Source organism: Pelobates fuscus, chromosome 3 (genome assembly GCF_036172605.1).
Source record: "Pelobates fuscus isolate aPelFus1 chromosome 3, aPelFus1.pri, whole genome shotgun sequence".
NCBI classification, from domain to species: Eukaryota; Metazoa; Chordata; class Amphibia; order Anura; family Pelobatidae; genus Pelobates; species Pelobates fuscus.
Window position 1 is genome coordinate 424,976,904 of NC_086319.1, and position 144,179 is coordinate 425,121,082.

The 144,179-nt window shown below is 47.0% G+C and overlaps 1 protein-coding gene across 1 annotated transcript; it reads right to left on the reverse strand.

The window, feature by feature from the left end:
* Positions 1 to 19,349: 19,349 nt before the first annotated feature.
* Positions 19,350 to 74,584, reverse strand: LOC134603661 (asialoglycoprotein receptor 1-like). Its single transcript, XM_063449839.1, has 8 exons — positions 74,527 to 74,584; positions 73,830 to 73,943; positions 71,036 to 71,131; positions 70,890 to 70,961; positions 62,190 to 62,270; positions 60,875 to 61,026; positions 58,697 to 58,803; positions 19,350 to 19,687 (listed from the first exon to the last, which is right to left on the reverse strand). Exons 2-8 carry the CDS (start codon positions 73,933 to 73,935, stop codon positions 19,543 to 19,545), a joined length of 759 nt encoding a protein of 252 aa, XP_063305909.1. The 5' UTR covers positions 73,936 to 73,943; positions 74,527 to 74,584; the 3' UTR covers positions 19,350 to 19,542.
* Between the last annotated feature and the right edge of the window lie 69,595 nt (positions 74,585 to 144,179).

Consider the following 144,179-nt stretch of genomic DNA (forward strand, 5'->3'; position numbering starts at 1 on the left):
ACTGAGTCCTTTATAAGTTTTCCCACAAGGAGCGCATTATCTATTTATTTTCTGTTGTTTTCTCTTTGTACCTATAATATATGTTAGTTTTTATTGTTATAACAACTAGGGTTGCGCCCTCGAAGTCACATCTTTAATCTCATAACTGAGCGCCATAATTAATGCTACTGCTATGAGCGCATACGGAGGAGCTCTGCATTAACACTACTGCTAACCTTTGGCTTTGGCAGAGACTTCCCGTTTCTCGCTATTATGCCGCTAATCGAACCTACTCAGTTGTGCAACATTTTGTCACCATTTTTGTAGTATGCCCAGATGATTATAAACAACTTGGTATACCACGCTCTACCCACTTTTCCTCAGGGTAATCCTACGGCGCGCATTAAGATGGTTCTTACTATGTATCCTAATGCACAGTGCATTCTATGAGACATTGGTCGGGAGGAGCACCATGTACCCTCCCTCAGTCATCTAGGAGTTTGGACTTTCATGCTCCTCAGGTGACAGTTTGTGTGAAACCCACTAAGGGTTCCTTTTGTATATACTTGTGTTATTGTTCTTCTTTTTTTTTTCATAGGTTTTTGTATTCCTCCCCCTACCACTTCCACCCTCTCCCTACCATGCTATCTTTGGGCCTCATAGCTTTAACTGTTTTACGAAACTCCATATGGCTTGCAATGTTCACCGTACAGACGACGCTGAGACACATCCCTATGTACTTATGTTATGCACCGCAACAACCTAATACAAGTGATATGCTGCTTATTTACTAATCTAATCTAATGACACCCCATACATTACAAATCCTTTCTCTTAATGCCAAAGGCCTCAATAGCCCATAGAAACGGAAACAACTACTAAAAGACATGCACAAAGCAGAGGCCGCCATTGTTTGTGTTCAAGAGACGCATTTCGCGACACGCAATCCTCCTCAACTTCGCTCTCTAAAATATCCAGTTGCGTACCACGCCTATTCTCCAAACAAATCTAAAGGTGTGGCTATTCTTTTCCACAAAGACTGGATCTTTACAGTTTATAAACAATTTGTTGATCCCAATGGCCGGTTGTTAATTCTTGTGGGAGATCTAAATGGTATCCAATTGACAATTGTGTCCCTTTACGCCCCCAATGAGGCTCAATTTTCATTTCTTAACAAGTCCATTAAAAAAATAAACACCCTCAAACGAGGCCACGTAATTATCTGTGGCGACTGTAACTGCACCCTTGCACCATCCTTAGATGTAAAAAGAGTAAACAACAAGCCTCCTAGTAAGCTCTCCATCCGGAACAGTAAATTGTTCTCTAAGCTTCTTCATGAGCAAGATCTTTATGACACCTGGAGGAATCTATTCCCAACTGCTCGAGATTATACCTACTTTTCACAAGTCCATCTGACTTATGCACGTATTGACCTCTGTCTGGTGGATAAAAACACTCTCCCTCACCTTACAGACCAATCTATCGGGCTTAGGACTTGGTCTGATCATGCCCCTATCATTATCACATTAAACATACCTTACCCTACATCAGGGAGGGGCAAATGGCGTCTGAATGAGGCCCTTCTAGATAGCCCTTCCGACGTCCAACACATATCTACAATACTTGATAACTACTTTACTATCAACTCTACAGAAGACACTACGGTAGAAACTCAATAAGGCACATAAGGCAGTCGTCAGGGGACATTTCATTAAATTAGGCTCCTTAGCTAAAAAACTCCGTCAAAATTATTATCCCGACAAATTACTAAATTACAGGATGAAATCCATATTTTTCAAACACAAAAATATACCAACCAAGCACGTAAAACCAAACAGTCCTATTATGTATCAGGGAACAAAGCGGGCAAGTTACTGGCAGCCCAGCTGAAGGTGAAATATCTGCAAACTAAAATTCCGTTTATTTACTCCAAGGACAATGTTAGAATATTTAACCCGACTAACATTGTAGATGAACTGGCCCACTTTTATGAGGACCTATACAATCTCCATAATGGCGTGTCCACGACCACTCCAAACCCTTCAGACATTACACGATACCTATCTCAAATTTCGCTCCCCCAAGTTTCGGCACATCATAATAGCCTATTAGATGCTCCCTTTACGGAAGCAGAAGTGGCTGCCACTATCAAATCCTTGCCTAAGCATAAAGCACCTGGGCCTGACGGTCTCACGAACTGCTATTACATAAAATTGGCCCCATGCATAATCCCACACCTCACTGTACTATTCAACAAAATTAGATCGACTGGACAATTTCCACGTGAAATGTTGGAAGCCTACATCATAACATTGCCCAAACCAAATAAATCACCGACACTTTGTGGAAACCTCAGGCCGATTTCGTTACTTAATGCTGACGTTAAGCTATACGCCAAATTACTTGCTAACAGGCTTCGTCCCTTGCTGACTGAATTGGTCTCGGAAGAACAGGCTGGCTTTGTTCCCGGCAAACAAGTTGGGGACAACACCAGATATTGCATGGATCTAATCGACTGGGCCAAAATGACTAACAAATCCGGTGCCCTACTGGCGTTGGACGCGGAAAAGGCATTCGATCGCCTGAATTGGGATTATATGTCTAACACTTTATCGGCCTTTGGTTTTTCCAAACACTTTATTACCAGTATCTTAGCCCTTTATTCCGCTCCCTCTGCTAAGGTATTTAGCTCAGGCTTTACCTCCAGGAGTTTTAATATCTCTAATGGTACCAGGCAAGGATGCCCGTTATCACCCTTGATCTTCATTTTATGCTTGGAACCTCTAGTCAGAACGATAAAACTTGATGCAGCATTACCTGGCCTACACACTCCGTCTGGTGAAAAAAAGATAGCACTTTTCGCCGACGATGTGATCTTATTCCTAGCCGATCCATCTAACTCCATCCCTCATCTATTACGCACATTAACCACGTATGGAAATGTTTCCTACTACAAAAATAACGTTAGCAAGACCCAAGTCCTTCCCATAAGACTCAGTACACACTTAGTTAAAGAACTAGAAACAAAATACCCCTTTGCATGGCAAACTAAATCGATTTCGTATTTGGGAATAAAACTGACGCAATCTAAATCACTAACAATAAAAGCTAATCACATAGCAGTCTTATCTAAAATCTCTAAGCAAATGGAGTCTTGGAATAATCTCTATACATCCTGGTTTGGTAGAATTAGCACAGTTAAAATGATGGTTTTGCCACATATACTTTATCTGTTTAGGACGCTTCCTATTGCACTACCGAACTCTCTCATTACACGATTCCAGAGAGCCATCAACGCTCATATTTGGAGGAAAAAACCTCCACGAGTTTCATTTTACTCTTTATGGCACCCGTTTAAAAAAGGTGGTCTCAGCGTTCCCAATATCCGTCTGTATTACAAAGCTACCCTCCTCTCACAAGGCCTGAATATTATGATGGGCGTACACAAACCAGTATGGGTAGACCTGGAGGCCGCATGCGGTGGCTCACGACCTCTCTCGGATGACCTATGGGCATCCTTAACATTAACTACACCCTCCACACTCCCAGCATCTCATTTCTTTACGAAATACTGGTCCTCATGGAGCACCGCACTATGGTCTAAAGAGGAAGCATTATACCTCGCCCCTGTCTCAGCCCTTTCCTCTATATCTCCTAACTTGCCACTGTCTAGATGGGCACTCCTTGTAGTGACTCATGTATATAAATTGTTCAATAAGGAGGGCATACTCCCTTTTCCAATATTGCAAGGCCAATATAACTTACCTCCCAGAGATGTTTTTCTATATTTGCGTATCAAACATATCCTACTCTCTCAATCGATTAGATACATAGACCCATTATCACTCAGTTATCTAGGAACACAATGGTATTCTGCCAAACTACCTCGAGCTTCCTGTAAATTTCTGTCCCTATGCTATCTGCAGTTGATGCGCCATCACGAACCCGCTAAGCTACCTTATATGTTGAAGTGGGAAACTACTTTAGGGATCACTCCGTCACTCGATGACTGGGAACAATCCATCATATATACGAAAAACTCTTCGAAATGTGCCACAATCTGGGAGGCCTACTTTAAAATCCTTATGAGATGGTATCTAGTCCCTAGTAGACTCCATAAAATATACTCGACTTCCTCCCCAACATGTTGGCGTTGCAAGTCGGAATTAGGTTCCATAGAACATATATTTTGGCAATGCCCTGAATTGAAGATCTTCTGGCAGCTCATACAAAAACCATCCATGCATTATGTAAAGTCACTTTACCATTACGCCCGGAAATTTACTTACTTCACCTCATCCCGAACCTACGTGATATACCATCCAGAGATGCGGTGTTAAACATTCTAGTAGGAGCAAAAATTAGTATAGCATCCCATTGGAAAAGCACCACTACCCCATCTCTATCAGAGGTTATGCGCAGAGTAGATTTGACTTACCACCATGAACTTGAATGGGCTAAGGGAGGTAATATCCAGGCTTTTTTGGGTAAATGGCGGAATTGGGCCTTGCTTATGGAATCTCACACCATTGTGTAATAGGACATATGTACTTTATAGCCCTTATGGTTTTTAACGTCTCACTTTTCACACCCATATCAAAACTGGTAGAGTTGGAACTCCGAAACTCAGAACATTCAAGAGGTCCCATATAGAATGTCGATTCTCTACTATTTTAGCAAACCCCCACAATCCCCCACCCATTACCCCTTTTCCCTTATTAATATATTTTCGTTCTTGTATATGTATATACTATTTGGTTTATGTGTTTTCCGCGCATTTGGTGTGGCATGTAGCCGCTCGCTGCAGGGCATTCGGAGTGTCTATCGGTTTGGCATTATCATTACACTAGGATTTCTACTGAGCAACATCTTAACCTTATGTTTCTTCAGTGGTATCTTACCATGAAAATATGCTCCCTCAAAATTGTTGGTGAGTGGGTACAAAATGGAGTATCTGACAAACTGATAAAATGCTAAATTGTCTTATAGTCCTTTGCTCATACTAGCACCACAATCATTATACTTTGGCATGCAGTGCCGGGCCGCTCCCGATGCCTTGTACAGCGACAGGTTCTTATGCACAATGTATCTCTGTACATCAGCATTATGTATTTTTCCTCCTTGTGTATTATATGTATAGACAATCCAGTATATTCTTTAGCCTTCCTATATGACAAATCATCTATGAGGTGTCAGCCCCAAACTCGCATAGGGGAAGCTTTTATTTTATTGTGTTAACTATCTCCAGAACCTGTATTACGTATATGCGTATCATTTATGCCGCATCTTCTCGCATCATGCCGTATTATATATGTACACCTGTTTATATCCCTTGTTCTATTCATGTAAAACGAATAAAAATCTATACATTGAAAAAAAAAAAAAGGTAGAGGTTCCCAGGCACCATGGTAGGTGGCTAATACAACATAGATTGTAGATCCAATGCAAAACAGGGGGATCTGTTACATGGCAGACCCGGTTTGATCCTTTTCGGGTCAACTGGAGGCGGTCTGGAAGACAAATTATGGGCTGAGTTCAGTCTGGCGGGACAGCCCATCCACGTTACCGTTTTGTTTCCCGGGCCGGTATTGGATGTTAAAATTATAGGGCTGTAGGGCTAGGCTCCATCTTAATAATCGTCCATTGTCTTGGCCACTCTGTTTAACCAAACCAGGGGGTTGTGGTCCGTGACTAAGGTGAATTCTTGCCCATACAAATAGGGAGTTTTTTCAGCACCCAAATCAAAGCCAAACATTCCTTTTCGACTGCCGCATAGCTCACTTCCCAGGGTAATAGATTGCGGCTGATGTAAGCAACCGGGTGTTCTCCTCCTTCCTCGTACACTTGGCTTAGAACTGCCCCCAGTCCGAACATGGAAGCGTCTGTGTGGACGATAAAATGTTTGTTAGGGACTGGTGCAGCCAACAGAGGAGCATGTACAAGGGCGTCTTTCAGGGCTTGAAAAACAGATTCACAGGCGGGAGACCACAGGACCTGTCTGGGAAGGTTCTTTTTTGTGAGATCAGTCAGGGGCTTAGCTAGGGGCTGTAGTCTGGGACAAACCGTCTGTAATACCCTGCTGTCCCCAGGAAGGCCAGGACTTGGGTCTTGTTCCGGGGTGTGGGCCAGTTAGCGACAGCTTCTATCTTGGCAGGCTCTGCCCGCTGTCGCCCACCCCCGATCCGGTGGCCAAATACTGGACTTCTGCCATGCCTATATGGCATTTGTCTGGCTTCAAAGTCAGGCCAGTGGCCCGAATCCGATCCAGCACTGCCCCCACATGCCTCAAGTGCTCTTCCCAGGACTCGCTATAGATCGCAATGTCATCCAGGTACGCACAAGCAAAATCCTGGAAGCCATCAGGGAGTCTATCCACCAAGCGTTGGAACGTGGCTGGGGCATTTTTCATCCCGAATGGCATGACTCTGAATTGGTACAAGCCAAACGGGGTGACAAAAGCTGACTTGGGGATATCTTCCTCGGCTAGGGTAATCTGCCAGTACCCCTTACAGAGGTCAATGGTGGTCAGATATTGTCTCCTGGCGATGTGATCCAATAACTCATCCACCTGGGGCATAGGGTAGGCATCTGTCACAGTTTTCTCATTTAGCCGCCGATAGTCCACACAGAACCGAGTAGTCCCATCTTTCTTTGGTACTAGGACTACTGGCAATGCCCAGGGACTATCGGAGGGCTCAATGACGTTTAACCTCAACATTTCCTGCATCTCTTCCCTCATACCGGCTCTGACAGCATCAGGTATCCGGTATGGGGGTTGCCTAAGCGGAGCCTGTCCTGGGGTTTCCACCCTATGGGTGCTAGTGTGGTGAACCCTGGTTCTTGGGAGAACGTGTGGCTTTTACTGGCTATTAAGCAGTGTATCTGTTCCCTCTCAGTGGCTGTCAGTCGGTCCCCTAGCTTTATCTTACTAAGGGGATTAGTCTGGGGTTGTCTACTCAAGAGGTCAGGTAGCGGTAAGCTGTCTGGGTCGTCAGTGGTTGGGGCGCAGACAGCAGTTATGTCCTCGGGCCTTTCTTGATAGGCTTTGAGCATATTAATGTGGAATGCTTTGCGTATTCTCTTATCCTGGTCGCTGGCGATTACATAGGTGGTATCGCAGAGTTGGTCTACCACCGTGTAAGGGCCCTGCCAAGCTGCTTGTAACTTATCACTTTTGGTCGGTTTCAGCACTAGGACCTTTTGTACCACATGAAACGTCCGCTGGCGAGCACCCCGATCGTACCATACCTTCTGCTGCTCCTGGGCCGCTTGGAGGTTTTCTTTAACCATCCGTGCTAGCTGTTCCATGCGGTCTCGGAGCTGCACCACATATGATACAATGGGGGCTCCCTCTTGTTCGGTGGTTCCCTCCCAGTGCTCCCTAATGAGGTCTGGCGGGCCTCGCACCCTTCGCCCATATAGTAGCTCAAAAGGAGAGAACCCCGTAGATTCCTGCGGCACCTCCCTGTATGCGAACAGGAGGTGAGGCAGGAAACGTTCCCAGTCACGGTATTCGCCTGTGAACGTTTTCAACATTTGCTTGAGCGTACCGTTGAAACGCTCACAGAGTCCGTTGGTCTGTGGGTGGTATGGGGAGCTAAGTAGAGACTTGATTTGGCAGACTTTCCACAATTGATGAGTCAGTTCAGCGGTGAACTGGCTCCCTTGGTCAGATAGGATTTCCTTCAGGAAGCCCACCCTAGCGAATATCCCAACCAGGGCATTGGCCACAGTGTCCACCTGAATATTGGACAGGGCAACCGCTTCGGGATAGCGGGTGGCATAGTCCACCACAGTAAGGATAAATCTCTTACCGGAGGGACTAGGCCGTTTAAGGGGCCCTATCAGGTCAACTGCTATCTGGCTGAAGGGCTCTGCTATTATGGGCATGGATATCAGCTTTGCCTTAGGGTGATCCCCCATTTTACTCACCCTGGCACACATTGCAGGTCCGGCAATAATGTCGCACATCTGTGGAGACCCCCGGCCAAAAGAAGTGCTGGGTTACTCTGTGAGATGTGCAAGTTATCCCCAAATGTCCGGCTAAGGGGATGTCGTGCCCTATTCGGAGAAGTTCCCGTCGGTACTTCCTGGGAACTACCAACTGGTACCTCTGCAAAGGGGCGGCCCCAGGGTGACGTTTTTCCGATACCCGGTAAAGCTTGTCCTTCTCCCATACATATTTTTCCCCCTCTGAACCTGGCTGACCTGTCTCTGCCTTAAGGCGAAACTTTCGGAGGGAGGGGTCAGCCCTAGTCTCCCTACCAAACTCTTCTGGGGTATCCCAGGCTAGGGTCGTTATAGCTAGTGTCTTAGTCAAGGGGTCAGTATGTCTTACCTGGGTCTCTACGCCTGGTGGGTTGTTCTCTGCGTTGCGGGCTTGGGCACAGGTGGTGACTGGATGAGCGGCTGCGGTAGGCACATAGGCTGAGGTGAGAGGCCCAAGGTCGTTGCCCAGCAGGACTTCGGCTGGGAGGTTGTCCATTATTCCCACTTGTACAGTACCGGCTCCAGCTCCCCAGTTGAGATGGACCCGGGCAGTGGGGAGACGGTGAACAGCTCCTCTGGAGACTCAGACAGCAACAGTCTTTCCGGTGCGGTCATTGTTGCGAACCAATTGTTTTTGTATAAGAGTTATTGTGGCCCCAGAGTCTCGGAGACCCTGAGCGGGTTGTCCATTGACCAGCACCTCTTGGCGGTGCTGTTGCCTGTTATCCTGAGTGGCGGGTTGAATGGGTTTGGCCTCGTATAGGACCCCTAGGTACTCCTCTTTCTCGGCTGCAGTTTCCAAACAGTGAGCAGCTGGTGTAGGCTGGGGTCGGTTGGAAGGTCGTCCCCAGGTGGTCCTGGGGGTTTCCATAGGACAGTTGCTCCTGATGTGCCCCAGACGGTGGCATCCATGGCACCGTACTTGGGACTGGTTCGACTGGAACCTGGGGGGCCCAGAGTAGCAGGCTGGGCCTGGAGGGACCGGAGCATGGAACTCCGTTCTAGGGGGTGGTTTTGTCATGGTCGGCTCAGGATGTGGACGTACAATGGTAGGTTCTTACTGTCGGGTATCAGTATACTCATCTGCTAGATGAGCTGCATCCTGTAGGGTGAGTGGCTGCTGATCCTGGACCCATTCCTTCAGGCCCGATTGAAATGTTCCTATAAAATGTTCGAGTAGGAACAGTTGCAAAACTTCTTCTCCAGTGGTGGCTTGGCAACCCTGTACCCAATGAGATGCGGTCCTGTGTAACGTACAGGCCCACTCTGAGTAGGAATCTCCTCCTTTCCGTTTAGATTCCCTAAACCGTCGCTGGTATGCTTCGGGGGTTACAGCATACTGGAACAGTAGCGCTTCTTTTACTATAGCATAGTTTTTAACATCCTCGGTTGGAATGGCACGAAAAGCTTTGTTGGCTTTTCCCGACAGTTTGCCCGACAAAATTGTAGCCCATTCCTCGGGCGGCACCTGGTGTAGCGCACATTGCCTTTCGAAATCGGCCAAATATCCATCTATCCCTCCATCAGTCTCTTGGTATGCTTTAAATGCAGCAAATGGTACCTTTTTATGCTCACTGAGGGTTCCCATCAGTACTGTTGGGCTCTCTGGTCTCAGTGCAGTCAGTACCTGTAGATGGTAGGCTCTTATTTCCCTTGCCTCCCACAGATTCCCTCCCTTCTGCTTGGAAGATAATTGAGTTTCTTACTATATCTACTCAATTATCTCCAAGCTAAAACCTATACTTTTTTATGCATTTTTATAACTTTATGATTTTTTTATTACACAGGAATAAAACGTATATTTTTATGAACCACACAACTTGGGGACAAACATATTAAAAATTCGTACAAATCGGTTCAGTGGTTCCAGAGATATTGAAAAAGTCTCTTTGGACCGACCGCACGCCTGTTTGCATGCCCAAAACAGTCCCAGAGATTCAGGCTGTGTGGTCGGTCTATTTCTGCCTTGAAAATTGACAAAGTCCCACCCGAAGGCGGCGTTCGAATAGTCGAACGCACTTCGACTTCTGTCGAAGTGTCGAAGTAAAACGAGGTTAAACTTCCGCGGTGGTCGTTAGTCGAGTGGCAGTCTATTTCACATGAAAAAGATGACAAAGTCCCATAAGTCTCCAGCCGCGGTGTCGAAGGGTAGGGGAAGGTACATGTCTGACCAAGTTGACAGCATTAAAATGGCTGCCGCCACGTGTTCAATTGTCTAATGGCTTTAGGTGCAAGGCAAGGTGGATGATGGCAATAAAACAAAAGGTAGAGGTTCCCAAGCAACATGGTAGGTGGCTAATACAACATAGATTGCAGATCCAATTAAAACAGGGGGATCTGTTACATGCAGCCGTGGAAATGGAGTGCCTGGCTTTGGTGTGGGCATTAAAGAAACTGACTCCCTACCTCTATGGACAAGAATTCACTCTGATCACTGATCACAATCCATTGGTGTGGCTGAACCGGGTCGCAGGAGCTATTACGTTGGAGCCTGTCATTACAACCATTTACCATCCAATATCGACCTGCGGTTAACCGCAGCTTAATTAACGAACAGCTGGGTGGTCGTCGTCAGTATGAAGGAACATGTGGCAGCGGCCATCTTTAACTGCCGAACGCCCAGCAAGGTTTGTCATTGACTGCATGGTACTGTTTTCGGCCACTATTTTACACAAAACCCTGCTGGGACCTCCAGACTTTCATCCGTTCGTTTCTAAAACATATGAACGCAGCGCCGTTCGGCACTTTCATACTTTCTATGGAACTGTTTTGGGCTATGGGACCATGCCTGCGGTCGGTAAAAACTATGACTTCCATAGAATTTCTTAACCCCTGAACTGATCTGGGTGATTTTTGGATATGTTGATCACCCAGATCAGGGCTATCAGGGGCTTTGTGTGTTTTAAAGGTACTTTTGGGGTTTTATAAAAATGTGTGTTTTTCTGCCTGGAGATAATTGAGTTAGTACAGTACTTGACTCAATTATCTCCCAGGTACAGAGGAGGGATTGACCTAGTTTGTATGGGAGTGTCCTGGATCTGAGATCCAATGTGATTGTGTATTTGTTTCTACTGTGGTTTACTCTCAGGTCCAGAGGGGAGTGCCCCTTGCATGGGGACGGTCATTTTTTCCAATCTATAATTTTTATTGGTTTACTAAATAAATAAGGTAACAAGCATTGATGGAACATCTTCAGAGGTGAAGAACAAATCAGTACATAATACAGATACTCAACATATTATAACATAAGCCATCGTACATTAGGGTTAATAGAAAAATCCGACAGAATATGGGGCATCTAGTGGTACAAGTTACGTGGGTGTTTGTTGCTAATTGTGCCATAAGCAAGGTTATTGTGGACAGAACAGGTAATAAGTGCTGCGCGAAATTGGTATAAGTTATAGCAAAGTAATCGGTTAGACTGCAATATACATTTAGTTCCCTTCTATGGGTGGTACCTGTACTGATACTGTGTGCATTTGCTGTCTGTGATATACCTTGTCAGGTCCTACCGTCATGCTGAGATCTGTCAATTCCATATAGTGACTATCTTCAGGCACCGCTGCTCTATCACCTAGATGGTATGGTACTCCCATCAACATGGGATGTTACCCTAGGGATGGGGGGAGTGAGTGGTAGGGGTAGTAGAGATGCAAAGAAGGTTACTGTGTAGGAGTAAGAAAGCTGTAGGAGGAGGGGGGAGAAAGAGGATAAAGTAAATAAGGTTTACTGAAGGTAGTGTGATGGAGTCACAAGTTGTTAACTGTAACGGAGCTCCCTATACCCCTGGCTGGGTACCTCCGCCAAGGACCACTTCCTAGCTGGAACAGGGGACAAACCGCAGTCACCGTGGCTTGACTGGGGCCCTGGAACCACTCCTTCCTGGAGCTGAATGGGGAATTAGCTCTAGTCCTTACAAGGACTTTCCCCGTTGAATCTCCTGCAAGCTGGAACAGCAGACACAGGAGTAAATCTTCTCTCCCTCCAATAACAGGACGACACACAGTGTTGGAGTGTAAGCTGGAATAGAATTTTAATGGAGGCACACTGGCCTTTAATGCAAGTTTGCCAACAAGGGTGACACCCAGGTGGAACTTGTTGGGCACAGGGACACAAAGTGAATAAACCAATAAAAACAGAGTCACACAGTGAGACACTGCCATACACAAACAATAGAATCCCTCCTCTGTGCTTGGGAGATAATGGAATCAGGAACTGTACTAATCTACCCCAATTATCTCCAAGCACAGAAAAACATACAATTTTATGAAACCCCAAAAAGTACCTTAAAAACACATAAACCCCATAAAAGTCACATACCCTGATAGCCCCGATCTAGGTGAACAACATATCCAAAAATCACCCAGATCGGTTCAGGGGTTCAGGAATTTCCTGGAAGTCATAGTTTTGGCCGACCGCAAGCATGGTCCTATGCCCAAAACAGTTCCAGGGAAACCAGTGCTAACAGTTTGTCGAGTTCGGTAGTCTTTTACAGGTTTCCCTGCAGGGCCCATAGTCGGTGGGCGGGAGGCTGGCAAGCAGGCTTCTCCAGGAGCTTGTGGCAAACTCGGGTGAAAAGGGGAATTTGCCACACTAACCAGTTCACAAGTTGTCATATATACTGTCATGTTCATGTTCCTTTGATATATTGTAAATAAAAAGGTTCCTAACCATTCCAATATTCCCGGAACTTCACCATGTTACCCCTTTTGGCCCATTCTTTTTCATGGTGAAATGTAAGGTCAACCCTTCTGAGTATTTCTGGTGTTGTAGGGCACACTGTGCTTTTCCAAGCGAATGCGATTCATGTCTTAAGGACGGCAGCTTTAGATGGCATCGCTCCCAACCCAGATATTAATATTTATATGCAATAAATAGCCTTCTGGCGTAAGTGGGAGCTCCGTACTAAATACGTATTACCAGGGCCGGCCTTAGGTATTTGGGCGCCCTGTGCAAAAAATCTTCACAGCGCCCCCCCCTCCGCCCTCCCCCACTCCTTACCCCTTCCCACACACCCTGTCACACACACACACACAGGCAGACAGCCACACACACAGCCACACACAAACACACAGGCAGACAGCCAAACACACAGAGGCAAACAGCCACACACACACACACACAGACAAACAGTCAAACACACACAGACAAACACACACTGTCAGACAGCCACACACACACAGTCACACACAGACAGACACACACACACACACACACACTGGCAGACAGTCACACACACACACACACGCGTAGACAGTCACACACACACACACACACGCAGACAGTCACACACACACACATACGCGCAGACAGTCTCACACACACACACACACACACAAACATAGGCAAACAGTCACACACACACAGGCAGACAGCCACACACACACAGTCAGACACACACACTCACTAACAGACAAACACACTCACAGACACACACTAACAGACACACACACACTAACAGACACAGACACACACTAACAGACACAGACACACACTAACATACACAGACACACACTAACATACACACACACACTAACATACACACACACACACACACACACACACTAACAGACACACACACACACACACACACACACACTAACATACACACACACACACTAACAGACACACACACTCAGTGGCTGCTGGGCTGGGCGGGCGGGCGGGCGGCGCTGGCGGGCGGCTGGCGAGGGAGCACTTCCTCTGAGCTGTTTGCTCAGCTCCCTCGCGCGCCGCAGAGTGAGGCTGGAAGCCGGAATATGACGTCATATTCCGGCTCCCAGCCTCACTCTGCGGCGCGCGAGGGAGCTGAGCATACAGCTCAGAGGAAGTGCTCCCTCGCCAGCCGCCCGCCAGCGCCGCCCAGCAGCCCGGTATGTCTGTTAGCCGCAAGGCTAACAAGACATTTGCCTTGGGCATTTGGGGGCGGCTTTTTTTGCCGCCCCCTGGAAAATGCCGCCCAAGGCAAATGCCTTGTTAGCTTTGCGGCTAACAGACATGCCGTGTGAGCTATGCGGCCGCAGGGCGCCCCCTGCACCATGGCGCCCTGTGCGGCCGCACAGCTCGCACACCCCTAAGGCCGGCCCTGCTTATTACTGTTTGTATGCGAAGCCAAAATTCTCTCAAACATTTACATTCCCAGAATATGTGCTTTATGTCACCCTTTGTCTCATTACATCTCCAGCACGTAGGGTCTTCTGTGGGGTAAATCAAGCATAGCCTGCTGGGTACCAGGTACCATCTCATAAATATTTTGTAATATGCTTCCCAGTGGGTAACACATTTTGAGGATAGCTTAGTACGAGCAATAGTCGCCTCCCAGTCAATTAATGGGAACACCTTATCCAAGTCTTCTTCCCATTTGAGCATATGGGCAATTTACTGTCTTTCCTTTTGTGCTGGGTAGAAAATTGATAAGAATGTAGGTGTGTAGGTTTTGGGTAGTTTGATAACATTTGTGGCCCACCTTGCTTAGTGACGGTGGATCCATATGCTGTACTCACCTAGAATGTAGTATGTGTTTAACCCTTAGGTATATGAAGATATCTCTTGACGGTACGGAATGGGATAGTTGTAGTTCCGGGAAGGGAAGCACACCATTCCTATCTTTTAGCCCATGGAAGCAAGGGAAGATCTGATGATATTATTGAGAGAGCAGGTAGTGGAGCGAGGAACCGCAGCTCCTTGGGGGACAGAGGTAGGAAGCTCCAGTTTTTCCAGGATTGTATTAAAAATGTTGTGCATTGGATGTTGTCCACAGGAAATTGGGGACCTGGGTTAAGCGGGTGCAAGTGGTTTCAAATTGGAGCCAGATCGGTCTAGTTCTGTTTGTCATTATGTCTAGACTCTGCGCCATGATCACTGCTTTGTAGTAATTTTTTATGTTTGGGGCATTAAGACCCCCTCTATGGAAAGGTAGCCAGAGCGAGTGAAAGGAAACTCGAAGGGGCTTTTCTTCCAGATGTGGGAATTAATAGTAGACTAGAATTTTTTGATGAGTGAATTGGGCAGAGCAATGGGCAGTGTTCTAAATAAGTGTAAAGTGGAGGAAGGTCATAATTTTAAGCGAGTTGATTCTGCCTATCCAAGACGTGTCTAGTTTCGCCCAAGTGTCTAGTTGTTTGGATATGTTGGTGTGCACCACTTTGTGGTTTTCTTTTATTATATGCTGTCTGGATTTCATTAGTTTGATGCCTACGTATGAAATTGAGAGCCTGCATCACTCAAATAAGTATAGTCTGTGTAGAGCGTCTCTTAGGGATGTCTGGACTTTGATTGGTAGGATTTGGGTTTTGGTGATATTAATATGATATACGTCCGTATGTTGTTAATGTGTCACAAATTAAGTATGTGACTACTGTAAATGGACAAGACTATATTATTAGAAATAACAATTGTAAAATGTCAGCTTAAAAGTAAAACCTGTCGCAGACCATCAAATAAATACCCGTTTAACCTCTGGTTACAGAAATACAGGCTGTTGGTTGCTGAATAAGCAATTTCTTGTTTAGCTGATGTGATCTTGTCATGTTACTTTTGCTGTAACTCCGGTCTATAAATATGTTTGCCTGACTCTTAATACACTGGTTGTAGCCCACATTGAAACACGTTGTCCATGTATCGCTGAAAGGCTCTCCCCGGAAGTTTGGTCCAAAAGTGAGATACATGGAACGCTTGGCTCAGCAGTTTATTATGAACCCAACACGGTCGTGAGAGAAAGAGCAGTATATCGTCTGCAAAGAGGGCTATTTTCTTTCCCCCTGTTGGGGACTTCAGTCCTGGAAGCATGGGGACTGTCATAAAAGGCCAAGTGTGGTCCCATTAAAGTTGAGTTCACTTCACCCTCAACACTCGTCTCGTGATTGTAGGGAACAGCTAGACCTGCTTCGGATTGCTATACTGACTATAATCACTAACTCTTGTAAGAACTACACAGCTATACCTGCTATACTCTCTGGAGTAGGAGAGGTCCACCCACCGGAAGCTGGATCCTGGACTGGGTGGGTGAAAGACAGCGAGACCCCAGCCAAGCTACGGCGGCTAAGGAGCTATGGTGCAGCGATTGGCGGAGGCACCGAGTCGGGGTGCCATGAGGTCCGTCACAAGTCAATAATATTGCATTTGTTTATTTCCTTATCCTTCTCCTTAAAAAAAAATGGCATCCTGCGTTTCTGATCCTTTGAACTAAACAGCAATATAGTCCAAGCAAGTAACACCCAGCACTTTAAGGTAAACCAAACATTTATTACGAGATTCATAGCTCAGAGTTGGAGCCGGCTCGGTAATTAGTGTAAATTGAAAAATATTTACAAAGTGTAATTAGTAATTTACAGGAACTTAAATCAAATGTATTTGTGATAATTGGTAACATAATTAGTGACTGACCAGTAACAATATCAGATATATGTGTAATAATTAGTGATCTATTTGTAATAACAGATTTATGTAATGAATAGGATTTGTTTTTACAGGAATAGCAGAGAGAGCTGCAGGTCAGGATGGAGGTGCAGTGACAGAGCTGTGTGTGGGGTCAGTACAGGAATAGCAGAGAGAGCTGCAGGGCAGGATGGAGGTGCAGTGACAGAGCTGTGTGGGGGGTCAGTACAGGAATAGCAGAGAGAGCTGCAGGGTAGGATGGAGGTGCAGTGACAGAGCTGTGTGTGGGGTCAGTACAGGAATAGGAGAGAGGGCTGCAGGGCAGGATGGAGGTGCAGTGACAGAGCTGTGTGTGGGGTCAGTACAGGAATAGCAGAGAGAGCTGCAGGGCAGGATGGAGGTGCAGTGACGGAGCTGTGTGTGGGGTCAGTACAGGAATAGGAGAGAGAGCTGCAGGGCAGGATGGAGGTGCAGTGACAGAGCTGCGTGTAGGGTCAGTACAGGAATAGCAGAGAGAGCTGCAGGGCAGGATGGAGGTGTAGTGACAGAGCTGTGTGTGGGGTCAGTACAGGAATAGCAGAGAGAGCTGCAGGGCAGGATGGAGGTGCAGTGACAGAGCTGTGTGTGGGGTCAGTACAGAAATAGCAGAGAGAGCTGCAGGGCAGGATGGAGGTGCAGTGACAGAGCTGTGTGTGGGGTCAGTACAGGAATAGCAGAGAGAGCTGCAGGGCAGGATGGAGGTGCAGTGACAGAGCTGTGTGTGGGGTCAGTACAGGAATAGCAGAGAGAGCTGCAGGGCAGGATGGAGGTGCAGTAACAGAGCTGTGTGTGGGGTCAGTACAGGAATAGCAGAGAGAGCTGCAGGGCAGGATGGAGGTGCAGTGACAGAGCTGTGTGTGGGGTCAGTACAGGAATAGCAGAGAGAGCTGCAGGGCAGGATGGAGGTGCAGTGACAGAGCTGTGTGTGGGGTCAGTACAGGAATAGCAGAGAGAGATGCAGGGCAGGATGGAGGTGCAGTAACAGAGCTGTGTGTGGGGTCAGTACAGGAATAGCAGAGAGAGCTGCAGGGCAGGATGGAGGTGCAGTGACAGAGCTGTGTGTGGGGTCAGTACAGGAATAGCAGAGAGAGCTGCAGGGCAGGATGGAGGTGCAGTGACAGAGCTGTGTGTGGGGTCAGTACAGGAATAGCAGAGAGAGCTGCAGGGCAGGATGGAGGTGTAGTCACAGAGCTGTGTGTGGGGTCAGTACGGGAATAGCAGAGAGAGCTGCAGGGCAGGATGGAGGTGCAGTAACAGAGCTGTGTGTGGGGTCAGTACAGGAATAGCAGAGAGAGCTGCAGGGCAGGATGGAGGTGCAGTGACAGAGCTGTGTGTGGGGTCAGTACAGGAATAGCAGAGAGAGCTGCAGGGCAGGATGGAGGTGCAGTGACAGAGCTGTGTGTGGGGTCAGTACAGGAATAGCAGAGAGAGATGCAGGGCAGGATGGAGGTGCAGTAACAGAGCTGTGTGTGGGGTCAGTACAGGAATAGCAGAGAGAGCTGCAGGGCAGGATGGAGGTGCAGTGACAGAGCTGTGTGTGGGGTCAGTACAGGAATAGCAGAGAGAGCTGCAGGGCAGGATGGAGGTGCAGTGACAGAGCTGTGTGTGGGGTCAGTACAGGAATAGCAGAGAGAGCTGCAGGGCAGGATGGAGGTGCAGTGACAGAGCTGTGTGTGGGGTCAGTACAGGAATAGCAGAGAGAGCTGCAGGGCAGGATGGAGGTGCAGTAACAGAGCTGTGTGTGGGGTCAGTACAGGAATAGCAGAGAGAGCTGCAGGGCAGGATGGAGGTGCAGTGACAGAGCTGTGTGTGGGGTCAGTACAGGAATAGCAGAGAGCTGCAGGGCAGGATGGAGGTGCAGTGACAGAGCTGTGTGTGGGGTCAGTACAGGAATAGCAGAGAGAGCTGCAGGGTAGGATGGAGGTGCAGTGACAGAGCTGTGTGTGGGGTCAGTACAGGAATAGCAGAGAGAGCTGCAGGGCAGGATGGAGGTGCAGTGACAGAGCTGTGTGTGGGGTCAGTACAGGAATAGCAGAGAGAGCTGCAGGGCAGGATGGAGGTGCAGTGACAGAGCTGTGTGTGGGGTCAGTACAGGAATAGCAGAGAGAGCTGCAGGGCAGGATGGAGGTGTAGTGACAGAGCTGTGTGTGGGGTCAGTACAGGAATAGCAGAGAGAGCTGCAGGGCTGGATGGAGGTGCAGTGACTGAGCTGTGTGTGGGGTCAGTACAGGAATAGCAGAGAGAGCTGCAGGGCAGGATGGAGGTGTAGTGACAGAGCTGTGTGTGGGGTCAGTACAGGAATAGCAGAGAGAGCTGCAGGGCAGGATGGAGGTTCAGTGACAGAGCTGTGTGTGGGGTCAGTACAGGAATAGCAGAGAGAGCTGCAGGGCAGGATGGAGGTGCAGTGACAGAGCTGTGTGTGGGGTCAGTACAGGAATAGCAGAGAGAGATGCAGGGCAGGATGGAGGTGCAGTGACAGAGCTGTGTGTGGGGTCAGTACAGGAATAGCAGAGAGAGCTGCAGGGCAGGATGGAGGTGCAGTGACAGAGCTGTGTGTGGGGTCAGTACAGGAATAGCAGAGAGAGCTGCGGGGCAGGATGGAGGTGCAGTGACAGAGCTGTGTGTGGGGTCAGTACAGGAATAGCAGAGAGAGCTGCAGGGCAGGATGGAGGTGCAGTGACAGAGCTGTGTGTGGGGTCAGTACAGGAATAGCAGAGAGAGCTGCGGGGCAGGATGGAGGTGCAGTGACAGAGCTGTGTGTGGGGTCAGTACGGGAATAGCAGAGAGAGCTGCAGGGCAGGATGGAGGTGTAGTGACAGAGCTGTGTGTGGGGTCAGTACAGGAATAGCAGAGAGCTGCAGGGCAGGATGGAGGTGCAGTGACAGAGCTGTGTGTGGGGTCAGTACAGGAATAGCAGAGAGAGAGCTGCAGGGCAGGATGGAGGTGCAGTGACAGAGCTGTGTGTGGGGGGTCAGTACAGGAATAGCAGAGAGAGCTGCAGGGCAGGATGGAGGTGCATTGACAGTATCCTCGGTGGATGGAGTTGATGATCGTTTTCTATGCCCAGGTTACAGTGGGGAGAACAGAACTCTGAAAATCTCAGGATTTCTGCCTTGTTCTCCCCTCGTTGCCCCTTCGAGGGTCTAGTCCACGTGCAGTCTAGATTTCCTTCTCACAAATGTACCGTAGGCTACGAGAGCAATGGTTATCATTCCAGTCTCCACGGAGGTAAATATGGGCGCAGTCCTCTCCTCCTCCAAGACCGTGCCCGTAATACTCATCCGGCTGGCCAAGAGACCAGAATCTAGAAAAGAAAGAGGGTCATAGAGTGAAGCAATGGTGATCTTCACATTATATGGTGAGAGAGAAAGAGAGAGAGAGAGAAGATAAATAGAACATTTCCAGGAATTCAAAGTACATTTTAAGTTAAGATCAAAAAAGTCAAATTAGAAAATATCTAGAAAAAGTTGGTTCTGTTTGCAGTTGGTTAGAATCATTTCTTTGTAGACTTTGATTTCAGAGCACTCTGATTGGATTGCTTACTGATATTGTATGGAAATCGGTGACACTGCGTAAGGACTTGCCTCACGATCCGAGCTCAGTCTGGTGGAGCCCTACATGGATGAAGTTGGATTACTTTAATCGCATTTTTGATCTTTTGATTTTGTATTATTATTATTTTTATTAGTAATGTGGGGGATTTATGGACTTTTATTTGGCCAATAGTTTTTGAGGTGGACAATAACACCCCCTTGTTTAAAGAATGAGAGAGCCCCAATCACCACCCATTTGTGGGAGCTAGGGGTGGAACTAGGTCCTTCACCCTGAATATTAGTATTAGGACCCCACTCAGTGCCAATGGGTGGCACTAGTTCCTCCCCCGGAATATTATAATAGCCCACACCCAAAGACCCGTTTATTTTGTTTACATATCCCCAGCTGCCGGCCACAGTGTGGGAAGAAGAGGGTGCACAGAGGTCTGTTTAATGTCCCCCAACCCATGCCCATTGGATCGGGGGCCTTTCTAGCGACTGCACAGCAATGGTTTGGTCTAGAAATGTAGGACCTATGCCCTCACTGGTGTAGTAATATAGGGGTCAAACCCTCATGGGATTTTATTTTTTAATGTTAATGCTGGCAAGGTGCCAGCTCTGTGGAGGTTATTTAACTATCTGCTTGCTGGTAGAGTACTTATTTTATTAAAACCGGTGCTTTGTGAATCTTCCAAACTATACTTTGTTCTACTGATTTTAATCTGGACACGCAGTTACTAAACTTGATTCCGAGTTATGGTATCTTGCAGCTTCTGGTGGGTTTGCCTAGAACCTAATTACTATGTTGTGGGTTTATTTGTTGGGGGGGGGGGGGGGGGGGAGTTCCACTTTGTGTCAGGGTTTCTTTGCTGTTTTAAACAGCAACCCTTCCTTTTTCAGTGTCTGAGTTTTCAGCTGAAATTAACGATCAGCTCCTTCACTACCGCAGCTTGAGACTGTGCTCCAAGACCAGTTTACAGAGGTAGAAAAGTGGATCGCAAAAAACAAACTCTTCCCAAACACTGACAAAACTGTCACAATGCTCTTTGGAACAGCACCTAAATTACACAAATTACACAATTCCCCCCTATCCATCAAAACAATTTCAAATGGCACACTGACCGCAGTCCACTCTTTCAAATACTTGGGTATGGTGTTAGACCCCAATCTATATTTTGGCCTCCACATAGAAAAACTTGCATCTAAACTTTATCCAAAACTAGGTGCCCTGTACAGAAACAAATCCTGCCTAAGCCCTACAGTAAAGGAGAAGATTGTACAGCAAATGCTGATGCCAATCATTGATTATGGGGATGTAGTTAAAGGACCACTCTAGGCACCCAGACCACTTCAGCTTAATGAAGTGGTCTGGGTGCCAGGTCCAGCTAGGGTTAACCCATTTTTTTTATAAACATAGCAGGTTCAGAGAAACTGCTATGTTTGTGAATGGGTTAAGCCTTCCCCAAAGCCTCTAGCGGCTGTCTCATTGACAGCCGCTAGAGGCGCTTGCGTGATTCTCACTGTGAAAATCACAGTGGGAGCACGCAAGCGTCCATAGGAAAGCATTGTAAATGCTTTCCTATGCGACCGGCTGAATGCGCGCGCAGCTCTTGCCGCGCGTGCGCATTCAGCCGACGGGGCGGAACAGAGGCGGAGAGGAGGAGGAGAGCTCCCCGCCCAGCGCTGGAAAAAGGTACGTTTTAACCCTTTTCCCCTTTCCAGAGCCGGGCGGGAGGGGGTCCCTGAGGGTGGGGGCACCCTCAGGGCACTCTAGTGCCAGGAAAACGAGTATGTTTTCCTGGCACTAGAGTGGTCCTTTAATGCACCCTTCATCTTTCCAGCCTTGTGTTTAAGAGCTTTTCTGGGAAACTCCCACCCTACCTGAGAAAAATGCTCTCCTCGGCTGTTCCCACCTCCTATAACCTCCGATCCAGTACCAACACTTTATTTAGTCTACCTCAATACAAAAAGAAAGCAGCCCGATCCTCCTCCTCCTACAGAGCGCCGCAATTGTGGAACGACCTCCCGCACAATTTAAAATCTTCCCTAAGCCTAAAGTCCTTTAAGAGATCCCTCTCTACATACCTCAAAATAGAATGCACCTGTCATGGTTGACTATATATTTCCTACCTGTTCTATGTTACATTTTGTATATATTGTGTATTAATATTGTTTTTGTATTTTATTGTACGCTAATTGTAACAATGCAATGATTTGTGGACCCAGGACATACTTGAAAACGAGAGAAATCTCAATGTATCTTTCCTGGTAAAATATTTTATAAATAAATGTTGCCACGGTTACTCACCTGAGAATAGTAATCAACCCTGCTGCTAATCAGTTCTGCCTATTTAAGCAGCAAATCCCAGAACCTCCTTGCCCTTGTGTGGTTTCCTGTTCCCCAGAAGTCTCCTTGTTCCTGTGTTTCCTGTTTGCTCCTGGTTCCTGACTCCGGCCTTGTTCCTGTGTTTCCTGTTTGCTCCTGGTTCCTGACTCCGGCCTTGTTCCTGACTCCGCTGCTCTCCGTTCTCCTGATCCTGGCTCGTCTGACTACCCGCTCTGGTGACTGACCCCTGCTTGCCTCCTGGACGTTGCTTTTGGTTATTTATTTGTTATTTATTAATAAAGGTGTTTTAGCATCTAGTTCTGTCTCTGTCTGGTTCCTGGTCCCTGACATTACGCAAGGGCCATGAATACAGATGGTACAGGCAATACACCTATACCTAACTTACTTACCCAGTGGAACCAGCAGAACCACCATTTGGACCAGTATGCCCATCTGGATCCAGTACCCGGCCAGCCTGCGATTGCGGCCGCCTCTGCCTCACTTCCTGTTCTAGCACCGGTTGTAGCCTCCAAACCTGTAGCGGCTAGAGAAATTACTGGGTCTGTCCCGCTCCCTCAGTATTTTGGGGGCAACCCAGCTCAGTGCAGAGAATTTATAAATCAGGTTAAAGGATACTTCGAAATGCTTCCCCAGGCATTTCCTACAGACAGCGACAAAGTCCACGTCATGATTTCTTTACTGTATGAAAAAGTTCTAGCTTGAGCAAAACCTCTCTGGGAGGCAGAGAGGCCTATAATTTACAATTACCCTGAATGTGTTGCATCCTTTAAAAGGGTTTTTGATATTCCAGCTCGCTCCACCCCTACTGCCAAACAACTAATTGTAACGGACCATTTCAGCAGACAAGGGGTTAAAATCCGTTTAGGCGATATGCCCCTTTCTGAGAGACAGGCACAGCTACTGCAGAACACCAAACTCCCGAACTGGATACAAAATAGCACTCCAAACTGGAACCTCACGAATAGCTGCTAGCAGACGAACAGGAAAAGCAGACATCAGCTTACACTCCTAGCAATCAATCTCCAACAGCATACAGTGAATCCCCCCAAGAACGAGACAAGGCTCCGTGTTGAGGGTCAAGCAGTGGTCTGAGGTGCTGGCACACCCAGTCTGGTTTTTATTACGGTTGTGCACATACAGGACACACCCAGGGGGAGGCATAAAATAACCAATCAAGTAACAGTACAACCCACACATCCCCTCCCCTCAGATAAGCAATTAACATAATTATTACATACAGTAAAAATACAGTTTCCACACATACTCTGTTACGTTAAAACCATACATCACATTCACATAAAAATACATATCCACAATCAATCCATTCAGGGGAACAACATATTATGGCATGGAATGAATCAGACCAGGGGTTCAAAAGTTAGTAAAAGTATCTTTTGTTCCCCCTGGCTGGCAGTATTTTAATCTGGCTCAAACAGTAAAAGTAAAACATCCCCACAATGCATCCTGGCTTCCTCCCTTCTGCCCTGGAGATAATTGGAGAAGTAATCCAATTGTCTCCCAGGTCAAAGACAAAACTCCATTACACATGTGGGGACCTGAATACAGGATTATGTTTTAAAATATATAAAGTCACTTTTATTACACCAAACACAGACATGTTACATATCCCCAGATAGCTCAGGTCTGGGTGCACATTATTAGGTGAATGGCACCCAGACCACACGAATACAGTTTAATCGCCATGGAGCTAAAGTCTTTCCCATAGTCTTTCATTATATGAATAGGCTCCATGGCATAGCTATCTGGGGTATCACCGCTCACACAGGGCAAGTATCGAATGGCCCCACTGTATTTAAAGGGCCAGAATGAGTGACATGCACTCTGTTAGGGCCGAATACTGTTTTTAAAGGGCCCAATCTCCCAGGGACCATAATCACATGGCAAGAGGCTGGCAAGCAGTCCTCTCCAGGCCCAAGTGGTGAAGGGCACTTCATCACACTCATGTCTAATGCTCAGGGCACGAGAACTATTGTCGAGTATGCCAGTGAATTCTGTACCATGGCAGCAGAGGGTGGCTGGAACAACGAGACTCTCGTGGCTGCCTTTGCACAGGGGACCTCCGATGTTATTAAAAATGAGATTGCAGCCAGAGAATTACCTAAAGATCTCGAGGAACTGATATCCTTTGTCACCCTCATTGATATCAGACTCCGAGAGAGATCCAGGGAGTGCCTACGGAGGCCTCCTGTATATTTGGCACAGAGCTTTTCTTGCCCAGCCAAACCTCCCTCACCTCCCATTCCTACTGGTCCTGAGCCCTCTGTCGGTGTGGAGCCGAGGCGGTTAGGCTTCTCACGCCTCTCTGTTGAAGAGAGAGCCTTTAGGAGGAGGGAGGGCCTGTGCCTATACTGCGGACACCAGTGTCACATGTTAAAGTTTTGCCCGATTCGTCCGGTAAAGGGCCCGCACCCAAGATACTGTCAGGGGCAGATCTTGGGTAGTCTTTCTGCAGACCCAGAGATTTATGAGGACAAACCCTTGGTGCCTATTATCCTCTCCTGGCTTGATTCATCCATTAAAACCAGGGCATTGCTTGATTCTGGGGCCTTAGGCTTGTTTATAGACTGTGCATTTGCATCGGAGCACTCTATACCCTCGCAACTCTCCACTAGCTTTCAAAGCCATCGATGGCAGACCAATACAGCCAACCCATGTGACCCAGGAGACTGTGCCCATATCTCTGGCTGTAGGGGCTCTACATCATGAAACGATCCAATTCCAGGTCATTTCCTCTACATATTACCAGGTTGTTTTGGGATACCTTTGGCTACAGAAGCATAACCCCACAATTGATTGGCGCAAATCTGAGATATTATCTTGGTCCCAGCAATGCACATTTTCTTGTCTCCGGAAACCGGTCAAAGTTTTGGGCACATTTTCTGCCTCTTCCTTACCCACTGAGTACCAAGAATTCCAAGATGTATTTGACAAAGGTCAAGCCAGCGTTCTGCCACCACACCGTCTGTATGACTGTGGTATCGAACTCCAACCTGGTGCCATTCCTCCCCGTGGCCGGATTTACCCGCTGTCTATAGCAGAGAATAGAGCCATGGAGGAGTATGTTACCGATGCGTTGTCAAGGGGATTCATTCAGAAGTCATCTTCTCCTGCCGGGGCCGGCTTTTTCTTTGTGAAAAAGAAGAGTGGTGAGTTGAGACCCTGCATCAACTATAGGGGTCTCAATCGCATTACTATTAAGAATGCCTACCCCATTCCGTTGATCACAGAGTTATTCGACCGCCTCAAGGGAGGAACGATCTTCACTAAACTTGATCTGAGAGGGGCATATAATCTTGTGCGGATAAAAGAGGGTCACTAATGGAGAACCGCATTTAACACCAGGAGCAGGCATTACGAATACCTAGTAATGCCCTTTGGTCTTTGCAATGCTCCGGCGGTTTTCCGGGAATTTATAAATGATGTCCTGCGAGATATGCTGCAGCAATGTATGGTGGTTTATCTTGACAATATTCTTATCCATTCCACATCTCTCGAGAACCATCACACAGACGTTTCTTGTGTTCTACAGAGAAAATAATCTGTTTTGTAAATTGGAGAAATGTGAGTTCAACTGCAAACAGGTCACATTCTTGGGCTATGTTATCTTAGATGCTTGTATGTACATAGTGGGGAATCGCGATGCAGCCTAGAACAAAATCTAACCCCATTCAAACCCCCCCCAATAACGACAGACCACTTAGTATGGATGAAACTGGCCACAGCATTTATTATCACAAACTAAATTACTGCATAACACATCCATAACTTTATTTATTAAATCTCTTATTTTCTGTAACCAAAACGTTAGACATAAATAAGCATAAATTAACATATATACATATATGACTCCACACATAGTGTTATACAGTGACCCAATCGTCCTTGCCAATAAACATAAAGTGGTTCCTAATCATCACTTCCTCTCACCTCCCCCCTCGTCATAAAAATCATATCTTTCCAATGCCCGCCATCAGCCGACCTTATCCACGCTCGATGGGCACGACACCTCAGGCAACCTAATGTTAACCATTTGAAGCAGGGGAGGTTGAGACCTTAAAAACTTGTTCATCTCATTCCATATACTTAAACGTAACCCCTAAAACTCAATTGGCAAGGACATACCCCCGGCTAGCTGTGACTAAATATACTAATAGGGCGGGCGGGAGGGAAGCTGTTTGCTGGCCCGAATCCCAAGTGGCACTGAGGTAAGACCTCCCCCACACTAACTTACACAGAACAGAATCCCACAAACACACTCTTTACCAACCAATCCCATGTATCTATCCCCACACTCCTACATGTGCTCTTGTCCGCTTAGCTGCGCTATCTCCCCAGGGCCTGGTTTCTCTATGGATCCAGAGAAACTTTCTGCTGTACTACAATGGCTTCGACCTACGGGTCTTCGCTCTATAAATCATTTTCTTGGCTTCACCAATTATTATCGGAAGTTCATATGTGTGACAAACTACCATTTGCCACTGGGCATTGGAGAGGACTGATTGCTAGCCTCCTGCCCTGCGACTATGGATTGCCCTTTAAGTAACTGAGTTGGGGCTTATGGACTTATATTATGCTGTTTCTGGCCCTTTAACTGTTTTGTACAAAGGATTGGTACTTCGATATGGCACTTCGGATACAGCCGAAGTGCCAAAGTAGTCGAAGTGGCCGCCATTAGACAGTCGAACACGTGACGGCGGCCATTTTAATCCAGTCGAACGCGGTCAGCGGTGTGTGCCGTCAAATCCCTGGAACGGAAATCGGCCACACATTTGAACGAACACCACTGACCTGTACCTTCCCCTGCCCATCGACACTGCGGCTGGAGACTAAGTCCCGTTCGAAGATTCGAACACACGTTCGAACGGGACTTTGTCATTCTGGGTGTAAACTAGACCTCCATTAGACAATTGAACCCCACGGAAATGCAACCCCGGTATCACTTCGACACTTTGACAGAAGTCAAAATGCGTTCAATGATTCGAACGCTGCCTTCGGATGGGACTTTGTTATTTTCAGGGCAGAAATAGACTGACCGCACAGCCTGAATCTGTGGAAACTGTTTTTGCATCCAAACAAGCGTGCAGTCGGTCCAAAGAGACTTTTTAATATTTCTGGAACCCCTGAATGGATTTGTACAAATTTTGAATATGTTTTCCCCAAGTTGTGTTGTTCATAAAAAATATAAGTTTTATTCCTGTGTGATGAAAAATCAGAAAGTTATAAAAATGCATAAAAAGTATAAGTTTTTAGCTTGGAGATAATTGAGTAGATACAGTAAGAAACTCAATTATCTACAAGAAGAGGGGAGGGAATCTGTGGGATGTAACCGTTGTCTGATTGGTTAATGCCTAATTGCCTGTGGGCATCTCCCTTGCAGGGGAGCACTGCATAAAAGCAGAGTACCTGCCATTAAACATCAGTTCTTCTTGAACCCTCAGAACGTAGCCTTGTCTCGTTATTGGAGGGAGCTGTTATAATCACACTGGGGATTGCTATGCTCTGCATACTCCCCTGAGCTTGAATCACTTAGCTCTTTTAAGAACTGTTCATGTTACGCTCTCCTTGGAGGAGAGGTCTTCCCCGCACAGTCCTGGATGCTGGAGGTTCATACAGGGTGGTCCACACGGTCCTGGAGGACAGAAGCTGATCCAGGGTGGAAGGAAGATGGCGAGACTCCAGTCAAGCTACGGCGGTTGCGGAGTCTGCGGTTGTGGTGTCCGGTGCGGTGCTTGTGGTCCTCGGCGCAAGCAAGGAAGCGTCCATCAACGGACGGTACTCGGTCGGGGTACGGGGAGCTCCGTTACAATATGCAACTTTTCTTCCTTGGTTAAACCTCTCACGGATATGACCAGGAGAGATGCTGATCCACAGCATTGGTCACAGGAAGCCATTACTGCCTTTGAGTCTCTCAAAGTCGCCTTTGCTGCTGCTCCTATACTGGCACATGTCAGGATATTTATATCGGCAGACATTTTGTGCTATGATAGAAATTAAAAGTGTATATTGCCTGAATCACTCAGAACAGAGCAGACTCCATTTTGGATTTCAAGCTAACAAAGACACAAATTTCAATCCTCTTTGTAACTAAACACTAGCCTGAACTAAGGAATGCTTTGTATAAACAAACCAAGTGATACAATTAGTCTAACAGAGAAGGGGGATGGAATACTCTCTTAATGTTAGCTTCACACAAGAAAGCCAGACACCATTGACCAGATAAGACTTAGTAATTCATTTTATTTTCTAAATTTTATAAGGTCTCATTGTAAAGTGAAAGGTGAAATTAAGTTTAAACTGTCATTTTAGAAATTACAGCAGGAATTGGAGACACACTGTCTGAAGAAAACCCAAATAAACTCTTTGAACTGACAAGTAACCTTACGTTATGGCAGCCATATAGATAAGCCAAATTACGTCAAAATCGTCATCAGGAAAAAGTTAACTGTTTCCTGGATAGATAAGTTTAGTTAGGCGATACTGCCCTCTATGGACCAAATGCCTAAATTGCTATATGCAGGGTGACCACGCCTTCAATTTCCTATTGGCTTATCAAGTAATGACGAACAAAAAGTCTGGCCCTTTAAAAATGAGGATCACAGGCTAAGAGGAGGAAAAGCAAAGGAGTAAGAAAGGAATCAGGAAGGAGAAAGACAAGAAGTAAGAAGCAAGTGAGTCAGAGCGAGAAAGAGACCCATGACAAACATTCCTTGACACTTAGCTACCTGAGAACATCTGATGAGAACATCTCTTTAACTGGTAAATATGCTGGTTTCATTTAATTAATATAATTTAATTAAAAAAATTCTAATAGCATGATATATGACTGGATAAATCACGGTCAGATTTCGATATTTAGAAATCTTAGTTAATCAAAAGAATATATAGTTATAAACATTCCATTCTGCAGGTGGAATTAATAATAATTATATATTATTGTGATATCATCACATGTTAGCATATCGTGGTATTTATCCAGGTGTATTGATTTGCTCTAATATAAGATAAGATATCTTTTTAGGCAAGTTAAAATTCAGCTTATAGAATTTGGTAGATTTCTCTTATTGGATGGTTCCAGTAAATGACTAATGAGTTGGTTTAAATGTTATGTTATTTAAAATTACATGAGAATAGGTATTATATGCATAGGAGGATCTAACCAGCATTGAAAGGGTTACTCAGTTATTCAGTTAACTGCTAGCCAAAGTTTTATGGCCTTTCGCTGTGCTGCGTGAAAGACTTTCCTTCTCTGTGAAGCCCCTCATAAATCTTGTCTTGACAATTGCTGTGTTAACCATTGGAATGTGTATTGCCATTGTATTGCATACCATGTTATACTAAATATTCATTGATTATTATCAAGCGTGTTACATATTATTATTATTATTATTATTTAAATTGTCACAATAAATTGTATCTATTTTTATAACAAATTGTGATTTTATTTATATGGAATACATTTCACTTACATGATAACGATCTTTGGGATCTGGAGAATTGAAATAGTGGGCAATTCTCAACTGTTTACTATTATTATCATCCCATAAATATCCCCACACACACCCTAACCCTGCCTTACCATTCATTCTTGAAGTCGATGCGTCCGAGACAGGAGTAGGTGCCCTCCTGTCTCAAAGTCCTAACACAGAGAGCTCCAGGCATCCGTGCGGGTTTCTCAAAGAAATTGAACCCAGGGGAATGCAATTACCAGATTGGTGATAGAGAACTTCTAGCTATAATTTTAGCTCTGAAAGAATGGAGGCACCTTCTTGAGGGTACTTCAGTGCCAATCCTCATCCTCACAGACCGCAAGAATCTTACATATCTTTCCGAAGCTAAGCGGCTTTCCCCCTGGCAAGCTAGATGGGCTCTATTCCTATCAAGATTCAAATATGTGGTTTCTTACTTGTTCGGTACTAAAAACATTCGGGCTGATGCCTTGTCTCATCAGTTCTCCCCTCCATCTAGAGTGGAGATAACCCCTACTCCTGTGATTCCTCCGGACCGTATACTGGCCACCATCCATACTAGCCTCACCTCACTCCTAGGCGACGAGATTCTGGCTGCATAAATTAATGCTCCTCCAGAGAAACCTAATGGCAGTTGTTTTGTACCCATTCATCTCCGTACTAAATTAAGTACATATCACAACCCCAAAGCAGCTGGACATCCAGGCAAAAACCAGTTAGTCTCCGTTCGGATGTCACCGCTTTTGTAGCTGCCTGTCCTGTATGTGCTCAAAATAAAACCCCACGGCACCCTCCAGTGGGTCTCCTGCAAACCATACCTAATGGTGAACGACCCTGGACTCACTTATCCATGGACTTTATCGTAGATCTTCCGGTCTCCCGTGGCAATACAGTCGTTCTCAAGGTTGTTGACCGATTTTTCTAAGATGTCGCATTGGATTCCCTTGAAAAAACTACCAACTTCTCAAGAACTAGCAAACATTTTTGCTCGGGAGGTCTTTCATTTGCATGGGTTACCCAAAGTAATAATCTCAGATAGGAGTAGCCAGTTTGTGTCCAGATTTTGGAGAGCTTTTTGCTCACAGATGGGAATTCAGCTTTCCTTCTCCTCGGCCTACCACCTGCAATCCAATGGTGCTGCAGAACGAGCTAAGCAAGCCTTGGAACAGTTTCTGTGTTGCTACATTTCTGACCACCAGAACAACTGGTCTGATCTACTACCCTGGGCGGAGTTCGCCCACAATAGTGCGATTAATGCCTCTTCCCAGCTATCCCCGTTCTTGGTGAACTATGGGTTTCAACCATTCATGTTGCCTGATACGTTCATGCCACAAGGGATACCGGCATTGGAGGAACATCTCAGGGAACTCCGTTCCACTTGGGTGCAGGTTCAGTACTCTTTGCAATGCGCAATGCAGAACTACAAACTCCAGGCTGACAGCAGACGCCTTCCTGCACCCACCTATCAGGTCGGAGAGAGGGTCTGGCTGTCTTCTCGCAACCTACAGCTCCGTGTTCCCTCACAAAAACTGGCACCCCAATACGTTGGGCAATTTTGTATACTTAGAAGGGCTAACCCTGTAGCTTATGCACTAGAAGATTTGCTCCAATTTTCCCTTCTTTTGTTGTGGAGTATAGATCTTTATTCTGCCCCTGGGATAAAGTTACCATTCTCTGAATCTCAGTAAAGACTCTCAGGGTTATTCACTACAGTGTGAATTCAGAGTGATTTTCAAATGTATTGCCAAAGTAATTGTCACTTTAATAATTAACATCATACCTTCCAAGTGGCCCTATTTAGGAGGACAGTCCCTACTTTGGGCCCAAATCCTCCTGTCCTTTTCAATCCTAATGTCCATCTTTTCTTGGAGCTCCCTATTCTTGGTGTGTTTGAGAGTATAACAGAGCTCCCCAGCAATAATACTCCCAGTAATGTGTCTGAGTGTATAACAGAGCTCCACAGCAATAATACTCCCAGTAATGTGTCTGAGTGTATAACAGAGCTCCACAGCAATAATACTCCCAGTAATGTGTCTGAGTGTATAACAGAGCTCCACAGCAATAATACTCCCAATAATGTGTCTGAGTGTATAACAGAGCTCCCAGCAATAATACTCCCAGTAATGTGTCTGAGTGTATAACAGAGCTCCACAGCAATAATACTCCCAGTAATGTGTCTGAGTGTATAACAGAGCTCCCCAGCAATAATACTCCCAGCAATGTGTCTGAGTGTATAACAGAGCTCCACAGCAATAATACCCCCAGTAATGTGTCTGAGTGTATAACAGAGCTCCACAGCAATAATACTCCCAGTAATGTGTCTGAGTGTATAACAGAGCTCCACAGCAATAATACTCCCAGTAATGTGTCTGAGTGTATAACAGAGCTCCACATAAATAATACTCCCAGTAATGTGTCTGGGTGTATAACAGAGCTCCACAGCAATAATACTCCCAGTAATGTGTCTGAGTGTATAACAGATCTCCACAGCAATAATACCCCCAGTAATGTGTCTGAGTGTATAACAGAGCCCCACAGCAATAATACTCCCAGTAATGTGTCTGAGTGTATAACAGATCTCCACAGCAATAATACCCCCAGTAATGTGTCTGAGTGTATAACAGAGCCCCACAGCAATAATACTCCCAGTAATGTGTCTGAGTGTATAACAGAGCTCCCCAGCAATAATACACCCAGTAATGTGTCTGAGTGTATAACAGAGCTCCACAGCAATAATACTCCCAGTAATGTGTCTGAGTGTATAACAGAGCTCCACAGCAATAATACTCCCAGTAATGTGTCTGAGTGTATAACAGAGCTCCACAGCAATAATACTCCCAGTAATGTGTCTGAGTGTATAACAGAGCTCCACAGCAATAATACTCCCAGTAATGTGTCTGAGTGTATAACAGAGCTCCACAGCAATACTACTCCCAGTAATGTGTCTGAGTGTATAACAGAGCTCCACAGCAATAATACTCCCAGTAATGTGTCTGAGTGTATAACAGAGCTCCACAGCAATAATACTCCCAGTAATGTGTCTGAGTGTATAACAGAGCTCCACAGCAATAATACTCCCAGTAATGTGTCTGAGTGTATAACAGAGCTCCACACCAATAATACTCCCAGTAATGTGTCTGAGTGTATAACAGAGCTCCACAGCAATACTACACCCAGTAATGTGTCTGAGTGTATAACAGAGCTCCACAACAATAATACTCCCAGTAATGTGTCTGAGTGTATAACAGAGCTCCACAGTAATAATATTCCCAGTAATGTGTCTGAGTGTATAACAGAGCTCCACGGCAATAATACTCCCAGTAATGTGTGAGTGTATAACAGAGCCCCACAGCAATAATACTCCCAGTAATGTGTCTGAGTGTATAGCAGAGCTCCCCAGCAATAATACTCCCGGTAATGTGTCTGAGTGTATAACAGAGCTCCACAGCAATAATACTCCCAGTAATGTGTCTGAGTGTATCACAGAGCTCCACAGCAATAATTCTCCCAGTAATGTGTCTGAGGGCATAACAGAGCTCCCCAGCAATAATACTCCCAGTAATGTGTCTGAGTGTATAGCAGAGCTCCCCAACAATAATACTCCCGGTAATGTGTCTGAGTGTATAACAGAGCTCCACAGTAATAATACTCCCAGTAATGTGTCTGAGTGTATAACAGAGCTCCACAGCAATAATACTCCCAGTAATGTGTCTGAGTGTATCACAGAGCTCCACAGCAATAATTCTCCCAGTAATGTGTCTGAGGGCATAACAGAGCTCCCCAGCAATAATTCTCCCAGTAATGTGTCTGAGTGTGTAACAGAGCTCCACAGTAATAATACTCCCAGTAATGTGTCTGAGTGTATATCAAGTGGATATCAAGAAGTTTTCTAACTTTCCTATTTTGATCTAAGTTTGGGGATGAAATCAGTGTTCAGTGAATTGACCTGTCATGGTGGTCATATGATGGGTGTAGTGGATGCTTAGAGTAATGGCCTAGTGGGGGTGATAAGACTGAGTTCAGCACTGGAAGGGTTAATTTGGCTGCTGGAGCAGTGTGTTTGTCAGATCAGGAAACGGTTTGCGGATTAGGTTCCTTCTTCGAGCGGAGCCACACTGACCAGGGATTCTCTCCAGAACTGACAGATAATCGACAATCTGGCTGGGAGGGGAGCGGTGAACTCCAGAACCTCTGTGTCTTTTAGGTACATTGCATTACTGGGGGTCAAAGGGGTCCCACATGATATTAAACCCCTTTACATTTAGAAACCTTATTTTACCCGTGATACAGCACTAACCCTTCCACGGTCCACCAGCCATTAACCCCTTCATTACCCCCAGTAACCCAGCCACCAGACATTAACCCCTTCATTACCCCACTAACCCAGCCAGCAGACATTAACCCCTTCATTACCCCACTAACCCAGCCAGCAGCCATTAACCCCTTCATTACCCCCAGTAACCCAGCCACCAGACATTAACCCCTTCATTACCATACTAACCCTTCCACCAGACATTAACCCCTTCGTTATCCCACTAACCCAGCAACCAGACATTAACCCCTTCATTATCCCACTAACCCAGCCACCAGCCATTAACCCCTTCATTACCCCCAGTAACCCAGCCACCAGACATTAACCCCTTCATTACCCCACTAACCCAGCCAGCAGCCATTAACCCCTTCATTACCCCCAGTAACCCAGCCACCAGACATTAACCCCTTCATTACCATACTAACCCTTCCACCAGACATTAACCCCTTCATTATCCCACTAACCCAGCAACCAGACATTAACCCCTTCATTATCCCACTAACCCAGCCACCAGCCATTAACCCCTTCATTACCCCCAGTAACCCAGCCACCCGACATTAACCCCTTCATTACCATACTAACCCTTCCACAAGATATTAACCCTTTCATTACCCCACTAACCCAGCCACCAGCCATTAACCCCTTCATTACCCCCCACTAACCCAGTCGCCAGCCATTAACCCCTTCATTACCCCCACTAACCCTTCCACCAGCCATTAACCTCTTCATTTCCCCACTAACCCAGCCACCAGACATTAACCCCTTCCACCAGCCATTAACCCGTTCATTACCCCACTAACCCTTCCACCAGCCATTAACTCCTTCATTACCCCACTAACCCTTCCACCAGTCATTAACCCATTCATTACCCCACTAACCCTTCCACCAGCCATTAACCCCTTCATTACCCCCCAGCCCCCACTAACCCTTCCACCAGCCATTAACCCCTTCATTACCCCACTAACCCAGCCACCAGACATTAACCCCTTCATTACCCCCACTAACCCTTCCACCAGACATTAACCCCTTCATTACCCCACTAACCCCACCAACCCTTCCACCAGACATTAACCCCTTCATTACCCCACTAACCCTTCCACCATCCATTAATCCCTCCATTACCCCCTGTGACAGACCTCTCTGTCTTTAGATTACTGTGATTTAACCCTGGTTCCTCTATTTGTTCGGTAATTACCACTTGTCCATACAGCCCTACGTTTTATTCCCCTACATACGAAACAACTACCGAATGGCAGGCCACCCAGAAGGGAAGTGTAACGGACACCTTCCGTTGACGGATGCTCCTAGCGCTTCCTGAGGACTCCAAGCACTGCAGACGACACCACAACCACCGCAGACTCCACAACCGCCGTAGCTTAACTGGAGCCGCGCCATCTTCCTTCCACCCTGTATGAACCTCCAGCATCCAGGACCGTGTGGGAAAGACCTCTCCTCCAAGGAGAGCGTAACCGGAATAAACTCTCAAAAGAGCTAAGTGATTAAAGCTCAAGGGAGTATGCAGAGCATAGCAATCCCCAGTGTGAATATAGCTGTCCCCTCCAATCACGAGACAAGACTACGTGTTGAGGGTCAAGAAGAACTCAGGTTTAATGGCACACACTCATCTTTTATGCAATTCTCCCCTGCAAGGGAGACTCCAACAGACAATTATACATTACCCAATCACACAATGGTTACATCCCACACATCTCCTCCCCTTAGCCTGAGAGCTAACCCAATTATAACGTACAGTTTAAGCATACTTTTTACCCAACTTCCATAACTCTAAAACCATACATCCAGTATTAATAACAGTTACATATTATTAATCAGCACATTCCAAATACAAACATAACCAAATATCATTTGAATCCGTTCAGCCGTTCGGGAGATAAGTATAAGTCACTTTTGACCGACCGCAAGCACATTTTCATGCCCAAAACAGTTCCATGGATTTGGGCTGTGCGGTCGGTCTATTTTGCACCGAGAAAATGACTAAGTCCAATTCGAACGGGACTTAGGCTCCAGCCGCGGTGTCGAAGAAGGTACGGGTCAGCGGTGTTCGTGTAATTGGGTAGCCCCAAACAGTTCCATAGATTTGGCTGCACACACCGCTGACCACGTTTGAATAAGTTAAAATGGCCGCTGCCACGTGTTCATTTGTCGAATGGCGGCCACTTCGACGACTTCGGCACTTCGACGACTTTGGCACTTCAACTGCATTCGAAGTTCCAGTTTAAAAGTTGTAACCCTGCTCCAAAGCATTTAAAGGGCCAGGAACAGCATTCAAAAATCCATTATGCCCAAATGTAATTTGTAGCGGAACCTACCTCGCCACTGGGCATTGGAGGGGCCTGGCTGCCTGCCTCTTACCTGCTGACTATGGCCCCTGGAAAATTGGTACAGTTAAAGATTTATATTTGGGCATATTGTACTGTATATTGCTGCTACTGGCCCTTTTAACAGCATCTATGGACACATTGGGACTTTTGGGACTACTGTCCCTTTAAGACTGTGAAGCATGTTCTAGTGTGCTGCCTGTAATATTGTATATGTATTCATGTGTTAAGTTTAACCTGGGTGATATGTATGCAGCATTCATCTGATTGTTCGGTAGAATCACTCCATTCATTATATTGAGTGAAACTACCGAACAACCAGACCACCCAGGAATAAGTGTGCCTCCAATTACAGTTTGCAACAATGTTGCAAACGGGTAATTGGCAATCAGTGTAATGTATTCTTTGTCCTCTGGGTGGCCGCCATTCGGGAAACAAACACGTGGCGGCGGCCATCTTAAACTACCGAACAGCTGTGTTTTGCCGTCGAGTGTCTGGAACTAAAATCGGACACTTGACTAGGCAAACACCGCTGAGACCTCCATACTTCCAGGAATTCGTATAGAACCTACCGAATGACCCGTCGTTCGGTAGAAAGAACCCCACTCAAACCCTCTCTAGGCTCTATAACACAGGCAATTCGTCTGTTTTCATTCCCTTGTTTGTGACCGACCGCAGGGCCAAAATGCATGGAACTGTTTTCGGATACTTTACCCATGCGGTCGGTCAAATCTTTGGAACCCCATATCTCCCGAACTGTTCATCCGAATGACTTGAATTTTGGATATGTTTTCCCCCCTGAATAAGGGCTATCCAGCGATGCTGGATTTAAAGGTGTACCCCCTGTTTTTGGGGTACATCCAGAACTTGGCTGGAAAAGTGTACCGGATAATTGGGTTTAATGTTATCACTGCCCATAATGGGTGCTATGCATGACAGCCCCATCCAACCACCAATAGAATTTGTTCTAATCAAGTTTTTTAATTGATTGACAGGCAATTCAGCCAATGTAAGCTTTTTTACTACAGGTGATCAGTATAAGAAATTTGAAAGAGACTCTGACCTTATGATTGGATAATCACACTTCCTGTGACCCCAAAGGGAGGATCCGAATTAACTTTAGAACACTTATAAAGTGGAAGATTCCTGAGGCTACTTCACAGCTACTGAGGAAGCTCATACAAGAGTGAAACGCGTTTAGCTGGAGTTTTGGACTTTTATACTTGGACTTTCTACCTTTTAGCTTATATGCTTTTGAGAAGTCTTAATATTGTTTTTATTATTTTTTATCTCTACAATAAATAGTCATTTTTCATATCAGTCCATATAGTCCTTTCTAGCCTCCAGGAACACTATGTGGGGAATGCTATCCCAATAAATTAGCATATTGCCAACAAACCTCAGAGCCAGGAATTCAAGGCTCTGTCTAAGGTGAGCATAACAATTACTATCTCACTATTTTGTATACACTATCTGTACAATACCACCTATGAGGTTCTCTCTCTCTGCTTGTTCCATATCTTCGGGAGAACATCGTTTGGGATAAAGGGGTGTGTTGCTGCCTCAAGAGCAAAAAGGAGTCACTTACGGAGCCAATAGCTTATAGGCTCCAACCCACGTGAGTGGTTTCAACCAATTGCTACTATTATTCATTTTTTATTTTTGTAAACCATCTGCACTATATTCTCTCTTTTTGTTGTTTTACTTTGTATGTACATTTGGACACATTGTATCACTATGTTGGAGGGGTGAGTATACCCCCTCATTATTTATATTAATATTCATTATAGCGCTCCACTTGCTGGTATATTGTTTATACCTTTTTATTCTTATATTTTGCACTTTATTGTGGATTAAGGTATTCCACTTTTTGTGTTGAGCTGCTTTTATTCAGGCACTTTAGTATATCACTCACTATCTCAGTAAGGGATAGTTATTGTTTTCTCTGTGAACCATGTATGTGATTGGTTATTTTATGCCTCCCCCTGGGTGTGGCCTGTATGTGGATTATTGTAATAAAAGCCAGGCTGGATGAGCCAGTCCAGAGTTCCTGCTTAACCCTCAAAGTGAAGTGTCGTCTCATTATTGGGGGAAGGATTCGTTGTATGCTGTTCCAGTTTGACTGCTAGGAGTGCAAGCCTATTCGTATGGTTCCTATTCAATGGTCTACAGCATTCATATGCTTGGGAGAATTTAAAGGTTTCTCTGATTCGGTGATTGTGGTGTCTGCCAGAGTGCTTGGAGTCCTCAGGAAGCACTAGGTGCATCCATTAACGGAGGTACTCAGTCGGGGTGCCAGGTGATCCGTTACATAATTCTTAAAGGGCATTCCAGGGCCATAGTCGCAGGGCAGGAGGCTAGTGATAAGTCCTCTCCAATGCCCATTGGCAAATGGCAGTTTGTCACAGGAAGTGTGCTGCTTGTTAACCTTTCTGCCATCATTAACATTGTGGTTAACCGCAGACACTTCCAACTCCCGAATGGTCGGCTGGATGGTCGTCGTTCGTATGAACGAACACGTGACGGCGGCCATCTTGGACAGTCGAACGCACTGCGGAACTAAAGTCTGACACTATTTCATATGAACACCACTGAAGTCGCCGACCTTTCCTTGTTCCGTTCCAGATTCATACGAATGCCGTGCCATTCGGTACATTGACTTTATACGAACAGAGCTGCCCCAGATAGCCATCCCATGGAGCCCATTCGTTTCGACGAACGCACTTTGTACAAGACTTTAGCTCCATGGCGATTTAACTGTGTGTATGAGATCTGAGCGCTATTCTGTTATATTGTGCACTCAGATCTAAGCTATCTGGCAATATAGGCTGAACGTGCCTATATCATGGCTAGTTGCACTGAGGGTATGAGTATATAGCAGTACATTGTTGTGAAAGATATCTGTCATGTTTAGGGTGTAGCCTGCACTTCAGAGGCGGCTCTCTAATTAGGCGGTTTAGGTGGCCACCTAAGGCCTCGTGCTGGCTGGGGCCTCGCTGCCGCCTAAACCGCCTGTGAGCAGACTGATGATCTCGCGAGATTACATGGTCTGCAGCTCTGCGGAGCTGCAGACCGGGAGCAGTGGCCACCGGACCACCAGGGAGCCCACTGGACCACCAGGGACTAGAGGTAGGCTCTCTCACCCCCCACCACACTCAGCCTCCCTTCCACCCACCACCCTCAGCCTCATCACCCTCCCTCCCATCCTCACCACCCTCCCCACCCCCTCAGCCTCATCACCCTCCCACCACCCTCAGCCTCATCACCCTCCCTACCACCCTCAGCCTCCCTTCCCCTTTTCTCACCACCCTCCCCACCACCCTCACCACCCTCCCCACCACCCCCACCACCCTCAGCACCCCACAACCCTCAGCCTCAGCACCCCCCACCACCCTCAGCACCCCCCACCACCCTCAGCCTCACCACCCCCACCACCCTCAGCCTCCCCACCCTCCCCAATACCCTCAGCCTCACCACCCTCCCCACCACCCTCAGCCTCACCCCCTCACCACCCTCAGCCTCACCACCCCACCAGCCTCAGCACCCCCCACCACCCTCAGCCTCAGCACCCCCCACCACCCTAAGCATTAGCACCCTCAGCCTCACCACCACCCACAGCCTCACCACCCCACCACCCTTAGCATCACCCTCCCTCACCACCCTCAGCATCACCCTCCCTCACCATCCTCACCACCCTCAGCATCACCCCCCACCCCAACCACCCGCAGCATCACCCCCTCACCATCCTCAGCATCACCCCCCACCCCCTCAGCCTCAGCCTCAGCCTCACCCCTCACCACCCTCAGCCTCATCCCCCACCCCCTCAGCCTCACCCCCCCAGCCTCATCCCCCACCCCCCTCAGCCTCACCCCCTCACCACCAACCCCCCTCCTTCTCACATCACATCACCCCCCCTCACTCCCACATCACCCCCCACACTTTCACCTCAACCCCCCTCACTCTCACTCTCCTTCTCACATCACCCCTCCTCCTTCTCACATCAGCCCCGCTCACGCTCACATCACACCGCTCTCCCTCTCACCATCACCCCCCTTTCCCTCTCACCATCACCCCCCTCACACCATCACCCGCTATACACACAACACACTTCAGTCTCAGACAAAAACGCAAACATGCTCACAGAGACATACATTCTCACACACAAGGATACTCTCTGTCAGACACACTCTCAGGCACATACACAGGTACTGTGCATCAATGTGTATATGTGACACTTTTTTGTTAGTGGGGCCTCATGTTTGAGTTTCGCCTAAGCCCTCATAAAGTCTAGAGCCGCCTCTGTTGCACGTTATTAACTGTGTATTTATATCAGCAGCTCCACCACTAGTTATAAATCAAGTGTGAGTCGCCCCATGAGATGAGACTAGCTGCATTCTTATATTATTTTTTTTTTGGGGGGTATTATTATTATTTTTTTTTAGACAGAAGTGTGTTATATTTGAGCATGCTAGGCTGAACGTGCGTATATCATGGCTAGTTGCACTGAGGGTATGAGTATATAGCAGTACATTGTTGTGAAAGATGGCTGTCATGTTTAGGGTGTAGCTTAATTAGGCGGTTTAGGCGGCCGCCTAAGGCCTCGTGCTGGCTGGGGCCTCGCGGCCGCCTAAACCGCCTGTGGGCAGACTGTGTCAGGTCCTCGGCGCCCGGCGGCTTGCCCGGTATGCCGCCGGGTGCGAGGCCCCTCCTGGCTGCCCGGCCAGCCACCGCAGACACCGGTCTGCAGCTCCACAGTGAGTAGAGCGTTACCACGGCAACGCTCTGATGGTCTCGCACGATTACATGGTCAAGCAGTGGCCACTGGACCACAAGGGAGCCCACTGGACCACCAGGGACTAAAGGTAGGCCCTCTCACCCCCCCACCACACTCTGCCTCCCTACCACCCTCCCCACCACCCTCAGCCTCATCACCCTCCCTACCATCCTCAGCAAGCCTCACCACCCTCCCCACCACCCTCAGCCTCATCACCCTCCCTACTACCCTCAGCCTCCTCACCCTCCCCACCACCCTCAGCCTCACCACCCTCCCCACCACCCCCACCACCCTCAGCACCCCACCACCCTCAGCACCCCCACCACCCTCAGCCTCACCACCCCCACCAGCCTCAGCCTCCCCACCCTCCCCAATACCCTCAGCCTCACCACCATCCCCACCACCCTCAGCCTCACCACCCCACCAGCCTCAGCACCCCCAACCACCCTCAGCCTCAGCACCCCCACCACCCTAAGCCTCAGCACCCTCAGCCTCAGTCCTCAGCCTCAGTCCTCAGCCTCAGTCTCAGAGAAAAACGCAAACATGCTCACAGAGACATACATTCTCACACACAAGGATACTCTCTGTCAGACACACTCTCAGGCACATACACAGGTAGACAGTGCATCAATGTGTATATGTGACACTTTTTTGTTAGTGGGGACTCATGTTTGAGTTTCGCCTAAGCCCTCATAAAGTCTAGAGCCGCCTCTGTTGCACGTTATCAACTGTGTATTTATATCAGCAGCTCCACCACTAGTTATAAATCAAGTGTGAGTCGCCCCATGAGATGAGACTAGTGAATAACATAATACATGAACGGTTAAGGTAAAGGCATGTAAGGAACTACGACAATAAACTCTTTAGGAGGTGATATAATGACATGTTTAAACGCTTGCTACTTTACGATTAGTTAATGTGCAGAGAGCAGTTCATGTGATCAAAGGCATGGTGTGGAGGATCGCTATAGTCAGGGCCGGACTGGGGTTACAAAGCAGCCTTGGAAAAAAATGTGTGCCAGCCCCATAAGTCATTGTGACATGTAGTGTGAGTGTATTGTGTGTGTATGTGTATGTGTATGTATATATATATATATATATATATATATATATATATATATATATATATATATGATGTGGGATTATTAAAAATCTTTATTGTACTTGTATTGAATTATTGTACTAACTCCATTTTAACCTTATATTGTGACAATCCTCCATTTTGTCCTCCTAACCTGACTTCTTCAATCCTCCATTTTGTCCTCATGACTTAACTTGTTCATTTTAAAACTACCTTACGTGACTGAATTTCCCAACCCAATTAGTATAGTAGACAAAGACTGTATTTCCTGCAAAGACACAGGAGTTGCTGACTACTCCCTTAACTTGTAAGATAGTATAGTTTGAAGGCCACGAGAACACAGTAGTAATGAAATGTTCTATTCATAAGAGACCTTGCACCTGGACATGAGGCCTGATATCACTGACCGTGTAAAATGACGCTCAAGACCCCCTTATCCCCACCCGTGTCCAGAACAATCCCACCTCTGGTGGGTGGGCACGGGACTAACCTCTTAATTTTTTGAACCAATAAGTAAGACACTAACCCCGACACTTAACAATTAATCCAATTGATGATGTTTATTTGCTGATATTCTAATAATCAATGATGACGCAAAATGCCTCTTAAAAGGGCCTGCGCGCCCGCTTTTACGGCACTTGCCAATAAACTTTCTCGAAGTTATTTTAACCTGAACCTTGTGTGTCAGACTTAATTAGTTCAGCGTATATACGCAATTCAATTTTATTAATTTGGACAGGAACAGATAGACATTTAAACATTTTGGTTTACTTTTAAAAAGTACCATAACAACTTGGCGCCCAACGTGGGGCATCGGGCTATGTCCGGCCGGTGAGCCGTCCTAAGGAAGACAAGGGTGGACGGAGGAATCCAGGGGGAAGGAAAGGAGATTGATCACCTCCAGGTACACGGTAGAGACTTCTGCAGAGCCACCGGTATGTTCCGGCCCCTTTGATTGACCCGTCCACGTGTCTGTGACTGCTTCCCGGGAGGACATCAAAGACAGGTAATATCTTGCCCGGTGTCTCGTTACTCACTTGTTTACCTGCATTTTAGTCTTTCTGTTGCCTGGGTGTGTTTGAATTGTTTGCCTGTTTCCCCATTTTGAGATAAAGGGGGGTGGACCTGCAGGGGATTTGCCTGGGGTTCTCTGTTTTGCTTGTTTTCCCCTTTTTGGGATAAAGGGGGGTGGACCTGAGGGGACTTGCCTGGGTCTTCAGTTTGTCTGTCTATCTGTTTGTATTTTACCCCTTTTGGGATAAAGGGGGGTGGACCTGTGGATGCGTTCCTGGGGGTCTTCTGTTGCCTGTTTTACTCCTTTTAGGAACCACGGTGCTGTGGTTGTAGGGAAAAAGGGGGGTTGACCTGTGGATGCGTTCCTGGGGGTCTTCTTTGCCTGTTTACCTCTTTTAGGAGCCTCATGGCTGTGGCTGTAAGGAAAAAGGGGATTGTTGGAACTGTGGATTTTGTGTAGACTCATAATTTCCTGTGATCCTTCTTGTGTCACTTTGAGAGCCTAGCTAGCTTCTTTGTGCACGTGGTAACCCGCAGCTTCAAGTGTGAAGGCTGAGGGAATTCCAGTTTTCTTTTGGTAACCACAACCCCGAGCGCTGGGGCTGGTGGAATTCCAGTTTTCTGTTTATTTGTGGTAGGGGACTTAGTCTTGTGGCAGGGGACTCTGTTTCCTGGGGGGATTCAAGTAGGCATTGCTTGTTTTCCGCATCACGTGGTAGTGAGACTTATAAAGTGGGTTTTATAGGAGCACTACGGGAGTGAGGATAGAGGTGGCCACATTCTTGTGGGCTACTGTGCAGAGGGAGGCTGACGGAACTCGGACCGGTGTCAGTTGTTTTCCGTGGCCGCTGGTAGTGAGACTTACGAAAGTCGTTCTCCGAGCGGAGACACTACGGGGTTGAGGGAGGTGACTTTGGAGTAAGCACACGAGTAAAGTAAAGGGATTATTGTCGATTTCATTTGAACTGTGATGCATGCACTGTACTTCAATTGTATTGTTGTCTTGTTTGTCTAATTAGGAGTCTCATGCACTCCTGTGTCTGTCTCTAAGGATTTTCCTTGCCTTTCATCTTTTCTACACTTCCTATATTATTATACTATCCACTCCTATTTCTCTTAAAAGAGAAGTGATTGGTCACACACTTCTCACCTCGCTCCAATCCGTGTCTACCACCCCGGGTAGGCGGATTCAGTGACTAGTCTACGTTTTGGGAAGACGCACCAGAGAAAGTCCTACGGTTCTCAGGTGGCAGTCGAGCATTGTAGACGTTCTTGTTCAGTTTTCCTTCTCTCTCCCTATATCTAGGACGCTGGTATAGGGGGAAAGGGATTATGGGGCAGGATTTAAGCAAGCCCAGTAAGGGCTGGTTAGCATGTGATTTAGTTGAGGACAGAGAGGGCGAGGAGATGGTTAAAGGTGTTGAAAAGATTGCAAAAGTATGTAAAATTGCTGTACCAACAGGTGGAAGATTGCAACCAGAAAGTTGGCGTAGGTTACTGACAGAAAAGAAAGGCAAGCTTACAGATAATGGTTTATTAAAGACTGCTGAAGCATGGTACAGAGTAGCGAAGGCTATTCAGCTAGAAGGTTGGGTTGAGGAAGAAATAAATCACAAAGGTGTGAAATTGTTTGTGTATCATAATAATTGTGTTACTGGGGTTTACCCTCAGCCAGCGCCCAAAAATGGCGCCCAGGGAATGTCTATCCCCAAGGTTCAGTCAGCAATAGGTGATAGCCAGCTGACTATGTTCCCCACTCCCAATCCTCCTAACGCCCATCCCATCACCTCCCCTGTCTGCCCGGTCCTGAATTCTGATGGATCTTTCTTTTCCCCTTCCCCGTCTCTAACATTCCCATCATCCTCATCCATCCCTACGCTACCTGCTGTACCTCCTCCTAACATCTCATCTGCCATTCCTTCCCTACATTCTCTCTCCGTTAATGATCCCCTCCCCTCTTCATCCGCCCAGCTAACCACCTCCTCCACCCTTGCCCCGGCTCCTCCCTCTACACCCACCTCTACCAATCCCTCTCCGTCCCCTCCCATCTCCACCCCAGTCCAATACCCCACCTCCTTCCCCTCCCCAGCCTGGCCCTACCCCTTCCCATATCCCATGGCCCTGCCCTATCCCGGGTATCCACTACCCCTTCCCCAAGCCACTCCCCAGGTTCCGGTCATGCCCAGTCCGGCACAGTCTGCCCCGGATGTGCCCACATCCAACATGGCCGCCACTTCTTCCCTTAATCCTAATGCAGTACCTTTTCCGGCCACCAGTATGGCGGCCCCCAGTACAGCTCTGATGCCGGTAATTCCCGGTGACTACCTATCCCCAGGTTATGACTCGCTAGCCACCCCTGCATCTGGGACCCCCGCTCATCCTCCGGTCCTGTCACCTCACCCGGGCCCTGCACGCAAGAGAGCCCAGATCATAGAATTAGATGAGGAAGAGGAGGATAGGCTATCCCAGGACTCATTGGAGGCTGCAGGAGCCGCTGCAGGAGCCTCAGCTCATCGTTCTATCGATGATCCCTTTGGACACAAGGGTCGGGGAGAACGGACCCCTCCTAAGTATGTTGCTTTTAACCCCACTCAAGCTAGTGCATTAATGAAATCGCTCCCTGACCCAGAAAAACAGCCTATGCCTTTTTACCGAGGGATAGTTCAAATTCAAAAGACTTATTCCGCCGCATGGCGTGATTTACTGAGCATTTGTGCTATTAAAGCAGGGGATGCATATTGGCCGAGCATGGCCCGTCACCTCAGTACAGATCTGCTTTCCAGTGATGTTGATTACCCCTCCGGGGTAACCTTTTGCACCCAATTAAGAGAATGGGCTAAGGACAAACTTGCAGATCAGGCTGCTGGCCTTACTGATGTTATTCAAGATAAAGGAGAATCAGTGGAAAGGTTTCATGCAAGACTGTATCAAATGTTTACAGATTTGGGATTTGATCTTACTGACAAAATTCATTCACAAATGCTGTCAGGTGCGTTTGTCCAAGGTGTTAAAGACTCTATACGCAAGGGAATCATTGCTGCACGCCCTGAATATAAGGTTGTTCCCCTGGATACCCTGCTTTTAGTTGCTAGAGGTTTGGAATCTGTTCAGACCCCAAGAAGACCCACTTCAGCTCCTCTCATGGTATCCCGCTCCAATCCAGTCCCAAGAGGTACCAGACCAGAGGAGGGGGGACATTGCTTTAATTGTGGAGCAAAAGGGCACTTTAGAAGTGACTGTCCAGAACCAAAAAAGGAACAAAGGGAACCCAGAAAGCCACCCAAGCCTGCCCCGGCTCCCAAAGCCACCAAACAGGTTCCAATAGTTGAGGAACCCGATGACTAGGAGATTGGCAAGCCTGTGTCCGTAACCCCTGTCATGGCAGTGTCTACAGGGGATAAGGGGGGGCCACTTGCCACAGTGACTTTACCCATTGAAGGCCACCCTACCACATTTCTAGTTGACACAGGTGCAGCCCGTAGTGTTCTGCGAGAACAAGACCTGCCAGACCCATCCTTCCTGTCCAATATTGATGTCTCTTGTGTTGGAGTGGATGGCCAGCCAAGACATAGCCCTTTAACAACTCCACTACGAGTTGGCTCTAGCCTGCTTGCTCGCTTTGTGGTATCCTCCACATGCCCAATTAACCTGTTAGGTGCTGATGTACTCTCACGCCTGCAAGCATCCATCACCTTCACCCCAGACGGGCAGGTAGAAATGTTTACACCTCTATCTGTATCAGACACCTCAGCCCTGTGCTCCTTGCCTCTGATGCTGCATTTAGAAAAGCCCCGTGGGGAAGCAGCAGAATTAAGGTCCAATTTCCCAGAGGAATTAAAAACACAGGTGCCCGCCAAGTTATGGTCCTCAGGCCCAGAGGACATAGGTCACCTAAATGTTCCCCCTGTGGTGGTAAAGCTTATTCCAGGAGCTAAGTTACCAAAAAAGCCACAATATCCATTAAAACCAGCACAGTCTGCTGCCATTTCTATCCACATCAAGGCACTCTTAGAGAAGGGTGCCCTGGTAAAATGTAAATCTGAATGCAACACCCCATTATTTCCTGTAAAAAAGAAAACTCCAAAAGGTGAGCCAGAGAAGTACAGGATGGTCCAGGATCTCCGTGCTGTTAATGAAGCTACCGTCCTGGACACCCCTCTTGTACCAAATCCTCATACTCTGCTCTCTGGGGTCCCACCATCTGCAAAAATTTTCACAGTCATTGACCTGGCCAATGCCTTTTCAGTGTCCCACTGGACCCATCCTGTCAATACCTGTTTGCTTTCACTCATGAGATGCAACAGTATACCTGGACTGTCATGCCCCAAGGGGCACAAAATTCTCCAAGTCAATTTGCAAAGGCCATGAGTACCATCCTTGACCCATGGCAAGCTGAGCACCCAGAAGTTGTCTTGCTCCAGTATGTGGATGATCTACTGCTCTGTGGAGACGATATTCCCACTACTGAAAGGTGTTCAATTAGTCTTCTTTCCTATTTGGCAGAACAAGGATGCAAAGCTTCACTCATCAAGCTGCAATTCTGCCAATCTTCAGTGATTTTCCTTGGACATTGCCTATCCCAAGGCACCAGACACCTTACTCGGGACCGGGTAAGAGCTGTACTAGACATTCCACCTCCAAGGACTTCAAAGTCTCTCCATACCTTCCTAGGCCTCATTTCCTACTGCAGAGCATGGATCCCAGAAGCCTCTCTGCTTATGCAACCTCTCTATGATGCACTTAAGTCTGACCTATTCTGTCTGACCAATGAAGCTCTGGACAATTTCAATGCTCTCAAACGTGCCATTGCTTCTGCTCCTGCCTTGGGCCTACCTGACTACACCAAACCTTTCAAATTATTTGTCTCTGAAAGACAAGGCCATGCAACAGGAGTTCTCACCCAAACTAATGACTTGAGAGGCCGCCAGAGGCCTATTGGATATTTCTCATGTCAACTGGACATTGTGGCCAGAGGGACCCCTTCCTGCCTCAGGGCCGTTTTTGCTGCAAGAGAGCTCATAGAAAGAACCTCAGACCTGGTCCTTGGCCACCCTCTGGTTGTTTTGGCCCCTCATGACATTTCTGCCATCATCAACCAAGTCCAGCTCAAGCACGTGTCTCCAGCCAGACACCTGCGCCTACAGTGTCATCTTCTTTTGCCTGACAACATTTCCATCCAGAGATGTCAAGTGCTTAATCCATCCACTCTTCTTCCACTCCCTGAGGGGGGTATCTACTATGGATTCATCACGGATGAGACCTACATTTACCTGCTCTGCGGGTGTATCAAGAAGATCATGCACCCACATTTGACATTTCAAGAAAATGGGAATCCTCTCTGTGAAGGCCCAGATTACGCCTTCTGTACCATGTGGTACAAACCAAACATTTCTCCCGAACCTTGCTATGAAGATGAGCTTTACCACTGGACTGATGTGAAGCTCACTGCTCAAGACTTCTATTGTGATTCTGAAGGCAATAGCATGGTCTTGGTCCAGCTACCTCAACAACTTAACTACCTTTACCGCCATTGGGATACCGCTATCCCACATATTCCTGTTACCAAGTTGAAGACAAGGTCATGGAATGATCTTGGGCCCATGGCAAAACTATGGGCCACCATGAATGAAGAACAGCTACAGGAAAATGGTATTGCCAAATACCCAACAACTGACCTTCTAGAAGCATGGCCACGCCATTTCCTGGAAAAGGAATTTCAAGATCTGGTCATAAAGAATGATTATGACCCAGAAACACCTCATGACTGTTTCGAACAGATGAAAATGGAAACAGTGCACTTACCAACTGTGCATGAGAATCCATTACCAGATCCGGATTTTACCCTGTTTGTGGACGGTTCAAGATATGCTGATGAAGAAGGAAGATACCATACAGGATATGCCGTAACCACAACAGATGAAGTTATCAAATCATCATCTTTACCACCAGCAATGTCTGCGCAAGAAGCTGAATTACAGGCTCTGACTTCAGCATGCAAAATTTCCGAAGGAAAACGTGCCAACATCTATACAGATTCAAGATATGCTCTGGGTGTGGCACATGACTTCGGCCTAATTTGGAAGACAAGAGGATTCCTTACCACCGCCGGTACACCAGTCAAACACAGCACTGCAATCAAGGAGCTAATGGATGCCCTCCTACTCCCCAAAGAAGTGGCCGTTTTGAAAGTTAAGGCCCATGGGAAATTGGATACAGATGAAGCAAAGGGCAACCACTTAGCTGATCAGGCTGCTAAGCTAGCGGCCAGGGATCTACAGGAAGTGAACGAAGAAGTGTCCGGACAAGAAGAAGAAGAAGTTCCTATTTTTGCTCTGCAAACTTCCTACTGATTTGCGAATTTTGCGAGAACAGCAAGCTGCAGTCACTCCTGAAGAAATCCAGAAATGGAAAAAGAAAGGAGCTGTCCATAAGGACGGCATATATTACAACAACTTCAAATTTTGTCTTCCCAGAAAATTATATCCAGCAGTTGTCCAATGGGCACATGGGCCTGCACACCTGTCGAAAGAATTGATGGCCGCCCTCATACAGAAATATTATGAAGCACCTGGAATCACAACATTGATCAATAGCTTCTGCAAGGCCTGTGTCATTTGTGCAAAATGCAATCCAGGAAAACCAATCAAGGTGCCTGCAAAACACCTGGCGAAGCCCATGTACCCCTTTCAGAGAATTCAAATTGACCACATCCAAATGCCCAAGAGTGGGCCCCATGAATATGCACTAGTTATAGTGGACATGTTCTCAGGCTGGCCAGAAGCCTACCCAGTGGCCAATATCACTGCAAAAACAACCGCAAAGCGCCTACTTACAGATATTGTATGTAGATTCGGACTCCCAGAAGTCATTGAGAGTGATCAAGGCCCAGCCTTTACAGCAACAGTGACTAAAGAAATTTGGACTGCTCTAGGGGTGACTCTAGCCTTCCACACCCCTTACCACCCACAAAGTAGTGGTAAAGTGGAGCGCATGAATGGCACTTTAAAAACCAGAATGTTAAAAATGTCACAAGAAACAAAGATGCCCTGGCCAGAAAGCCTACCAATAGCTTTATTTAGTGTTAGGCATACACCTAGAGGGAAACATTCACTGTCCCCATATGAGGTTCTATTTGGGACAGCACCCAGACTAGGTTGTTATTATCCGCAGCAGTTGCAGCTCCAATCAGATGTTTTGGTAGACTATGTAACTGAACTTGCAAGTGTTTTAAACAAAATACATGCCCAAGTTTTCTCTTCAATTCCAGATCCCGAATTGGATACAGGTACCCATAACCTGCTCCCCGGAGATTGGGTTCTGGTCAAGAAGTTTGTGCGGAAAAGTACCCTGGAACCAAGATTTGACGGTCCATTCCAAGTTCTCCTGATTACCGCAACCTTCGTCAAACTGGCCGGTAGGCCAAATTGGATCCACGCTTCCCACTGCAAGAAATCTCCTGCCCCAGAGGAAGCGAATACCACACAAACATGTATCTCTGGTACACCTTCTCCCTAATTAGCCTTATAAAGGCCCAGCAAGTAGTCATTACCAAAGATATTAGTGGGTACACCTTCTGGTATAATTCATCGTGCACCCAGGTGGCTACTTATACCTTTGACTACTGTGATATTGTAGAATGCCCATTTCCCACACCACAAATCCAGAGCATCTATAGAGATATCCCTCATTCGAAAGACCCATATGTTTGTGTAGTTGACAAGCAATGGGGGTACAATTGTGACCACTGGGGGGCGGCGGGATGGAATGCCGGGCCTGCCTGGGGTTACAAACCAAAAAGTGCCGTATCTAAAGTAGATGATCATGGTAGATCCCTTCTCCAGAGAATGACTTTGAGAAAGCCTGGGGGGGGTACACCAATGAAATTAATCCTTAACATTGAGCATCCAAGCCCCACGGATGCAGACCAGTATGTGATGGGAATGTATTGGAAAAAGGGTTCCTACCGTAAATTAGGGCATTTCTACCTCAAAGATATGTGCAACTCTTCTGAGTGGCAAGGGGCCACCCATATGGTCCCTAACCCATTAAAACCTCATATCCAGACCTTTCAAGACATGATGGCCATTGCTAACCCCACCTTTGAAGATACCATGGCCGCTGAAACAGGTTTTAATGATGTAAATCTATGGTTAGAATGGATGAAATATAATGCTAATAAGCATAATAAGACCGCATGCTATGTGTGTGGCGGTGCCCGGCCTCACCTGGGTACTGTGCCTTTAATCCTACCAGTAGATATAGAAGAATGTGTTTTAAGCCTTTTTGCCTATCACTATAATTTTAACAGGTCCATATGTATTGCATGGACAAAAGAGTATCCTCTCCTAACCCAGGATGTCAAACCCCCAGATGGTATTACCGTGTATAAAGGTAATTAAACTTGTTATGCTAATTACGATGGAATGGGTAAATTCTTGGGTAACTTCTCTAAGGGGTATTGTGCTACCTACAGAAATGTCTCTATGGACTTGTTGCAGTTTCACACCAGGTCATTAGGGGATATTTACTGGTTGTGTGGGGATTTACAGCTAAGATCCAGAATGGAAATGCAGTGGTGGGGGGAGTGTACTCTGGCTAAAGCCATTATGCCTATACATATCATCTCTGACACACACCTCGTCACCCATGGGTCCAAGCACACTAAGGTTAAGCGTGACGCCCCAGTGAAAGGAAGTTTCGATCCTCATGTGTATATTGATGCCATTGGAGTACCTAGGGGGGTGCCCAATGAGTTTAAAGCAAGGGATGAAGTTGCTGCAGGATTTGAATCGATTTTTACCATAGTTACCGCAAACAAGAATTTAAATTGGATAAATTACATTTATTATAATCAACAGCGTTTTGTTAATTATACCAGAGACGCCCTCCAGGGGTTGGCCGAACAGCTGCAGGCCACATCCCAAATGGCTTTCCAGAATAGAATGGCCCTAGATATGATCTTAGCCGAAAAAGGAGGGGTTTGTAAAATTTTGCCCGACACCATGACATGTTGTACCTATATCCCAGAAAACACAGGCCCTAATGGTAAAGTTACATTAGCCATAGAGAAATTAAATGACCTGTCTGAAGAGTTAAAAAGGAATTCTGGGATAAAAGATCCTTGGGAAAGATGGTTTGGTTGGATGACAGGATGGCAAAAGGCTTTAATGCATATTGGTATGGCTATACTAATTTTCCTTTTTATCTTTGCTCTTCTCTTTTGTTGTATCCTCCCATGTCTGAGAAAATCTCTCATGAAGACTGTTGACCAAGCGGCACCCACTTTCACACATCTCGAAGTTGATGACCAAGAATTCCAAGACATCAACTCACCCTGTCTGCCGCTGCAAACTATCCCTTTTGTTGATAAAGTGCAGGAATTCTAGGAAGGGACTAGCTTAGGGACAGCATCTGTCAGTGAATGGTAAAGGCCCCGTGTGGAGAAGTGGTGGGTTAGCTGCCATGGGACACCCATGGGTGTGAAGTGTTCGAGAGCCATACTGACGGATGAGTTAGCGTATTAGGGTCAGCTCTAGGGACAGACTTGCACTTTGCATTAACACCTAGCTAGCGGCCACGGGGTTTCTGTGCCTTTGGGTTAACACGTCTTCTGATACTAACAAATAAAGTTTTATCTCTTAGAATCTAACATTTCATAGGGGGGACTGATGTGGGATTATTAAAAATCTTTATTGTACTTGTATTGAATTATTGTACTAACTCCATTTTAACTTTATATTGTGACAATCCTCCATTTTGTCCTCCTAACCTGACTTCTTCAATCCTCCATTTTGTCCTCATGACTTAACTTGTTCATTTTAAAACTACCTTACGTGACTGAATTTCCCAACCCAATTAGTATAGTAGACAAAGACTGTATTTCCTGCAAAGACACAGGAGTTGCTGACTACTCCCTAAACTTGTAAGATAGTATAGTTTGAAGGCCACGAGAACACAGTAGTAATGAAATGTTCTATTCATAAGAGACCTTGCACCTGGACATGAGGCCTGATATCACTGACCGTGTAAAATGACGCTCAAGACCCCCTTATCCCCACCCGTGTCCAGAACAATCCCACCTCTGGTGGGTGGGCACGGGACTAACCTCTTAATTTTTTGAACCAATAAGTAAGACACTAACCCCGACACTTAACAATTAATCCAATTGATGATGTTTATTTGCTGATATTCTAATAATCAATGATGACGCAAAATGCCTCTTAAAAGGGCCTGCGCGCCCGCTTTTACGGCACTTGCCAATAAACTTTCTCGAAGTTATTTTAACCTGAACCTTGTGTGTCAGACTTAATTACTTCAGCGTATATACGCAATTCAATTTTATTAATTTGGACAGGAACAGATAGACATTTAAACATTTTGGTTTACTTTTAAAAAGTACCATAACATATATATATATATATATATATATATATATTGATAGATAGATAGATAGATATTATTGGTATGTTTATTTTTCTAATTCAAAACATTGGTTCTGTCAGTGTAAAAAAAAGAATTATACAGTAAGCATACTCACATGCAGACAGACAATCTCACTGACACAAGCACACAGACTCATTGATACACAGCTTCACAGACCGACAATCTCATTGATACATATAAGCTCATTGACATAAAAACACAAGCTCACTGATACACATTTATAGGCTCACTGACAGACAATCTCACTGACACAAACAGACAAGGTTGCTGGTACACACACACACACTTAGTACAAACTGACACTCACACGGTTACTACAGACAAACTCATTGGTATACAAACACAAACTTACTACAGACTAGCCTACTGTCACACACACACAAATGCTCACTACAGACAAGCTCACTGACACACACATGCTCACTACAGAAAAGTTCGCTGTTATACATGCTCACTACAGAAATGCTCTCTGACACACACATGCTCACTACAGACAAGCTCACTGACATACATGCTCACTACAGAAAAGCTCACTAACAGACATATACATGCTCACTACAGAAATGCTCACTGACACACACATACATGCTCACTACAGAAACGCTCACTGACACACATGTCCACTACAGACAAACTCACTGACACACACACATGCTCACTACAGAAAAACTCACAGACACACACAAACTTACTTACAGACAAGCTCACTGTAGTGGGGGGGGGGGGGTTAGGGCCAGTAGTGCGGTGGGTCTGGGTCTGTAGTAGGGGGGTCATGACCTGTAGTGTGGGTTTAAAGGCTGAAATTCGGGGCAGGGGGATCAATAGGAAGGGTGAGGGGAAAGGGGGGGATCAGGACCTGTGGTGAAAGGTGAGGGTTAGTAAGGGGGTCAGGACCTGTGATGAGGGTCAGGACCTGTAGTGCAGGGGTCAGGATTTGTAGTGGGGGATCATAGGCAATAAAAGGGGATTAGGGGCTGTAGTGGGTGCGTAGTGGCAATAGTGATGGGTAAGGGGCTGTAGAGGGTGCTTAGTGGCAATAGTGTGGTCTTAGGACCAGGTGAGAGAGCCCTGGACTGTGGCTCTGCCTAAAACTGAACATAGCCTGGTTCACTAAACAGTGAACTGGGCTATGTGAAACTGAGAGCTGCTGTGGTACTGTGTGGTAAATATATCTACAGAATGTGAGTATTTACCCCACACACCTGTCTTTGTCACCACTTACTTTCTCACTACACTACACTACACTACACTACACCCCCCAGCTGTACCTCTGCCTCCATTAATCATGTATTAATCTCTTCCTTCTCAAGCCCCCACTTTTATTTGTTTTAACTTACCTATTATGTGAGTCTCTTCTCTACACCAGCCCTTGAGCAGAATGCCTCTGCAGTAATCCTGCCCACAGGGTTTCCTCCTGCAAGCAGCTCCTCCTACACAGCATGCTGCAGAAGGAGGAGGGGATGTCACTCCCTGTCTCCTCCTCGTATTCAGCTCTGAGCTCTCCTCCCTGCACACAGAAAGCAAGACCTGGCAGGGAGATTTCCCATAATGTCGGCCGCTGGGGAAGCTCTTCTGGCGGCCGCTGGGGGAGCAGGCTGTTCTGTCTCTGCTCCCCCTCCCTCGCGCACTAGAAAGAGACCGGGGCCGCGTCATATTCCGGCCCCAGTCTCATTAAGCTGCGCGAGGGAGGGGGAGCAGAGACAGATCAGCCTGCACCCCCAGCGGCCGCCAGAAGAGCTTTCCCAGCGGCCGACATTCAACTTCTCCCTGCGGCCGCAGGTCACCCCGGCCCCAGGTGCCGACGGCCCACCGGGAAATTTCCCGGTATCCCGGTGGGCCAGTCCGGCCCTGGCTATAGTGGGACATGCTTGGCAGGCTGCTGTTTACTGCTTGTGCTCATCCGATCCCTTCTGGGTGCCAGGTGCAGACCCTGGGAGTCCCTGATACCTGGAACAACAAAGGCAAGTCTCTGGCTGAGTGCCGGGTTCGCGGCTTGAGGTGGTGGAAGCTTGTTTTGTCGGGTGGTCGGATCTGTCCTCCTTTTAAATTCATGAGTCAGCATATCTAGTAAGGAATATTTTGAGCCTGACACATTAAAGCTCAGTTCATTTGATATATGATATGCATTGATAGACTCTATATGAATACTATTTGGAAGAATTAGATTCACCCTATCTATCTCTTAACATACCAATATTGTTTTGATTTAAAGGGGACATTATCATTACACTATTTTTTTATTATTATTTTTTGACTACTTGACGATTTCCAGACACTTTGCAGCCCATATACCTGCTTCCTGCAAGTTATGTGGTCTGCATAATCCGTTTTTTCTTAATAGCAGTCAGCAACTTGACAGAGTCTTACTTACCTCCGCGTGGCAAGTGTGGCCTGGAGAGGGCGGGAGAGGCGGCCGATCTCCCGATCCTGGGATGATCAGGAGCAGCTACTTCCCGGCAGGAGCTCCGTTACCCCCCCCCCCCTCGGACCGGTGGGGGTTATCCCAGTCCACCCCTGAGAGGCTGTCTGGAGCTAATGGACGCACAGAGCACAGCCGCCCAGGCTGACATACTCATCTGCGACTCTCCCAATATGGCAGCAGCCGCGTGTCCTCCTGGTACCAGCAAAGCATGGCAGGATATTGAGTCTAAACTGGACAGACTCTTTAATCAATTTTGGAAGCAAATAACAAGCAGGAAGCCCCAACAAGCTCCACCACAGCCCCAAAAAGCTCCACCACAGCTAAGCGAAGCAGTCCCCATTAAAATCCACCAACGCAAAAGGCGTCGAAGACGGGACCGAAGGCACAAACAGAAATGCAGAGCGTGCCCCACGTCAAGCCCTCGCCTCCACCTTAAGCCACCACAATCCCACCCCAGACGTGGGCGTGGGCATTCTAAGCATCACGATATCCATAATATTTCTTTACTTTCTCTTGATATATACAGCGACTACTCTGGGTCCTAGGTGGAACTAGTATAGCATACATGTGTACTCCTTAAATGTACTCCGTATATCGGCTTTATTCTAAATAACGGAGGCATATCTATGCATATACATTTCTATTCAGATATAGAAGTATCTACTCTGGCAACTTTAAATAAGTGGCAAGATTGCATTTTTTCTTCCTCCTTTTAAATTCATGAGTCAGCATATCTAGTAAGGAATATTTTGAGCCTGACACATTAAAGCTCAGTTCATTTGATATATGATATGCATTGATAGACTCTATATGAATACTATTTGGAAGAATTAGATTCACCCTATCTATCTCTTAACATACCAATATTGTTTTGATTTAAAGGGGACATTATCATTACACTATTTTTTTATTATTATTTTTTGACTACTTGACGATTTCCAGACACTTTGCAGCCCATATACCTGCTTCCTGCAAGTTATGTGGTCTGCATAATCCGTTTTTTCTATATACAATTTGGGGTTAAGCCCCCTGAGATCTCTGGAGTCTCTAATAGGTACTAAACAAGTATATTGATACCGGTAGAGCCAACTTTCTTAGGCACTACATGGTAGAAGTTTACTTGTCATATGCATGTTTCGACTGCTATTAAGCATGTCGGGTCGGTCAGGTAGGAGTAACATTGCTGGGTCATCCCCTTCTGAGGTGAAATTTGCTTGTTGATAGCTGCTTAAAGTGAGATATTGAGGGAGCTCACACGAAGTGCGTCTTTCCTCCATGACAGCTAGGCCACGCCCCCTGGAAGCTGCATTACATAGAATGTGACGGCAGATAAGAACCATTCGGCCCATCTAGTCTGCCCAATTTTCTAAATACTTTCATTAGTCCCTGGCCTTATCTTATAGTTAGGATAGCCTTATGCCTATTCCCACGCATGCTTAAACTCCTTTACTGTGTTAACCTCTACCACTTCAGATGGAAGGGTATTCCATGCATCCACTAACCTCTCAGTAAAGTAATACTTCCTGGTATTATTTTTAAACCTTTGCCCCTCTAATGTCCTCTTGTTGTGGTAGTTTTTCTTCTTTTAAATATAGTCTCCTCCTTTTCCTGGTAAGTTTAATCCTGCAATCCATGAACCAGTTTAGTAGCCCTTCTCTGAACTCTCTCTAAGGTATCAATATCCTTCTGAAGATACGGTCTCCAGTACTGTGTACAGTACTCCAAGTGAGGTCTCACCAGTGTTCTGTACAATGGCCTGAGCACTTCCCTCTTTCTACTGCGAATACCTCTCCCTATACAACCAAGCATTCTGCTAGCATTTCCTGCTGCTCTATTACATTGTCTTCCTACCTTTAAGTCATCAGAAATAATCACCCCTAAATCCCTTTCCTCAGATGTTGAGGTTAGGAGTCTATCAAATATTCTGTACTCTGCCCTTGGGTTTTTACGTCCAAGATGCATTATCTTGCACTTATCCACATTAAATGTCAGTTGCCACAAGTTGACCATTTTCCTAGTTTACCTAAATCATTTGCCATTTGGCTTATCCCTCCTGGAACATCAACCCTGTTACATATCTTAGTATCATCCGCAAAAAGACACACCTTACCATCAAGACCTTCTGCAATATCACTAATAAAAATATTAAAGAGAATGGGTCCAAGTACAGATCCCTGAGGTACCCCACTGGTGACAAGCCCAAGCTTCGAATATACTCCATTGACTACTACCCTCTGTTGCCTGTCACTCAGCCACTGCCTTACCCATTCAACAATATTGGAATCAAAACTCAAAGATTGTAGTTTATTGATAAGCCTTCTATGTGCAACAGTGTCAAAAGCCTTACTGAAATCTAGGTAAGCAATGTCTACTGCACCACCCTGATCTATAATTTTAGTTACCCAATAACGCTACAGGCTGGATTTACTTTTCCAATACATGGTTCCTAGACCTACTCAATGTACGCGATGGGTAAAGTAAATAAACGTCCGGATCATCGTAATTCTCCCAGGAAGGTAAGAAAGCAGCACACCCAGCTCATATGCACAGACACTCACGTACTTTGGTGTAGAGGCATATGGTGTCCCGTCAACCCATTTCCACTGCCCATTTTCATCTGTCAGTCCAATCCAAGTATATTGCTGCTTGGAAAGAGCCACTACGTAGTGCTGAGTGAGTAACACAATAACACAATAACAACCATTAAACAGAAATAAGGATCCCTTACAACAATCCCCAATACCCAGCTCCCCTACACCTCCCCACACTTAGCTCTCTCACACTGCTCCCCAACACCCAGCTCCTCCACACCTCCCCCACACTTAGCTCTCTAACACTGCTCCCCCACACCTAGCTCTCTAACACTGCTCCCCCACACCTAGCTCTCTTACACTGCTCCCCCACACTTAGCTCTCTCACACTGCTCCCCCACACCCAGCTCCCCCACACCTCCCCCACACTTAGCTCTCTCACACTGCTCCCCCACACCCAGCTCCCCCACACCACCCCCACACTTAGCTCTCTCCATTAAACAGAAATAAGGATCCCTTACAACAATCCCCAATACCCAGCTCCCCTACACCTCCCCCACACTTAGCTCTCTCACACTGCTCCCCAACACCCAGCTCCTCCACACACCCCCACACTTAGCTCTCTTACACTGCTCCCCCACACTTAGCTCTCTAACACTGCTCCCCCACACTTAGCTCTCTCACACTGCTCCCCCACACCTAGCTCTCTCACACTGCTCCCCCACACCCAGCTCTCTCACACTGCTCCCCCACACCCATCTCTCTCACACTGCTCTTCCACACCCAGCTCTCTCACACTGCTCCCCCACACCCAGCTCTCTCACACTGCTCCCCCACACCCAGCTCTCTCACACTGCTCCCCCACACCCAGCTCTCTCACACTGCTCCCCCACACCCAGCTCCCCCACACCTCCCCCACACTTAGCTCTCTCACACTGCTCCCCCACACCCAGCTCCCCCACACCTCCCCCACACTTAGCTCTCTCACACTACTCCCCCACACCTCCCCCACACTTAGCTCTCTCACACTACTCCCCACACTTAGCTCTCTCACACTACTCCCCCACACTTAGCTCTCTCACACTACTCCCCCACACTTAGCTCTCTTACACTGCTCCCCCACACCTAGCTCTCTTACACTGCTCCCCCCACACCTAGCTCTCTTACACTGCTCCCCCACACCCAGCTCTCTTACACTGCTCCCCCCCACCTAGCTCTCTCACACTGCTCCCCCACACCTAGCTCTCTCACACTGCTCCCCCCACACCCAGCTCTCTCACACTGCTCCCCCCACACCCAGCTCTCTCACACTGCTCCCCCCACACCCAGCTCTCTCACACTGCTCCCCCCACACCTAGCTCTCTTACACTGCTCCCCCCACACCTAGCTCTCTCACACTCCTCCCCCACACCTAGCTTTCTTACACTGCTCCCCCACACCTAGCTCTCCTACACTGCTCCCCCACACCCAGCTCTCTCACACTGCTCCCCCACACCTAGCTATCCCACACTGCTCCCCCACACCTAGCTATCCCACACTGCTCCCCCACACCTAGCTCTCTCACACTGCTCCCCCACACCTAGCTCTCTCACACTGCTCCCCCACACCTAGCTCTCTTACACTGCTCCCCCACACCCAGCTCTCTCACACTGCTCCCCCACACCCAGCTCTCTTACACTGCTCCCCCACACCTAGCTCTCTTACACTGCTCCCCTACACCTAGCTCTCTTACACTGCTCCCCCACACCCAGCTCTCTCACACTGCTGCCCCACACCCAGCTCTCTCTCTCACTGCTCCCCCACACCTAGCTCTCTCACACTGCTCCCCCACACCTAGCTCTCTCACACTGCTCCCCCACACCTAGCTCTCTCACAGTGCTCCCCTACACCTAGCTCTCTTACACTGCTCCCCCACACCTAGCTCTCTCACACTGCTCCCCCACACCTAGCTCTCTCACACTGCTCCCCCACACCTAGCTCTCTCACACTGCTCCCCCACACCTAGCTCTCTCACACTGCTCCCCCACACCCAGCTCTCTTGCACTTTTCCCCCACACCTAGCTCTCTCAGATTGCTCCCCCCACACCCAGTTTTCCTTAATTTCTCAACCAGATGCGACACTCTTACAGTGTGCTACCTCTCTATTCACTCCTTTTTTAGAAATAAATCTTGCACTACTTTAGTGTATTTGTTGCCTTTCCTGACAAACCTGCTCTTCTTCTGAATTAACCACGACCAAGTGAGAATTCTTGTCTTTACATATTTTTGAAGATTCTTCCCAGGACTTTCCAACTTTTGAGATGAAGTAACAGCTCAAAGAGTAATACAGCCACCCATCGGGGCAGGTTATCTCCGAAGTACCTGATATATAAGAGAATAATGTATCATTGGTGCATGTTGTACAATGTGGGGCTAAGGCATTGAGCCAGGTCAAAGACTCGCATTCATCCACACAAATATACAACGGCTTATTATTGTATATCATCTTAGATTCAGTTAAGAAACTCGTTGATTTTCCAGCATCTTTAGAGCACGGTCAACGGAATTAAGTCCAGTCCATGTTGATAAATCTCCACTCGATTGTTGGTGAAAGGTGTTGTGGATAATTTATATTGTTTTAAATAAAGGTACTTTGACTACTTTAATTTGTGAGTGTGCCATTCTACTTCATTTGTTATTTTATTTCCATCCATTTTTTAATCTTCCAGTGAGGACTACTACTAAAGAATCCAAGGTGGGGATTATACCACTTGCACCATACACAGTGAGCAGTTTGCCTGCTCTACTAAATGTGAGTACCGGTAATCGTTTATTATTTTATACTCCTGGAATTCTTTTACACCATGAGCACTATTGTTATCTCTTTTAAATTTATTTTATGGTCTTCTTATTGAAATTATCACAAATTCCTAAGTGGGGATTGTACCACTACACGCTATCCATACGAGAGCTAGTTATAAGCTCTAAAAAACGTGAGTAATACTATGTTAGGCTTTTTATACTGGTATTATCTATCTCTGGGATATATTGCACTATTAGTCTTCCCTTTTGTTTTTTTTATGAATATTTGGTGAATACCCTAACCTGACACTGTTTTAGAAGAATTATTCCGGACATATTATATCTTCTGGCAAGTTTTATTGGGACTTTTATTGGATTTTTTTATTTATTTTTATTATATAATTCATATATTGGCCTTTTCTCACTTCTTTATTCTATTTGTACTTATATATTGTCTATTTTGTTTTGGCACAGCATTGTTTCCTGCTTTGTCTAGTTCTCTGCTAAGAACAAAAATGGCCTCCATCTACCAGGTAATACGTTCAGTAGAAGGAAGGTACCGAACCAGGGGGAGCACATCAAAGACAACCAAGCAGAGATAGGACAGGGTCTGATTTTAATTGATTTGTATTTTTTAGGGCTAATATCTTGGCTGTTACCATGTCATATGGTCCATGTCGACCCAAAATGTGTCATTAGAACCGTCACATGATAAAAACCCTAAACACTGACTGTCTACTCACCATTAAGTAACAGCTTCTTCACTCGATCTGACAGTTTCCCTAAAGCAACCATTACATCTTCCAAACCTGATTTCATCTGATCTGTCAAAGAAAAATGGTGCACTCACAATTCAAATTATACAGCATGGGAAATGTATCTCTCTCCCTGTAATCACCCCTCTCTCTAACTCCCCAGACATGTCTCTCTCCCTGTAATCAACCCTTTCTCTAACTCCCCCACACCTGTCTCTCTCTCTTTACAATCACACTCTCTCTATATTACTCCCCCCACACCTGTCTCTCTCTCTCTCTCTCTATCTCCCCCATACCTGTCTCTCTCCCTCTACAATTACACTTCCTCTCTGTAACTCCCCCACACCTATCTCTCTCTCGAACTACCCCACAGCTTTATATTTCTCTCTCTCCCTTGCTAACTCCCACACAGCTGTCTCTTTCTCTCAGACACCCCCCACGCCCGACTCTCTCTCTCCAACTCTGCCACACCTGAATCTCTCTCCAACTCTCCTACACCTGACTCCCTGGAAGTGTTTTGGGCAAAGGACCATGTGCACGGTCGGTCAAAAATAAGACTTCCAGAAAATTCCTGAACTGATCTGGGTGATTTTTGGATATTTTGGTCACCCAGATCAGGTCTATCAGGGTGTGTTTTAAGGTATTTTTGGGGGTTTGTAAAAATGTATGTTTTTTTCTGTGCTTGGAGATAATTGGATTAGATTAGTACAGTTCCTGATCCAATTAACTCCCAGGCATAGGGGAGGGATTGACCTATTTTGTATGGGAGTGTCCTGGACCTGAGAGCCAATGTGATTGTGTATTTATTTCTACTGTGGTTTACTCCCAAGTCTAGTGGGGAGTGCCCCTTGCATGGGGATTATCATAAAGTGTGGTCCCATTAAAATGAGTTCCTGCTTACCCTCAACATAGTCTCATCTCATGTGTGGGGGAAACGGCTGTATCTACCCTGGGGATTGCTATATCACTATACTCTCCTGGGATTATAATCACTGGCTCTTATAAGAGCTGTTCCTGCTTTACTCTCTGGAGTAGGAGAGGTTCACTCACTGGACGCTGCATCCTGGTCTTAGGTCCAGGGTGGGTGGATGATGGCGAGTTCCCAGTCAAGTTGTAACGCTGGACGTGGGGACTACAGTGCTGATGGTGTCTGGTGGAGTGCTTGGAGTCCTCGTTGAGCACAATTGGCAGAGGCACACGGTTGGGGTGCAAAGTGGTCTGCCACAGTCATAGTTTGACCGACCGCACATGAGGCTCCTGCCCAAAACAGTTCCAGAGAATAAAGGCTTGCGGTCGGTCTAGTTCAGTCGTTTAAAAACCGAACATAGTCATTGGTCTTTCCCTGGAGCTTGTTTCCCTCATCCAGACAAACATTTCCACTGAACAGTGCCCTTCTAAGTTGTGTAGAACAGAACGCAGGCAATGAGGTCCAGCGGTGTTCGGGAGTTTCCGTGTACAATTTTAGTTCCAGGAACGCAACGACCAAACGCCACTGCCTGCGTTCATGCGAACAAGATGGCCGCCACCTCGTAGTCGTTCATGCGAACAGCAGCCACCCAGACAAACAATTAGAACGCTGCGGTTAGAATCGTTACCAAGTGTTAATGGGGTTTAACAAGCTCCTGGGTGGTCTCTGGTTCATGCGGCTGTTCGGTTCCCGAACCAAATAATCCCAATTGCACAAACAGAGCCTTTTTAAAAGTATTTTAGCCAGGTCTATTGCATGGGCCATAGTCCTGAGCCAGGAGGCTGGCAAGCAGGCCCCTTCAAGAACACATGGCAGAGGCATTTCTGCCACAAATCTTTCCCCTCAAGGGAAGACTAACCAGGTACCTGACCTGTTGCTGGTCGGTACCTGGGTTAGTCGGGAAAAATTAAATAAAATATTAATTGGCAATTAATTGGCTGGGTAGCATCCGGTGCCAGGCTCTGTCCTGTCTGTCCCAGGTTGCTGTGTGGGGGTACGTCACCCCCTGTCTCTCCTTTGCTCCCAGCCTTGGCACAACTTGGGCTTAGGGGGCAGAGGCCAGCGGCGCTCTGCCCTGTAGCCAGCGCTTCTGCTGGGGTGGCCTGCAGGTATTCAGGCCCTGGACAATGGGAAAGGGGAGGGCAGAGGCCAGCTGCTCTCTGTCCAGATGCTAGCTCTTCTGCTGGAATGGGGTCAGTGGGTATTGGTGTCTCATCCACTAACCTCAGGACCCGGTTGGGCATTTGCTGATGAGAGGATGCATCGCCTACCTCCTCCCCCTGGTATTCCTGCGGGGCTGGTTGGGGATCTTGCCCGGCCATCCAGCATCCCTGGAGGTCTGGTGCAGAGACCTGTTGTGCCTAATCACTAAATTCATGAAGTGCCAATATCAAAAAACAATAATCAATTACCCTAAGGTTTTTAAAGATATTGATGGGCACCAAAACACTATTCAGATTGAGTGAATTTAGTATTTGAGACAGGGAAAGACACTGACATCGAGTACTTGTAAATAATCAATACAAACTTTATTGACTAACACAGACTTAATTGATAATCATTCAGCTTAAAATTCAGCTTAAAGGAACAGCTCAAAGAAACGGCTTGATAAAAACAGCTTAAAGAAACAGCTCAATGTATACATCACCATAAGAGAGAGACTTGCTGCACTCGACTCAGAGAATGTCTAGCAGTCAGTCTGGAAGGTGACCCTCTCTTACTGGGAAATCAGCAGAACCAGAAATGCACGTCTATATAACATGTGGGTAGTATTCCAACGAGTGCCAAGTTTTCTAGTCTTTTATAAGAAACCTAATAATGAAAGGGGTGAATAGTCTGTCGTTTTCCACTACACCTTCTTATCAGTGCAGCCCAGCAAAGACCTTGCAAAAGCGTTGGATGGGGCCTGCAGCTGGCCAGACTTTCAGTCCCACAACAATACCATGCCAGGTCTGTGCTGTTAATATCTCTGTTCTCATAACTATCTAAAAAGCTAGCTCTGTTCTCATAATATTCTCGTGAAGACTATGCATGACTGTTTTGTGGTTATTACCATTTTCAGTACTGTATACCATATGCCATCTGGACTATCTATACTAGTTTGATTTCCTCAATAGTGATCAATCAATCATTCTTAATAATATGGAATATTATTATCACAAGACCTCTGTCCCATCTGCACCATCTATTTCCAGTGTTCTGTCTTGGGCCAACAGGTACCGCAGCTGGGGAGTGGGACCAGTCATCTCCACTCCCATGGGCTCTCACTGTGGCTGGGGAAAGGGACAAGCTGTCTCCTCTCCCGATATCTCCGGCTGCCGCTGGGGAGGGGGACCGACTATCTCTTCTCCCTGTATGGTATGCTTCCACTGAGGAGTAGGACCAACTGTCCTCCCTCCTGGTAATTCCAGCTGGCGGTTGTGCTCTACTCCAGTAATGTTGGCTGCAGTTAGGCATTGGGCCGGCTGCCCAGCATCCCTGTAGGGCTGGTGGAGAGATCTCGGTCATATGTCCACCTGCCAGTCTGTAAGGTCCCCCTTTAATTGGGAAGAGGGACTGTTACAAACTGCCATTTGTAACTGGCCCTGTAAATGACAAATTGCCCTGCTTCCCTGGTGTAACGGATCACCTTCCGTTGACGGATGCTCCTAGCGCTTTTTGAGGACTCCCAGCACTGCAGACAACACCACAACCACCGCAGACTCCACAACTGCTGTAGCTTAACTGGAGCCGCGCCGTCTTCCTTCCACCCTGAATGAACCTCCAGCATTCAGGACCGTGTGGGGAAGACCTCTCCTCCAGGAGAGCGTATCAGGAACAAGAACAAGCTCTCAAAAGAGCTAAGTGATTAAAGCTCAAGGGAGTATGCAGAGCATAGCAATCCCCAGTGTGAATATAGCAGTTCCCTCCAATAACGAGACAAGGCTACGTATTGAGGGTCAAGAAGAACTCTCTCATGTTTAATGACAGGGACTCTGCTTTTATGCAGTGCTCCCCTGCAAGGGAGACGCCCACAGGCAATTACGCATTAACCAATCACATATCGGTTACATCCCACATATTCCCTCCCCTCTGCTTGGGAGATAATTGAGTTTCTTACTGTATCTACTCAATTATCTCCAAGCTAAAACGTATACATTTTTATAACTCCAAAACTATACATCCAATCTTCATAAAAACCACATATTAATAATCAGCATACTTTACTTACAAACATATCCATTTTCAAATCCAAATTCAGCTAATTCCATCCAGGGGTTAAAGAGTTAGCTGGAAGTCCTTTATGACCGACCGCAAGCACATTTCCCTGCCCAAAACAGTTTCACAGAATCAGGCTGTGCGGTCGGTCTATTTCTGCCCTAAAAAATTACAAAGTCCCATGCGAAGGCGGCGTTCGAATCGTCGAACTCACTTCGATTTTTGTCGAAGTGTCGAAGTGAAACCGGGGTTGTGTTTCCCTGGTGTTATATTGTCTACCAGAGGTCTATGTTACACCCAGAAATGACAAAGGCATCCGAAGTGCCAGTTTAAAAGTTGTAATACTGCTCCACAGTATTTAAAGGGCCAGGAACAGCATACAAACATCCATTGTGCCCAAATACCCTTCTTACAGGGTTAATACACCCCAGGGCCATAGTCGCAGGGCAGGAGGCTAGCAACCAGGCTTCTCCAGTTCACAGTGGTGAGGTTGGTTCTGCCACACCTGGGTTGTGGAGAAGCCTATTTGCCAGCCTCCTTCCTCATGACTATGGCCCCTGGGAGATTGTGCCCCTGAAATCTTATGGACTTTTATTGGGTGTGTATGGCCCTTTAAGAACCGTCTGGGGACATATTGTGACTTTGGTGAACAATGCCCCTTTAAGACGGTGTCCCCAAACCTTTAATATATTGTGTTCCTGGCTTTCTTCCACTTGGTTCAGTAAATGGGGCTTACTGAACCAAGTACCACACAGGCGGACCACCCAGAAGTGGAAGTGTGCAGGCAATTTACCTCCCAGGCTGTGAGGTTACTGCAGCTGGGTGGTCACAGTTCGTGCAAACGAACACGTGGCGGTGGCCATCTTTGTTCATTCGAACGAGGTCAGCGGTATGTGTAGCCAAATTCATGGAACTGAAATCGGCTACACATTTCAACGAACACCGTTGAGCCTTACCTTCTCCTGCACTGAACTTTCACGCACGTTCGAATGGGACTTAATTTTTCTGCATGAAATTGACCGACCGCACAGCCCAAATCTATGGAACTGTTTTGGGCAGGAAAATGTGATTGCGGTCGGTCATAAAGGTCTTCCGGCTATCTTTTTATCCACTGGATGGATTTGTGTGATTTTTGGTTATGTTTATATTTATTGTGTTGATTAAATTGTGTTTATTGTGTTGATTAATAATATGTAATTTTTATGGAGATTGGATGTATGGTTTTAAAGTTACAATGTATGTGTAAAAACTGTGGCGGACCACCCAGAAGTGGAAGTGTGCAGGCAAGTTACCTCCCAGGCTGTGAGGTTACTGCAGGTTAATTGCCGAGCGCTGGGTGGCCACAGTTCGTGCAAACGAACACGTGGCGGCGGCCATCTTTGTTTATTCGAACGAGGTCAGCGGTATGTGTAGCCAAATTCATGGAACTAAAATCGGCTACACATTTCCGTGAACACCGCTGATCTTACCTTCTCCCATACTGAACTTTCAGCTGCAGAGACTAAGTCCCGCGTTAAATTGCGTTAAATGCATTAAATTGACCGGCCGCACAGCCCAAATCTCTGGAACTGTTTTGGGCAGGAAAATGTGCTTGCGGTCGGTCATAAAGGTCTTCCGTCTAACTTTTTATCCACTGGAGGGATTTGTGTGATTTTTGGTTATGTTTATATTTAAATTGTGCTGATTAATAATATGGAGATTGGATGTATGGTTTTAAAGTTACAGTGTATGTGTAAAAACTGTATTTTTACTATTTGTGATAATTATGTTAACCCATTGTGTAACATAATTATATCACAGGCAGAGGGGAGGATTTTGTGTGTAATTGCTGGGAGTGTTTTCTGTAATGTACGTGTATGATTGGTTGTTTTGTAAAACCCTGTGGGTGGTCCTATCTAAGGGAAACCTGCATAAAAGAAGGTTCTTTTGGTGCCAATAAACAGAATGACTTGACCCTCTAACTTGCAGCCTTGACTCATGTTTGTAGGGGACAGCTATAATCACTATAGGGATTGCTATGCTCTTCATACTCCCTTAGCTACTGAGCTCTTGTAAGAGCTCTTGTTCCTGATCCTGCTTCGCTCTACAGAAGGAAGAGGTTCACCTACTGGAACCTGGAGCCTGGTCGTAGGTCAAGGGCGCAGAGCAGACGGCGAGATACCAGCCCAGCAGCGGTGGTTCGTGGAGTCCGCAGTACTTATGGTGGCTACGCAGTAGTTATGGTGTCTACGGTACTGATGGTCCTTTGGTGAGCGCTAGGAGCATCCTTTCTACGATCCAACTTCCAGCCAGCATGGAGGCAACCGTAACAGGGACCAGCTGTGCTCTGCTGGTATCTCCGGCTGCCACTGGGGAGAGGGACCGGTTGCCTCCTCTCCTGGTAAGGTAAGCTGCCGCTGGGGAGTAGGACCGACTGTCCTCCTTCCTGGTACTTCCAGCGGGGGTCCTCAGCTCTCCCTGTCCTCAGCTCTGCCATTCTGACGCTTGAATTCCCTCCTGGCTTGCAGACTAGCGCTCCACTGACACATGCACCCGGTCATAGAAACCTACTCGTAGGCGCATTCCACAGCAGAACTCCTCATCTTCTGTAGGGGGGCTGCAGTGTTACCCTCCTTTATGAATCCATAATGATTCCGATGTCTCTAGGACGCTTCTATACTCACTAGGAAGCCATCCCACTGCTGCCACCAGATGTGATGGATGCCTTCGCCAATCGATACTTCCTAGTATTCCAGAGTACTTCCACGCACTCCATCAGATACCATAGCCACAGCAGACCCTTGGCCGCTTGGCTGGGGTCTCACCGTCCTCCACCCACCCTGGACCCAAGTCAAGGATCCAGCTTCCAGTGGGTAGACTTCTCCTCCTCCAGAGAGTATAGCAGGATAGTTCTTACAAGAGCTGGAGATGTAGCTGGTATAGCTGTTCCCTACAAGCACGAGACAAAGCTCTGTGTTGAGGGTAAAGTAGAACTCTTTTAATGGCAGCCACAACTGGCCTTATATGCAGGTCCCCATGTAAGGGGTTTCCGGTTACATATTCCAGGGGCATTCCCCACTGGACCTGAGAGTAGACTACAGCAAAAACATACACATGATTACATTGGCTCTCGGGTCCAGGACACTCCCACACAAATAAGATAATCCCTTCCCTGTGTCTGAGAGATAATTGAGTCAGGAACTATAATAAACTCACTTATTTTCAGGCACAGAAAACATACATTTTACAATACCCCAAAAGTACCCCCAAACCACACGGAAACCCCACAAAGTCATATCCCCTGATAGCCACCGATCTGGGTGACAAACATATCCAAAAATCACCCTGATTGGTACAGGGGTGCTGGATTTCCATGGAAGTCATAATTTGACCGACCGCACATGAGAATCCTGTCCAAAATAGTTCCAGAAAATCAGGGCTTGCGGTCGGTCTAGTTCGGTAGTTTAAAAACCAAACAAACTACCGAACATAGTCAATGGTCTTACCCCGGAGCTTGTTCCCCTCATCCAGACGAACAATTCCACCGAACAGTGCCCTGTAGAACCGAACGCAGGCGATGATGGAAGTCCAGCAGTGTTCGGGAGTTTCTGTGTCCAATTTTAGTTCCAGGAACTCGACGACCAAACACCACTGCACTACACTAACTCCCCCACACTTGTCTCACTGTCTCTCTCTATCACCCCCACACCTCTCTCTCTCACCTGTCTCTCTCTCTAACTCCCCCACACCTGTCTGTCTCTCTCTCTCTAACTCCCCCACACCTGTCTCTCTTCCATTAATACTGTGACAGACCCCTTTGGAGTGAGAGATACTATCCTGGAGAATTGCTTTCTGTCTCGTGTAGTTGTTGGACTTTGGTAACTTCTGGAACTGTACAGTATGCGCCCCCACGTGGGGAGAACAATGGGTCGCGGCCATTTTGACCGCACAAACTAATAGCCGAACACTATGGAACTCTCCACACGGTGAATTCCTACCTTTCCGGTAAACTACGTCCATGCTGTTCGACAGGTCCAGAGTACCGAACCAGAGACACCAGATCCACAAGAGAGATTTCGTTTATGTAATGTGGTTTTAGTGAAAATGGTACAAACGTGTATCTAGCGAACGGTTCATCCGATCTAGGTGATTTTCACATATATTGTTCCCCTAGATCTCCGTTCTCTAATACACCAAGTACAGTGCATTTTAGTTAAATATTGTGTGTGTTATTAAAAGTGCAATAACTTGTAGAATATTCTGCCCGATACAGTGGGAGGGATTCCCACTGTAAATGTATTATCTCCCCAGGATGTGGGGAGGAGTTTTGTACGGCATAAAAGCCCGAACTGCAGAATAAAGATTATTCCTGTTTTAACCCTCAACACAGAGTCTCGTCTCGTGCTTGGAGGGGATATTTATTAACTGATTAGTATTCTCTTGGGACGTGGTTGTTGCAGCTGACTTCACCTTGGGGGAAAGGACACCTTCTTGGCGGCGTAAACCCCTACTACACCGGGGTGCCGCTACAAATACATACTCACCTTTTGACTTGTCATTGATAATATTCTGGACAGATGTGTCCATTTGGTTTAGTTTCTCCATAAATTTACCACCTGGGGAACAGATTATAGATTTACTTAATGACCACCTAGATTTTCCCAATCTCCCCGTATATAGCCCCACTTACCATCCTGAGACAAACGCTCCACTTGTGCGCTAACCATCGCACTCAGATTGCCCAGCTGTTTCTCTAGAGTTCGATCCGGCTCACTTTGCCCTGGGCCTGTAGATAGGAACATCAGTGATATCAGAAACTCAGGCCGTGCCCCCCCAAAAATATATATAAGATACATGTACTTTAGTTGAATTTTATTGCACATATTATAATATATACAATTTTATTAATGGTTTACTATAGTCTTAAAGACACAGCACACCTTATTTTAGTTTTTATAATACTCAGACAGTGCCCCCCACACCCCAGTGTGTGAGTCAGAACACGGGGGGCTATACTCAGACAGTGCCCCCACACCCCAGTGTGTGAGTCAGAACACGGGGGGCTATACTCAGGCAGTGACCCCACCCCCCAGTGTGTGAGTCAGAACACGAGGAGGGTAAAATATTTGCTTCACCTGTCAGTGGGTTTAATGTTGTGGATGATCAGTGTATACAGTTGCAAGAAAAAGTATGTGAACCAATTTGTGCAGAAATCCATATCATTCGAAAGATGCGTGGTCATAAAATGTGATCTGATCATCATCTAAGTCACAACAATAGACAATCACAGTCTGCTTAAACTAATAACACACAAAGAATGAAATGTTGCCATGTTTTTATTGAACACACCATGTAAACATTCACAGTGCAGGTGGAAACAGTATGTGAACCCTTGGATTTAATAACTAGTTGAACCTCCTTTGGCAGCAATAACTTCAACCAAACGTTTCCTGTAGTTGCAGATCAGACGTGCACAACGGTCAGGAGTAATTCTTGACCATTCCTCTTTACATAACTGTTTCAGTTCAGCAATATTCTTGGGATGTCTGGTGTGAATCGCTTTCTTGAGGTCAGGCCACAGCATCTCAATCGGTTGATTTCAGGACTCTGGGCCACTTCAGAAGGCGTATTTTCTTCTGTTTAAGCCATTCTGTTGTTGATTTACTTCTATGCTTTGGTCATTGTCCTGTTGCAACACCCATCTTCTGTTGAGCTTCACCTGGTAGAAAGATGGCCTTAGGTTCTCCTGCAAAATGTCTTGATAAACTTGGGAATTCATTTTTCCTTCGATGATAGCAATCCGTCCAGGCTTTGACGCAGCAAAGCACCCCCAAACCATGATGCCCCCACCACCATACTTCACAGTTGGGATGAGGTTTTGATGTTGGTGTGCTGTGCCTCTTTTTTGCCACACATAGTGTAGTATTTTGCCAGTACTGCTGTGGAACATCCAGGTGTTCTTGTGCAAACTGTAAACGTGCAGCAATGTTTTGTTTGGACAGCAGTGGCTTCCTCTGTGGTATCCTCCCATGAAATCCATTCTTGTTTAGTGTTTTACGTATTGTAGATTCGCTAACAGGGATGTTAGCATTTGACAGTGACTTTTGTAAGTCTTTAGCTGACACTCTAGGATTCTTCTTCACCTCATTGAGCAGTCTGCGCTGTGCTCTTGCAGTCATCTTTACAGGACGGCCACTCCTAGGGAGAGTAGCAGCAGTGCTGAACTTTCTCCATTTATAGACAATTTGTCTTACCGTGGACTGATGAACAGCAAGGCTTTTGGAAATCTTTACAGCTTCATGCAAGTCAACAATTCTTAATCGTAGGTCTCCTGAGAGCTCTTTTGTGCGAGGCATCATTCACATCAGGCAATGCTTCTTGTGAAAAGCAAGCAGAAGGTGATTTGAATGCCTTTCCCTGCCGTCATCACCTCACAAATTGACCTGTACAGTATCATAGTACCAGTGAGATACTCCAGACCCAGGGAGCCGCTCTTCCCGCGGAGGAGTACCCCAGCTGGGTTGAAGGCAGTGGTACCCATGCTCTCCCCCTCCACACCGGGCACACGCTGGCCGCTGCAAATGCCGGCTGCTGTCATGCAAGCCAGGTCAGTAGGGGAGATAGGCTCCGGCAGTTGGGATCTCACGCAATAGCGCGAGGTCCAAGGAGGCCACAAGTAAACACGTGGAATCGCTGGAGATAAACTCAGCGTTCCCGGTGCTCCGGAGGGCTGAGGAGGAAGCTAGGAGGGTGACTCCTGAGTGGTTAAAACCCCTAACGGGGGAACAGTTATGTGGAAAAGAAAGCATAAGGGAGTAAAAGGTGTAATAGTAAAGCGAAAAAAAGGCCCCTAGAGAGGCCCAGTGGCAGAAAAAGCAGATAACAGAAAATGGGAGAGGGAAACAGAGTAAATAAAGGCACAAACAACCAGAAAGCAACCAGAAATAGACTAAATAAATTAAAGTAAGATAAAGTAAAGTGACAGGCACCCACTAAGAGCAGGAGGCAGTGGTACTTTGACCTGTACTGATGTGGAGCAGCAAAGAAGTTTGTTTTCCTGGCACTATAGTGGTCTTTTAAAACCCCTTAAGGACACATGACGTGTCTGACATGTCATGATTCCCTTTTATTCCAGAAGTTTGGTCCTTAAGGGGTTAAGCAAATATGAAGCCTCCTGTCATGTTATAACATTTGGTATAGGCCATCACCCTCAACATCTAGTATTTACTCTTAATGCATGATTTACTCTGCTTCAGAAGAGGAAGGCTTGTATGGGGGCCTACTGCACAAACACACAATAATAAATGTCTAATTTTTATCACCAGGTGATTGTGTCTCACCCATTTTCTTACCCATTGGAAGGCACTGATTGGTGCCATACTCAGCATTCGATGAAGGGCAGTAGTACATTTTATCAATTACAATCACTGACGCCATGAGTGTGAGTGAGCACTGAGTGCTGGCTGAGTGTGAGTTACACTTACTTCTTAGAGCCACAATGAGGACTATGATGGTGAGAAGAAGCATAGCGTACACAGCACATAGACCAGTCAGAAGTCTAGAGGATGGAGGGGGCGAAAAGAAACTCATCTTGACAACTGTAGGAGAGGAGACATAAGTTCTGTTATTTGGGATGCAAAACATGCACTTACTGCTAACCTAGCCTTAGCCCCTAATCATTGCCCGTGAATCGAAATAAACATTCTCTCTCTGGTTCACTACATGCTGTTTGCATCCACTTAGTGTTCGAGGCCCTATATGTTGACATGACTTACACAATTACAATACAGCCATTCAGGCAGGCATACCCGGTGATGACCAGATGACAAGCCCGCACCACCCAGGATGGCTCACACTCTGAGGCTTAGGTAGGCACCCGTGCCCTTGTCCTGGGATACCCGTGCCGAGTTTGGGAGGGAAGAAGTTTCTGACCCTACCCTCTAGACCTATAGGTATAGGGTGGCCACTATACAGATACCCGACGGCCCCAACACCCCACTACCAGAACCAGCTACCAACCATCAGTTACACCAGCTGCCACAACTCCACTCAGATGTTCACCGGCTCTTGTACCACCCAAGAGGGCACCGGACTGGGCCACGACCCAGTGCCATCGATGTCTCAAATATGGGCACATGTGGAGGGAGTAAACCAAGAAACATGTGTTCAGCGCACACGTACCGTTTACCTTACAATAAACACTTGGCAAAGGGTATTTCTTTAAGCGTTGCACTGTTTCCTATATAAAACAGGAAATAAAACAATACATAGTATAGCCTGTATGAATATTTATAATAGGTCTATACAAGGTCAGCACACTCACAATTTTTAGAGCCTTTTATAAGTTGGCTCTGGACTTATAAGGCACATCAGCTCCTCAAATTTTCCAGCTTGTCTCACAGGAACAACAGGGAATTCCAGGAATTCTATCAAGAGATAGAAATACAATTAAAAGATATAATAACCTATAAGAAATGAAATGGCGACCATACCAATATGATAAAACAAAAATGTAGGGAACTACTTACAACAGGAATAGATAAGGACATTTTAAATAAAGGGGAATTCTCTTTTCTGCTTCTAGAATATCCTAGGATCCCTTCGATTTATGTCCTGCTGAAGCTACATAAAAGTTTGGTTGACCCTCCTGGGCGCCCAATAGTTTCAGGGATTAATTCAGTCCTATCACCTCTGTCCCAATATATTGACTTCCACTTACAACCATTAGTCAAGACTTCCCTTCATATTTACAGGGCTATCTCCTAATAACGAGTGATGTCACCAGCCTCTACACAATAATTGAACACAGTAGGGGCTTTGAGGCAGCCAATTTCTTTTTAGAACAATCTGACAAATATGGAGATACTCAAAAGTCCTTTACCTCGGAGGGAATAACATTGATTTTAGAAAACAATTATTTTTGGTTCGAGGGGGATTTTTATTTACAAGTTAGAGGTACAGTGATGGGGACCAAGTTTGCGCTGAGCTATGCCAATTTATGGCATATTGGGAGAGGACTTTTATTTATTCTACGCATAAGTTCGGCGCAAACTTGGTCCTATACAAGAGGTACATCGATGATATTTTTATTATCTGGAAGGGATCGAGTATCCAGTATGATGATTTTTTTAATTCGCTTAATATCAATGACTGGGGGATCACTCTTACAAAGAACATTAGCCCAAGTAGCATCAACTTTTTAGATTTAGAAATGTATATTTTAGACAATTCTATAATGACCCGTAGGTCGATGTTAATAGTTATATTGAGATCAACAGCTGCCATCACCAAACGTGGCTATTTAATATACCTAGGGGACAATTCCTTAGAATATGGAGAAATTGTTCAAACCAATCTGATTTTTTATCCCAAGCAAATATTTTAAAGGAACAATTCACCCAGAAAGGCTATTATAACAAGATCGTAGATAAGAGTATAGAAGATGTTGCACTCTTAGATAGGTCACCTATCCTTAACTATAGGGACTCTTGAGGAAATACAAATAATACCAGAATAATACCATGTAACTATGTAATCCCTTTTATTTTAAATTTTTCCAGTAATATTGGAGTTATCAAAAAAATTATTTGTAAATATTTGCACATTCTGAGACAGGAGGATGATATAGACGAATATGTGGGTTAAAAACCAAAATGTATTTTTAGAGGAGCCAAGAATGTTAAACAAATATTAACCAAAAGTTTTATTGACAACAAAGTCCTAAATCAGGGGTCGGCAACCTCTGGCACGCGTGCCACTCGTGGCACGCGGGGTGCATTTGAGCGGCACGCGAGGTTGCCGACCGATCTACACTGAGGGAAACCGGAAGGGAACTTGCGCGGCGGCGGAACTTCCAGCATCACAAGAACTTGCGATCTGGAGTTCCGCCACTCTTACCTCAGCTCCAATCATCTGTGCCTCGCCTCCAGCCCTCCCACTCTGTCAGCAGCATCCTCAGCCCTGCCTCCTGCCTAGTGATTAGCCCCGCCTCCTGCCTAGTCTTCAGTCCCGCCTCCTACTCTGTCAGCAGCATCCTCAGTCCCGCCTCCAGACCAAGCTTCAGCCCCGCCTCCTGTCCTACTCTGTCAGCAGCATCCTCAGACTGGATGATTTATTTACAGGTCTACAGCAAATCTGTGTGGGGCTTCTTGTTTATGGGAGCCAATCAGAAGCAGTAGTGATCACAGGAATCACTTCTGCTCCTGACTGTGTCACAAAATCAGAGATTGCCTTGTCCCTTGTGTCTGCTACTACCACTTCACTGTTTGCCTGTCAGTCCCTGACCCTGAATACTATCAGGTAAATTGCCTTAATTTACCTGGTGCCAGTGCCACATTATTTATGTTACAAATAAATCCTCATGAGGGCATACAGGAATGGTCCCCAAGAGCTGTCAATCTAACTCAAATTAACTTTAATGTGATACAAAAGTTTTATTATACTCATATATATATCACATAAATGTTAACTTGTGTTAGATTGTAAGCTGTACAGTCCATTCCCTGGGTGCCCTGGTCTCTATATGTAAAGGCTTAAGGGAATAGCCCCCAAAAGCTTGCAATCTAAGTCAAGTGAGCATTTCCTAATTATGTAAAAAATACAAACAGAAATACTAGCTTGAGTTAGATTGCAAGCTCTTGGAGCCATTCCTGCAATGTGAGAGACTAGGAGAGATCAGACATGAAGTGTGACCAGTAAACTCGACTACAATGTGTCACATTACACTCCACCACTCACACACACACAAATCACACTCAGCCAACCATACGCACAACCGCTACCCTCCTCCACACACACACACACACACACACACATCACAATCAGCCGTTCAATACACAGACATCCCACACACAGTATTAGAACACTGATGCACTCTGAACCACATAACTGATTTTTATTGCTGCGGAGCTCTGTGATGAAATTATGCACTCACTTTGATGTGAGTTGTATCTCTGAGGGCTCTGTGATATGTTCATACACTGCATTTATTACGTTCATATTATTGTGATTGTTTTTGCAGTTGAGCTGTGTGATACACTTCTCCTTACATACACGCGCATTTTATTGCTGTGGGGCTCTATAATACATTCAGCGATGCATTTACCGTGAGGCTAACAAGGTATTTGCGTTGGGCGGCACTTTCCAAAACACAGCTCCAAATGCCCATGCCTTGTTAGCCTTGTTTTATGGGGGCCCAAGAGCTGACCGGTTAGCCAGTTTTGGGCCCCCGTGGGGTGGACCACAGGTAAATTACCACAGGTAAATTATCCACCCAGCTTTCTCAACAGTAATGAGGCTGGGTAGATTTTTAATTTTTTTTAAAAGAAATAGCAAAAATTTGTGAGTGTTGGGGGAAAAATGTGTGTGTATGTGTTTGTCAGTGAATATATGTGTGTCTGTCTGTCAGTAAGTTTGTGTGTCTGTCAGTGTGGGTCTTTGAGTGTGTGTATTTATATCTTTCAGTGTGTGAGTGTGTGTGTGTAAGTTTGTGTCTGTCAGTGAGTTTGTGTCAGTCTGTCAATGAATGTGTGAGTGTGTGTGCCTGTAAGTGAATGTGTGTGAGGGTCAGTGAATGTGGGTGGATGGGTGTGTGTGTCTGTGAGTGAGTTTGTGTATGTCTGTATGTGTGTCTGAGTGATTATACGTGTCTGTCAATGAATGTGTGAGTGTGCGTGTCTGTCAGTGCATGTGCGCTTCTGTCAGTGTGTGTCCGAGTTATTGTGTGTCTGTCAGATTGTGTCAATTCAATTTAAATGTCAATTCAGTGAGTGTGTGTGTGTGTGTGTGTGTGTGTCAGTCAAAATGTGAGTTAGTCTTTAACAGGAAAGGTGGGGCAAATTTAAATTAGAGGGTTCCCAAGTTCATCATGCCTTGGGCAGCACAAATCCAAAATACGCCACTGAATACATTAATACACTCCGTACATAGTTTGAACCTGTGATAAACTGTCAACTAAGCACTCTCAGTCAATCACTGTCCTAATCTCTGGTATGGCTTCAGGTGGAAGCATAGTTCTGTCTCCTCTGCATCATCATTGGAGGCCGGGTTACTGGGGACCAACCTGCACTGCTAAATGTTAGTGACGTGGATCCTGGCACCCACGGACTCCAGATAACATGACCACTTAAATACATTTAAGTAGTCATGGTTGTTTTTGGGGACCCTGCTGGGCCCTGCCACGCTCTAAATCAATATTGCAGTAGCTCTAACCTGGGCTTACCCGACTACTGGCGACAAGCTGTGATTGTGGCTGACAGTCCTGGAGGGGGCTCCGAGCATATTGCGGCCTGGTGTGAAGCATGGAAGGGAGGGGCGGCCAATCTCCCACCTGGAGCAGCCTGTGCTAAGCCAAACACCAGCTTGTGCCCTGTCCTCCCTCCTCAGTGAGCTAGGAGCACACAACACCACCACAAAGCCAACACCATGTGGCAACTAAAATTACAGCCACCGTGTGTGCTTCTGACCCAGGCAGTGGGAAATGGGATATGCAGGATCGGCTGAACCGGCTCGGATGCCTTTTGGGAGAAGCTGGCAGCTTGCCTGGAATCAGTGGCCCCAGCAGCAGCGATCCCACACCTAATGCCTATGGCTGAGGCCTTCTGGGTGTACTACTATTTTCTAGATCTAATTGTCATTACATGTCTATTTTTGATTGCTCATCCACTACTACTGAAACAGACACAGACATGTAAACCTGGCCTGTTACTGCAAATAGTGCAGTATATAAAAATGGCATACAATCGTTTCATTATATGCCTTGTATGTGTTTTACTTCTCGCTGTTGTGGCAATAAAAGTTGAAATGTAATCTCATTCACAACAAAAATAAAGAATTATAAAAAATAAAAAAGGAAAGAGTATCTTTGTACTTATTTACCCTCTTATTGAAGCCCATTATGTCGCTGTGTCATTTGTTATATTCTGGTGTTATTAGACTGGGGCTGAACTCTACAGGCCTGTCTGTGGCATGTACACTGTACTAGTAATTTCTGACAAAATGGGACATTTACACCTCCTTTAATATTCCTTACTGCGCCTCTTGATTCATCTTATTTTTCTGTTCAATTTTTTTTTTGAGGGGATGGGAGATTGGTTCACAATTTTGTTGGTTCCAGTGTATAAAAGAGAGGTGCACAAATGCACCCAACAATATTTCCAACCACTGTCAGCGTGGCAGTTTTCAGAGAAAGAAAGGCAGCTTTTATGATGTTCATTTGTTTTGGGGATGTAATCAATGTTAAAAAAAAATAGAAGAACAAATACAAAATCCAAAAGAGGAATCAAAAGTATCAGAAATATGGATTATTGTGGCACATTATAGAAAATGGTTATTTTTGCTTATTTGCAGGATCCACAGGGAGCAATCACATTGTTTGAACGAACAGTTCTTCTCAGCCTTCTCAGGTTTAGATTGCAGATCCTACTTCCATTTGCTAAAATGTCTACCGCCAAAAAGCAAAAGCTTGACATCCGCACTTTTCAGCCTTCATGGACTGAGGAATATGGAGTTGTACAGCAGAAGGATCGTGCTGTGTGTGCATTATGCTGTGAAAGTATTGTTTGCCGAACATCAAGTGTCAAAAGACATTTTCAAACTAAACATGAATCGTCATTTAATAACATGGAGGACAAAATGGAAGCCATAAAAAGAGCAGTTTGTAGATATAAAAAACAAACCAGTATATTCAGCCAAGTAATTGGAGCAAAGAATAAAGCTACTGAATGCAGTTATAAAATTGCTCAGTGTGTAGCAAGAAAAGGGAAACCTTTCACAGATGGTGAATATATTAAAGAAGCCTTTATAAACGGTGCTGAAGTTTTATTTGGCGATTTGCCTAATAAAGATACAATATTATCACGGATAAAAGATATACCAGTATCGGCAAGAACAATAGAAAGACGAGTGACCGAAATGACAGACAATATACAAGATAAGCAAAGAAGAAGTTTAAAAGACGCTCTTGTCTTTAGTGTCGCTGTGGATGAAAGTGTTGATGTAAATGACATGGCTCGCCTCGCAGTAGTTGCTCGCTACTGTGAAAATGATCGCATTTATGAAGAATTGTGTTGTCTCAAATCACTTGAAGGAACAAAAGGAGAGGATATTATGTCTGCATTTGCCGATTATTTTGAAAAGCAGAGTATAGATATCAATAAAATATTCTGTATAACTACAGATGGTGCCCCTGCCATGGTTGGAAAAAACAAAGGATTTGTAAAACTTCTCCAAGAACGCATTGGTCGTCCTGCACTAAAATTCCATTGCATAATTCACCAAGAGAACTTGTGTGCAAAAATATCATCTTCATCCTTGAACTTTGTGATGGAAACAGTTGTAAAAATTGTAAATTTTTTAGTTAGCCGCTCTGCATTAACCCACAGACAGTTCAGGTCCTTACTGGAGGAACTGGAGAGTTCGTATTCTGATCTCCCTCTTTATAATAACGTTCGTTGGCTCAGTCGTGGCAAGGTATTGAGCAGATTTGTAGCATGCTTGGAGGAGATCAAGAATTTCACAAGTGAAAAAGGTCATAATTACCCAGAACTAAGTGATATTAACTGGCTTTGCAAGCTTATGTTCCTGGCTGATATAACTGCACACCTGAATGACCTGAATTTACAGTTACAGGGAGAAGGACAAACTGTTCTTCATCTTTATGAATACTGGAAAGGATTCATGGAAAAACTGAATGTGTATTGTCGGGATATCACTACTGAGACATACAAGTATTTTCCCAATGTAAAAGCACATTCGGTGCATTATCCAGTTGGCACAGAAGAACTGCAGAAGTACATTGGGGCGCTCAGAAAAGAGTTCACAGAACGATGTCAAGATTTTGAGATCCATGGGCCAACATTTTCATTCCTTATCAAGCCTGACTTAACCGAATCTACCTCATTTGGGTTAACTCTTTTTGAATGGATGAATGTTGATGATTTTGAAATCCAGCTTATTGAATTGAAGGCATCAGAATTATGGAGAACAAAATTTGAAGAACTGCGGAAAACTCTGGAGGGAAATTGCACAGATAGATCAGCTGCCATTGTGCAATGTTGGACCAGTCTACCTGAAAAATTCATCTGCTTAAAGATAATTGCACTAGCGTTGCTTTCGGCCTTTGGGTCAACATATATATGTGAGCAAATCTTTTCACACATGAAGATCATTTTGAATCCGCATCGAAGCCGTCTCTCAACTGCTCATTCAGAAGCCTGTGTGAAGCTTAAAGTTACGCAGTATGTTCCTGACATAGAGGAACTAAGCAAGGAAAAGCAAGGACAGGGATCTCACTAAGTTTGTCCTGTAAAAAATAAAAAAATGCTGTTGTATGTTCTTTGTTATTACGTTCTAAAAATATTTTCAGCACGTGTAAATGTAATTAGAAATTACATTAAAAAGCAAAAGACAAATCAATATGATTAGTTGTTCTCTTAAAACAGACCTTCTTTATTTGTTGTCATCATTAATAAAATATTAAACTTTCTTAACCATGCATTCCTCATGGAATTTATTGCCGGCACACCAAGGGACGTCAAAGTTTTATTTTGGCACAGCACTACCAAAAGGTTGCCTACCCCTGTCCTAAATAGTAACAAACAATTTTTTAAGTGACGAGACAGCAGAAAGGTTTCATTCACTGTGGATTGCGTAATGCATGCAAAAAGACAGAAATATCTAACAAGAAGGTTCTTAACTTCAATTATTTTGTAACAAATAAGAAATAGGAAATTAATTTATTAATTACGTGTCACTCGAAAAATGTAATCTATCTTTTAAAGTGTACACGTGGATACCAATATATTGGTAAAACCAGGGGCGTATTAGCCGCGAGGCAAACAAGGCATTTGCCTTGGGCGGCATTTTCCAGGGGGCGGCAAAAAAAGCCGCCCCCAAATGCCCAAGGCAAATGTCTTGTTAGCCTTGCGGCTAACAGACATGCCAGCGGTCGGGCGGCGTTGGCGGGCGGCCGGCGAGGGAGCTCTTCCCCTGAGCTGTCTGCTCAGCTCCCTCGCCAGCCGCAGAGTGAGGCTGGGAGGCGGAGCCGGAATATGACGTCATATTCCGGCTCCCAGCCTCACTCTGCGGCTGGCGAGGGAGCTGAGCAGACTGCTCAGGGGAAGAGCTCCCTCGCCGGCCGCCCACCCGCCAGGCAGTGCCGCCCGATCGCCCAGCAGCCACTGGACCACCAGGGAGGAAGAGACACCCCCCATCCCCCCACCATTCCCAAAGGTAAGGAGGCTGGGGGAGGGGGGTGTTAAATTTAAAAAAAATGTGTTAAAAATAAATGTAAAAAAAAACATGTTAATAATAAATAAAAAAAATGTATTAAAAAAAAATAAAAAAAAATGTGTTAAAAATAAATTTTAAAAAAATAACGTGTTAATAATAAATTAAAAAAAAGTGTTAAAAATAAATTAAAAAAATGTGTTAAAAATAAATTTACAAAAAATGTGTTAAAAATAAATTTAAAAAATGTGTTAATGTGGGTGGGTGAGTGTGTGTCTGTGTCTGTTAGTGTTTGTGTCTGTTAGTGTCTGTGTCTGTTAGTGTCTGTGTGTGTCTGTTAGTGTCTGTGTCTGTGTGTGTGTGTGTGTGTGTGTGTGTCTGACTGTGTGTGTCTGTTAGTGTGTGTGTTTGCCTGTGAGTGTGTGTGTATGTTAGTGAGTGTGTGTGTCTGCTAGTGAGTGTGTGTCTGTTAGTGTGTGTCTGTTAGTGAGTGTGTTTGTCTGTTACTGAGTGTGAGTGTGTCTGTTAGTGTGTGTGTGTTTCTGTTAGCGAGTGTGTGTTTCTGTTAGCTAGTGTATGCGTATCTGTCAGTGAATGTGTGTGTGTGTATTTAGAATGCGGGGCGGGGGGAAAGGTTGGGTGGGGGTGGCGCGGGGGGGGCGCCTGAGTTTTGTCCTGCCTAGGGCAGCACAAAACCAGGATACACCACTGGGTAAAACCTCTAGACCAATTCAGGTTAGGATTGGAGAATGCATAAGAAACATAAAAAATGTGTTCATCAACCATAGTGTGTCCAAACACGTTTTAGAATCTTGTGCATCCAATCCAAAAAATCTGGAACTGTATGCAATCCAAAAGGTTGACACACATTGGAGAGGAGGAGATCTAGCCAAAAAATGAAGTATCCGTGAAGCTAAGTGGACATTTGAAATGTGCACTGTTACGGTTGCCTCCAGGCTGGCTGGAAGTTGGACCATAGAAAGGATGCTCCTAGCGCTCACCAAAGGACCATCAGCACCATAGACACCATAACTACTGCGTAGCCATCATAAGTACTGCAGACTCCACGAACCACCGCTGCTGGGCTGGTATCTCGCCGTCTGCTCTGCACCCTGGACCTACGACCAGGCTCCAGGTTCCAGTAGGTGAACCTCTTCCTTCTGTAGAGCGAAGCAGGATCAGGAACAAGAGCTCTTACAAGAGCTCAGTAGCTAAGGGAGTATGAAGAGCATAGCAATCCCTGTAGTGATTATAGCTGTCCCCTACAAACATGAGTCAAGGCTGCAAATTAGAGGGTCAAAGCGATTCTGTTTTATTGGCACCAAAAGAACCTTCTTTTATGCAGGTTTCCCTTAGATAGGACCACCCACAGGGTTTTACAAAACAACCAATCACACCCGTACATTACCGAAAACACTCCCAGCAATTACACACAAAATCCTCCCCCTCTGCCTGTGATATAATTATGTTACACAATGGGTTAACATAATTATCACAGACAGTAAAAATACAGTTTTTACACATACCCTGTAACTTTAAAACCATACATCCAATCTCCATAAAAATTAATCAGCATACTTTAAACATAAACACTCTCAAAAATCAGCCAAATCCCTGCAGTGGATAAAAAGATAGCCGGAAGACCTTTATGACCGACCGCAAGCACATTTTCCTGCCCAAAACAGTTCCATAGATTTGCGCTGTGCGGCCGGTCAATTTCATGCGGAAAAACGACTAAGTCCCATTCGGACGTGCATTCGAATCTTCGAACGGAACTTAGTCTCTGCAGCTGAAAATTCAGTATGGGAGAAGGTAAGGGTCAGCGGTGTTCGCGGAAATGTGTAGCCGATTTTAGTTCCATGGATTTGGCTACACATACCGCTGACCTCGTTCGAAGAACAAAGATGGCCGCCGCCACGTGTTGGTTTGCACGAACAGCGGCCACCCAGCAGTCGGCAATTAACCTGCAGTAACCTCACAGCCTGGGAGGTAAATTGCCTGCACACTTCCACTTCTGGGTGGTCCGCCTGTGTGGTACTTGGTTCAGTATGCCCCATTTACTGAACCAAGTGGGAGAAAGCCAGGGACAAGTTATTTTGCAGGTCTGGGGACATAGTCTTAAAGGGGCATTGTTCACCAAAGTCACAATATGTCCCCAGACGGTTCTTAAAGGGCCATACACACCCTATAAAAGTCCATAAGTTTTCAGGGGCACAATCTCCCAGGAGCCATAGTCATGAGGAAGGAGGCTGGCAAATAGGCTTCTCCACAACCCAGGGAAGCAGGGCAATTTGTCATTTAAAGGGCCAGTTACAAATGGCAGTTTGTAACATGCACCTCGGACAGGAGAGCGCAATCTTAAAAAGTAAATATAAATACAAAAATGATTAACAATATATTACCAAGCAGTTAGAAACAAAGCAAACTTCCTTAAAGATCGTGCCCTAAATATCGTTGGAAAATATATAAATAAAATGTCAGCGCTACATACGATAGCCTTGCAGTAAGGCAACCTATAAAAGATGTGTAAAAAATCAAACTGGTCTCTGTAAATTGACAAGTATCACCACTCGCTAATGTACTACTTATGGAAAAAGCTACAGTTTATCCGTTGATGTTACATCTCCTACTGCAATACAAGATTAACCCCTTCAAGACTCTCTTAGAGAACTCCCATCTATTCCTTCTTTTTCTGTTTCCACATGTGGAGAGAGTGCACTCAGCCGAGAGACCGGTCCCAGTGGATTCGTCCAGGGCCCCCTCCTGCACCCCGAACCACTTCTCACTGTTATCAGGCTGCCCCCACGTACGCTCCAAACTCCAACGAGGAAGCCTGGACCATCCTGCACAAGGCAGATCCCATCCAAGCCGCAGTAGACAACCGGGATCATCACAGGCAGCCGGTCAAGCTGGGCGGGCGTCCCCTCCAGGGTCTGCAAGACACTGGAGCCACTCTGACCAGCTGGTCACCGAAGAGGAGAAGACAGGGGGAACCGTTGTGGTCCAGGTAGCCGTCTACCCACGGAGTTCATCTCGACTGGGGCGCTGGACACAGGGCGGTGGAGGACGGACTCATAAACAACCTACCAGCAGATGTATTGCTGGGCAACGACCTGGGCCAGATAGCGTCTATGTATGTGCCCTCGGACGGCCCTGAGGAGGCATACCCGGTGATGACCAAAAGACAAGCCCGTACCACCCAGGACGGCTCACACTCTGAAGCTCAGGAGGCAACCGTGCCCTTGCCCTGGTCCCCTTACTCTGGGATACCCCTGCTGAGTTTGGGAGGGAAGTTGTTTCTGCCCCTACCCTCTAGACCATGGATAGGCAACCTTCGGCACTCCAGATGTTGTGGACTACATCCCCCATAATTCTCTTACACCCATAATGCTGGCAAAGCATCATGGGAGGTGTAGTCCAAAACATCTGCAGTGCCAAAAGTTGCCGATGCCTGCTCTAGACCATGGGTTCTCAACCTTGTCCTCAAGGACCCCCTACCAGTCCAGGGTTTAGGGATTACCTGGGTGTGTCTAAAGTGTTTAGAAAAAAAAAAAAAAACACCTTAGAGTGTCTTTTTCTAAACACCATAGACACACCCAGGTAATCCCCAAATCCTGGACTGGTAAGGGGTCCTGAGGACTGGGTTGAGAAACCCTGCTCTAGACCTATAAGGATAGGGTGGCCACAAGTCAGGCTGGGTTGGAAAGGGAGCAGTTTATTTGGGAGAGGGGATTGCTATACTGCATAGCGGAGCAAGTAGGTTCAGGGACAGCTCCCACTACCACCAAGCAGATTTATCGACATGATCTACTGAAGATAGCTCTTGATATTTCCCTGCGGCAGTATTGCCGGTCTTGTGATGTCTGTCAGAAAGTGGGGAGGTGGGCGACCGGCTCAAGACCAAGCTACAGCTCCTACCCATTTGTGACAAACTGCCATTTGCCACTGGGCATTGGAGAGGACTTATTGCTAGCCTCCTGCCCTGCGACTATGGCCCTGGAAGGTATTACCCTTTGAGACTTGTATTTGGGCACAATGGATGTTTGTATGCTGTTCCTGGCCCTTTAAATACTTGGGAGCAATGTTCCAACTTTTAAACTGGCACTTAGAATGCAGTCGAAGTGCCGAAGTCGTCGAAGTGCCGAAGCCGTCGAAGTGGCCGCCATTACAGTCGAACTCGTGGCGGTGGCCATTTTAATCCAGTCGAACGCGTTGAGCTGTACCTTCCCCTACCCTTCGACACTGCTGCTGGATACTAAGTCCCATTCGAAGATTCGAACGGGATTTTGTCATTTCTGGGTGTAAAACAGACCTCTGGTAGACAATAGAACACCACGGAAACAACCCCGGTTTCACTTCGACACTTCGACAAAACTCGAAGTGAGTTCAACGATTCGAACGGCGCCTTCGGATGGACTTTGTAACTTTACAGGGCAGAAATAGACCGACCGCACAGCCTGAATCTGTGGAACTGTTTTGGGCAGGGAAATGTGCTTGCGGTCGGTCATAAAGGACTTCCAGCTAACTCTTTAACCCCTGGATGGAAGTAGCTGAATTTTGGATATGTGTGTAAGTAAAGTATGCGGATTATTAATATTTTTATTAATATTGGATGTATAGTTTTAAAGTTATAAAAATGTATAAAAATGTACGTTTAAACTGTATGTTATAATTGGGTTACCTCTCAGGCTAAGGGGAGGGAATCTGTGGGAGGTAACCATTGTGTGATTGGGTAATGTTTAATTGGATGTGGGCGTCTCCCTTGCAGGGGAGAATTGCATAAAAGCAGAGTGTGTGTAATTAAACTAGAGAGTTCTTCTTGACCCTCAATACGTAGCCTTGTCTCGTTATTGGATGGAACTGCTATATCACACTGGGGATTGCTATGCTCTGCATACTCCCTTGAGCTTTAATCACTTAGTTCTTGTTCCTGATACGCTCTCCTGGAGGAGAGGTCTCCCCCACACGGTCCTGGAGGACAGAGGCAGATTCCAGGTTGGACGGAAGACGGCGCGACTCCAGTTAAGCTACGGCGGTTGCGGAGTCTGCGGTGGTTGTGGTGTCATCGGCAGTGCGTGGAGTCCTCATGAAGCGCTAGGAGCATCCGTCAACGGAAGGCGTCCGTTACACCATTATTGAAGACCCCTTCGGCAGAGTAGTTGTCGACATTATAAGTGTAGCCCATCTGGGAAGAAATATTTTCTGACCATTGTGGACTACGCTACTCTATATCCCAAGGCAGTCGCCCTGAGCAATATTCAGGCAGAGACTATAGCCGAAGCCCTGATGCGAGTGTTCCCCCAGATGGGTTCTACCCGGGATATCATCTCAGATCAGGGCACCCAGTTTACTGCCGAGATGACTCACCAACTGTTGAAGTTATGCGGCATTAAACCAATCCTGAGCTCCTCATACCACCCCCAGACTAATGGCCTGTGCAAGTGCTTCAATGGCACTGTAACGGCAACCGAACGGGTTTAAAGCCGTTTAGGAGATCTTCCCTTCCAGAGACACAGGCAGCTACTGTAGAACACCAATCTCCCGAACTGAGAAACACACAAATTCTCCAAACTCCCAAACCGGAACCATATGAAGCCTCTCAAACATACGAACACTCCATACACACGAACGGGAAAAACCATACGGATAGGTTTACACTCCTGAACCAGCAAATAGTCAAACCATACGAATTAATTCCCCCAAAGACAAGACAATGCTCTGTGTTGAAGGTCAGTAGGTGATCTGGTTTAATGTGGGCTAACTGCCCAGTGTTTATGCAGGTCTCCCATCTGGTGGACACTCCCCTTGGGGACCAAATGGGAGACTGTGACAAGGACAATACAATAGCCAATCACAGAGTTACACACATAGCCATTCCCCTTTAATTACCCAGGACCCTTTGCTCTGCCCGGGAGATAATTGGGAAGTAATTCAATTATCTCCCCGGACAGAGCCTAAATGCCATCGTAAGTGACAATTGGAAAAATGCATAAAAACATATAACTTTGCAATACTATGATATAATACAGGCATTCAGATAGCTGGGATCTTAGCGCACAAAGGTACCGAATAGCGCTGAGATCCTATGCACACAGTCCAATCGCCGTGGAGTCAAAGTGTTCACATAGTCTGTTCTCCATACAAATAGACTCCACGGGATGGCTATCTGGGGTATGGCGTTTCGTGACAAAAGTACCGAATACAGGGACGTTTGTGAGCTTTCTACCGAACGAGAAGGGAGGTCGGCGGCTTCAGCGGTGTTCGTGCCAAATAGTGTCCGTTTTCAGTTCCATGGGTTTTTTGTCTAACACCGCTGGCCGTTCGGGACTTTAAAATGGCCGCCGCCACGTGTTCGGCAAACGAACAAAGGCCACCCAGCATTCGTCAATTAAGCTGCGGTTAACCGCAGCTTCTGGGAGGTAAATTGCCAACACACTCCCAATACAGGTGGTCCAGGCATTCGGTTGTTTGTTCGGTAGATTGAATCTACCGAACGCCAGGCAGAAAGGCACGAACAAGCCTTTTCTGCAGGGGAAAAGAAGGCTGTTTAACATGGGGCCATAGTCCAATGGCAACAGGCGAACAAACAGGCTTCTCCAGTGCTTCGTGGCGAGGTTGGTTTCGCCACAGGCGCGTTAAAGCAGATGCTCCATAACTTTGTGGTGACTCTTAAGGATTGGGGAAGATTCCTGCCGCATCTCCTGTTCATATACTGGGAGGTGCTCCAGGAATCTACAGGATTCTCTCTGTTTGAATTGTTATCCGGGCAGAGAGTTAGAGGGCCCCTAGACCTTGTCCGAGAACCCTGGGAACAGGGATCAGGAAGGAACCCCCCCATATGTGCAGGAGTTTAGGGACTGGCTGGAGGAACTCACTAACCTGGTTACGTGGGAACCTCCAGGCCGCACAGAGGTGCCAGCGCACTTGGTATGATCAAGTAGCCAGGAGTCGTAACTTTCAAGTCGGTCAGAATGTTTTGGTTTTGAAACCCATCTGGCATGACAGGCTACAGGCTGCTTGGCAGGGCCCATACCGGGTAGTGGAACGGAAATGTGACACTACTGACGTTATCGGTCCTTGCTCGGGTTCAGGAGTTAGACGCATGTTACATGTTAACATGCTGAAGCCCTACCACGAGCGGACAGAGAAGATAGCTGCTATATGTGCTCCAACCTTGGAAGATTTTTATAATCTTCCCCTGCCTGACCTCCTGGAGGATGGAATTCAGACAGGGTCCATAGATGAGGTCCACTGAAAAGCAACACAGACTAGCGCAGCAGATGCTGTCTTTAAAGCAGGATGCTGTCTCTAACCTGCCAGGTGTTACCCCACTAGCCACCCACAGAGTAGAGACCCAGACCAACAGCCTCTGCAGCAAACCCTGTACAGAATACCAGAGGCAGTTTGGGAGAGTATGAGGCAGGAGATTTAAAGTAATGCCCTTTGGGATGAAGAATGCCCCGGCCACTTTCCAAAGGATGGTGGACCAACTGTTGGATGGCCTCCAGGATTATGCTTGCGCATACGTGGACGACATCGGCATATACAGCGATACTTGGGAGGAGCACCTGGTCCATGTGGGAGCGGTACTATCTGACCATATCAGAGAGGCAGGGTTGAAATTGAAACCCAGTGCAGTACCTGGGACACAGAGTAGGGTGTTGGAAGCAGAAGCCGGAGCCAGCCAAGGTTGAGGCAGTAGCTCATCCATGTGATGTCTTTTCTCGGGACTGCCGGTTACTATAGAAAGTTTGTCCCCAGCTACAGTGCCCTAGTTATCCCCTCACTGACCTGACCAGAAAGAATTTGCCCAGACAGGTCAACTGGACTGTTACGAAATCGTTACAGACAGTTACAACGTTGCCCTTCCTTATGTTTCATACAGAACATTGCTTCGGTACTATAATTTTGTACCCAACTCCCGAACTGATTGCCTGCACTCATTTATTATACGAACAACGGACCACCCGGCCCCTGGCGTGTGCCGCCACTTAACCCCGGTCACCTTTCTAATAACCCTACGAGCGGAGCGTGTCCCCAATTAATCACCCAGAGAGTTGCGGTCTGCAGTTAACCGCAAGCTAATTGATGGCCTCAGGGCATTTACGTTCGGGCCCCATCTCCCAAACTCAATCTACCGAAAGGTTCACGAACAAGCACCACCTACGGACTGGCGTGTGGCCTCAATTAGAACATTGTTTTTTGCGGTTAACTGCAGGTTAAGTACCCCTTCCCGGCGGTCTCCGTTCGTCTCCCGAACAGCTGGGACAACCGGCAACAGAGCGGGGATTCGTGCAAACCCCTAGCCGTTACTCGTTCCATGAGTTTGGGGTTGAGGTCCCGCTGCCTATTAACACACTTAAAAACATGGCTGCCATCTCAAGCCCGGGACAAAAGACCCGAACAGACTTTCTAACGAGGAAACTAGGCGTACAGTTCTTGGGTTCTGAGCGCTCTTCGGTTAACTGTTTCGCTCAGACCGGGGCTACATAATGAATGGTAGAATGCATGAATTATATATGAAACTGTTGAAGTTATGTATTTTTATCCTGTTTTGTATGTTGTAAGAAAACGTGGTATTTTGAGCGCTTGGAGATAATTGTATTGTCATAACCGTTGGATTCATTATCTCCAAGCTGGGCGGTGACAAATTCAAAAGATACATTGTGTTCTTATTGGTTAACCACTTGCATTGTCCCTGTATCCCATCAGGTCCAGAGGGGGCTGTCCCTGGACCTGAGATTTTGCATAAATACTGATACCTGTGTGCCATTAAAGCCAGTTCTTGCTTGACCATCAAATCGCAGTCTCGACTCGTTTTGTGGGCAAAAGGGTATCCTAGCTGTACCATAGCTAGTGGGATTGTTCTACACTTACAGGATTCTTATGGTCCATTAGCTGGAGCGGCTCTTCTCTCTCTCTACATCGGGATCCAGACTATCCAAGCGGTCCAGCTTCCAGCCAGCCTGGTAGTAACCATAACATGGACCCCAGAGTGTGAGCAGTCGTTCCAAACTCATTGGTGTGGCTTAAGCGGGTCGCTGGAGACAATGCCAGGTTGTTACGGTGGAGCATGGCTGTCAGGATCCTAAGCTGACAACTCAAATAATGTTTATTTTCTTCTGTTTTATTTTACTCCAATACCTGTTTCTCACCACTAATGGCCTCCCTAGCCACTAGTCACCTCAGTCTCTCTCACCTGCATAGCATGATGGTCCAAATCTGCTATAAAAAGCCACACCCGACTAAACCAAACTGCCTTTACATTGAGAGAGTTGTGTTCTGAACCTGACATGTCTTCTGCTGCTGGCCCTTACTAAAGAAAACGTGCTCTACTTACCTTGAACTATCCTGATTTATTCCAACCCGATCTCTATTCGAACCTGCTTTATTCCTATACTGGACTTTGTTTTCATATTGATTTTGTTCCAGCCTACCTGGATATTACAGACTTTCCTATTATTTGCAAGTTTCCTACTTCTGACTGCAAACCAAAGAGGCCGATCACCTGAATTGCTACCTTCTAGGTGCCCACGAAGGCACAGCTTAGGAGAACTGGGGTTACATCCTTTACTACTTTTTTAATCACAGCCGATCTCACCTTCTGACGCTTATTAGGGATGACTGCTGCTATTTCACGTGGGGCAGGAATCAACAAGTCGGATGCATATTTGTATGATATACTCTGCAGTTTCTGTGTCACTATTGAACGTACAATCAGTTATGCACTTTGGGGTACTTGCTCGATGCTTATTGTATTAGCTTGACACATTGAGCAACATTGTAATTGAATTCTGTGACCGTGCTTACACAGTCTACTTGGCGGTAATCCGGCCATTTATAAACATTGTAGCTGTGTACTGTTACCTTACTACCAACATCGTATAAGTCTTATATATTCAGAATCTTTTGACCATATTTACACAGCTCCATTTAAGATACCGTTGTATACTTCCATTGTGCAACCTAACTATTATCACAGAGCAGCGATTAGTTGTTGGGGATTTATCTATTCCTCCCCCCCCCCCCCCCTCTTCTTGCGGGGTTCTTTGCCCCCTATGATTTAGGTCGTCTTTTGTTATTGCCCTCTTCACTCCCCTCCCGCCTGTATGTACTCCTCACTTTGGAGTTGTTCTAAGTCCCGATTTGTTCCCCAGTTATTTTTCTACTGGGACTTCTAAGTGACTCAGTGTCCTTTCTGTGTGATTTTTTAGTACATTAATAAAGTATATTACTGATCCCTTTAAGTATTATATTGGGACAGATCTTTATTTCCTTTGTTTTCTTGTTACTACGCTACCTTAACCTGTTTTACTTGATCCTTTATGTTCCTGTTTAGTTTTATGTAATTGTATCCCTGTTACCTGATATCAGGTATGGGGCATATTTCCTAACCCTGGTTTTCTATTATCTCTCCTACTAATATCAGCCTACAATTTCATTTATATGATCTCCTACCTCTTTTCTGCCTATAATTTCTCTTATAGGTTTTCCTGTTGCTTAATAATCCTGGCTGGGGCTTATTGCCTAAACTCTTGTTTTCTGTTATTTTGTTCTCACCTGTAATTCCGTTTATAGGTTCTACTTTCTCCATTTCTCTATATGTATTATTCCAATCTCCCTCTTGCCTTTCTACTCTTATTATTTCTTGTCAAACCATGTCTAATAATTCCAAAAAAGTACCTGAAGTCAACCCCGGCATAAGTCTCCTCTCTGACCTGCTCAGAATCATGACGCTGGCACTACAACCATACGACTTCACGATCAATTACCGACCCGGTAAGCAAAACAGGAGTGCTGACGGGTTGTCAAGGCAGATGGAACTGGAGAAATGATCTGAGAGTACACCCCCGGACATCCCCAAGCCGATCTGTTAGGATCAGACTGTGTTTTCCGGCTTGTGGTTAAGGGGGAGTTGTGTGGCAGAATGACCATTAATCCATGTATTTTGCCATTGTATTATGTGTTTCCCCTGGCTTTTGGTATTATGCCTATTTCCCCATTCAGGAGCATTCATACAAACGGAACCCATTCGTCTCCCAAACGGGGACCACCCCCATTAGAATGTTCACACCAATTAATTAGAACATTCATGTAACGGATCCCATTTCCTACGACTGAGTATATCTGTGAAGAATCTCCCGAAATCAAAGCATAGAAGAAGTTGTAGTGATGGAGCTCCCAATCCCCCAAACATGAGCCAGGACTTCATGAAGGGGTAAAACGATGTGTTTAATGGTAGCCACAACTGGTCTTTTATACAAGTCCCCATTCAAGGGGCTTTCCCCCCTGGACCTTAGAGTAGACTACAGTACAAACAATCACACCATGGCATTTGCTCTCAGGTCCAGGACACTCCCACATAAAATAGGATAATCCCTCCTTTGTACCTGGGAGATAATTTGGTTAAGTACTGTATTAAACTCAATTATCTCCAGGTACAGAAAACATTAACTTTTTTGCAAAATTCCAAAAATACTTTAAAATACATCATATTTCGCATATCCAAACCCCCATAGTCTATACATCCCAAGATAGCTTGAATCTAAGCGCCCAACATATTCGAACAGCGCTCCGATCCCACGAATATAGTTGAATCGCCACTGGGGTGAAGATTTGACCGACCGCTCTTGAGACGTTTGCTCAAAATAGTTCCATAGTTTCAGAGGTAGCGGTTGGTCTAGTTTTTTGGGTTATTAACTGAATAAAAAGGTGAACGGGTCCCCTGGCTCATGGGCAGTGTTTGTTCGGGAGATCCAGTCGAACAAACCTGCCGAAAGGCGCTCTCCTGGCTTGCCGGGAACAGAAGCGGGTGTTCGTATGGTTTTATTGGTGTTCGGGCTGTCGAGTGGCTGCCTCAGAGTTCCAGGCACTCAACGACTAAGTCCCACTGTCTGCTTTCGTGCGACAAGATGGCCGCGCGTTTTCTCCACCACGTGGCTTCTCTTATACGAACGGCGGCCACACAAAGTGAGCACTTAATTCTTGTGGTTTTCTTGGAACTTAATGAGCCAGGGGGTGGTCGGCATTCAGTGCTTAGTAGTCTCGAATGGTAGCAGAATAGGGGAATAAAATATTAAATAAATGTCCGAACTGAGTAAGAGAATGACTCTGGGGAAACAAAATAGGGGTTTTGTCACAGTTCGCACCTGCACCACAAGTGCAAAAACGCAAGGGAAGTAATTAATGAGTGCTCCCCTGGGTGGCGACCATTTCGTATAGATGAACGCCAACCAGGAGGACCATTCGTATCCCAAAAGGAGATGCTTCCCTGGCATGATTTCCGGACAGGAACCTTGCGAACGGAGACTGGTCGGGAAGTATACCGTTTTGAGGGTTCCTGAGGTTGGGAGGGCCACTTTTGGGGCACTGGCTACTTTGGCGGGATTTTCTGTGCCTGGTAGACAAAGAGACAATCTCTCTTCCCGCTCCTCGGCTCCCAGGCACAGAGGCTCCTGGGATTAAGACCACCCTGTCGTATTCTGTGGAAGACCTGGGTGGTGGGCTTTCTATAACTGGGAGACAAAGCGACAGCGACCCCCCTTCTCATGCTTTGGCTCCAAGGCATAGATGATCCTGGGCTACAACCCCTGTGATTAAGACCCCTTGCATGGGGCTATGCATAAAAGCGTTATGCATTCAAAAATTGTGTTGAACCCCCAGAGATGTGTCTTGTCCAGTTACTGGGGGGAAATTGGTCTCTTGAAAAGTGGTTCCAGAGTGGCTGAAGAAAGGTAATGTAACGGATCGCCTGGCACCCAGACCAGGTACCTCCGTTAATGGATGCTCCTAGCGCTTCCTGAGGACTCCAAGCACTCTGGCAGACACCACAATCACCGTATCGGAGAAGCATATGAATCCTCTCAAGCCTCTGAATGCTGTAGACAGTTGAATAGGAACCATACGAATAGGTTTGCACTCCTAGCAGTCAAACTGGAACAGCATACAATAAATCCTCCCCCAATAATGAGACGACACTTCACTTTGAGGGTTAAACAGGAACTCTGGACTGGCTCATCCAGCCTGGCTTTTATTACACTTGTACACTTACAGGCCACACCCAGGGGGAGGCATAAAATAACCAATCACATACATGGTTCAACCCACACATCCCCTCCCCTCAGATAACAGTAAACCCAATTATACGGTACACATTTTTAACCAAGTTCTGGATGTACCCCAAAAACAGGGGGTACACCTTTAAATCCAGCATCGCTGGATAGCCCTTATTCAGGGGGACAACATATCCAAAAATCAGTTCATTCGGATAAACGGTTCGGGAGATATGGGGTTCCAAAGATTTGACCGACCGCATGGGTAAAGTATCCGAAAACAGTTCCATGCATTTTGGCCCTGCGGTCGGTCACAGACAAGGGAATGAAAACAGACGAATTGCCTGGGTTATGGAGCCTAAGGGGGATTCGAATGAATCCCCTAGTTCGTGGGGTTCTTTCTACCGAACGGCAGGCCGTTCGGTAGTTTCCATACGAACTTCTGGAAGTATGGAGGTCTCAGCGGTGTTTGCCTAGTCGAGTGTCTGATTTTAGTTCCAGACACTCGACGGCAAAACACAGCTGTTTGGGAGTTTAAGATGGCCGCCGCCACGTGTTCGTTTCCCGAATGGCGGCCACCCAGAGGACAAAGAATACATTACATAGATTGCCAATTACCCGTTTGCAACATTGTTGCAACCGGTAATTGGAGGCACACTTATTCCTGGGTGGTCTGGTTGTTCGGTAGTTTCACTCCATATAATGAATGGAGTGATTCTACCGAACAATCAGTTGAATGCTGCATACATATCCCAGGATAACTCAACATATAAATACATACATGATATTAAAGGATTAAAGGCAGTATTACTGTAATATGCTCCACAGTCTTAAAGGGACAGTAGTCCCAAAAGTCCCAATATGTCCACAGATGATTTTAAAAGGGCCAGCAGCAGCAATATAAAGTACAACATGCCCAAATATAGTTCTATAAACGTACCAATTTTCCAGGGGCCATAGTCAGCAGGTAGGAGGTAGGCAGCCAGGCGAGGCGGGTTCCGCCACAGGTAATAGCGGAGGCAACCGGTCAGGTTACCTGGGGTCAGCTACAGTAGTTAGGGGTGAAGGTAGGTATTCTGAGTTAGGAGTTGTGACAAAAGTAACCTCGTCATGTGTTCTTGGAGGGGCCTGCTGACCAGCCTCTTGCCTCAGCCTCTTGCCCTGCAGTATACCTTGCCCAATGCACTTTAAAGGCTCTGTTCATGTGAAGTGTGTACTTTTGTACTCCAGACAGAGAGACCGCCCATTAGCCCTAATTCTCTGGAACTGTTTTGGGCATGGGACCATGTGCACAGTGGGTCAAAAATAAGACTTCCAGGAGATTCCTGAACCCCTGAACTGATCTGAGTGATTTTTGGATATGTTGGTCACCAAGATCAGGGCTATCAGGGGATGTGGGGTTTTATGTTATTTAGGGTACTTGTGACAGACCCATCTGTCTTTAAAATACTTTTATGCCTCCTTGGTACATCTGTTTGCTCGTCTAATTGACTGTCCGTACAACCCTTTCGTTTATTTACCCTTTTCCCGAATTAACTACTGAACGGCCGGCCACCCAGCATGGAAGTGTGCTGCTGGTTAACCTCTTGGCCTCATTAGAACGTTGTGGTTAACCGCAGACACTTCCTAATTGTCGAATGTCGGCTGGGTGGTCGTCGTTCGTATGCCGATCACGAGGCGGTCATCTTGGATGTACGAATGCCCAGCAGTGTTCGTCGACGATTTCATGGAACTAAAAACGGACACTATTTCTCATGAACACCGCTGAAGCCGCCGACCTCCCGTCTTCTGATCACCTCGCATACGAATGAACACGAATTAACTTATCCCGGATAGCTACACCATGGAGCCCATTCATATACGGAAAGACTTTGTGAAAGACTTTGGCTCCAGGGCGATTGAAATGTATGTATATGATCTGAGCACCATTCGGTAATAATGTGCGCTCAGATCTAAGCTATCTGGGGATACGTTAAATGTGTATAGTGCATTTGGTAGTTTGCAAATTATATATTTTTATGTATTTTTATTGTCATGCCTAAAATGGAGTTTTGCCTCTGTCCTTGGAGATAATTGGAGTTGTTATGGTACACCCAGGTATAAAAGGGGTTAATACCGCTGAGGACGTTCACCTTCTGAATAGAGAGACAGCTAACGAAAGCTCCAATCAGCTGAACAGGAACCATACAAAATCCTTCACGTATCAAACAGCTGAACGAGTAAAACATACGAATCCAATACCCCCAAGTATGAGACTAAGCTCCGTATTGAGGTGTGGCGAAACCAGCTTCGCCACTGTGAACTGGAGAGGCCTGGCTGCTAGCCTCCTGCCCTGCGACTACGGCCCATGGACATATTGCTCTATAAACACTATATTTGGGCATGTAATAATTTATATTGCTGCTACTGGCCCTTTAAAATCAGCGATGGACATATTGGGACTTTTGGGACTAATGTCCCTTTAAGACTTTGTAACATATCACAGTAATACTGTCTTAAATATTATGTAGGTATTTATGTGTTCAGTTAAACTGGGGATATGTAGAAATGTGTGTTTTATGTGTTAAATGTATCAGTATGTAATTTTATGTCTTTTACTGTCTTTTTGCAACCATGTGGTTAATGGAGTCTGACTCTAGTCCTAGATAATTGGATTACTTCTCCAATTAACTCCAGGGCAGAAGGGAGGAAGCCGGGATGCATTGTGGGGGATGTTTTACTTCTGTTTGGGCCAGATTGTGCCATGCTGCAAGCCAGGGCCCAAAAGATACTTTTAGTAACTTTTTAACCCCTGGTCGGATTCATGCCATTTTTTAATGTTGTTCCCCTGAATGGATTGATTGTGGATATGTATTTTTATGTGAATGTGATGTATGGTTTTAAAGTTATGAAAGTTGTGTAAAAGTATATTTTACACTGTATGCATAATGGGATTATGTGTCACACTAAGGGGAGGGGATGTGTGGGAGGTAACATCTATGTCATTGGTTCTTTTATGCCTCCCCCTGGGTGTGGCCTGTATGTGTGAGTTGGAAATAAAAGCCAGACTGGGTGTCCCAGTCCAGAGTTCTTGCTTAACCCTCAAAGCGATGTGTCGTCTCGGTCTTTGGGGGAATGGGATTGTATGCTGACTGCCAAGAGTGTAAGCCGATGTCTGCTTTTCTTGTTCAGCTGTTCCAGTGTTCGTGTGGTTCCAGTCGGGAGAATGGTGTTTGCAGTAGCTGCCTGTGCATCTGGAAAGGGGATTATCGCCTAAACTGGGTTTTATCCTCTTGTGTGTGAAACGGTCCGTTACAATTGGTGGCAAGCGGCGGGATCGTTCCTACAACCAGAGGGACAGCTACAGACAACACCATTTCTGGATTACAAATTGAGGGCAACGCTAGTATCCGTACAGCGACCCTATCTACAAAGGAAATCAGGAAAATGGAAGGAGACAGAGTCGCAGCTGCTGCAGCACCTCCGAGGGAGGAGGAGGAATCCGAGTTTGCCAGGGAATATAGGAGCAGGATGGCTCTATTCTCACCAGCCCGAGCGGAGCGGATGGCAGACCGGGTCTACAACGATGTACAGGCGTACCTCATGCTGCGAACGACGCAGAGGAACCAACAAGCTGCGGGATTGTTCCCACAGCCAGAAGGACAGCTACAGAACACCAATTCCTTGGAGTTACAAATTGAGGGCAACGTTAGCATTCGTGCAGCGCCCCTGGCAGCAGAGGTATCCAGCGACTTGGAGCAGACAAGTATGGAAGGCTCTGACGCTGAAGATGATTTTATGGCCAAGGTGAGGCAGCAAGTGGCCCAGTATGGGGGTTATATATCCATGGACACATTCCAGGGGATCTGGAACCAGGTCATGGCTGAGCAAAACTCAAAGATGGACGAAGAGTATGATGAGCAGGAAGAGTGGTACAGCAGCAGAGTAGAGGCTGCATCCGAGGAGGTTAGCCGCCCCCCCCCCGAGGCGGCAGGAAGAACCCGAAGTAGGGGTCCTCATAGATTGGTCCTGTGAGGAACCACAACAGGCAGGTGGAGATGGGACCGAGGTCTCTCTACCGGCCCTACAGGGATGCTGGGCAGTCGGCCCAGATCCCCAGCGGCAGTGTGTAACCCAGGGAGCTGATGGTGTCGTCCATCCTCGCAAGCGGCAGAGTAAGTCCCAGGGAGCTAAAGGTGTCGTCCTTCCTCCCCAGCGGCAGATTGTATCTCAGGGAGCTGAAGGTGCCGTCCTTCCTCCCCAGCGGCAGTGTGTGTCCCAGGGGGATGAAGGTGTTGTCCTTCCTCCCCAGCGGCAGGCTGAGTTACAGGGGGCAGAGGTTGTTGTTCCTGCCCCCCAGCAGAAAAGTGATATGCCAGGAAGGCAGTGTGAAGTAAAGGGAGAGGAGAGCAGCGTCCTCCCTCCCCAGCGGCAGTGTGTGTCTCCGGGAGCTGATGGTGTCGTCCATCCTCCCCAGCGGCAGGCTGAGTTACAGGGGGCAGAGGTTGTTGTTCCTGCCCCCCAGCAGCAAAGTGATATGCCAAGAAGGCAGTGTGAAGGGAAGGGAGAGGAGAGCAGCGTCCTCCCTCCCCAGCGGCAGTGTGTGCCCCAGGGAGCAGAAGGTGCAGTCCTTCCTCCCCAGCGGCAGTGTGTGTCTCCGGGAGCTGATGGTGTCGTCCATCCTCCCCAGCGGCAGGCTGAGTTACAGGGGGCAGAGGTTGTTGTTCCTGCCCCCCAGCAACAAAGTGATGTGCCAGGAAGGCAGGGTGAGGTGAAGGGAGAGGAGAGCAGCGTCCTCCCTCCCCAGCGGCAGTGTGTACCTCAGGGAGCAGAAGGTGCAATCCTTCCTCCCCAGCGGCAGTGTGTACCCCAGGGAGCAGAAGGTGCCATCCTTTCTCCCCAGCGGCAGTTTGCCATCCAGAGAGAGGAACTTGTTACACCCTCTCTCCCACGGCAACCTAACCCACCAAGGGGAGATGTTAAGCCCCACAACTGTGCAGATGGGACCGTAGTCTCTGCACTTACAGCACAAGGGATAGGGACGGTCGGTCCTGTTCCCCAGCCTCAGTGTGATGGATCCAAAGGGGAGACAGTTGGTCTCCCCCTCCGGCAGTCGAGCTGTGCACCTAAAGGGGAGACAGCCAGTCTCCAGCAACCAGGCGCCCACCAGACTACTCCCGTGGTAGTGCTGGCAACAGGACAGAGTACCGCTGGTCTCTGCCCCCTCAGCAACCCACCAAGGCAGCCTACCCGTCTCCCACCCAGCAGTGGTGAAACACCAGAACTTGGACAAAATCCTTCCTCACCCAGATGTAGTAACCGGTTAGTGTGGGTGGGCTGCTCTGTTATTTCTGTTTCGTGGGTGGGTTGCTGGACTAACCAGGGCACTGACCGGCAGAAAGTCAGGTACCCTGTTAGTCTAATTGGCAAAGGGGAGAAATGTGGCGAAACCAGCTTCGCCACTGTGAACTGGAGAGGCCTGGCTGCTAGCCTCCTGCCCTGCGACTACGGCCCATGGACATATTGCTCTATAAACACTATATTTGGGCATGTAATAATTTATATTGCTGCTACTGGCCCTTTAAAATCAGCGATGGACATATTGGGACTTTTGGGACTAATGTCCCTTTAAGACTTTGTAACATATCACAGTAATACTGTCTTAAATATTATGTAGGTATTTATGTGTTCAGTTAAACTGGGGATATGTAGAAATGTGTGTTTTATGTGTTAAATGTATCAGTATGTAATTTTATGTCTTTTACTGTCTTTTTGCAACCATGTGGTTAATGGAGTCTGACTCTAGTCCTAGATAATTGGATTACTTCTCCAATTAACTCCAGGGCAGAAGGGAGGAAGCCGGGATGCATTGTGGGGGATGTTTTACTTCTGTTTGGGCCAGATTGTGCCATGCTGCAAGCCAGGGCCCAAAAGATACTTTTAGTAACTTTTTAACCCCTGGTCGGATTCATGCCATTTTTTAATATGTTGTTCCCCTGAATGGATTGGTTGTGGATATGTATTTTTATGTGAATGTGATGTATGGTTTTAAAGTTATGAAAGTTGTGTAAAAGTATATTTTACACTGTATGCATAATGGGATTATGTGTCACACTAAGGGGAGGGGATGTGTGGGAGGTAACATCTATGTCATTGGTTCTTTTATGCCTCCCCCTGGGTGTGGCCTGTATGTGTGAGTTGGAAATAAAAGCCAGACTGGGTGTCCCAGTCCAGAGTTCTTGCTTAACCCTCAAAGCGATGTGTCGTCTCGGTCTTTGGGGGAATGGGATTGTATGCTGACTGCCAAGAGTGTAAGCCGATGTCTGCTTTTCTTGTTCAGCTGTTCCAGTGTTCGTGTGGTTCCAGTCGGGAGAATGGTGTTTGCAGTAGCTGCCTGTGCATCTGGAAAGGGGATTATCGCCTAAACTGGGTTTTATCCTCTTGTAAGTGAAACGGTCCGTTACATGAGGGTTAAGCAGAGATCTGATTTATTGAGGGCTACCTGCCCGGTATTTATGCAGGTCTCCCACCTGGTGGACACTCCCCTAGGGGACCAGATGGAAGACTGGGACAATATGGATATAGTAGCCAATCACAGTGGCACAAGCATAAACACCCCCAATCCAATTATCTCCATGGATAGAAGCCAAACTCCATTTTGTACATAATAATAAAAATCAATAACTCCAAATTACACATTTAATTTATCCCCAGATAGCTTAGATCTGAGCGCACATTATTACCGAATGGTGCTCAGATCCTATACACACAGTTCAATCGCCATGGATCCAAAGTATTTCACATTGTCTTTCAGTATACGAACGGGCTCCATGGGATGGCTATCTGGGGTAAGTCACTTCATGCAGAAAAGTACCGAACGGACCAGCGTTCGTATACTGGAAGGCAGAGAAGAGAGGTCGGCGGTTTCAGCAGTGTTCGGGTGAAATAGTGTCCATTTTCAGTTCCAGGAAATCATCGACGAACACCGCTGATCATTTGTGCGTCCAAGATGGCCGCCGCCTCATGGTCGGCATACGAACGACGACCACCCAGCATGCCGTTGATAATTAGGAGTTGTCTGTGGTTAACCACAACGTTCTAATGAGGCCAAGAGGTTAACCAGCAGCACACTTCCAGGCTGGGTGGCCGGCCGTTCGGCAGTTTGTTTGTGAGTTTAGGAAATAAACGAATGGGGGGTACGGACAGGCAATTAACCGAAAAACAGACTAACCTAGTGGGTTATAGGCACAGTTCCAAGGATCTGTCACAGGACTACTTCCCAATTATCTCCAGGATAGAGAGGAGGGTTCTGTACAGTAAAAGGGGAGAGTTTATAGCCAACGTGTTTCCATTGGCTACTACATTATATTTGTCACAGTTTTCCACCAGGTCCCCTAAGAGAGTGTCCACCTGGTGGAAGACCCGCATAAATACCGGGCAGGTAGCCCCAATTAAAGAGATTCCTGCTGACCCTCAATACGGAGCATTGTCTCGTCATTGGGGGAATTTATATTCGCATGATTTCCTGTTCGGCTATTTGGTTCGTGGATTATTTAGTAAGTTTCCTGTTCGGCTAATTGGAGCTTTCGTTAGCTGCTTATCCATTCGGAAGGTGAACGTCCTTAGCGGTGTTAACCCCTCTTATACCTTGGTGTACCATAACAGTTCTTTTGGGGTGTTTTAAAAAAAATATGTATTTTTTCTGCCTGGAGATAATTGGGTTAATACAGTATCTGACTCAATTATCTCACAGGCAGAGGTGAGGGATTGTATGTTTGTTAAGGGAGTGTTGTACATTTAATTACTGTTCTGATTGGTTTGTAAGCTTTGTGTCCCTGTCCCCAACAAGGTCCATGTGGGCGTACACCTTGCTTGGGGACTTGCATAAAAGGCCAGATGTGGCTTCCATTAAACAGAATGATTAACCCCTTCATGAAGTCTTGGCTCATGTTTAGGGTATTGAAGATCTGCATACACTCTGGGGATTGCTATATCACAATACTCCCCTGATTATAATCACTAGCGCTAATTAGAGCTGTTCCTGCTATGCTCTCTGGACTAGGAGAGGTCTACCCACTGGAAGCTGGATCCTGGTCTTGGGTCCACGGTGGGTGGAAGACGGCGAGTCCCCAACCAAGCAGTGGCGGTTTGTGGGGTCTATGGTGCTCGCAAGTACTAGAAAGCAGCAATTGACGGAGGTACCCGGTCGGGGTGCCAGGCGGTCCGTCGAAGGAGTGAAGGTGGATACTGTAACGGCACCCCCAGGCATAAAAGGGGTTAAAAGCCATTTAGGAGATATTCCCCTTCCAGATACACAGGCAGCTACCAAAGACACCAATCTGCCGAACAGGAAACCATATGAATGCCGTAAATAGCCGAATAGGAAAAAACATATGAAAGGTTTACACTCCTAGCAGTCGAACTGGAACAGCATACAATAAATCCCAACCAAGAACGAGACAAAGCTCCGTGTTGAGGGTCAAGCAGTGAACAGCCAGAGCTGTGGATTTATTGTTCTTATATACACATTAGTACCACCCACAGGGTTTTGGAAAACAACCAATAAACAAGTACAATACACTCAGACACTACCACACAAAATCCTCCCCTCTGCCTGTGATACAATTACCTTACACAATAGGTAATGTAATTATCACAGGCAGAGAAATACACCACATTCACATAGAACTTCCATTTTCAGAATCAGCATACTCCAAATACAAACATACGTCAAAATCATACAAATTGGTCAAGTGGTTCAAAAGATAGATCATAGTCCTTTGTGACCAAATGAAGCATGGCTTTTCTGCCCAAAACCAGTTCCACAGAGTCTTCTATCCTGGAGATAATTGGGAAGTAATCAAATTATCTCCAAGGACAGAGGCAAAACTCCATTAAGCACATGGCAGTAAAAAGACAGTAAAATACAATAAAATACACAAGGTTACATTTATTACATAAAATACAGACATGCAACATATCCCCAGATAGCTTAGGTCTGAGCGCACCTTACTACTTAATGGCGCTCAGACGACACACATACAGTTCAATTGCCATGGAGCCAAATTATTTTATTACACGAATAGGCTCCATGGCATAACTATTTGGGTTAAATGAGTTAATTCAGTAAATCCGAGAATCTACCAAACGCCAGGGCAGAAATACATGAATAGACCTTTCTGCATAGGAAAATTAAGTATTTAAATGCCGGTCCATAGTTAAAAGGCAGCAGGCAGGCAACCAGGCTCCTCCAATGCACAGTGGCGAGATTGGTCTCGTCACATCTCTCCACTTTTCCAAACAGACTAACAGGGTATCTGACCTCCTGCCGGTCAGTGCCCTGGTTAGTCCAGCAGCCCACCCACAAAACAGAAACAGCACCCACAATAAATGGTTACTACACCTGAGTAAGGGAGAAACGTGTCCAGGTGCCTCACCACGGCTGTGTGGGGGACTGGTAGGCTGCCTTGGTGGGTTGCTGAGTGGGCAGAGACCAGCGGTACTCTGCCCTGGTGCCAGTACTACCACGGAAGTAGCCTGGTGGGAGCCTGGTTGCTGGAGGGGGAGACCGACTGTCTCCCCTCTGGCTAAACAGCCCTGTTGCTGGGGGGACAGGACTGACTGTCCCTGCACCCAGTTCTGTAAGTGCAGGACCACGGTCCCATCTGCATGGTTGTGGGGCTTACTGTCTCCCCCGCTGCGTTAAGCTGCCACTGGGGAGAGGGGGTAACAAGCTCCTCTCCCATACATGCTTCCAGCCGCGGGGGAGGGAGACCGACTGTCTCCGCTTCCAATACAGAGTCCTGCTGCTGGGGAAAGGAGACTGGGCTCCCAATTCCCTGCATATCACACTGCCGCTGGGGAATGGAGACTGGGCGCCCAATTCCCTGCATATCACACTGCCTCTGGGGAATGGAGACTGGGATCCCAATTCCCTGCATATCACTCTGCCGCTGGGGATCTGAGTCGACTGCCCAGCATCCCTGTACCTCACCCTGCCACTGGGGAGGGAGGACGCTGCTCTCCTCTCCCTGCAAGGTACACTGCTGCTGGGGAGGGGAGATGATGCTCTCCACTCCCTGCATTTCACACTGCCGCTGGGGAAAGGAGACACGGCTCTCTATTCCCTGCAAATCAATCTGCCGCTGGGGATCTTGGCTGACCACCCAGCATCCCTGTAGGGCCGGTGGAGAAACCTCGGTCTCATCTCAACCTGCCGCCTGGGGTAAATCTCTACAATATCTTCCCAGCTTAGTGGGTCTGGATCTGGGTCTGTCACCTTGCTGTCCTGCTGAGCCTTCCCAATGGAGTGAAAGAGATCTCGGTAGTCCTGCTCCAGTTCCCACTCCAGGGTTGTTAGGTGAGCCAGGTCTTGCTCTACCTCCTGGGGGTCATCCCAGTCATGCCTAGCCTCCCTTGTGTAGAAAATGTCCTGAAGTCTGGTCTGCGCAGGGCTCCCGAAGTCCGTCTCTGCAAAGGACTCCCATAACAAGTCAGGACCATCAAACTCCTCTCCCTCTGGCTTGTCATGCTTGGCTGTCCAGGGTATATACTGTGCCATATACCACCAGAGCGCCTGGTAGGCATCCTCCAGCCATAGTTCCTGCCATACCTGGTGCTCTAGTTTCTTCACCCATTCCTCCAGGGGCTGCTTTCCCAAAAAGGGCATCCGCAGGGCCACTTGCTTCTGCAACCGCTGCTCTTCACTGGGGAGACTCTCACCCCACTGGTATTGTACATTATCCAGGGCCTGGTACCAGATGCCTTTCCTTAATGCATCCCGGCCATCCAGGTCCAACTCCTCGTATAACACTGCTGGTTCCATTCTCTTGCTTTTAGGGTCGCTGTACTGGGACATGCGTTGCCCCCAACTTGTAATTCCATGGAATGGTGTCTCCTGTAGCTGTCCTTCTGGCTGTGGGAACGATCCCACTGCTGCCACCAATTGTAACAGCACCCCCAAGCATAAAAGGGGTTAAAAGACGTTTAGGAGATATTCCTGTAACGGAATGCAGTATATTAGTCCACGATATCCGTTGGTATATTCAGGTAATCCACAGTCAGAGCAGAAAGCACGGCAATATTCCCCAATCCTCCCAATAACCGGACGAAACACAGTTTGGGAGTCAACTAACTTGCTTTATTCACAGACTTCCATATTTATGCAGTTCCCCTTGCAAGGGGTTTCCTTACAGATGTTACAGGGGATTTCTCCCATCAGGCATTGTAATTATCCCAACAGGCATTGCTGCACGAGAGGGATACTCCCACTAAAATGGACGATTAAGTGGATTATCCCCTCGTGGAGCAAAACCGACAATTTACACAGAAATCCATATTTTATAAATTTTTACTCGCTTTTAGACGAATGACTGTTCGGTAGACAGCTGGGGTCGGCGGGCACATTTAGTGAGAATACCGATCCGATCCCAGCTAAACTAACCGAACGCCGCACAAAATACATTAAAACCTTGAGTTCGGTTTAAAAGTACCGAACATCTATGGGGAACATAATGTGCCGAACGCGGAACTCCCGAACGCTCTGGAAGCCCAGCGGTGTTCGGATCATTGGTAGCCGTTTTTGGTTCCAGGCTCTCGAGGACCGAACACCGCTGCAGAGACAAAGGATCCAAGATGGCCGACCGCCGCATGGTCGGTAGCCGAACGACGGCCACCTAGGAGAGCCCTTAATTACCGATTGCAACATTGTTGCAATCGGTTAATTGGTGCCACACGACTGGTGAGTGGGTGGTCTACCTGGGGAGCCCACATTCGTATGGCGAACGGCCTGGATAGCCGGGTTTCGTCAAACGAAAGGGATTTGTATGCTGGCAGCGTGCGGCTGCCAGCATGCGAACGGCCATGATACGGTACATACACAATTTAAAATATACAATATATATTCAGCCTACGGACAACCTTTAACAATCTAGAAGTGGCTAGGTTTGCCACAATGCTCCCCCAGAACCAAGCCGGCATACACAGTCTGATCCCAACGGATCGGCTTGGGGATGTGCGGGGAAGTACTCACAGATCACTTCTCGAGTTCAGTCTGTCTGGATAACCCGTCAGCGTTACCGTTTTGCTTTCCTGGGCGGTAATGGATGGTGAAGTCAAAGGGCTGCAGCGCCAAACTCCAGCGCAGCAGCCTGGCATTGTCCCCAGACACACGGTTCAGCCACACCAACGGGTTGTGATCTGTGAGTAATGAAAAAGGTTGTCCATACAAATACGGCTGTAACTTTTTAAGGGCCCACACCACGGCCAGGCATTCTTTCTCAATGGCGGCGTAGCTCACTTCACGGGGCAACAACTTGCGGCTTAAGTAGGCTACGGGATGCTCCCCGCCATCGGCTCCCACTTGGCTCAGCACTGCCCCCAATCCAAACATTGAAGCGTCTGTGTGGACAAGAAATCTTTTAGTTGGATCAGGAGCAGTTAACACAGGAGCATTAGTCAGAGCTGTCTTGAGTTGTTGGAATGCCTGCTCACACTCTGGGGCCCAGACAACCAGTCGGGGAAGGTTCTTTTTGGTCAGATCCGTCAGGGGTTTGGCCAGGGCGCTGTAGTCGGGGACAAATTTTCTATAATACCCGGCAGTCCCTAGGAAAGCTAGTACTTGAGTCTTAGTTCTTGGGGTAGGCCACTTAGCTACGGCCTCAATTTTGGCTGGCTCGGGTCTCTGCTGCCCACACCCTACTCGGTGGCCCAGATACTGCACCTCGGCCATACCTATGTGGCACTTACTAGGTTTTAAAGTTAACCCGGCTTCCCCAATACGGTCTAAGATCGCCCCTATATGGCGTAGGTGGTCTTCCCAGGTCTGGCTAAAGATGGCTATGTCATCTAAATAGGCACAGGCATACTCCTGGAAGCCGTCCAGTAGCCGATCTACCATCCGCTGAAAAGTAGCCGGAGCGTTTTTCATTCCGAAGGGCATGACCTTGAACTGGTACAGGCCAAACGGAGTGACAAACGCCGACTTGGGGATGGCGTCATCGGCTAGAGGAATTTGCCAGTATCCCTTACACAAGTCAATGGTAGTGAGATACTGACCCCGTGCCATCTTATCTAGCAGCTCGTCTATCCGAGGCATCGGGTAGGCATCAGACACTGTTTTGTCATTCAGCCTCCGGTAGTCAACGCAGAATCGGGTAGTGCCGTCCTTTTTAGGCACCAGGACTACCGGCGATGCCCAGGGGCTATCTGAGGGTTCGATAACCCCTAGCTGCAACATTTCATCCAACTCGGTCTTCATATGGGTCCGGACTGATTCCGGAACCCTATATGGAGCCTGTCGCATAGGTAGCTGTCCCGGGGTTTCGACTCGGTGGGTGGCTAGCGGAGTATACCCAGGTAAATTGGAGAAGGTAGCCCCTTTAGCTACGATCAGCGCCTGTACCTGGGCACGCTCGTGAGTGCTTAGCCGCTCCCCCAGCTGAACTCCCGGGGAGGGCTCTATCGGTTCTTCCGGTTCTAGTAGGTCAGGTAGGGGCAAGTTCTCCTGATCTTCTAAGGCGGAGGCACAGATCGCCGTCACATCCTCTATCCTCTCATGGTAGGGTTTGAGCATGTTCACGTGGAGCATGCGTCTCTTCCCTACCCCTGAGCAGGGGCCAATCACATAGGTAGTGTCGCATCGCTGCTCTACTACCTGGTATGGGCCTTGCCAGATGGCCTGCAGCTTGTCTGTGCGGACGGGTTTTAAAATTAAAACCTTCTGTCCCACCTGAAAGCTGCGGTCTCTGGCTCCTCTATCGTACCAGCGTCGCTGGCGTTGCTGAGCCACCTGGAGGTTGGTGTGCACAGCCTGAGTTAGCGCCTCCAGACGGTCTCTGAACTCCAGTACATATGATACGATAGGGGTTTCGTTAGTCGTACTCTCTCCCTCCCAGTGTTCTCTAATCAAGTTCAAGGGTCCCCGCACCCTTCTTCCAAACAATAGTTCAAATGGGGAGAATCCGGTCGACTCTTGGGGAACCTCTCTATACGCAAAGAGTAGGTGAGGCAAGAACCGCTCCCAGTCTTTGTGGGTTTCCCCGAACGTCCGAAGCATCTGCTTCAGCGTCCCATTGAATCTCTCACATAGTCCATTGGACTGGGGGTGGTAGGCGGAATTGACTATTGGCTTAATGCCACATACCTTCCACATATGTTGGGTGACTTCGGCCGTAAATTGGGTGCCCCTGTCCGATATTATCTCTTGGGGAAACCCTACCCTGGAGAACACTTTCATTAAGGCTTCAGCTACGGTCTCAGCATGAATGTTAGTGAGGGCCACCGCCTCGGGGTACCTGGTGGCGTAGTCCACTACAGTTAAAATGTACTTTTTGCCAGAGGGACTGGGTTTTGGCAGGGGTCCTACTATGTCTACAGCTACCCTGCTGAAGGGCTCTGCGATAATGGGTAGGGGACATAGCTTGGCCTTGTGGCGATCCCCTCGTTTCCCTACTCGCTGGCAGACGTCGCAGGAGGTGCAATACTGTCGCACATCCTGAGAGATTCCGGGCCAGAAAAAGGCATGCGTTAAGCGGTATCGGGTACGGGTCATCCCTAGGTGTCCTGACAAGGGGATATCATGAGCGATTCTAAGTAGCCCCTGCCTATACTTCTGCGGTACCACTAACTGTTTGTTAGTCAAGGTGACAGCCCCCCCCCACGTCTTTTGCCGTGACACGGTATAATAACCCTTTCTCCCACGTGTACCGCTCCCCCTCTAGCCCTGCTTGGTCAGCTTGTGCCCGGTCCCTATATACTTGTAGGGTGGGGTCTGTCTGGACTTCGGTTGCAAAGGTAGTCGGGGTATCCCAGGACATGGAAGTCGGTTGGGGGTCATGGCCTCTTACCTGAGCCTCAGAGAGTATCGGTGTAGCCGTGGTGCGAGCCTGTTGCCGTGTGGTTACGGGATGGGCCTCCTGGTATGGAGCCTGGGGAATAAAAGCGGAAGTCATCTGGCCCAAGTCATTCCCCAGTACAACATCTGCGGGTAAATTTTGCATAAGCCCCACTTCCACAGTTCCCTCTCCCACACCCCAATCCAAATGTACCTTGGCAGTGGGTAGCCGGTATACTGCTCCCCCTGCCACCCGTACTGCCACTGATCCGCCAGTGTGGGTTGCGCCTGTTACCAAATGCGGTGCAACCAAAGTTAGAGTGGCTCCCGAATCCCGGAGCCCTTGTACCTCCTTCCCCTCCAGGGTCACTAGCTGCCGATGATGTTGTCGGTTGTCGGTGGCTCGGACCGACATTACTTCGTGGAGCACCCCTAGAGGTTCCTCGATTTGAGCGCTCAGCATTTCCTGGGTGGCTGGTGCTACCTGGTAGTGATGCGCAGCAGCCCTTGGTGTCAAATTTTGTCGCACCTGGTTCCAAGCTTGTCGGCTCCGGTTCTGCGTACACTCACGAGAAATATGCCCCCACTGCTTGCAGGTGTGACACTGAATGTTAGCCCGGCCATTGTATCGGGAAGGGGGTGGTGGATTATTCAGTGCTGGCCTGGACAGGGGTACTGTGGGGCCGGTAGGAGAAAAAGTATTGGGTGGCCCGGTAATCCGAGGGAAAGTCTTATTTTGGAGTCCGTGATGCCTCCTGGCATCAAAATGCTGATCCGCCAATCTAGCGGCTTCTGGTAGGGTGAGTGGTTTACGATCCCTCGCCCATTCTTGTGCTTCTGGGGACAAACCATTAAAGAACTGCTCCAGCAGCATTAACTGCCGCAACTCTTCCATGTTAGTAGCGTTGCTGGCTTGTATCCAGCCTTGCGATGCTTGATCCAGCTTGTGCGCCCATTCTGCATGAGAATCTTTCTCAGGTTTGCGCAAGCCCCTGAACTTGCGCCGGTACGCCTCTGGGGTAATGGCATACCTCTCCAAGATCGCCCTCTTTACTTTAGGGTAATCTTTGCTGTCCTCTCGGGGCACAGCGCGGTAGGCTTCAGCTGCCCTACCCGATAATTTGCCTGCCAGTAGGGGTACCCATACTGCGGGTTCCAAGTCGTGCAAATCGCACAGCCTCTCGAAATCCTGTAAATACCCGTCGATCTCGTCCTTTTCTTCACAAAACGCTTTAAATGCGTGATGTGGGACTTTGGGTTTTACCGGTCCGTATATGGAGGCAGTAACAGACTCTGCCCTAGGCGGTGTCTCTGGTGTGCTGGTTGCCATCAGATAATCATGCACATCTGATATCAGCACGGTCAATATTTCCAAGGGTACTGGCTGTGGCAGAAACGCCAACCTGGTTCTTAGCTCTTTCTGGTATGGGGTCTCTTCCACGGCTGGTGGAGGTGTAGCGCTGTGTGCTCTGTCTCCTTCCATCAGTTCAGCGATCAGCACAGCTTTAGATTTGTTGCTGGCTATCTTACCCCTGGCTTCCAGTAGCTCTTTTAACGTCTGCCGTTTCAGTATGGTATAATCAATCTCCATACGAATTGCCCTTGCTTTCCTTGTTCGGTAGTTCCAGTTACACGAACGCTGCTTTTCGGCTGTAAGGTTCGGATCCCGTCGCTTGCCACCAATTGTAACGGAATGCAGTATATTAGTCCACGATATCCGTTGGTATCCTCAGGAAATCCACAGTCAGAGCAGAAAGCACGGCAATATTCCCAATCCTCCCAATAACCGGACGAAACACAGTTTGGGAGTCAACTAACTTGCTTTATTCACAGACTTCCATATTTATGCAGTTCCCCTTGCAAGGGGTTTCCTTACAGATGTTACAGGGGATTTCTCCCATCAGGCATTGTAATTATTCCAACAGGCATTGCTGCACGAGAGGGATACTCCCACTAAAATGGACGATTAAGTGGATTATCCCCTCGTGGAGCAAACCCGACAATTTACACAGAAATCCATATTTTATACATTTTTACTCGCTTTTAGACGAATGACCGTCCGGTAGATAGCTGGGGTCGGCGGGCACATTTAGTGAGAATACCGCTCCGATCCCAGCTAAACTAACCGAACGCCGCCCAAAATACGTTAAAACATTGAATTCGGTTTAAAAGTACCGAACATCTATGGGGAACAGAATGTGCCGAACGCGGAACTCCCGAACGCTCTGGAAGTCCAGCGGTGTTCGGACCATTGAGTAGCCGTTTTCAGTTCCAGGCTCTCGACGACCGAACACCGCTGCAGAGACAAAGGATCCAAGATGGCCGACCGCCGCATGGTCGGTAGCCGAACGACGGCCACCTAGGAGAGCCCTTAATTACCGATTGCAACATTGTTGCAATCGGTTAATTGATGCCACACGACTGGTGAGTGGGTGGTCTACCTGGGGAGCCTGCATTCGTATGGTGAACGGCCTGGATAGCCGTGTTTCGTCAAACGAGAGGGATTTGTATGCTGGCAGCGTACGGCTGCCAGCATGCGAACGGCCATAATACGGTACATACACAGGTTAAAATATACAGTACATATTCAGCCTACAGACAACCTTTACTAACTACAGTCCAGAAGTGGCTAGGTTTGCCACACAGCTCCTGCCTATATTTCTGCGGTACCACTAACTGTTTGTTAGTCAAGGTGACAGACCCCCCCACGTCCTTGGCCGTGACACGGTATAATAACCCTTTCTCCCATGTGTATCGCTCCCCCTCTAGCCCTGTCTGGTCAGCTTGTGCCCGATCCCTATATACTTGTAAGGTGGGGTCGGTCTGTACTTCGGTCGCAAAGGTGGTCGGGGTATCCCAGGACATGGGAGTCGGGTGGGGGTCATGGTCTCTTACCTGAGCCTCAGAGTGTATCGGTGTAGCCGTGGTGCGAGCCTGTTGCCGTGTAGTTACGGGATGGGCCTCCTGGTATGGAGCCTGGGGAATAAAAGCGGAAGTCATCTGGCCCAAGTCATTCCCCAGTACAACATCTGCGGGTAAATTTTGCATAAGCCCCACTTCCACAGTCCCCTCTCCCACACCCCAATCCAAATGTACCTTGGCAGTGGGTAGCCGGTATACTGCTCCCCCTGCCACCCGCACTGCCACTGATCCGCCAGTGTGGGTTGCGCCTGGTACCAAATGCGGTGCAACCAAAGTCAGGGTGGCTCCCGAATCCCGGAGCCCTTGTACCTCCTTCCCCTCTAGGGTCACTAGCTGCCGATGATGTTGTCGGTTGTCGGTGGCTCGGACTGACATTACTTCGTGGAGCACCCCTAGAGGCTCTTCGATTTGAGCGCTCAGCATTTCCTGGGTGGCTGGCGCTACCTGGTAGTGATGCGCAGCAGCCCTTGGTGTTAAATTTTGTCGCACCTGGTTCCAAGCTTGTCGGCTCCGGTTTTGCGTACACTCACGAGAAATATGTCCCCACTGCTTGCAGGTGTGACACTGAATGTTAGCCCGGCCATTGTATCGGGAAGGGGGTGGTGGATTATTCAGTGCTGGCCTGGATAGGGGTACTGTGGGGCCGGTAGGAGAAAAAGTATTGGGTGGCCCGGTAATCCGAGGGAGAGTCTTACTTTGGAGTCCGTGATGCCTCCTGGCATCAAAATGCTGATCCGCCAATCTAGCGGCTTCGGTTAGGGTGAGTGGTTTTCAATCCCTCACCCATTCTTGTACTTCTGGAGACAAACCATTAAAGAACTGCTCCAGCAGCATTAACTGCCGCAATTCTTCCATATTGGTAGCGTTGCTGGCTTGTATCCAGCCTTGTGATGCTTGATCCAGCTTGTGCGCCCACTCTGCATGAGAATCTTTCTCAGGTTTGCGCAAGCCCCTGAACTTGCGCCGGTACGCCTCTGGGGTAATGGCATACCTCTCCAAGATCGCCCTCTTTACTTTAGGGTAATCTTTGCTGTCCTCTCGGGGCACAGCGCGGTAGGCTTCAGCTGCCCTACCCGATAATTTGCCTGCCAGTAGGGGTACCCATACTGCGGGTTCCAAGTCCTGCAAATCACACAGCCTCTCGAAATCCTGTAAATACCCGTCAATTTCGTCCTTTTCTTCACAAAACGCTTTAAATGCGTGATGTGGGACTTTGGGTTCTACCTGTCCGTATGTGGAGGCAGTAACAGACTCTGCCCTAGGCGGTGTCTCTGGTGTGCGGGTTGCCATCAGATAATCATGCACATCTGATATCAGCACGGTCAATATTTCCAAGGGTACTGGCTGTGGCAGAAACGCCAACCTGGTTCTTAGCTCTTTCTGGTATGGGGTCTCTTCCATGGCTGGTGGAGGTGTAGCGCTGCGGGCTCCGTCTCCCTCCATCAGTTCAGCGATCAGCACAGCCTTAGATTTGTTGCTGGCTATCTTACCCCTGGCTTCCAGTAGCTCTTTTAAAGTCTGTCATTTCAGTATGGTATAATCAATCTCCATACGAATTGCCCTTGCTTTCCTTGTTCGGTAGTTCCAGTTTACACGAACACTGCTTTTCGGCTGTAAGGTTCGGATCCCATCGCTTGCCACCAATTGTAACGGAATGCAGTATATTAGTCCACGATATCTGTTTGTATCCTCAGGAAATCCACAGTCAGAGTAGAAAGCAAGGCAATATTCCCCAATCCTCCCAATAACCGGACGAAACACAGTTTGGGAGTCAACTAACTTGCTTTATTCACAGACTTCCATATGTATGCAGTTCCCCTTGCAAGGGGTTTCCTTACAGATGTTACAGGGGATTTCTCCCATCAGGCATTGTAATTATCCCAACAGGCATTGCTGCACGAGAGGGATACTCCCACTAAAATGGACGATTAAGTGGATTATCCCCTCGTGGAGCAAAACCGACAATTTACACAGAAATCCATATTTTATACATTTTTACTCGCTTTTAGACGAATGACTGTTCGGTAGATAGCTGGGGTCGGCGGGCACATTTAGTGAGAATACCGCTCCGATCCCAGCTAAACTAACCGAACGCCGCACAAAATACATTAAAACCTTGAGTTCAGTTTAAAAGTACCGAACATCTATGGGGAACATAATGCGCCGAACGCGGAACTCCCGAACGCTCTGGAAGCCCAGCGGATCATTGGTAGCCGTTTTTGGTTCCAGGCTCTCGAGGACCGAACACCGCTGCAGAGACAAAGGATCCAAGATGGCCGACCGCCGCATGGTCGGTAGCCGAACGACGGCCACCTAGGAGAGCCCTTAATTACCGATTGCAACATTGTTGCAATCGGTTAATTGGTGCCACACGACTGGTGAGTGGGTGGTCTACCTGGGGAGCCCACATTCGTATGGCGAACGGCCTGGATAGCCGGGTTTCGTCAAACGAAAGGGATTTGTATGCTGGCAGCGTGCGGCTGCCAGCATGTGAACGGCCATGATACGGTACATACACAATTTAAAATATACAATATATATTCAGCCTACGGACAACGTTTAACAATTACAGTCTAGAAGTGGCTAGGTTTGCCACAATTCCCCTTCCAGATACACAGGCAGCTACCAAAGACACCAATCCGCCGAACAGGAAACCATATGAATGCCATAAACAGCCGAATAGGAAAAACCATACGAAAGGTTTACACTCCTAGCAGTCGAACTGGAACAGCATACAATAAGTCCCCCCAAGAACGAGACAAAGCTCCATGTTGAGGGTCAAGTAGTGAACAGCCAGAGCTGTGGATGTATTGTTCTAATATACACATTAGTACCACCCACAGCGTTTTGGAAAACAACCAATAAACACGTACAATACACTCAGACACATCATCCTCCCCTCTGCCTGTGATACAATTACCTTACACAATAGGTAATGTAATTATCACAGGCAGAGAAATACACCACATTCACATAGAACTTCCATTTTCAGAATCAGCATACTCCAAATACAAACATACGTCAAAATCATACAAATTGGTCAAGTGGTTCAAAAGATAGATCATAGTCCTTTGTGGCCAAATGAAGCATGGCTTTTCTGCCCAAAACCAGTTCCACAGAGGCTTCTATCCTGGAGATAATTGGGAAGTAATCCAATTATCTTCAAGGACAGAGGCAAAACTCCATTAAGCACATGGCAGTAAAAAGACAGTAAAATACAATAAAATACACAAGGTTACATTTATTACATAGAATACACACATGCAACATATCCCCAGATAGCTTAGGTCTGAGCGCACCTTATTACTGAATGGCGCTCAGACGACACACATACAGTGTAACGGACCGTTTCAGCATACAAGGGGAAAAATGCGTTTAGGCGATAATCCCCTTTTCCATAGACAGGCACAGCTACTGCAGAACATCAGAACTCACGAGCTGGATACGAAATAACACTCCGAACTGGAACAGCTGAACAAGAAAAGCATACCATCGGCTTACACTCTTGGCAGTCAGCTTACAATCCAATCCCCCCCAAGAACGAGACGACACTTCATTTTGAGGGTTAAGCAGGAACTCAAGACTGGGACACCCAGTCTGGCTTTTATTACAACCAAGTACATACAGGACACTCCCAGGGGGAGGATGAATTTAACCAATCACAGGGATGTACCTCCCACACATTTCCTCCCCTTAGATTAACACTTAACACAATTATACTGTACACCTTTTTCCCCAATTCCTGGATGTACCCCAAATACATATGCTACACCTCCAAAACAGGTATCCCCTGATAGCCCTTATTCAGGGGGACAACATATGCAAGAATCAGCCCATTCGGATAAATGGTTCAGGAGTTATGGAACTTTAAAGTATTGACCGACCGCATGGGTAAAGTATCCGAAATCAGTTCCATGCATTTTGGCCCTGCGGTCGGTCACAAACAAGGGAATGAAAACAGGCGAATTGCCTGTGTTATAGAGCCTGGAGAGGGTTTGAATGAATTCCCTTGTTTGTGGGGTTCTTTCTACCGAACGGCGGGTCATTCGGTAGTTTCCATACGAATTTCTGGAAGTATGGAGGTCTCAGCGGTGTTTGCCTAGTCAAGTGTCCGATTTTAGTTCCAGACACTCGACGGCAAAACACCGCTGTTCGGTAGTTTAAGATGGCCGCCGCCACGTGTTTGTTTCCTGAATGGCGGCCACCCAGAGGACACAGAACACATTACATGATTGCCAATTACCCGTTTGCAACATTGTTGCAAACGGTAATTGGAGGCACACTTAGTCCTGGGTGGTCTGGTTGTTCGGTAGTTTCCTCAATACAATGAATGGAGTGATTCTACCGAACCATCAGATGAATGCTGACACATATATAACCCAGGTTAACTGCATACAAAAATACATACATGACATGAAAGTATTAAAGGCAGGATTACTGTACTACGCTCCACAGTCTTAAAGGGACAGTAGTCCCAAAATGTCCATTGCTGATTTTAAAGGGCCAGTAGCAGCAATACAAATTAGTACATGCCCAAATATAGTCTTTAAAGTGCAATATGTCCAGGGGCCATAGTCAGCGGGCAGGAGGCTAGCAGCCAGGCCTCTCCAGTTCACAGTGGCGAAGCTGGTTTCGCCACATTTCTCCCCTTTGTCAATTAGACTAACAGGGTACCTGACTTTCTGCCGGTCAGTGCCCTGGTTAGTCCAGCAACCCACCCACGAAACAGAAATAACAGAGCAGCCCACCCACACTAACCGGTTACTACATCTGGGTGAGGAAGGATTTTGTCCAAGTTCTGGTGTTTCACCACTGCTGGGTGGGAGACGGGTAGGCTGCCTTGGTGGGTTGCTGAGGGGGCAGAGACCAGCGGTACTCTGTCCTGTTGCCAGCCCTACCACGGGAGTAGTCTGGTGGGCGCCTGGTTGCTGGAGACTGGCTGTCTCCCCTTTAGGTGCACAGCTCGACTGCCGGAGGGGGAGACCGACTGTCTCCCCTTTGGATCCATCACACTGAGGCTGGGGAACAGGACCGACCGTCCCTATCCCTTGTGCTGTAAGTGCAGAGACTACGGTCCCATCTGCACAGTTGTGGGGCTTAACATCTCCCCTTGGTGGATTAGGTTGCCGTGGGAGAGAGGGTGTAACAAGTTCCTCTCTCTGGATGGCAAACTGCCGCTGGGGAGAAAGGATGGCACCTTCTGCTCCCTGAGGTACACACTGCCGCTGGGGAGGAAGGACGCTGCTCTCCTCTCCCTTCACCTCACACTGCCTTCCTGGCACATCACTTTGTTGCTGGGGGGCAGGAACAACAACCTCTGCCCCCTGTAACTCAGCCTGCCGCTGGGGAGGATGGACGACACCATCAGCTCCCGGAGACACACACTGCCGCTGGGGAGGGAGGACGCTGCTCTCCTCTCCCTTTACTTCACACTGCCTTCCTGGCATATCACTCTTCTGCTGGGGGGCAGGAACAACAACCTCTGCCCCCTGTAACTCAGCCTGCTGCTGGGGAGGAAGGACGACACCTTCATCTCCCTGGGACACACACTGCCGCTGGGGAGGAAGGACGGCACCTTCAGCTCCCTGAGGTACAATCTGCTGCTGGGGAGGAAGGACGACACCTTCACCTCCCTGGGGTACACACTGCCGCTGGGGAGGAAGGACGACACCTTCATCTCCCTGGGGTTGCTCACAGGACCAGTCTATGAGGACCCCTACTTCGGGTTCTTCCTGCCGCCTCAGGGGGGGGCGGCTAACCTCCTCGGATGCAGCCTCTACTCTGCTGCTGTACCACTCTTCCTGCTCATCATACTCTTCGTCCATCTTTGAGTTTTGCTCAGCCATGACCTGGTTCCAGATCCCCTGGAATGTGTCCATGGATATATAACCCCCATACTGGGCCACTTGCTGCCTCACCTTGGCCATAAAATCATCTTCAGCGTCAGAGCCTTCCATACTTGTCTGCTCCAAGTCGCTGGATACCTCTGCTACCTCGGGTACTGCTGGTTGCTGTTGGGCGGGAGGACCGGTTGTCTCTTCCCAGGCCTCATTGATGAGTCGCAGGTAATCCCCCTCCAGGTTCCATTCCTGGTTAACCAAATATCGTAGGTCTGCCTCGAGGTCAATAGCGCCAAAGAGACCCAGCATGTTCTCTCGGATGCCGTACAGGTCCCAAAAACGATAGTCGGTATCTTCCCCAAAGTCCTCGTCACCACTATTATTCCAAAATCGACCGGGGCCAGTGTAATCTCCGCCTTCTGGGAACTCATACTCTGCCATCCTGGGGACACACTGAGCCGCGTACCACTGTAGCGCCTGGTATGCGTCGTCGAGCACCAGTTCTGCGTATACTAGAATCTCGAGTCTAGTCACCCACTTTTCTGTGGTCTGTTTTCTCAGGAGGGGCATCCGCTCTGCCATTCTAGCCAGAATTCGCTGCCTTCTGCTGCGGCGCTGATCCCCTCGTGAATACTGTACTTCCTCTAGGGCTTCGTCCCACAATTTGGCTCTGACAGTCTCTCTGTACATCAACATGTTCTCCTCTGAGACTGCTCCAGACTCCAGGACGTAATCGTCCAATCTAACTTGAAACTTCTCCTCCATTTTCTGAGTTCCTTTGTAGATAGGGTCGCTGTACGGATACTAGCGTTGCCCTCAATTTGTAATCCAAAAAATGGTGTTGTCTGTAGCTGTCCCTCTGGTTGTAGGAACGATCCCGCCGCTTGCCACCAATTGTAACGGACCGTTTCAGCATACAAGGGGAAAAATGCGTTTAGGCGATAATCCCCTTTTCCATAGACAGGCACAGCTACTGCAGAACATCAGAACTCACGAGCTGGATACGAAATAACACTCCGAACTGGAACAGCTGAACAAGAAAAGCATACCATCGGCTTACACTCTTGGCAGTCAGCTTACAATCCAATCCCCCCCAAGAACGAGACGACACTTCATTTTGAGGGTTAAGCAGGAACTCAAGACTGGGACACCCAGTCTGGCTTTTATTACAACCAAGTACATACAGGACACTCCCAGGGGGAGGATGAATTTAACCAATCACAGGGATGTACCTCCCACACATTTCCTCCCCTTAGATTAACACTTAACACAATTATACTGTACACCTTTTTCCCCAATTCCTGGATGTACCCCAAATACATATGCTACACCTCCAAAACAGGTATCCCCTGATAGCCCTTATTCAGGGGGACAACATATGCAAGAATCAGCCCATTCGGATAAATGGTTCAGGAGTTATGGAACTTTAAAGTATTGACCGACCGCATGGGTAAAGTATCCGAAATCAGTTCCATGCATTTTGGCCCTGCGGTCGGTCACAAACAAGGGAATGAAAACAGGCGAATTGCCTGTGTTATAGAGCCTGGAGAGGGTTAGAATGAATTCCCTTGTTTGTGGGGTTCTTTCTACCGAACGGCGGGTCATTCGGTAGTTTCCATACGAATTTCTGGAAGTATGGAGGTCTCAGCGGTGTTTGCCTAGTCAAGTGTCCGATTTTAGTTCCAGACACTCGACGGCAAAACACCGCTGTTCGGTAGTTTAAGATGGCCGCCGCCACGTGTTTGTTTCCTGAATGGCGGCCACCCAGAGGACACAGAACACATTACATGATTGCCAATTACCCGTTTGCAACATTGTTGCAAACGGTAATTGGAGGCACACTTAGTCCTGGGTGGTCTGGTTGTTCGGTAGTTTCCTCAATACAATGAATGGAGTGATTCTACCGAACCATCAGATGAATGCTGACACATATATAACCCAGGTTAACTGCATACAAAAATACATACATGACATGAAAGTATTAAAGGCAGGATTACTGTACTACGCTCCACAGTCTTAAAGGGACAGTAGTCCCAAAATGTCCATTGCTGATTTTAAAGGGCCAGTAGCAGCAATACAAATTAGTACATGCCCAAATATAGTCTTTAAAGTGCAATATGTCCAGGGGCCATAGTCAGCGGGCAGGAGGCTAGCAGCCAGGCCTCTCCAGTTCACAGTGGCGAAGCTGGTTTCGCCACATACAGTTCAATTGCCATGGAGCCAAATTCTTTTATTACACGAATAGGCTCCATGGCATAGCTATCTGGGTTAAATGAATTCATTCAGTAAATCCGAGAATATACTGAACGCCAGAGCAGAAATACATGAATAGACCTTTCTGCATAGGAAAATAAAGTATTTAAATGCCGGTCCATAGTCAAAAGGCAGCAGGCAGGCAACCAGGCTCCTCCAATGCACAGTGGCGAGATTGGTTTCGTCACAGGTACACTGAGCACTGAGTTAGGGGTGACGGTGGGTACATTGGGCTCTGAGTGAGGGTGAGTACACCAAGCTCTGAATTAGGGGTAAAGGTAGGTACACTCATTATGTACACCAGCAGGACAGAAGTAACTCTGTTTGATAGTTCCTGTAACGGATCCACTGGCACCCCGACTGGGTACCTCCGTTGAAAGATGCTCCTAGCGCTTCCAGAGGACTCCAAGCACTCCACCAGACACCATAAGCACCGCAGGCTGCAGCTATCTCCCTTCAGAACGAAGCAGGAACAAGCTCTTACAAGAGCTCAGTGATTATAGCAAGGGAATATGCCTAGCATAGCAATCCCTTGTAGCAGATTCCCCCAATAAGAGACAGGACTCAAGTTGAGGGTAAAAATAGAACTCTCTGGCTGCTAGCTTGCAGCCCTTTTTATTAGGTGCTCCCATGAAGGGGAGGGACACACACAGTAACGTACATTAACCAATCACACAATAGTTACATCCCACACATAGCCCTCCCCTCTACCTGTAAACGAATTATCTGTACACACAGGAAATACAATTATCCTAGGTAGGGAAAATACAGTTTTTACACAACATTCATAACTCCCAAAATATACATCACATTCGCATAAAAATACATATACACAATCAATCCATTCGGGGGAACAACATACTCAAAAATCATACGAATTGGACCAGGGGTTCAAAAGTTAGTATAAATGTGCATTTGACCTTCTGGAAGCATGGTTTTTAGAAGCTCAAACTAGTTCCCCAGAATCCTCTATCCTGGAGACAATGGAGAAGCTGATTTAATTATATCCAGGGACAAACACAGCCTCCATTAAGCACATGTTACCAGCAACCACCAAAAGACATAAAAATACATAACTCCTGTTATACTAAACAGAACCCCCACATTCAACCCATCCCCAGATGGCTTGGATCTGAGCGCTCAACATATCCAAACAGCGTTTAGATGCCACAAACACAGTTCAAACGCCATGGGGTTTAAGTTTCGTATGGGCTGATGAGAGGGCCCATAATCCTGGGGCAGCCCAATAACCCACAGTATGCCCAAATACCGTGCATAAAGGGCCAAATCGCCCAGGGACCGTAGAATCCTCTAAACAGAACCCCCACATTCAACCCATCCCCAGATGGCTTGGATCTGAGCGCTCAACATATCCAAACAGCGTTTAGATGCCACAAACACAGTTCAAACGCCATGGGGTTTAAGTTTCGTATGGGCTGATGAGAGGGCCCATAATCCTGGGGCAGCCCAATAACCCACAGTATGCCCAAATACCGTGCATAAAGGGCCAAATCGCCCAGGGACCGTAGAATCCTCTATCCTGGAGACAATGGAGAAGCTGATTTAATTATATCCAGGGACAAACACAGCCTCCATTAAGCACATGTTACCAGCAACCACCAAAAGACATAAAAATACATAACTCCTGTTATACTAAACAGAACCCCCACATTCAACCCATCCCCAGATGGCTTGGATCTGAGCGCTCAACATATCCAAACAGCGTTTAGATGCCACAAACACAGTTCAAACGCCATGGGGTTTAAGTTTCGTATGGGCTGATGAGAGGGCCCATAATCCTGGGGCAGCCCAATAACCCACAGTATGCCCAAATACCGTGCATAAAGGGCCAAATCGCCCAGGGACCGCAAGCAGCCCCCTCCAAACCACAGTGGCAAAGTGGCTTTCGCTACAGTTCCTTTCTCCTGAACGCCATTCTCCTAACTGGTCGGGCAGTTGAATGGGCAGCGGTACAAGTTTTCCGGGTGTTTGCGGGGTCGTGTAGCTGACATACAGCTCCATACACTCGACGGTTGACTGTGACAGCTTACTGTATGTAGCGCTCCAGATATGTTCTATTACAGGACAAAGCCGGATGGGGGCAAGCAAACATCAGGCACATATTAGGCACACATCAGCACATATTAGGCACACATCAGCACATATTAGGCACATATTAGGCACACATCAAGCACATATTAGGCACACATCAAGCACATATTAGGCACACATCAGGCACACATTAGACACACGTCAGGCACATATTAGGCACATATTAGGCACACATCAGCACATATTAGGCACACATCAGCACATATTAGGCACATATTAGGCACACATCAGCACATATTAGGCACACATCAGGCACATATTAGGCACACATCAGGCACATATTAGGCACACATCAGCACATATTAGGCACACATCAGGCACATATTAGGCACACATCAGGCACATATTAGGCACACATCCAGAACATATTAGGCACACATCAGCACATATTAGGCACACATCAGGCACATATTAGGCACACATCCAGAACATATTAGGCACACATCAGCACATATTAGGCACACATCAGCACATATTAGGCACACATCAGGCACATATTAGGCACACATCAGCACATATTAGGCACACATCAGGCACATATTAGGCACACATCAGGCACATATTAGGCACACATCAGGCACATATTAGGCACACACCAGGCACAAATCAGGATTAATTGGGAGGGAAGAGTTTAACCCCTTAAGGACACATGACATGTGTGACATGTCATGATTCCATTTTATTCCAGAAGTTTGGTCCTTAAGGGGTTAAAGAACGCTCCAAACTCCTAAAACAGTATATCTTGCTGAAATGCTTAATGTGTAAAGAATGTGTCCAGCGTGTATATTTTAAGAAAAGTTGACTGTGACAGAAGCTCCCATGCCATGGCCTTTTGGGGACTCTCTCCCCTTCCTGTAATACATTCTGCCACTGGGGAGAGAAGGTGCTGTCCTTCCTCCCAGCGGCAGTGTGAGTGCCAGGGAGCCAAAGGTGTCGTCCTTCCTCCCCAGCGGCAGTGTGAGTTCCAGGGAGTCGAAGGTGTCGTCCTTCCTCCCCAGCGGCAGTGTGAGTTCCAGGGAGTCGAAGGTGTCGTCCTTCCTCCCCAGCGGCAGTGTGAGTTCCAGGGGGCCGAAGGTGTCGTCCTTCTCCCCCAGCAGCAGTGTGTCCTACAGGGTACAGAGACGTTTGGTCTCTCTCCCCAGCAGCAGGACAATGTTACGGGTGTGGAGACAGTCGGTCTCCCTCTCCAGCGGCAGCCTGTGTTTCAGGGAGAGGAGCACAGCACCCTCTCTCCCCAGTGGCAGAGTGTATTACAGGAAGGGGAGACAGTCGGTCCCCCTCTCCAACATCGGAGAGAGTATCAGGGAGAGGAGCCGGTTACCACCTCTCCCCAGTGGCAGCTTATTTCCCAAAGGGGGACCTTATTCTACCAGATGGGGCAGATGGGACCGCGGTCTCTGCACCCGGTCTACAGGGGTGCAGGGTAGCGGGGTCCAGATCCCCAGCAGCAGGATTGTTTAGTTCTCCCCCTCCAGCAGCACCGGGTCCAGGGAGAGGAGCCTACTACCCCCTCTTCACCGGTGGGCTCCAACCAGAGTACTCCTGCTGAAGCGCTGGCATCAGGGCAGAGTACCGCTGTTCTCTGTCCACTCAGCAACCCACAGATCCGGAGTACCCGTACCCCACCAAGCCGTGATGGAGCCCCTGGACAAAGACTGACTGCACATTTCCCCAGGTGCAGTAACTTTTCATTGGGGGAGGGCTGCACTACTGACTATGTTTTGTGGGTGGGTTGCTAGAATAACCAAGGCACTGACCGACAGGAGGCCAGATACCTTGTTAGTCTTTTTGGGAAAGGGGAGAAATGTGGCGGAACCAGCCTCGCCACTGGGCGTTGGAGAAGACTGATTGCCATCTTCCTGCCATGTGACTATGGCCCCTGGGATGTATTGCCTGCTCTCCTGTACTGCTGAGGTTTGCTACCAACTAGGTGGATTTGGCTATGGAGCTTGTCTTGTGCACTCTGTTGGTAGCAACAGCAATATGCACTACCTGAATAGCAAGACTGGATCATTTGCATATTCGGGTAGATTTGCATATTGCTAATTCTGCAGGCATGTGAGATATTTTCTGTTAATTATTGTCTCCCCCACCTCTTTAAAAATATGCCATTGTGTTATAATAAGTCACTGTATGTTGCCTGCTATGATTTGACTGTTTATAATTTTATTGAGTTTTCACAGCAATGTTAATGTTTAAAACAGTTCTACTTCACCCTCAATTTGGAGTCCTGTCTCTTATTGGGGGAATCTGCTACAAGGGATTGCTAGCTCGTGCCATCTTGCTGAGTTCCTCCGCAGACAGGGGCACTGCATGAGTCCTAGCGTTGCCCTCAATTTGTAAAATCCAACCAGTGTCTCGTGGATGTTTCTCCTCGCACTAGGAAGCCATCCAACTGCTGCCACCAGATGTGGCGGACTGTCTGGCACCCCAACCGGGTGCCTCCGCCAATCGCTGCTTCCTAGTGCTCACCGAGTACTCCAAGCACTTCACCAGACACCATCAGCACTGTAGTCCCTACTTCCAGTGTTGCAGCTTGGTTGGGGTCTCACCGTCCTTTACCCACCCTGAACCCGCGACCAGGATACAGCTTCCAGTGGGTAGACGTCTCCAAATCCAGAGAGTAGAGCAGGTATAGCAGTGTAGCTCTTACAAGAACAATCCCAAGAGCAGGGATAATAGCTGGTATAGCTGTTCCCTACAATCACGAGATGAGGTTCTGTGTTGAGGGTAAGCAGGAACTCACTTATTGGTAGCCACAAGTGGCCTTATATGCAAGTCCCCATGCAAGGGGCACTCCCTCCTGGACCGGAGAGTAGTCTACAGTAAAAACATACACACAATTACATTGGCTCTCAGGTCCAAGACACTTCCACATAAAACAAAATAATCCCTCCTCTGTGCCTGGGAGATAATTGAGTCAAGGGCTGTACAAAACTTAATTATGTCCAGGCACAAAAAAACACACCTTTCCAAATCACCACAAAAGTACCTTAAAAATACATAAAACCCCCTAAAAGTTACATCCCCTGATAGTCCCGATATGGGTGACCAACATATCCAAAAATCACCCAGATCGTTTAAGGGGTTCAGGATTTTCCTGGAAGTCATAATTTGACTGACCGACCGCCCGCATGGTCCCCTAGCCGAAAATAGTTCCATAGAATTGAGGCTAAGTGCCGCTGGGGACCGACCGGGAACCACAAAGTCTTCATGCCAAAAATAGTTCCAGGGCTTTCACAGCTAAGTCTATTTGCAGTTTTGGTCCATGCGAACGGCCACCAGGGAGCTAGCGTTCGGTTCTATACATATGTTATGAATGGAAAGTGCAGAACCAGGGGGAATAAAATATAGTTCTTTACAGTCGCTGACCTGTCCCATAGTCGGTGGGCAGGAGGCTGGCAAGCAGGCTCCTCCAGGAGCTTGTGGCAAACTCATGAGGACAGGAGAGTTTGTCATACCTCTAAGCTCTTTTAATAACTTTGGGTGTATTCCATCAGGCCCCATTGACTTACTAGTCTTTACTTTAGACAACTGAAATAGAACACAATTTCACAGATTTGGCTTTGTACCCACATATTGTGGTGATAAAATGTTACTTGATGTGCACATGGAATGGTTCCTTAGAACTATTTGATTATGGGGTGTCTTCCATGTGCCAGAACAAGCTATGGATTTGTAACGGATCGCATGGCACCCCGACTGGGTACCTCCGTTAAAGGATGCTCCTAGCGTTTCCTGAGGACTCCAAGCACTCTGGCAGACACCACAATCACCGAACCGAAGAAGCATATAAATCCTCTCAAGCCTCTGAATGCTGTAGACAGTTGAATAGGAAACCATACGAATAGGTTTTCAATCCTAGCAGTCAAACTGGAACAGCATACAATAAATCCTCCCCCAATAATGAGACGACACTTCACTTTGAGGGTTAAGCAGGAACTCCCTGTACTGGCACATACAGCCTCTTTTATTCACAATGCACAAAACATAGTACTACCCACAGGGTTTTGCAGAACAACCAATAAACACATTACAACTCATACAATGCAAGTACAGCAGCCGATCAGACACAATGGGACAATAGAAACACACCCAGCCTATTCCTCCCCTCTGCTTAGGAGATAATTGAGTCAATTACTGTATCTACTCAATTATCTCCAAGCTGAAAAGTTACACTTTTTATACATTTTTATAACTTTGTGAGTTAACATCGTACATACATAACTTATATTATTTTAACCAGCATAACTTGGGGACAAACATATCCAAAATTCACTTGAATAGGTTCAGGGGTTTAACAGTTAGGTCAAAGTCCTTTGTTTTCACTTGCAAGCATGGTTTTTCCTGCCCAAACCAGTTCCCACTGGTTTGGCAGTGTCCCTGGGACAACACCCTGCTGGAGAACAATGGATCCGGGGGAGGGGAAGAGGAAGTGTCCAAAAAGTTTCAGTATGTCCATACACTGTTTTTAAAAGGCCAGCACAGTTCAATAAAAGTCCATTCACTATGCTTAAAGGGTCAGTAGCCGCACAATAAAATACAATATGCCCAAATATTGCATTCAAAAGTACAACTTTACCAGGGGCCATAGTCAGCAGGTAGGAGGCGGGCAGCCAGGCCTCTTCAATGCCCAGTGGTGAGGTGGGTTCCGCCACAGGATTGTTCTGAGGCCACACCGGCAGAATCTTCACGATTCATTTGTGGCTGATGCACAACCAAAAGTAAGTTTCTACCACCACTTACTAATTGTTACGGTTGCCTCCAGGCTGGCTGGAAGTTGGACCGTAGAAAAGGATGCTCCTAGCGCTCACCAAAGGACCATCAGCACCGTAGACACCATAACTACTGCATAGCCACCATAAGTACTGCAGACTCCACGAACAACTGCTGCTGGGCTGGTATCTCGCTGACTGCTCTGCACCCTGGGCCTACGGCCAGGCTCCAGGTTCCAATAGGCGAACCTCTTCCTTCTGTAGAGCGAAGTAGGATCAGGAACCAGAGCTCTTACAAGAGCTCAGTAGCTAAGGGAGTATGAAGAGCATAGCAATCCCTGTAGTGATTATAGCTGTCCCCTACAAACATGAGTCGAGGCTGCAAGTTAGAGGGGCAAGTCATTCTATTTATTGGCACCAAAAGAACCTTCTTTTATGCAGGATCCCCTACAATAGGGTGTTACATGTTACAAACTGCTATTTGTAACTGGCCCTTTAAATGATAAATTGCCCTGCTTCCCTGGATTGTGGAGAAGCCTATTTGCCAGCCTCCTTCCTCATGACTATGGCCCCTGGGAGATTGTGCCCCTGAAAACGTATGGACTTTTATTGGGTGTGTATGGCCCTTTAAGAACCGTCTGGGGACATATTGTGACTTTGGTGAACAATGCCCCTTTAAGACGGTGTCCCCAAACCTTTAATATACTGTGTTCCTGGCTTTCTCCCACTTGGTTCATTAAATGGGGCTTACTGAACCAAGTACCACACAGGCGGACACCCAGAAGTGGAAGTGTGCAGGCAATTTACCTCCCAGGCTGTGAGGTTACTGCAGGTTAATTGCCGAGCGCTGGGTGGCCGCTGTTCATGCAAACCAACACGTGGCGGCGGCCATCTTTGTTCTTCGAACAAGGTCAGCGGTATGTGTAGCCAAATTCATGGAACTAAAATCGGCTACACATTTCCGCGAACACCGCTGACCCTTACCTTCTCCCATACTGAACTTTCAGCTGCAGAGACTAAGTCCCATTCGAAGATTCGAACGCACGTTCGAATGGGACTTAGCCGTTTTTCTGCATGAAATTGACACAACCCAAATCTATGGAACTGTTTTGAACAGGAAAATGTGCTTGCGGTCGGTCATAAAGGATTTCCGTCTAACTTTTTATCCACTGGATGGATTGGTCTGATTTTTGAGAGTGTTTATGTTTAAAGTATGGAGATTGGATGTATGGTTTTAAAGTTACAGTGTATGTGTAAAAACTGTATTTTTCCTGCTTGTGATAATTATGTTAACCCATTGAGGGGAGGATTTTGTGTGTAATTGCTGGGAGTGTTTTCTGTAATGTACGTGTATGATTGCTTGTTTTGTAACACCCTGTGGGTGGTCCTATCTAAGGGAAACCTGCATAAAAGAAGGTTCTTTTGGTGCCAATAAACAGAATGACTTGACCCTCTAACTTGCAGCCTTGACTTGTGTTTATAGGGGACAGCTACAATCACTATAGGGATTGCTATGCTCTTCATACTCCCTTAGCTACTGAGCTCCTGTAAGAGCTCTTGTTCCTGATCCTGCTTCGCTTTACAGAAGGAAGAGGTTCACCTTCTGGAACCTGGAGCCTGGTCGTAGGTCCAGGGCGCAGAGCAGACGGCGACATACCAACCCAGCAGCGGTGGTTTGTGGAGTCTGCAGTACTTATGGTGGCCATGCAGTAGTTATGGTGTCTACGGTGCTGATGGTCCTTTAATGAGCACTAGGAGCATCCTTTCTACGGTCCAACTTCCAGCCAGTCTGGAGGCAACCGTAACATTACAAAACAACCAATCATACACGTACATTCCCGAAAACAGTCCCAGCAATTACACACAAAATCCTCCCCTCTGCCTGAGATATAATTATGTTACACAAGGGATTAACATAATTATCACAGACAGTAAAAATACAGTTTTTACACATACCCTGTAACTTTAAAACTATACATCCAATCTCCATAAAAATGACATATTTGAACTCCGCATATTTTAAACATACACTCTCAAAAATCTTACAAATCCCTCCAGTGGATAAAAAGTTATAGGTGGAAGTCCTTTATGACCGACCGCAAGCACATTTTCCTGCCCAAAACAGTTCCATAGATTTGGGCTGTGCGGTTGGTCAATTTCCTGCAGAAAAACGGCTAAGTCCCCTTCGAATGCACGAACGTGTGCGTTCGTGCAAATAGCCCGTTGTAACAGGGTGTTCGAATTGTCGAACGTACTTCGACTTTAACCGAAGTGTTGAAGTGGAGGCGACAGTAAGGGTCAGCGGTGCTCATGTATTTGCGTAGCCGATTTTAGTTCCATAGATTCTTTAGCATACACCGCTGACCGCGTTCGACTAAATTAAAATGGCCGCCGCCACGTGTTCCTTTGTCGAATGGCGGCCACTTCGACAACTTTGACAACTTCGACTGCATCCGAAGTGCCGTATAAAAAGTACCAATCTTTCCCCACAGGATTTAAAGGGCCAGAATGATTGACATACACTCTGGTATGGCCGAATACTGTTTTTACAGGGCCCAATCTCCCAGGGCCATAGTCCAGAGGCAACAGGCGGGCAACCAGGCTCCTCCAGTGCAATGTGGCGAGATTGGTCTTGTCACAACCCCCTCAATGAACATAAACTCCCCAATGTACATAAACTCCTCAATATACAGAGCCCCCTCAATGTACATAATCTCCCTAATATACAGAGCCCCCCTCAAAGTACATAATCTCCCCAATATAAAGAGCCCCCCTCAATATACATAAACTCCCCAATATAGAGAGCCCCCTCAATGAACATAAACTCCTTAATATACAGAGCCCCCTCAATGTACATAATCTCCAAAATATACAGAGCCCCCCTCAATGAACATAATCTCCCCAATATACAGAGCCCCCTAAATGTACATAAACTCCGCAATATACCTGCCTCAATGTACCTAAATCTCTAAATATACAGAGCACCCTCAATGTACATAAATTTCCACAATATACAGAGCCCCCCTCAATGTACACAAACACCCAAATACACAGGCCCCCTCAATGAACATAATCTCCCCAATATACAGAGGTCCCCTCAATGTACATAAACTCCCTGTAACGGATCGACGGGCACCCCAACTGGGTGCCTCCATTGAAAAATGCTCCTAGCACTTCCTTAGGACTCCAAGCACTGCAGCAGACACCACAACCACCGAACCGGAGAAGCATACGAATGCTCTCAAGCATGTGAATGCTGTAAACAGCTGAACAGGAAAAGCATACAATCAGCTTACACTCCTGGCAATCAGCATACAATCCAATTCCCCCAATAACGAGACAACACTTCGTTTTGAGGTCAAGCAGAACTAACGGTACTGGCACATACAGCCTCTTTTATTCACAATCTACACACATAGTACTGCCCACAGGGTTTTACAGAGCAACCAATAACACACATACATTACAGAAAGACACTCCCAGCAATTACACAAAATCCCCCCTCCCCTGTGCCTGTGATATAATTATGGTACACAATGGGTTAACATAATTATAACAAGCAGGAAAATTACAGTTTTTATATATGTACTGTAACTTTAAAAATATACATCCAATCTTCATAAAAACACATATTATTAATCAGCGTACTTGAAATATAAACATACTCAAAAATCATGAAAATCCTTCAATTAGTTCAAAAGTTAGCTGAGTTGAGCCCCCCTCAATTAACATAAACTCTCTAATATACAGAGCCCCCTCAATGAACATAAACTCCCTAATATACAGAGCCCCCTCAATGAACATAAACTCCTCAATATACAGAGCCCCCTCAATGAACATAAACTCCCCAATATAGAGAGCCCCCTCAATGAACATAAACTCCTCAATATACAGAGCCCCCCTCAATGTACATAAACTCCCCAGTATACAGAGCCCCCCTCAATGTACATAAACTCCTCAATATACAGAGCCCCCTCAATGTACATTAACTCCTCAATATACAGAGCCCCCTCAATGTACATGAACTCCCTAATATACAGAGCCCCCCCCAATGTACATAAATTTCCCCAATATACAGAGCCCCCTCAATAAACATAATCTCCCCAATATACAGAGCCCCCCTCAATGAACATAAACTCCCCAATATACAGAGCCCCCCTCAATGTACATAAACTCCTCAATATACAGAGCCCCTTCAATGTACATTAACTCCTCAATATACAGAGCCCCCTCAATGTACATTAACTCCTCAATATACAGAGCCCCCTCAATGAACATAATCTCCCTAATATACAGAGCTCCCTCAATTAACATAATCTCCTCAATATACAGAGCCCCCTCAATGTACATAAATTTCCCCAATATACAGAGCCCCCTCAATAAACATAATCTCCCCAATATACAGAGCCCCCCTCAATGAACATAAACTCCCCAATATACAGAGCCCCCCTCAATGTACATGAACTCCTCAATATACAGAGCCCCCTCAATGTACATTAACTCCTCAATATACAGAGCCCCCTCAATGAACATAAACTCCCTAATATAAAGAGCCCCCTCAATGAACATAAACTCCTCAATATACAGAGCCCCCTCAATGTACATTAATTCCTCAATATACAGAGCCCCCTCAATGTACATGAACTCCTCAATATACAGAGCCCCCTCAATGTACATTAACTCCTCAATATAAAGAGCCCCCCTCAATGTACATAAACTCCCTAATATACAGAGCCCCCTCAATGAACATAAACTCCTCAATATACAGAGCCCCCCTCAATGAACATAAACTCCTCAATATACAGAGCCCCCCTCAATGTACATTAACTCCTCAATATACAGAGCCCCCTCAATGTACATTAACTCCTCAATATACAGAGCCCCCTCAATGAACATAAACTCCCTAATATACAGAGCCCCCTCAATGAACATAAACTCCTCAATATACAGAGCCCCCTCAATGTACATTAATTCCTCAATATACAGAGCCCCCTCAATGTACATTAATTCCTCAATATACAGAGCCCCCCCTCAATGAACATAAACTCCTCAATATACAGAGCCCCCTCAATGTACATTAACTCCTCAATATACAGAGCCCCCTCAATGAACATAAACTCCCTAATATACAGAGCCCCCTCAATGAACATAAACTCCTCAATATACAGAGCCCCCTCAATGTACATGAACTCCCCAATATACAGAGCCCCCCTCAATGAACATAAACTCCCCAATATACAGAGCCCCCCTCAATGTACATAAACTCCTCAATATACAGAGCCCCCTCAATGTACATTAACTCCTCAATATACAGAGCCCCCTCAATGTACATGAACTCCTCAATATACAGAGCCCCCCTCAATGTACATAAACTCCTCAATATACAGAGCCCCCTCAATGTACATTAACTCCTCAATATACAGAGCCCCCTCAATGTACATGAACTCCTCAATATACAGAGCCCCCTCAATGAACATAAACTCCCTAATATACAGAGCCCCCTCAATGAACATAAACTCCCTAATATACAGAGCTCCCTCAATGAACATAATCTCCTCAATATACAGAGCCCCCTCAATGTACATTAACTCCTCAATATACAGAGCCCCCTCAATGTACATGAACTCCTCAATATACAGAGCCCCCCTCAATGTACATAAACTTCCTCAATATACAGAGCCCCCTCAATGTACATTAACTCCTCAATATACAGAGCCCCCTCAATGTACATGAACTCCTCAATATACACAGCCCCCTCAATGAACATAAACTCCTCAATATACAGAGCCCCCTCAATGTACATAAACTCCTCAATATACAGAGCCCCCTCAATGAACATAAACTCCTCAATATACAGAGCCCCCCTCAATGAACATAAACTCCCCAATATACAGAGCCCCCCTCAATGTACATAAACTCCCCAATATACAGAGCCCCCTCAATGTACATGAACTCCTCAATATACAGAGCCCCTTCAATGTACATTAACTCCTCAATATACAGAGCCCCCTCAATGTACATGAACTCCTCAATATACAGAGCCCCCTCAATGTACATTAACTCCTCAATATACAGAGCCCCCTCAATAAACATAATCTCCCCAATATACAGAGCCCCCCTCAATGAACATAAGAGCCCCCCTCAATATACATAAACTCCTCAATATACAGAGCCCCCTCAATGTACATGAACTCCTCAATATACAGAGCCCCCTCAATGTACATTAACTCCTCAATATACAGAGCCCCCTCAATGAACATAAACTCCCTAATATACAGAGCCCCCTCAATGAACATAAACTCCTCAATATACAGAGCCCCCTCAATGTACATTAACTCCTCAATATACAGAGCCCCCTCAATGTACATTAACTCCTCAATATACAGAGCCCCCTCAATGTACATTAACTCCTCAATATACAGAGCCCCCCTCAATTAACATAAACTCCCCAATATACAGAGCCCCCTCAATGTACATAATCTCCTCAACATACAGAGCCCACTCAATGTACATAATCTCCTCAATATACAGAGCCCCCCTCAATGTACATAAATCTCCCTAATATACAGAGCCCCCCTCAATTAAATTAATCTCCCCAATATACAGAGCCACCTCAATGAACATAATCTCCTCAATATACAGAGCCCCCCTCAATGTACACAAATATACAGAGCCCCCTCAATAAACATAATCTCCCCAATATACAGAGCCCCCCTCAATGAACATAATCTCCCCAATATACAGAGCCCCCACAATGAACATAATCTCCACAATATACAGAGCCCCCCTCAATGTACATAAACTCTCCAATATACAGAGCCCGCTCAATGAACATAAACTCCCCAATATACAGAGCCCCCTAAATGAACATAAACTCATCAATATACAGAGCCCCCCTCAATGAACATAATCTCCCCAATATACAGAGCCCCCCTCAATGAACATAATCTCCCCAATATACAGAGCCCCTCAATGAACATAATCTCCACAATATACAGAGCCCCCCTCAATGTACATAAAAACTCTCCAATATACAGAGCCCCCATCAATGAACATAAACTCCCCAATATACAGAGCCCCCCCTCAATGAACATAATCTCCCCAAAATACAGAGCCCCCCTCAATGAACATAAATCGCCCCAATATACAGAGCCCCCCTCAATGAACATAAACTCCCCAATATACAGAGCCCGCTCAATGAACATAATCTCCCCACTATACAGAGCCCCCCTCAATGTACATAAGCTCCCTGTGACGGAACGGTCCGTTAGCTGTTCTATCGGATCTGTCTGTTGTCTGCATATGTATGTATAATAACTGTTTCCCACTGATCATCCGTGTAAACTACCGTTTCGACCGAACAAACTATCGTAGTTCGTATGTCGACCACGAGGCAGCGGCCATTTTTAAATACGCGAAACCCCAGCGGTGTTCGACCCGGATCTCCTGGATCTAAAAACGAACACTCCTACTGCCGAACACCGCTGAACCAACAAGTTGCTCAGCTGTCTCGAAGAGCCTGCACGAACACTAATTATTCGGTAGTTTTACCACATACTAAAGTATCGTACCCAGGTGGCCCTGCCATGGAGTCCACTATATACCGAAAGACCGTATGAACTTTGACTACATGGGGATTGGACTATATGCATGGGATCTGAGCGCTATTCGTCAATAATATGCCCTCAGATCCCGGCTACCTGGGGATATGTGACACGAATATGGAATGTTTGGTTATATTAAAGTTATCCATTTTTATGTACTTTTAGTATGTGGGGTTAAAATGGCGATGTGTCCTTGTCCTGGAGATAATTGCATTTCTTCCTCATTATCTCCAGGGCCGAGAAGCGGGAAACGTGATGCATTATGGGGGAGGTCTGTCAGGACTGTACTTTTGTCTTACTGTAATTACAGTCTTCCATTTGGTCCCCTAGGGGAGTGTCCACCAAGTGGAAGACCCGCATAAATACGGGCGGGTAGCCCACAGTAAACCCAGATCTTGTTTGACCCTCAATACGGAGCTTCTGTCTCGTTTGTGGGGAAGGGGATGACTATTGGAACAGCGCTTTCGTTATTTATAGCTGTGAAAGGATTTCGTATGGACTGCTGATCGGGAATTGCCGTGTTCGTAGGCTCTAGTCGGGAGTTCTGACGATCGGCTGGGCTGAAACTGCATTGCTGGAGAAGGGGGATTATCGGTTAAGCGGCGGCTTCACTCTCCCGGCGGTGAGTGTCGTAACACTCCCAAATATACAGAGCCCCCCTCAATGAACATAAACTCCCCAATATACAGAGCCCCCCTCAATGAACATAATCTCCCCAATATACAGAGCCCCCCTCAATGTACATAAATCTCCCCAATATACAGAGCCCCCTCAATGAACATAATCTCCTCAATATACAGAGCCCTCCCTCAATGTACATAAATCTACCCAATATACAGAGCCCCCCTCAATGAACATAAATTCCCCAATATACAGAGTCCCCTCAATGTACATAAACTCCCCAATATACAGAGCCCCCCTCAATGTACATAAACTCCCCAATATACAGAGCCCCCCTCAATGTACATAAACTCCCCAATATACAGAGCCCCCCTCAATGAACATAAATCTCCCCAATATACAAAGCCCCCCCTCAATGAACATAAACTCCCCAATATACAGAGCCTGCTCAATGAACATAAACTCCCCAATATACAGAGCCCCCCTCAATGTACATAAACTCCCCAATATACAGAGCCCCCCTCAATGTACATAATCTCCCCAATATACAGAGCCCCCCTCAATGTACATAAACTCCCCAATATACAGAGCCCCCCTCAATGTACATAATATCCCCAATATACAGAGCCCCCCTCAATGTACATAAACTCCCCAATATACAGGGCCCCCCTCAATGTACATAAACTCCCAAATATACAGAGCCCCCTCAATGAACATAAACTCCCCAGTATAAAGAGCCCCCCTCAATGTACATAAACTCCCCAATATACAGAGCCCCCCTCAATGTACATGAATCTCCCCAATATACAGAGCCCCCTCAATGAACATAATCTCCTTAATATACAGAGCCCCTCTCAATGTACATAAATGTCCCCAATATACAGAGCCCCCTCAATGAACATAATTTCCTCAATATACAGAGCACCCTCAATGAACATAAACGCCCCAATATACAGAGCCCCCCTCAATGAACATAAATCTGCCCAATATACAGAGCCCCCCTCAATGAACATAAACTCCCCAATATACAGAGCCCCCCTCAATGAACATAATCTCCCCAATATACAGAGACCCCCTCAATGAACATAAACTCCCCAATATACAGAGCCCCCTCAATGAACATAAACTCCCCAATATACAGAGCACCCTAAATGAACATAAACTCCTCAATATACAGAGCCCCACTCAATGAACATAATCTCCCCAATATACAGAGCCCCCTCAATGAACATAAACTCCCTAATATACAGAGCCCCCCTCAATGAACATAAATCTGCCCAATATACAGAGCCCCCCTCAATGAACATAAACTCCCCAATATACAGAGCCCCCCTCAATGAACATAATCTCCCCAATATACAGAGACGCCCTCAATGAACATAAACTCCCCAATATACAGAGCCCCCTCAATGAACATAAACTCCCCAATATACAGAGCACCCTAAATGAACATAAACTCCTCAATATACAGAGCCCCAAACAATGAACATAATCTCCCTAATATACAGAGCCCCCCTCAATGAACATAAATCTCTCCAATATACAAAGCCCCCCTCAATGAACATAAACTCCCTAATATACAGAGCCCCCCTCAATGAACATAAACTCCCTAATATACAGAGCCCCCCTCAATGAACATAATCTCCCCAATATACAGAGACCCCCTCAATGAACATAAACTCCCCAATATACAGAGCCCCCTCAATGAACATAAACTCCCCAATATACAGAGCCCCCTCAATGTACATAAACTCCCCAATATACAGAGCCCCCCTCAATGTACATAAACTCCTTAATATACAGAGCCCCCCTCAATGAACATAAACTCATCAATATACAGAGCCCCCTCAATGTACATAAACTCCCCAATATACAGAGCCCCCCTCAATGAACACAAACTCCCCAATATACAGAGCCCCCTCAATGAACATAATCTCCCCAATATACAGAGACCCCCTCAATGAACATAAACTCCCCAATATACAGAGCCCCCTCAATGTACATAAACTCCTCAATATACAGAGCACCCTAAATGAACATAAACTCCCCAATATACAGAGCCCCCTAAATGAACATTAACTCCTCAATATACAGAGCCTCCCTCAATGTACATACACTCCCCAATATACAGAGCCCCCCTCAATGTACATAAACTCCCCAATATACAGAGCCCCCCTCAATGCACATAATCTCCCCAATATACAGGGGCCCCCTCAATGTACATAAACTCCCCAAAATACAGAGCCCCCCTCAATGTACATAAACACCCCAATATACAGAGCCCCCTCAATGAACATAAACTCATCAATATACAGAGCCCCCTCAATGTACATAATCTCCCCAATACACAGAGCCCCCTCAATGTACATAATCTCCTCAATATACAGAGCCCCCTCAATGTACATAAATCTCCCCAATATACAGAGCCCCCCTCAATGAACATAATCTCCCTGTGAAGGATTTTCCATGTACTTGCCTGTGGGCCCTCAGTTAAACCCTCTCCCTGCTGTTTAAATACCTGTATCTGTTCGGTTTAAATTGTATAAAAGAAATGTCTGTGTGTTATGTGTAAAAGGTGACTTGTATTAAGTGTTTTATGTCTTTTTGCAACCATGTGCTCAATGGAGTCTGCCTCTAGCCCTGGATAATTGGATTACCTTCCCCTTTGTCTCCAGGATAGAGGCCCCTGTAAAACCTGTTTAAACCAGATTGCCATGCTGCCAGTAAGGGACAAAAGATACTTTTACTAACATTTGAACCCCTGGTCTGATTCATGCCATTTTTTAATATGTTGTTCCCCTGCATGGATTGATTGTGAATGTGGCAAAACTAGCCACTTCTGAACTATATTCATCACAGGTTGTCCGTAGGCTGACTGCATAATGTATACCGTTAAATGTATATGTGTTGTATTATGGCCGTTCGCATGCTGGCAGCCTTCCGCTGCCAGCATACAAAGCATTCGTACGACGAAACTCGGCTATCTTGGCCGTTCACCGTACGAATGTGGGCTCCCCAGGTCGACCACACATTCACAGGTCGTGTGGCACCAATTAACCGATTGCAACATTGTTGCAATCGGTAATTAAGGGCTCTCCTAGGTGGCCGTCGTTCGACTACCGACCATGCGGCGGTCGGCCATCTTGGATCCTTTGTCTCTGCAGCGGTGTTCGGTCGTCGAGAGTCTGGAACTAAAAACGGCTACTCAATGATCCGAACACCGCTGGACTTCCAGAGCGTTCGGGAGTTCCGCGTTCGGTACATTATGTTCCCCGTAATTATTCGGTACTTTTAAACTAACTTCAATGTTTAAATGTATTCTGTGCGGCGTTCGGTTAGTTCAGCTGGGATCAGAGCGGTATTCTCACAAAGTATGCGCTTCGACCCCAGCTACCTACCGAACGTTCGGTTATTCCAAAGTACCGAATATTGTGGGAATTATGTATTTTAAAGCAAATTGTCAGTTTTGCTGCACGAGGGGATAATCCACTTAATCGTCCATTTTAGTGGGAGTATCCTTCTCGTGCAGCAATGCCTGCTGGGAAAGTCATATTGCATGATGGGAGAAATCCCCTGGAATTACTGTATGGAAACCCCTTGCATGGGGAACTGTATAAATATGCCAGCTGTGAATAAAGCCAGTTAGTTGACTCCCAAACTGTGTTTCGTCCGGTTATTGGGAGGATTGGGGATATTGCCGTGCTTTCTACTCTGACTGTGGATTTCCTGAGGATACCAACGGATATCGTGTATTATCATACTGCATTCCGTTACAATTGGTGGCAAGCGACGGGATCCGAACCTTACAGCCGAAAAGCAGCGTTCGTGTAAACTGGAACTACCGAACAAGGAAAGCAAGGGCAATTCGTATGGAGATTGATTATACCATACTGAAACGACAGACTTTAAAAGAGCTACTGGAAGCCAGGGGTAAGATAGCCAGCAACAAATCTAAGGCTGTGCTGATCGCTGAACTGATGGAGGGAGACAGAGCCCGCAGCGCTACACCTCCACCAGCCATGGAAGAGACCCCATTCCAGAAAGAGCTACGAACCAGGTTGGCGTTTTTGCCGCAACCAGTACCGTTGGAAATATTGACCGTGCTGGTATCGGATGTACATGATTATCTGATGACGACCCGCACCCCAGAGACACCGCCTAGGGCAGAGTCTGTTACTGCCTCCACCTACGGACAGGTGAAACCCAAAGTCCCACATCACGCATTTAAAGCGTTTTGTGAAGAAAAGGACGAAATCGACGGGTATTTACAGGATTTTGAGCGGCTGTGCGATTTGCACGACTTGGAACCCGCAGTATGGGTGCCGCTGCTGGCAGGCAAATTATCGGGTAGGGCAGCTGAAGCCTACCGTGCTGTGCCTCGAGAGGACAGCAAAGATTACCCTAAAGTAAAGAGGGCGATCTTGGAGAGGTATGCTATTACCCCAGAGGCGTACCGGCGCAAGTTCAGGGGCTTGCGCAAACCTGAGAAAGATTCTCACGCAGAGTGGGCGCACAAGCTGGATCAAGCATCACTAGGCTGGATACAGGCCAGCAACGCTACTAATATGGAGGAGTTGCGACAGTTAATGCTGCTGGAACAGTTCTTCAATGGTTTGTCCCCAGAGGCACAAGAATGGGTGAGAGACCGTAAACCGCTCACCCTACCAGAAGCCGCTAGATTGGCGGATCAGCATTTTGATGCCAGGAGACATCACGGACCCCAGAACAAGACTCTCCCTCGGATTACCGGGCCACCCCATACTTTTACTCCTACCGGCCCCACCGTACCCCTGCACAGGCCAGCACTGAATACTCCACCACCACCCTCCCGATACAACGGCCGGGCTAACATTCAGTGTCACACCTGCAAGCAGTGGGGACACATTTCTCGGGAGTGCACCCAAAACCGGAGCCGACAAGCGTGGAATCAGGTGCGACAAAATTTAGCACCAAGGGCTGCTGCGCACCACTACCAGGTAGCACCCGTCACCCAGGAATTGCTGAGCGCTCAAATCGAGGAGCCTCTAGGGGTGCTCCACGAAGTCATGTCGGTCCGAGCCACCGACAACCGGCAACATCACCGGCAGCTAGTAACCCTAGAGGGGAAGGAGGTACAAGGGCTCCGGGATTCGGGAGCCACTCTAACTTTGGTTGCACCACATTTGGTACCAGGCGCAACCCACACTGGCGGCTCAGTGGCAGTACGGGTGGCCGGGGGAGCAGTATACCGGCTACCCACCGCCAAGGTACATTTGGATTGGGGTGTGGGAGAGGGCACTGTGGAAGTGGGGCTTATGCAGAATTTACCTGCAGATGTGCTGGGGAATGACTTGGGCCAGATGACTTCTGCTTTTACTACCTAGGCTCCATACCAAGAGGCCCACCCCGTAACCACCCGGCAGCAGGCTCGCACCACGGCCACACCGATACACTCTGAGGCTCAGGTAAGAGACCATGACCCCCAACCGACCCCCATGACCTGGGATACCCCGACTACCTTTGCGACCGAAGTCCAGACCGACCCTACCCTACAAATATATAGGGACCGGACACAAGCAGACCAAGCAGGGTTAGAGGGGGAGCGGTACACCTGGGAAAAAGAGTTATTATACCGGGTCACGGCTAAGGATGTGGGGGGATCTGTCACTCTAACTAATAAACAGCTAGTGGTACCGCAGAAATACAGGCAGGAGCTGCTTAGAATCGCTCATGATATCCCCTTGTCAGGACACCTAGGGATGACCCGTACCCGATATCGCTTAACGCATGCCTTTTTCTGGCCCGGGATCTCTCAGGATGTGCACCAGTATTGCACCTCCTGCGACGTCTGCCAGCGAGTAGGTAAACGAGGAGATCGCCACAAGGCCAAGCTATGTCCCCTGCCCATTATCGCAGAACCTTTCAGCAGGGTAGCGGTAGATATCGTAGGGCCCCTGCCAAAACCCAGTCCCTCTGGCAAAAGATACATTTTAACTGTAGTGGACTACGCCACCAGGTACCCCGAAGCTGTGGCCCTCACTAATATCCATGCAGAGACCGTAGCTGAAGCTTTAGTAAAAGTATTTTCCCGGGTAGGATTCCCCCAAGAGATAATATCGGACCGGGGCACCCAATTTACGGCCGAAGTTACCCAACATATGTGGAAGGTATGTGGCATTAAGCCAATAGTTAATTCCGCCTACCACCCCCAGTCCAATGGACTATGTGAGCGGTTCAACGGGACGCTGAAGCAGATGCTTCGGATGTTCGGGGAGACCCACAAAGACTGGGAGAGGTTCCTACCTCACCTACTCTTTGCGTATAGAGAGGTTCCCCAGGAGTCGACAGGATTCTCCCCGTTTGAGTTGCTATTTGGGAGGAGGGTGCGGGGACCCTTAAACTTAATTAGGGAACACTGGGAGGGAGAGAGTACTACTAACGAGACCCCTATCGTATCATACGTACTGGAGTTCAGGGACCGTTTGGAGGCGCTAACTCAGGCTGTGCATACCAACCTCCAGGCGGCCCAGAAACGCCAGCGACGCTGGTACGATAGGGGAGCCCGAGACCGCAGCTTTCAGGTGGGACAGAAAGTTTTAATTTTAAAACCCGTCCGCACAGATAAGCTGCAGGCCGTCTGGCAAGGCCCATACCAGGTAGTGGAGCAGCGATGCGACACTACCTATGTGATTGGCCCCTGCTCAGGGGTAGGGAAGAGACGCATGCTCCACGTGAACATGCTCAAACCCTACCATGAGAGGATCGAGGATGTGACGGCAATCTGTGCCTCCTCCTTAGAGGATCAAGAAAACCTACCCTTACCTGACTTACTAGAACCAGAGGAACCGATAGAGCCCTCCCGGGGAGTTCAGCTGGGGGAGCGGCTAAGCCCCCAGGAGCGTGCCCAGGTACAAGCGCTGATCGTAGCTAAAGGGGCTACCTTCTCCAATTTACCTGGGTACACTCCGCTAGCCACCCACCGAGTGGAAACCCCGGGGCAGCTACCTATGCGGCAGGCTCCCTATAGGGTTCCGGAATCAGTCCGTACCCATATGAAAGCCGAACTGGATGAGATGTTACAGCTAGGGGTTATCGAACCCTCCGATAGCCCCTGGGCATCGCCGGTAGTCCTGGTACCTAAAAAGGATGGCACCACCCAGTTCTGTGTCGACTACCGGAGGCTAAATGACAAAACGGTGTCTGATGCCTACCCGATGCCCCGGATAGACGAGCTGTTAGATAAGATGGCACGGGGCCAGTATCTCACTACCATTGACTTGTGTAAGGGATACTGGCAAATCCCTCTAGCCGATGACGCCATCCCCAAGTCGGCGTTTGTCACTCCGTTTGGCCTGTACCAGTTCAAGGTCATGCCTTTCGGAATGAAAAACGCTCCGGCTACCTTTCAGCGGATGGTAGATCGGCTACTGGACGGTTTTCAGGAATATGCCTGTGCCTATCTAGATGACATAGCCATCTTTAGCCAGACCTGGGAAGACCACCTACACCATATAGGGGCGATCCTAGATCGTATTGGGGAGGCTGGGTTAACGTTAAAGCCTAGCAAGTGCCATATAGGTATGGCCGAGGTGCAGTATCTGGGACACCGAGTAGGGTGTGGGCAGCAGAGACCCGAGCCAGCCAAGATTGAGGCCGTAGCAAAGTGGCCTACCCCCAGGACTAAGACTCAAGTGCTG

Coding starts and splice junctions, on each gene's coding strand:
- LOC134603661 (XM_063449839.1), bottom strand. CDS start 73,935: ATGAGTTTCTTTTCGCCCCCTCCATCCTCTAGACTTCTGACTGGTCTA. Junction 71,132..73,829: donor CCTCATTGTGGCTCTAAGAA/GTAAGTGTAACT, acceptor TCCTATCTACAG/GCCCAGGGCAAAGTGAGCCG. Junction 62,271..70,889: donor TATCAATGACAAGTCAAAAG/GTGAGTATGTAT, acceptor TTTCTTTGACAG/ATCAGATGAAATCAGGTTTG.